The sequence below is a fragment of the Platichthys flesus genome, chromosome 18 (assembly GCF_949316205.1).
Source record: "Platichthys flesus chromosome 18, fPlaFle2.1, whole genome shotgun sequence".
In the NCBI taxonomy this organism is placed as follows: domain Eukaryota; kingdom Metazoa; phylum Chordata; class Actinopteri; order Pleuronectiformes; family Pleuronectidae; genus Platichthys; species Platichthys flesus.
Window position 1 is genome coordinate 9068780 of NC_084962.1, and position 144179 is coordinate 9212958.

The 144179-nt window shown below is 42.0% G+C and overlaps 2 protein-coding genes across 4 annotated transcripts; one reads left to right on the forward strand and one right to left on the reverse strand.

The window, feature by feature from the left end:
* Positions 1-8961: 8961 nt before the first annotated feature.
* On the reverse strand, positions 8962-87514 carry LOC133973915 (MAM domain-containing glycosylphosphatidylinositol anchor protein 2-like). The gene is made up of 14 exons (XM_062411990.1): positions 87346-87514; positions 86873-87142; positions 73620-73711; positions 73297-73534; positions 62642-62935; positions 51537-51809; positions 40714-40862; positions 34073-34250; positions 25487-25507; positions 23483-23638; positions 20221-20382; positions 13993-14123; positions 13396-13492; positions 8962-11253 (listed from the first exon to the last, which is right to left on the reverse strand). The coding sequence occupies exons 1-14, from the start codon at positions 87512-87514 to the stop codon at positions 11165-11167; spliced, it is 2319 nt and encodes a 772-aa protein (XP_062267974.1). The 3' UTR covers positions 8962-11164.
* A 49065-nt stretch (positions 87515-136579) lies between these two features.
* LOC133973465 (low choriolytic enzyme-like) lies at positions 136580-139674 on the forward strand. 3 transcript variants are annotated; one of them, XM_062411346.1, is made up of 8 exons: positions 136580-136651; positions 136815-136833; positions 136925-136987; positions 137139-137285; positions 137395-137512; positions 139093-139271; positions 139363-139444; positions 139539-139674. In XM_062411346.1, exons 1-8 carry the CDS (start codon positions 136580-136582, stop codon positions 139672-139674), a joined length of 816 nt encoding a protein of 271 aa, XP_062267330.1. The 3 variants fall into 3 exon arrangements, with proteins under 3 accessions (XP_062267330.1, XP_062267331.1, XP_062267332.1); XM_062411347.1 differs by having other exon boundaries at positions 136934-136987; XM_062411348.1 differs by lacking the exon at positions 136815-136833 and having other exon boundaries at positions 136580-136643; positions 136916-136987.
* Positions 139675-144179: the final 4505 nt, after the last annotated feature.

Consider the following 144179-nt stretch of genomic DNA (forward strand, 5'->3'; position numbering starts at 1 on the left):
TGTCCAGTGGCCACAATTCAAAGCAGATCTGATGTCTTGCTCCCATGATGTGTGCTCTTATCACACGGCACAGATGTCTGAGTGGATGCCAGCCGGCTCGGCTCTGTGATGGGAACTCGTCGTTATGCGCGGTGGCACCCGGTGCGAGCGCCGGCTTCCGAAGGGCAGACAGATAAATTATTCAGCCTGAAGTTTTGCATCAACACGGCTCAGATGGCACCACATGAGAGGGATTCATTTATGCAACATCCACAGGAGGACGGGTCGACGCCTCACAGCGCTGAGTGAGAGGTGCTCATACGTGTGTGCGGAGGCGGATCAGGGCTCACGACGGAGGAATCGCTAATTGTCCGAGTCACTGATGACATCTTTGTATTCAAGAGGTGCAGGTGATGGAGGGAACAACAGAGCGACGCCTCCTGGACTGTTTCTGCCCATAGTGTTGACTGGATTTATTGTTTTCAGATATTCTTAGTCTGGCATGGAAACTTATTTAATCGTATTTATAAAGCAATAACTTCAAATGTTGGGGCCGGGGGGGGGGAGGAGGAGGAGGAGGAGTAGGCACTGAGGCAACAAAGAGAGTTCCAGCTAATGAATTAAACAAAATCCCAGCAGTGTTTGGTTATTGAAAATAAGAGATGTTTCATTCTGACAAGCAATCTATTTTAATAATCTCATCTGGACACAAATTAATCCACATGTTGAGCACAAATGAGGAGTGTTTTTGTTTTTATCGGGAATAGGTCAACGCCGCGGCGGCCGCAGATGTGGTCACCTCGTGTTCGCCCGAGCGGCGCTGACACAGCTGGCGAAACACAATAGATGTTTGAGTGACGTGGGGAGCCCTGTCGGAGGAGCATTAACGGACGATTAGCATTCCATGACATTTCCGCAGCGGTGGCCCTGTAAACAAAGTGCTGTCGCGCCGCATGGCAAGGAGAAAAGGGAAAAGGACGTAATGTAAAATGGCTTTGTTCGGCGGCTGAGACACCAGGCGCGCATTCTAATGCGGAACTACGGGGGCAACCTCCGGCTGCGGTGAAACAGAGGCGGGAGCAGATAAGGGAGTGGACGAACGGGACATGCAGCAGGGTAATTGAAAGTGCTTAGGATTCCTAAAGGCCAAACGCTACCATGGGGTTATCAGCTGCAGAAACAATGTGAATTTTTTATGGGGGTGACTTATTATCCGGACGAAAAGGAGGTTGGTCACGCCTGGCAGAGGGCGCGCAAGGTAAAGCAAGATCATAAAGGCCACAAGTAAACTTTAGAGTGCTCTTTTTTTAAAGCACTGTAAAATCCCTTTTAGCACCTTGTTTGCAGGGCCAATGATCGGGCTGTGTACTCGACACTGTGTGAGGTGATGTACTGATCCCTTCACGTTAATGATCTGTGCCATGGAACAAACTCCATGATGTGGTGCAGATGTTAAGGGCTGTGGGACGTATTCTGAGAGAGGTCATTTCATTTTCCCAGATAAGGAAATTTACATATTGTTAAAAAAAGGCTTCAATATTAATAATAAACTTATGTCATGCATGATAATATATTAAGGGACCAGAGATTTCAAGAATAAAGTGAGAACATTTCATGAATAACATCTTAATATTACGTGAAACTAAGTTGTAACATTACAGGACAAAATGTTTCTCAAATGAAGTGAAAATATTGAAGTTATGAAGTTATATTTTAATAAATCATTTTAAATGGAGACTATCAGAATATCAGCTTCTCGCCTGCGAAAAAACGAGCAATGTGGAGCATCAAGTGTTTCTTTAGAAGAGGTTTCAGAATCAACGAAATATCTTTCAGAAGAAAGAACCAAGCAGACTTGGAGGAAGTTTCCTCTTCTGCGGCGGAGGAAATGTTTGTAAGTGGTCGACTGTGAGATTAATGTTTGTTACATCGTGCTATTTAAAGAGGTTTTACAGTTTATCAAGATAAAATAAGATTGGGTCTAGATTTTAGATCAAGGAGGATTTAAAATTGTTATTATTTAAATTACGTCTTTATTCTTACAATGTTTTGACTGCCTTCTCACTTCTCACTAGATTATTGTAGTATTATCACTTTATTCTCTTGAAGATATGTCGACTACTTAATAAAGGACTTTTATTTGTTATATATAATTATTGAAGCATCTCTATCAATAGCATTGCCTTGAGAAATATTATATATAATGTTAACATAAGAAAACAAATCTAAACTAGGTTGTTTCTGCCTCTTCCCCTTTTCGTTTTTGCTCTTGTTCACCAGGAGATTTTTCATGATGAAACAATTCAAACTAATATTAATTGAAGTGTCTTCCCAGCAGATCTGATCTAGCGTTAGTTAGTGTTACATCCTCACAGTTCAGGGGGTGTAGTGTTTTTAATGTTGTAATGAAAAAGCTGTTTTTGTTGATAATGCTGCAAAAAACAGGCCAAATAAAATCCAGCTCATGTTCCTAGCGCAACTTCTGTAGCTGAAGATGCTGAAATCATTGCTACTTTTGCAAAGCAGAGCAAAACAAACCTGAGAGTAAAGAGCAACATAATATGACCTGTTTATGTTGCTTTTTTCCCACAGAGCTACACAATCCCACATAGCCCCATGGGGGAACGACACATTGACACTGCAAGTTAGTGTTGAGACAACTCGGTTCTTGTGTCATGTGTGGATACTGGACACACATATGTGAGTGTGTCCACAGCCTCACAGCGCTCTCTGAATCGGTGGGCAGCCTTAGGAAAGCCCCGGGGCTGAGGGGAGTCCGACCGTGAAATCTACATTTCATGAAACAATTCGAAATAAAGTTATAAAAAACTCTCCCTGGTTCCCTCAGGGCACAGTGCTGGAAAATAACACAACTCACAAATTCTACTCCAGGAGAAAACATACATCAACTTGCCTTTAAGGAAGATGGCCGCAGTTTGGCCTGGGTGATATGGTTATATATGATGGAGAGCCCATTAGCCCCTAAAGCGAGGCCTCATTGTGTCAGAGAAGCCAAAACAGTGTAAACAGATCATCCTGACATGCATTATTATATCTGACAGTGTTGTATGAAAAACAAATAGCAGGCTGGTCTTTAAACAACTGTGAAGACTGAACAATATATAAGTCTTAATAAAGTACTAACGATGCTTGTTTGTAATCTTGCTAAGAAAAGCAAGTTTCATGTTTGTGTATTAATAGCCAGAAACTGATTAGCTTGGCTCAGCATAGAGATTGTTAAATCTTTATCGTAGTCTCTTTATAAAGATGGACAACGCGTCTCCACTTCCTCCCACTGTCCAGAAATGAAGTCAAAATATCCAGATACAAACGTTTGTTGAGGTAGCTTTATCGTGTGTGCAGCGGATCAGAGAGATGAACAGCTCCGCCTGTGTACAGTAACTTCAGCTCTGGCAGTGTGTGAGCTTGCCTCAGTCGAGAGGCCCCTGCTGGCTAACCTTTGGATGACTTTCCAGTCACTGAACACCATTGTCTTTCCCTCAGATGTCCTTTTACTCGCCACAATCACTCAGATGCTTTCAGCTCAGAGAGGAAAGCAAACCTGCACGCTCCCCAGAAGAAAGCACAATCTGGGGAGCACCGTCAAAGGAACAATTTGCACAACACAAAAGCTTTTGTTTCCGGCCCTTAGAGCTGGAGATGGGTGGTCACTGTGGGAATAACTTGGATTTCCCTTTGAAAAACTGCGGGGACAGAGGTGTCAAGTACAAGCGAGCCACGGCAACAAGGAGAGGCTTTGTGTTTCAGCACTAAGCACATAATGCGGGATGTGGTATTCCATTCTATCCTTTTCTAGTCTTGATTACGCTGGAGACTGACAGTGTGCGAGGCGGAGGACGTATTTGACATTCGTGTAAAATGCTCCTTTTCTTTATTTTTTCATTAGTTGCAGGTATGGCACAAAAAATGGGTGACAAATTCAAAGAAATACAGTGAAAAAGAAGCCTGATCATATTTGATATAAATATAGAGCACAAAACAGAGAAGAGTGACAGGTCATCGTCGTTACAGGGTGTCAGCACAGAACAAGATAGATAACATCACTGAAACACAGCCTCCTCCACGACCTCAAGGTGACAGCAGCCAATCTCGTTATTTCCAGGGGACAAGAGCGTGTGTGTGTGTGTGTGTGTGTGTGTGTGTGTGTGTGTGTGTTTATGGGGGGGGGTCACACATTCAAATGCACTGATGGTTATTAACTAGGTGGTGGAAAGAAGGGGGGTTTGTGTGAGCGTACTTGTTGCTCGTGCTTGGCCTGTGATACCTGATCGGAGCAGGTGAGAGAGAAGGTCAGGACAGACAGACGAGCGAGAAGAGGTGAGATTCACTCCCCCCCGCCTTCTGGTAAAGTTGTCAGGCGGAGCAGCCTTGGCAGCACACGGCTTCTGTCAGAGTAGAAACAAGATCTCTGAGGCACGTCTAACTTTTCGCTGGTATTTAGCGCGGCTGCAGTCGACCTCCTGTCTACAAGTCACTCACCACCACCGAGCCATTGTGCATGAGTGAAAGAAATTCAACCAAAACTCAAAAAACGCAATTCCAGGTTTCCGATGACATTTTCTTCCCGGTTTGAGTCTTTTATAGCAACACTCAAACTGCCAAAGTCTCTCTGACTGTCGGCTCGGCCAGCGCAGCTCAAACCACAGAGCTGCTCTACCTGCTGGGCGCCCGTCTGAGCTGAATCAATACCAAGAGAGCTGGGTATGTATGGTAATAGTTACGACTGCAATCATGTCACGCCAGTGGAAGTGAACATTTTCTCTCGTTTTCGTCGAGGTGATGAATGGCACAATGTGACAAAGCCCTTCTCATAGGTCGAACAGAAAATGAGAAAACATATCTACTCAGAAGGAAATGTGGGGACTGTTCCTTTAAGAGACCCTTGAAGCACTCTGCCCCGAGCGGTTAAATGTGACGATTACAGCGAAACGTCTTTAAAAACACTGTTCAATGAAATATGATTAGAAAGTGCTTGAGTTTAGCTGCACAATTGAAGAGAACTTTACCTTCTTTCTTTTCACCGATTAGGCAATGTTTTGATTTAATCTCGACCATCTTCAATAGCAAATGGCCATGCTTGTTCTCACTGGGAAAGTTTTCATCAAATTTACGATAGAACGAGGGAATATTGTTCAGGCATATTGCCTGTTACATTAATTTAGTTCAATCTACAGTCTGCACTAACTCTGACAGACCTCAGTCATTAATCCTTCAGCAACTCCATTCTAATTGTAAGCACTGGGTACATTCATGCACAACCTCATAATTCATGAAATTATCGATGCACAAAGGAAATCATTTTTTGAAAGAATCTAATTTGAAAGAGCATTGAAAACAAGGCCTTGTTTGTTTCCTCCGTGTTCCAGGACCTCACAGTATCCAATACTGTTATTTTTTTTCCAGTTTGATGGATGTGACACAAAGGAAACAGGTCAAACGTTTTTAGTGAGCAAGGTGAAACTGCATTCAAAAGAGGGACACACCATTTCTGTCTGTAGTCCCTGCCCAGCATATACTGCCTCCCTCCTCCCAGCCACCAAATGGTTATTGCCTCTTCCCATGCAATAACGATTGATTTGTGTTGTTAGTTTTCAGCAGCGCTACAAAAGGGAAAAAGGCAATTTCTAGCTTACACTGGGACCATTAAAACGTATAGCAGAACGATACTACCAACACGAACCCCCTATTTCTTAAGGTTCTGTGTTTGCTGAGAGCACAGCTTTACTTTTTTACTTTTTTGGGGGAAAACTGTGACATTTTCAGGGTTTGCTGGTAGTTTCATCCGATTGCACCATCCTGGTAGATGACCTGAAACTTTGTCCATCTCGTGTACAGTTACTTACATATGAGGGTACAAATATAACAGGATCAAAACTCTATCCCAAAGTACAGCTTCACAGATGAAAACATAAATAAAGCAATCGTGATGTCAACAGTAAATCTGTATAGTTTGGTCTGAGAAATGTTGAGGAGTTGACGATTTATAAAAAATGTATCAGCAGAGTTATAGTGAGAAGTCAGGTTATAAATCAGTTTATAAAAGCGACTCCATGCTGGCAGGATGCATCATTGTGATTTCATTGTCATCAATAGCAATAACAAAAAGTATGTATATTGATATAATGTGTATGTGTTGTGTGAGCACTGTGAGGAAGTATGATACATAACCTACCTAACCCTAACCTAAAAAACAAAACCTGTTTATCGAGTGTTTGTCATTCTCTGCTCATAAAGACGAGTTTGAAACCACAACCGTCACTCAGGAGCAAAACTCTGTCTCTACACTATATGAGAAAATGAATTCTTAAATTAAAAATAACTTAATAAAATGAAAGATGTGACTTTTGTTGTAATGATCATCGACATTGAACGATCTCTTTAAATTGTATCTCACTAACATTTTTGGAAATATAGTGCAGCCCTTATTGGACGTTATTAGTCAGCTAATTAAGCTAGTGGTTGTAAGGCAGCCACTTAGTGTAGACATGACCTCAATGCTCCGCCAGCTCTTATGCTTTCATAATCTGTATTAAATCAAAGCAGTGTTTACTACTGGTCAGTTAGACTGGATTGCAGTACTGACAGTATAAGCTATAAATTTATAGAACTAAATCTATAATAAATAGAGATTTTGCCATTTTATTTTATCATGAAAGGTCTGTAGGAGGAAAACAGAAAAAGGTCATTTTATTTTTATAACATCTATAAAAAATATGGCACTATCACCACATCGGTTTGACCACTTAAGTTTTATGCTCCTACACGTGTAAAGCTTTCTTTGGCTGCTGTAAGAAACATCTGATCGGCTATTTACAGTCTGTACTGGTGGGAAAATCCTCACGTCTGGAAAAAAAGCTCTAAACCAATCGAAACGCTACTTCTAAAGCCACAGAAGTACAGTAAACTGTCACATGTTTACATATTCAAAAACTGTTAATCCCCTCCAATTGTACTTTGAAGGGAGCTTAGAAGAGTGTTATCTATAAACAGGGCAGAGTGTGTAAGCCACTCACCAGGCTCACGTCCCTCGTGTGCACTACAGGGCAAAGGCTGACACGACAGAACCGTAAAGCAAGATACGGTGGGAGCTGTGTTGCCATCAATACAAATAATGTTGCATTTCACCGTCTAACTTGAGTTGTGGCTCTGGGAAAATGAGACAATATTACCTTTACACAGATTCATATTTTTTGCAGATGTGTGTGAATGTACCCCATTTTTAATACACCACAAAGTCAGGGTTGAGATGAGGTCTTTCATCTTTTCTGAAACCGACATAATAACGACGTACCAAAAAATGATCTTTTTAGTAGGTTAATTGAACGGAAAGTTTTGCATACTTTTAAACACTGCTGTTATAAAGCAATAGTTTAATATTTTCTGAAATACTTGTTCATTATCGAGATTTAAAGGTGCTGGGAAATACGTGTTGTGAACTTTGAAACGAGCCAAGCGAGCTCACCTCCTGGTTCTAGCTCAGCGCTAAAGGGAATAGTTTGACATTTGGAGAAATACACTTAATAACTGGCTCATCAAGAATAAGATCAAATATCTTTTATATGCTTACATTTAATATAAATCTACCAGTAGCCAGTTAGCCTGGCTTTGCAGGAAGGCTCAATGCAGCTATTGGGAAATTAAAAAATCTGAATCTATAGCTCACTAATTAACATGTTATATTTCAGTAATTTAATTTGTACAAAGAATGGACAACCATTTGTGATTTTACACACAACAATTACTATTGCACGACTTTTTCTTGGCCACAAGCAGGTGACGTCATGACATTGTCTTGTGACAACCATTATGAAACTTGATTTTACTCTTTAGTTTCTGTACAGATTAAACAGAAGAGATATAAAGTGTTAACTAGTGAACCGTAAAGGAGCTGCTGAGAGTCATTTGTTCAAACAGAGCCAAGTTTACTGTCCTAAGATGAGCTTATCCAACTAATGGACAGATATGTGACTGTAATGATGTTTTCATTGAATTCTACTAACGGTGGAAATGAATGACTCCCGTGGGATTAATAAATCTGAATCAAACACAAGGCAGTTATGTGAAAAATGAAACCATGTTCCCTCAAACCACTGACAACAAAACCAAATACCATAGCTTTTTTTTAATGTCATGTAAATTCTTACAATTTGTTTAAAAGTAAATTTCTCATCAGGTCATCTGCTGCTTTTCTGCTCAGGTCATGAATAAGAGACCAAGTGCTCAGGGCGGCTGTAAAAGAAACAGTTCCCAAAACCGTCTTCAGAAACTCCAGACTTGGTAACACGGACAACTACACGGGGCACTTTGGCACTTTTAATCATACTATACTACAGAAGGATATAGTGATAGAGCTAATGGATGATTTTATCTGAACTTCTATTTTTAGGAAGTTGTGTCAAAGTCTGTGTCGAGGTCGGATGGACGTCCTGTTCTCGATGTGTCCGAAACAGCCTGGGAGAGTCTGAGAGTTCTCATCATCGAAAGCGCGTCCCCGCAAAAATAACATATGTTTTAGTAAAACATTACATCTAGTAAGACTGTAGGAAAAAAAGAACAACTGTCCCCAGAACTCCATTTACATTCATTTTGATCTGGGCCTCATGGAAATCAAAATACGGAAATGATAAAAAAAAAAAAAAAAAAATGTCTGAAATTATCTACTAAAAGAAAAGAAAAGAGAAATGGACAGCATATAATACCAACATCTCTGTAATAATATCGTACAGACCGTAATGCTATGGTAGGGATGCCCTGAAATGTTCATCATTCTGCTCTGTTTTGCTTCGCATATTTATCTTCTTTACATATATCAGTTTCTTTTCACACTTATTTGTACACAGCTTTATGCTCCCACATGTACGTGACCCACTCGGACCGACCCAGGCTTCCACTGACGAGGCTACATACGCTGAGCAGCCACAACACCATGAACCTTTAACCCCCCCCCCCCCCCCCCCCCATCACGTTTCATGAAGATCTCCTCCACTGACTGGCTTCCCTTCTTCTCTTCTCGCATTGTGGTTGCACTATAAATATGAATTTAACGAGGAACAAATGGAACAACTCGCCGTTAAGTGTGGATTTGTTTCCGAAGTGTGGTGAAGCCTGAATCCGTGAAAGTAGGTCACGCATGTGCGGAAAAAATGAAATGGATTTTATATGTTGAGACCTTGAACTGTTGTGCTTCCTGTACTCCAACATAAAACATTTATCATAAACCTTTGAATAGAGCTTCTTTAACATTTACAAGTTATACAGTTACCAAATTGGTTCTTATGCTTCCATCGGCTTTGATACTTCAGCAATGCAAAGGGAGACAACAAGAAGAGAAAGGAAGTTAATCATCTTCAACAAAAAAAAATAAGAAACAAGACACAAGTCCTCAAAACATTTGTCATAACCAACAATGAACGGAATTTTTCATTTTCTTATTTTCTCTTTTTTACAATACATTTTTTAAAAACCCCGCTGGTTAAGGTTATGGTCTCAGGTAGATCTTCCACAGTCAGTCTTCACAGTTTGTGTAAAAGCAGAGAAACATTCTCGCTGGAGTAATAAAATATCATGACTATTATTATGGTCATTATTATCTTTTATTCTCATATTGTTCCATATAAATGGTGGAGCACAGGGTCGAGGCCAATCACCCAAATGAAGAGCCTGCCGTCCAAAGGTTCCTACACTCCTCCCTGTACAACACAATGTTTTATTCAGCGGTTGTTCTTTTCTGTTGTTCAAAAACAAAAACAAAGAGAGGGAAATTATGGGAAGAGAGCTGGGTATTAATTCAACAAAGTGTCTTTATCCTCCTGCCTGATCTTAAACCATCCTTATGGAAAAAAGATCCAGGGCCTCACTGTCAACCGTTGCCGCTGCTTTTGATCCAAACTGTTTCCAAACCTGTGCTTGGGGTCTGCCAGCACCGCCCGGCCGGCTGCCCCCACATTGAACTACGCGTAGGCATGGGCTTAGGCGCACAGACACACACTCGCATACAAACACACACACACAGACACACACACACACACTGGCAACTGTTCCATCGTCAGTAGTAAGATCCAGGTGTTGCGCGAACCCCCCCCTGTACTCCCTCTCAACGCGTGTGTCCTCCCATCAGCACTTGTGGGGCAAAAGAAACATGTAGAAAATAGCCCATCAGAGGAAACATGAACAGAGATGTGTTCGGTTTTGATTAACGCCCAGGCTCACGATTCGGTTTGTAATCTGAAGGCACTTTGTTTCATGGCAGAAAGTAAAGTGGCTTCGGCTCCACAGGTGGACCGCTGACTGAATATCGGAGTCAGGCCTGACTAATCTGACCTTTCTCTGCCTGTTCCTCCTCTTCCTCCCTCTGCCCCTCTTTCCGCCCCTTCCTCTTATTTCAACTCATAAGCTCGGACCTTCTTCTGCCCTCCAGTCCAGCTGTCTACACCTTCGCTGATTCTTCCTTCGGTTTATTGTTCTGCCACCATTCCGTCGGTTGGCCACTTGGACTCGTGAGCACAGTGTTAAAAGATACATAGGCAGCTACAGGGGGAGTAAGCATACAGAACTAAAAAGTTGCCGGAGTCCTTGTTTATCTACAGTACAGCACCAAGCAGATAAAGAAATACCAGGATGTGATGTGAGGCTGGGCTCGAGTGAAAAACAAGTGTCGGGGGGGATTGGCATCTGGTGCAAGAAAATGAAGATAAAGATACACAGAGAAAGGTCTGACTCCGTGTGTTCGTAAGCAGGGAAATGTTATTTCCATTTGAAAAAGTCAGCAGAGTCTATAATCTGCCTCCCTCCAAAGATATTTTCATGACTTCATAAAATAGTTCTTGTGCTTTACAAACTGTCCTCCCTCGACGCTTGAGAAGTCTTTCACCAAAGTCCAGGCTTCACTCGCGGGCCGCCTGTCTTTGTGCTCGTAGAGTCCTGCACCGAGGAGTGTTTTCTGTAAAAGAGGTCTCTTTAAAAAAATTAGCGCAACTCCTTTATTCATTTTTGTGTAACTTTTTCATCACAATTTTTTCTCTTTTTTATTGGTTTGGGTCCCTCCGCGGTCCACCAGAGGATCCCTGCTGCTTTCAGGATGCATGAATCTTTGGTGATTGGATGCCGAGGACAGCTCACAGACGGTGGGTCTGAATGTTTGCCTCTGAGGTGACGGAGAGGAGGGTCACCTCTGACCTTCGAGGAGGGTCATCACCAGGGTGATGCATAGCAGCCATATATGGGAGGATGTTGACGGAGCCTCAGCGCTGAGATCTAGAATTTGTAAAAGAGAAGATATGAAAGTTATCTGTTGTTAATAAACGCTACCAAAGAGAAAGACGACACAAAAATGCTTCCAGACAAAATACAGAACAAATGAAAATAAACAAACCAGGAACATTGAACAAATGGATCTCATTGTGGCAAATGTATGTATTCTCTTTCTGGCCAAGATTGATCCTTTAATATTTTGCCAGCACCCAATAGGCTTAGCTTAGCATAAAGCATAACATTTGGGAAGCAGCTTGCCTGGCTCTGGTAGAAAAACAAATACTGAGTTGAATAAATGATAAGTTGTGATTTTACGTGGTGACTTTGAGATGGACTTTTTTTTGGGCCTAATACGATGATTAACTGGCCTATAGGAAGTTTGTTTTAGTTGCTTGTCAATCTTTGCAACTCGACAAAAACATATTCCAGCAAACAAACACCCCTAAAGCCAAATATCTGTAAAAACTCAACAAACTGAATTAAAAGTGTTAATTTGTGTGCTTACGGGCAGTAGTTACCAAACCAGCGGGTGGGAGGCCCAAGGGGAATAAGGAAGACGGTACTGAGAAACATTTCCAATTAAAAAATATTCTAAAGGGCACATTTCAAAAATAATTAAGAAATAAAGAAATACTGGCATCTCTGACTCTATGTGACAGCTATGTGTGCAACATGAGCCCTTTGGTGAATTTTATTGCAAACTCGGTAAAAATCAAATCAAATCAATATCTATATCTATATCTATATCAATATCTATATCTATATATGGCATGATCCTTTTTGGGGTCATTTGCTGAAAACTTTGGGAACCTCTGCTTCAGGTGTTAACCGACAGAGCCAGGCTTAAAGTTTCTGCCTGTTTTCAGTCTATATGCTGAGCTAAGCTAAACGCCCTCCCAGCTCCAGGATCACTTTCAACCCATATTGATCTTCCTATAAATCAATGTTTTCATAAATGTCAAATTATTCCTTTAAGGACCCTGTGATGTCAGAGTGCTATTTGACTGAACATATTCACATGTCAGGTAGAAAACAATAAAAAAAAAAGGAACATGTAGACAACAGATATTGATCGCCAATCAGCAGACACAAGCGCTGAATCTGTGTCAGAGTTGAAAGGAAGTAACAGCTCAGCTTGGAAAGTCGTTACAACAGCCTGCTCTGTGTTGTCGAGGAATCGGACAGCAGAGGTTCATGTGCACCGGCTGTTAATTGACAGAATTTATTGTCATCAGGAGGAAGTGAAAAATAAGATTATGTTTAGACACCAAATTTGTTAAAACAAGGAGGGGTCAGTAAGCAAGCTGCTAAAACAAATTGACAGAATTGACAGTACTGTCAAGATGCACAATATCTGTTTCATATATTTGATTGTATATTGTTGCTTATAAATGATAACTGAAGATTAACATTTAGTTTAATTGAACCTGTACGACAACACCATTTAACAGCTTCTCTGAATAACATCCTCTGTCAGTTCACCCTTCGAGAGATATTCCTAAAATTTTCCCTCTGACATCACATAAAGTCATATAAGATTCATCACCTGAGATTTCATTGTATAATTCATAACGTCCTCAGCCTTGCCGACTCCCCCTGTTACCATGATTTAATGCTGTTGCTTTGACTCAATGGTCCAGATGAGAAATAACTACAACAATAATCTTGGGATAAATACAAAGCTTCTTCTCTTGCGGAGCCAGATAACCGACTCTGACTCTCTTCTAGTTGCCTGCTTATTTCCCACTAATGTCACGACAAATGGAAAAAGATTACCCCGATTCATCGCTGCTACGTGAAAGGGAAGTGTATGTCTCAGAAGCTTCTGGAAATAATATTCCTCCAATCATATGTAATTTGAAATAAATCGCAGGACCAGCGTTGGCAATTTTCTCTGTCCTGTTTTCTCTTTTTACATTTTGTTTGTTCCTACAGCACAATTACAGTGCTCCACTCAGCCGGCGTGGCTATCACTCATGTGATTACAACACTGTTGCTATGACAACCCCCCCCCGACAAGGTGGTTCAATGGCGGCAACCCTCTTAGATTGTGTCCCCTCTCGTAAATCTGGAGCTCGTCTAGCGAGGTGGGAGCAGGGGTCCGAGGAGAGGTCAGAGGAGGTGGGGGCGTGTGGTGCTACTCACTGGGCGGAGGGTCTCGACACTCCCCTTCCTCCAGTGTGACGTCATCGATGGCGATGTCTCCCTCGATACCCGGTCCCCGGACACCTTCCAGGACCACCTGGAGAGAGACAAACCAATATCATTTTTTTCCTGCGCGGCCTTGATCAAACACAAAAACAAGAAAATTAGTGCCACTGCAAGACAATCTCTAAAAGTAAGCACACAGTGCAATTGAGCTAAATTGCCCCTTATAAAAAAGTAACAGCAGGTGGTGAGTGTTTGTTTCAGTTTTTTATTTCATAAGATTTAAATTTAAAAAAGCCTGTGGTGAGTGGGAACGGGAAAAAACAACCACACAAGTGCAGCTGAGGCTATAATTACTTTCCACAAGTGCAGCAGTAAAAATGATGGAGAATTGATTAGAGATTAGGCTTCCTGATGGCAAAGTGTGAGTGATATTTCTTTCTCAACAGCCACGGATCCTGTCCACTTCTCTGCTTACATTGAGGTTTTGTGAAGCGCTACATCAACACGCAACCCCCGAGGAAACTAAAGGTTCACCGTACACACCCAGAGAGAGAGGGGAAGATAATAGGACAGTCAGAATGCTGGTCTCACCTGGAATGACGCTGTCGGGTGGATGCTCACTTTGGCCTGGTTCCAACGGTCCCCTTGGTTACCTGTGAGCAACCACACGGGACCCTCGGAGGTCGTTTGGCCCTTCTGCTTTAGGAAGGCGTTCAGGGTTCCTGCATGGACAGAAGAGAAACATAGATGTTACACACATACACATACACACAGTCACATGGACCTGTACCGAGCCTTTAGAGAAACCTTGATACCGATTGCATACTGTATCGCGTTATAGACTATTTTTGTGGTAATAACCTTAAACCTGGCGCTCTCGTTCCTCCCCTGCCGTGCTCTACACAACAATACAATGCTTCTCAGCTATACAAGGTCAACAAGTACTTCAGGTGACCAGTCTGTTGTCACCACCTTTCAGCATTGTTTGGTCTGTGTACACAAGTGAAACAGATTTGCGCGGTCAAAACACGACAGTTCATATTCCACCACACTTGCAGTATGGCTGCTGACAGGTACTGTATGATAATAACCCTGAGGTGTTTACTCTACAGCTTCCTGCAAATGGCATGTGACCAGCTCTGAGAAGGTGCTGAAATGTTGCTTGTAGAGAGATTTCTAGAATTGTAAGATGGGTTCCTTCACGTAGGTTATTTTACAGTTGCCTTCATAATCAACAAACTGTTCTCTGTTGGATAGTGAAACTGAAGACTAACACAAACACACCCTCACACACACCTCAGTGTGAGTGTTGCTCTCGTGTTTATCCGTAACAAATAAAATACACACAGATTGTGTTTTTTATGCTCGCCTACCACTCTTTTAAGGCTCTTTCTTAAATCTTCTGTCAAGGTTTACCTGAGTTTTTCGACAGAAAATAAAATCTTAAAGTATAAAGATAGTCTGCAGTGCAGAGACAGGTGAGAAACTCTGGCTCTGAGTGTAGAACTACTTAAAATGTATATAAGACAGTAAAGAATCACCCACACATGGGAGAGAGGAGTCCATTGTGAATTCCAGGGTGAACCTGTGAGTGAGATTGGATCTAGACTTCTCAGCTTCATATTGACCTCTGTCCTCAACATTTAAATTTCATGTTTTAAGAGCAGAGTTGACCATATGCAAACGTTAACCTCAGGTCATATGAATGATCGAAAAATAATAATCACTAATGGTCAATTTGTTATGAGAATACTGCATGGATAATTTTCAAATAGTTTCAAATTCTTTCTATGTGGTCCAGCTGCCTTTTTTTCCACCTGCATTCCATCTGAAGCTGCACAGGAGAAACTGCTGAATGTGTCTGTTGAACTCTGAATTAGAAAATGCAATATTAAAATTCAGCCTTTCAAACTTAATAGATGTAAAACTCTAACAATGAGACAGAAATACTCTTCTTGTTGAGAAGTAAGAGACACCAGGACTGGGTTCCAGCTTCTCCTCTTGTCTGGCTCCGGACTTTGATATGATGTCAGATGATGACACAGAGTGTAACCACTTCCCTCTCCTCCTCTCCATCCACACGATCTGCTCGTTTCTCTATTTGCAATGCGTGTGTGAGTGCGTGAGACGGCAGTTTCTTAGCGGCGTGCCAGGAGGAGCAGCATCCAAAGACTCAAATCAGGTTAGCGTTGACACCGTGGAGAAGCTCAGCAGGACCACCGCTCTGAAGTCAAGTGAAATTCGAGGATGGAGAGCGGCACCTTAGCGCTGACACAACTGATGAGCAAAAAAACAGCAGTGTCGAGGAGTGTCACCTCGCCCCTGATGCATCTATGCCACAGCGAGGTGCCTCATTACTGTACAGCCCCCTGCTAAAAAACATCTCTGTGAGCAATGGAGGGAAAGCCGTACTGTATGTCCTTGTTCACATTATCAGCAGAGTGTACACTTTCTCCCAACGACAGCCCAATATCCAGTGAGAGATGAGCTCTTGTACAGAACATGACCTGCGGTTTCATCTACCGTCGAAGTGGTTAGGATGTAGGGGGATTCTTGCTGAGCTGGCTGGCTTACATTTTCTTTGAACTCATCTCGATGTAGGTGGTTATGCCGGTGTCATCACATCCCGAGCAAAGTCATGCGCTGGATATTCATCTGGAGTATCTCTGTCTTTTTCTTTTTTTACAGAAATACCTGTGGCAGACACTTGTGAAATTTAAAAAAGATCTGAGAACAGAAAGATGTGAGTCTAGTGAAAAGTGAGAAGCGGCTCCTAGAAGATTTCAATTATGGAGTGAGGACGAGCGAGTTGGGGATTGAGGTGCGGTACCACCCTCCTCGCTAATGAAAGGAGGACTCCATTGCTCCTCAGAAGGTCAGACTTAAAACAGACTTGCTTTGCTTTGTGCTTTGCTGGAGACTTAATCCTATAAACAAATGCGACACAGGCACCAAAGGCAAACTTTGATGTGCGCTTCAGTAATTAAGTGTGACCTTGTCTCAGGTATCCCCCCCCCGCTAGCTAGCGACATCAGAGTTTCTTTGAGCCTGTGCCACTGTTTTCATCAGTGTGTAGGCGCGACTCCTTATCGACTGATTTTGGCCTTTAGCGCTGCCGTGTCACCACTTGACTGTGACTAACCTCAACAGCAAAGACCCAAGGAGCATCCAACTCCCAGTGTTTCAGGACAGAGCAGCACGGCTTCAATTAACAAAACGCCTTCAGATGCAATTACAACAAAGTTTTGAAAAAGAAGCATTGTGGGGCTGTATAGTACAAGTGAACATATGTTACATGGACCGTTTACCAATACCAGCATTCTCTGGGTAGGGAATATCACAATCCAACATTCCTGAGCTCAGGGGCAAATTCTCTCACGGCTAGAGAGGCAGAATACTAAATGGAGCGTAGCTATAGAGGATCTGAGCTGGGTTTCAAGTCCTTGACATTTAGCCCATTCATCATAACACGCCACAGTCTGGGCATGGGCTTCACCACAGATGGGGAGGGCAGTGAAGAGAGGGCCTGGCCGGCGATCAATTTGAGCAAATTGGAAATGTCATGGCCTACTCAACCTCGGCAGGGAGCAGGAGGAGCTCTCATCTCCCCGCTGAGTCGCCCTCTGACACCTCTATCCTTACATTTTCTCCACCTCTCCAGATGTTTGGGTCCTTTCTCCCAGCTGGATTCTTACACTCAGCCTTTCCACCGAGGACAGAAGAAGAAAAAAAATGTCTGCCCTGAAGGGGGCCGGTTGTCAACTCAAGCCAATATGGTTAGTTCACCAACATTGTTAAAAGCTGATTCTTAAGTGTTTAAATTCCCTCGCCCAAAAAAAGTACTTTTGCGTAAAAATATCTGTAATAAAGAAAGATATTTCCACAGGCTACAGGTTTATCTCTTATCACTGAAGGGAACCATCTGTAAGCCTTTTTATATTATTAAGGCAAATAAGAGTCAAAAAAATAAGTTCCAAAAGGAATAAAAAAAATAGACTGGCACAAAATATATTTCAAAAAGAATGAATAAGCCAGTGCTCCACAAACAAGAGAGACAGAGGAGGAGAGGAAGCTGAGTGGGCTGGAGATGGAGCAGCAGGTCCAGCAGAAGCTCGGAGTGGAGCAGGTGGTGGGTGGAGACGCTGCTGATACCATCGATGTCTCACTAGAATACGAAGGTAAACTCAGCCAAATGCTCACTGTAAACATTTTATCAGAAGGGAGAGGGTGCCGCTGCCAGGCTGTAGTGATTTTACAGTCTCATGCAGTTTTAGTGTCAAGTTTAATGAGCACTGCTACTTGTTCCCTCTGTGTTTATTCACAGTTCTCACTACTCGCTTATTCTTGCTTCGCCTTTTTTATTTTGTGGACTACATCATGTTTTTTTATCAAAGTAGTATTTCGTGGGTGTGTAAGCAGAATTACGCAATAACAACTGAATGGATGAAACTTAGTGGAAGGATGCAGTATGGGGTCAGGGAAGAATCTAGAACATTTTGGTGCAGATCCAGATCAGGGGGTGGATTCAGGATTACTTTTCTATATTTTAACATTGCAAGATATGTGGCGTGTTCTGAAATTTGCCAGAGAATAAAAAATGGATCTTGATGAATGAAATTAGGCACATTTAGGGAACTGAGTGTGAGAAATTCAGAGCAGCTTGGTTGACTGTAAGGGGGAATGTAAGCAGAGGTGTTCTAGTTTGAAATGAGAAGTTTCATTTTCTTCTATTTTTTATGTTTTGCATCTGAGCTCTTCTTACTGGTTTTCAGTTGGAAGATGTGATGTCACATACTTGCACCAAGCATCTTTTTGGAAAATGTATGACTAATGCCAATTGGTGGATCACTGTCAGTCAATCTGAACCAACCACATCAACACAGTCCTCGTGGCTGATTATCAGAGTTTCCGAGACCTCCATGAAAAAAATCGGGTTTTTCCAATCATGTTAAATATCGGATTTGAACCTGTTTGTCTTCAGTGGCTTTAAGTATCGTCCATGGCTAGATGTGGGATTTGAACATTTCTGACTTTGCATGTCAACCTCAAATGCCACACAAACTGTGCTTGAAGGCTGTTGTGCCTTTAATGCCCGCGCTTGCTTTGCTTGTGAACGGATCACAGAGGACGGGTCAGTGGCCTTGTTTGAGACCCAAATGTCAACAGTGATGGACCTTAAAACAACACCCCCTGCTCCTGAGAGAGGAGAGACAAAAGGAGACATTTCCTGGCCTGGTCAATAACAGCTAGCAAACAGTGCATAAGATGATACTACAACACACATTGATGCTCTGACCTAAGACTCATTGCTGCTGCACAGTGAATGACTGGCTTTAAAGGGACAGTGTGAGTGATGAAAGGGTATCACAGGCATTGGAGTGCATAGAACTAGGTTCCATTAAATAATATCTGCAGATGAATGACTCAATTAGTCTGGAAACCAGTCCAATCAGTGAGCTCATGTTCATTTGCTCTTGCATGTTTGGACGCGCCCCCCGTGTTCAAACCGATTCCAATCTGTCCTAAAACCTGTCGGGCCAATCACAACCATTGATCTATAATGAGGCATGATTGATTCGATGACTCACAGAGGAGCACCCAATAGGAGAGCCACCGGAGCGTAGCTGTCGCGGATACGGAAAGGTCAGGTGATTCTGCCATGGAGATAGCTCTGATTGGATGTATAAATCTCCACTGAGACAGAGAATGTAGGGAGAGGTTTGGCAATGCCAGGGTATGAACAGCGTCGGCCCGATTTCCTAAACATTTATGTCATCTGGAGACTGACAGGATCATAAAAGAGGACAAACTCGAACATGAACCTGCTTGACAGAGAAATCCCCACAAGTGGCTCTCAACATCGTGTGAAGCTGCTGTTTTTGTGCTTAAGATCCAATCTGGCTCATCACTCCCACAGTCACAATCTCCACAAACAGTTTGCACTCAGAGCAGGGGAGCTTGTGGTCGACTGATTGGTTTCCTTGTGAAAGAAAGTTAAGAGTCAGACGTGTGCCACAGAGCAGCTCCTTCAGTCACTCTGCCATCTTCACACAGGCCATGCAAAGTTGGTTATCTCCATTCAGAGGGGAATGTGAGAGCTAATGCCCAGGTTTAGTGTGCTCACCTTTCTTACTGTTTGATCTAAAAATGAGATATAATATGCATGAGCCCTTTGACAGCTGCATTTAACCAAATTTCGGCATGAAAGTGTAGAAGTCCCCACAGCACTCGCCACAGAGATAAAACTGTCTGGAAATGGAAATGACTGAAAGTCGGTTGCTCACAGACAAAAGTGCTGCTGCTTTCTATTCTTCTTCTTTTCACAGCGTGACTCCTGTGTTTCTGTCTCACAAACAACTACTCTTCAGAAACACAGAAGAGAAGAGCCCACTGGGACACGCACACTGTAGGTGGCGGACAGCAATTCCAAGAAACTCATCTCTCGGTTTATAGATTTCAAAGACACTGTGATGTCCCGCGGATGCTTGATGACGGACTCTTCTCTCGGAAAATAACATTTGTTGTGGTGCATCCTCATCGACGGTTTAGTTCCGCGCAGATAAGAACGCATCCCCTTCATTTAGCAAAGCAATTTGAGCTTCACTAGAATATGCTTTTTCTGCTCAAGCAGCCAAAAGCGACAGAACAGCGACAGATTCTTTAAAAGAATGTGAGTAATTATTCGATCCTCATCTATTTCCATGAACTAGTGAGCAATGAATTTAATTAAGCAGATTCTTTCCGCTGCATTCTTCAAAGCCCAAGTTTTATTTGTTACACAAGCTGTGGACAAGGGAGCAAATAAGAAATGTGACGTACCTATGTGTTTTCCATACATGTGGTAGAAGAAGCTGAAGCAGTAGGCAGGTGGGTTGGTGATACCGTAGGGGTTTTTAGGTGCTACGTTGAAGAACGGGCTTATGAGCCGCGCCTGCTCCCCTTCTTTCCTCGGCCTCGAAGTCTCAATGTACATGTAGAAACCTGGAAACACAGACATACATGAGCACAGGAGGTTGGTGGAAGCAGGATTTACACGTGAGTTCATCTTCACACATAAAGCAAAACCAAGAATTGAGATTCTATGGGATGGAACTTCCTTCACCTGAGGCTGGAACTATCATTTGGTGCAAAAATGTTACCTATGGTACAAATGAGCAAATATTACAAAATAAGCTGCAGATTGAACCAAAACTCCAATAAACTATTTAAACTGCCATTGAGCGTTTGTATGTCTTTGCCAACATAACCATGTTTTGTGAGGCCACTTTGACCTTTTACCTCTGACCAGCTAAACCCAATCTGTAGGACTAAGTGAACATTTTTACCAAATTTGAAGAAATTTCCTCAAGGCATTCTTGAGATATCATGTTCAAAAGAATGGGACAGACACAGAAGCGAAAAACAGAATGCCTCCACCCTGTGGCTATGGTTTGTGACGAGGCATAAAAACAAGTATTTAGGCTAATTGCCATATATATCCACTGCAAATACTTATATATGCAGTACAGTTATACATCTGATTATGCCATACGAAATCTTTAAGGACGCTGGACAGAGTCATTGTGCCTGTCTGGTTAACTACCCCAGCTAAAAAATGAGAAAGCTTTTGCCTGGCAGTGTTCATCACATTACATGTAATTTAGCTGGCGCTTTTTTGTCCAAAGCGACTTACATTTTTAGTACACTCAACATTTATGAGGGGCCATTTAGGGGTTCAGTATCTTACCAAAGACACTTAGGCATGCATATGGGAAAGAGTGGGATTCGAACCAGCAACCCTCTTGTTGCAGAACACCCGCTCGATTCCCTAGGCCATGTTCACAATCCAATAACTACAGTACACCAACAACTGTTTGCCGCTGTAAACACTGGGGAGAAGCATCCGTGGTCATGCTCAGCTGCTTTCTCAGCCAGTCTGTGATAGCATGATGGAAATGAAACCTTCCATATCAGAGATAAGGAGCGTGGCTTTCTATGACGGACAGTTCCCTTTTTACTAATAGCAATAACCAGGGGGCACATCGGGCCGATAACAACGGGGTTACATTCATGCTCCCCCGGTCTGACAGGCCTGAAACGCGGCGACGATGGCGGCGAGTCAAACAGTCTGATTGTAGCAGAGCCACAGAATCTGAAGCCAATCTCGTCCCTGCCACAGGCACAGGGAAGGTAGCTAGTGAGCGGCTCCACGCCCCTCCAGCCAAAATCAAATGGAATATCTCCCTCATGTTGAATCTCATATCAGATAATTATACCCAAAGAGGAATGGGGCCGGTAATGAAATGCTGGACATTTTGAAACCATTAGGTGATTAAAGCCAATGCATTATTTACTGCTTCAGCTGCTGCTGGTGCCACCGCACCATAACAGACACGCACATTCCACCACAGATATAACTTCTATCATCAGGGCTTCACATGACTTCAGTTTTGTTAATTGGCTATTTAAATTCTTAAATATCTGCACATCTAAGTAAAAGATTAAAAAGTAAATATTGTGCAAATTTGATTAGCCTGAAAATCAAAGCTCACGGCTGCTCATTGATTTGTTTTAATTCATCTAGTTTAAATTCTCTGCAATTCAGTAGACCACCTGAATCTTTCCATCTTATTGCAATATTTCTAAAAACAAAACCATTAGTGTCAAGTTTGCAAATACAGGTATGACATAATCAACATGGAATGCTGCTAATTTTATATCTGGCCAAATCTTTTAGCAATTACATTATAATCATACTGCTGTGCCTGTGAACTGTGGGGGTTCCAGTATTCATTCATAGATTGTATATGAAACAGTGTGTAGTCTGTGTGTGTGTGTGGTGAGTAGCAGCACACTGCACACAGCACAATGCACATATAGTGTGCTGTACATTTAAATGTGTGCATTCTACCAACTTACTCCCAGTCCAGTGAGCAGGTGCAGTGTTTGCATAGCCACACGAACATAATTGATTACACTTAAACCAACTGTTTCATTTCCTATTGGTGCATCGGCCATATAGAGATACATTCGCAGCTGAGGCCAACTTTCTCACTGACAATGACTATTGACGATGTTGGTGATTTGTATCTAATTTGTTATTTTATGCATCTGTAGCCAATATTACATATCTGTTGTGAATTTTTTTCTCTATGCGTATGATACATATTCACGGTTTAAATAGTTTACATAGATATTCCAGCTCAATTTGACAAATAATTGGACTTTTATTAACACAATGTGCTCATCCCCATACCACACAAGTGCCAAAGCTAAATGAAGGTTTTGATCAACAAGGGAAATTATTGGTAACTCTGTGATTTGTTTGAAAACATCAGACGGGATTGCAGGCCACTTACTTATAGCACTTTGGCTTTCTTGAACAAAAAGTACTTTCTTGAATCTTGTTGTTCCGGGGTTTTACCCTCATGGTTGAATGCACTTATTGTAAGTCGCTTTGGATAAAAGCGTCAGCTAAATGAGGTTTAATGTAAGAGTCTAAATGTGCACTTGATAGCTAAATATATGATCTGAACACTGAACAGGGCAGTGGCAGTAATACATGTTGTAAAGTAGTAAGCTAATGATAAGCTCTTTAGCCCTGGAAGTGGACCTTTTTAAACTACAGCCACACTGTAACTGCACAATTACTGATCAGCGGAGATGTTCAATAAATGGTCACTTATACCTCTTTTACAACAAAAGTCAATTGACTCCTTTCCCATGGCAGTAGAGAAAATTTCAGTTTTCTTCCTCTGGTCATGCTCAACGTCACAGCCGCACCGACGACTGAGTTGCTCTCTCACCTTGCCGTCTTTCCAAATTAGCGCTTTCACTCGTATATGTCACATTCCCATCTGCATGCCGAAGTGTCCTTGGCAAGATACTGAACCCCTAAATGGCCCCTCATGAATGTTGAGTGTACTAATTGTAAGTCGCTTTGGACAAAAGCGTCAGCTAAATGACATGTAATGTAATGTAATGATTAAAACACGTGCAGGTGGCAGAGTCATTTGACCGGCGAGTCAATAGAGAATCCATTCCCATTGCAGGCATAAAGCCAGATGTGAGTGCAGGCTTTAATAGTAAAAGGAATACTCACCCTGCTTGGAATCACTGCGATCACCACTAGGCCCGGTATTGGGTGTGTACTTGGTGTCACGGGTGGCAGCGCTGTGCCGTGTCCAATCGAAATCGTCGTTCTTGTCCTGGGTGAACATGCAGATGGGCTCCTCCTCAAAGCTGCAGTGGAACTCTCCTGGTGAGCGACAGAGAAGAACTGGGCTCTTACATTCACATCGCTACAAATAGAGGTTACACACTTGGCTAGAGGCTACATTATAGTATGTGAGCACCTACTGTAAATTTATGAGCTTTTACTTGTGTGTGCGTGTGCGCGCGTGTGTACGTGTGTCACAGGGGGATATGCAACAGCCTAGACCTAATTACGCCACACGATGTGGAGAACAGAATTTCTAAATTAAGATTTGACCTCTTGGTGACTGTGGAGACGTCACAGAGCGTGCTCGAGTTTTCCCTGACGACGGCAGGCAGTTGGGTTCAGTTCAGAGAGGAAGTCTCTGCATCCTGGAAACACACTCTACTGCAGTATGTGATTTTCAAAACTGGTTATTAGAGTTGTACCATGTCCACTACTGATGGATGGAATTCAATATACTCACACTTACTACCTACGTAAACTACATAACACTAAATACAAATCTCACATAAAGGAGGTCTGTTAAAAGGTATAAATGTTTTTCTAGATTGTATTTGACATTGTAGAAATAGTAGTAAACCGTTTTCAGACATGAACTCCAGAGAATGTCTGCAATTCTCTGGACACCCCTCACGAAAAAGAGTAATTGTTACTCCAGCATGAGGTGATGATGGGTCACATGTGGGGGGATGTCTAACAGTGAATACACTAATGAAGAGTTGGAAATAGCATGTGTGGGAAACCAGCCCACTCACTTTAATTAAGGGGTAGAGGGAGGATCAACAGTGTCAAAACTTCTATTTAATTCATGTAACAATCAAAGAAAAAACATCTTAAAAGAGGACATGGTGCTGCTGAGCAGTGTCCTCAAAGAGATAGTAAACAAAAATGAGGATTTAGATTCAGGATGCAGGGGTGTGCTCTGATAAATATTCATTGATTTATTAAAACGTGGCTGGGAGCAGTTTGGAGTTGTGACCTTGAGAGGAGCAGCTTCTACTCAGGTAATGGAGGTAACGTAGACGGAGTTTAAGAGTGGGTGGATGGGCCGAGGGACGGGAGAGGGCAGCCGTGCTGCGAGGCAGGGAGAGGAAGACAAAGAGATGGAAAGTGAGAGCAAGAGGGAGAGAGGAGGTGGTGATGGAGAGTGAGGGAAGGGGCTGGGTTGCAGATACTCTTGACTCTTCCCCTATAGGCACGCAGATTTAAATGGAGGTCTAGCTCCAGGCGCTAGACACCGACGGCCCCATTCCACTGTGAGCTAAACTAAATGTTTTCGCCTCGTGAACACGGGATGATTCGGAGGATAGACCGAGGAAGGAGGGAGGGAGGAGATGTGCAGGTAAGATCGTTTCCTTCAGGGATTTGGATAATGATGTTGGTGATTAGGATGTTTGTTATGATTTTGGCAAATGTTTGTGCGAACACGCAACAAAATACATATCTATATAAATAAATAAAGCACAATACACAACAGCACACTGCTGCACAGCAAAAAGTGATTAAGTTGGATTCTCAAGGTGTGAATTTATAAAGTTTCGAAAATGAAGTGCATTCATAATGGGGCTAAACATTAGCACAGTGCGTGCAAATGTACTCAGGCACAAACACCACGTATCTCATGCAAATGAAGTGTCCAAGAGTCTGCAAGGCGTTCTGCAGAGATTTAAAGCTCTCAACATGTCAGATAGCCTAATTCAGGTTTACTGTGACTTCTTAAAGGGGAAGTATTATATTTCATACATTATTTAGCTCCACTCTTCCAGTGCAGCGTGACATGTTGAGAGCCAGATCTCTACGGGACGTATGGGTACTTTGGGTTTTCCCACTGTTCTCACAGACGGTGCCACGACAGAAGGAGCTCGGTCTGCGATGCGCGTTACTTACTCAGATGAGGGTTGACGGGAGCTGTGAAAAGAGAAAAGGCCAGGAACAGTCATTAGTACAGAATACATTATTTGCGCAGCTGTTAAAAATGTAAAGCACTCAAACTGTCACATTAAAGGAAAGGCACACTTTGTCTCTTTTGTGCACTGTACAGGTTTCGACACAAGCATTAAGCTGCCGGTAACGTGTCCTCCTCCTGTCAGCGACTGGTTGCCGTGGGGCTAAAGAAAAGTCCACGTGTATAAAACTTTTCACCATCCTATAAACAAAATGAAAGAGGCCCATGGGAGGCACAGGAATATTGTCCTGTGATATTAAAACACTGCAAGCATATTCGAGTGTGTACGCTCCATCTTTTTTAAGCTCTATTGCTTTCACTGATTGCAAACCAACGGCCGACGTGAATGAAACAGGAAGCATTCGCCTGACAAACACGATGTAGGGATTATTTAGGCGAGAGAAAGAGAGATGTCTGGATTTGAAGAGGAAAACGGTGACAGCAATCCTTCTCATCCTGATATTAAATGTAAAAGACAGAGGGATTAGGATGACCAGCCTGACCACATTAATACGATTATAGCACAACTGCTTATCATCGCCGCCATTTACCAGCACTCTTGATGTTCTTGTCCAAGGTGACTTCCACTTAGACCACTAAGCCTCTTTCATACTTCCATTTAGAAGCCACTAAATCATAAAAATGTGTAATAATCACAAGTGTGTCTGCTAATCACTTTCCTGTAAGATCCATGATTCGTCCTATGTGTGCTATGGACAGGCAGATGAGGCGTCTCTTTGCATTCTGCCCACCGAACCATGGCTCAACGCTTCCCTTATTGATAATTTAAGAGGCTACTGCCGCGGAAAACACACAAAGGTCAAGGGTATCACACAGAGTTGCAACCAGCCAGTTAGTCAGCGCCTCACTTTTTGCAGAGTAAATACCATTTAACCTGCCAAGAAGATTCATGGGTATTTTCATGATCGATTGCTGACCGGCTGAATAGATGCGATACATCAGCCTTTACTACAAAACTATGTTGCTTTGTGATTTATGAAACCCCGCTGTTCATGGGGGGAATTGATTTTAATCCAACAAATTAAAGTGAGTAATAACAAATCATTCGGACAAAGCAAAACGTGAACTGAAAAGCGTGGAAGTACTGCAGGGCAGCTGGAATTGTTCTTAAACTGAAACTAAGGTTGTGGTTTCATTGTATTGCTGTGGGCCTCATGGAAATGCATGTCCACTCGTTCACTCCCAGTGATGAGAAACGAAAAGATAAACACAATTTAACGCACCGGGGGGAGCAGGGGGGAGAACAAACCGTTGCATTTCCAATTGAATCGTGTAAAACATTCAGTGAACTGCGACGCCGCAGCTGAATCCTCGCTGTGAGAGGAAGGCACCCGTGTGGAAAGAACAGCCTGTGCAGCCTCATTGCATTACAAACTTTAATTATCTGTTATGTTGGTGATTGTGAAAATACCTGCATCCCAACAGTCACTGCTTCCCAGTGAATCTACACTGGGCTGCACACTGCTGAAACAAAAGAGTCTGCAGAGAGAGGCAGGAAATCATCCGGGCTGTTGCAGAGAAAATGTTTCAGATGACAACTCGCAGCCTCAGGCCTGTGAAGCGGATGCTGAGTTTCCCGAAAAAACTATTCTCTCAGGCATCCCCCCCCCCGCCCCTCTACCTCGCATTTTCGGCGACTCGCCTCTCCACCTCCTCCCCCAATCCTGCACCCCCCTCCTCCTCTCTCCCCTTCTTCTTTCTTTAAAGACTTTGGTTTAGAAATATGTTTTGTTGTCAGTTTGTTACCTGCAGCTTGCCTCGACTGAATCACTGTGCCTCAGTCCAGATGAACGTGTCTCCTCTAGCAGTGTCTCTACCCCCCACTGAAGAAATCACGCTGAGCACAGAGCAGGGCCCAGAGGATACTTGACTACTGCTGTGCACGCACACTCTTTCTCTATCGCAGACATATACGCACAAACAGGAAATTTAACTTCCAATTTGGATGACTGTACTGGGTAGAGGAAAACAAACAAGGAATGAAATAACTTGAGACTGAGGTCTGCTGTTGACTCAACCATTTTGTATGTTTTCAGATATTTTCCAGCCTCGTCTCGTAGCCCCTGAAATCACGAGTGGAACTCGAATGCTCTCCTTAAAATTCAGTGTTGTTCAAGGATAGATGAGAAGCCCTCCAGCAAAGGCTTTAAAAACTTCTTAATACTGCAGTTCTCTGTTTTACCCCAACAGTTCAAAAATCCTTAAAATAAGGATCAAGGATGAATTAAGACAAACAGCCCCAGCAATTATAGAGTGAAGCGTGCTCCTCTGTTGCACCAGGTCATGTTCTCAAGCCGCGCATTAGGTGCAAGTCTGTCCGACTCCTGGTTTCTACTTTTTCCAGCTGACAGGACTAAACAAACTGCCAGTTGATGCATGTGTGCTTTCCATCCAAATTATCTTATTTTGATTGAAACAGTGAGCTCAGTGACCGTCAAAGGACAGTGGTCCGTGGAGGCCGCTCCGGATACAAACACTGACTTCATCTTGGCAGGGTTCCCTGCCCCACTGGCCTGCGGCTGTATTACAAAGCAGCAGACGATTCCTCGGCTGAAGCCAAGTGTCCTCATACACAACAGCAGCTCGCCTTCTTCTTCCTGTTTTTTTTTAATACTTAACCAACCTCATAAAATCACACCCTCAGATATCCCCATCCATCATATTAGGGGTGTCTAGGTGGGGGCCTTGACGCCCAGAGAAAGCCCTGTGATGGCTGCACAGCTCCCACCATCAGTTGGAATAATAAGAACGTGGGCAAATGTAAATCAGCATTCTTCCCCTCACGTCTCCCTGACAATAGCACAGGCTTCATCACACTATTGTGCCCTTCAATCGAATTTTTGTTCAGAGGCTGCTCTGCCCTGGTCCTGCAGTAACACACACACACACACAAACGCATGCACACATCCACGCACCAACGCACGCACACACAGACACACAGACAGACACACAGTCCTTGAACAGATATTTCTTATGGGTTATCCTGTTCTTACATCAGCAAGCCTGTGCCATCTTCAGCTGAATCCTTAATGGAGTTACACATGGATGGACTCTGCTGTGGTTTAGATGTTAGCATAGAAATGACCCCAAAAAAATTTGGCTAAAAAATCCCAGGGTGAGAAATGCTAATAAATAAAGAATTATTAATGCAATCATATGAAAAAATGGAAACCACGAAGGTCGGGCCATATTATATAACTCATGACAATACACGTATCTTCTCCCTGATGAAAATGTGTCATATCGTGATTTTAATGATACCGCAATGTGTTGATGTATTTATCTCATGATTATGTAGAGCAGAAATGAGAATGCCCCAAAGCCCAAAAAAGAATGTTGCTGCCAACTCTGTCACCGAAGACGGCAACAAACTTCTCTGGTGATGAAGTGGTTTGGGAATAAAAGGTCACAGACTGATATAATATGTAAGCAGTGTAAGATGGTGAAGAGGCAACTCAACAGACCTATCACCTCAAGAATCTGTTTGAGTGTGAGGAGATTCTGAGAGTACCGCTGGTCTGAGCAAGGTCTGATCACCCAGCAGGTTCAAACTCTAACCACACAGCATAACCACAGACTATACTTTAAAGCATGTATTTATACTGTATACTGTGTACTGTATACTGTATGCCTGGTCTACCGTGCAGGCATCTGTTCTTTGTTTTTTGTGCTATAGACAGCAGCTCTCTATCAGCTGTTAGAAGTTACTGCTCCTAAACTAGTTCTCCCAAACCCCATTTACCTGACAGACATGATAGCCCTAATCTTCTTCTTTTCCTCGCCACTAGAAAGTAAAAAAGATTATTTTCTTAATATCTCCCCTGAGTATGAACATACAAATATAATAAGATAGCTACATTTGATTTGATTGAAGTAAATATATGCTGGTGCAATTAAAATATTCTTTTATGTATTAATACTATCGTCACAAATATCCTTTTAGCAAAAATGTACTTCAATATCAGGGTATTTAAAAGGAAATGGTGGGCCACCCTCGGAAATTCTAAGTAGCATGTTTGAGGTATAAGTACTTCAAAAAATATAGACGTGATCAAATTTAAATCTTTTAAAAAAATGGTCGGATAATAACAACGTGACACCTTCGCTATAGCAGAGAGTAGAAAACACAAGGAGCTGAAGATGTATGTATTTAGATTAATGGATATAATATAATTAATGTGAGATTTAGTGGGATTTGGCTTCAAGACAGGTGTCTCAGATATGTCACTATGTGTTGCGTGAAAATGGAATATTAAGAAACAAGCAGTGGTTTACTGTGCCATGGTGACAGCAGACAGGAGGCTCCAACAATAAATACTCCTTGAGAGAAGGGGGGAGAGAGAGAGCGAGAGAGAGGAAGAGAGAGAGAGAGACGGATAGAGATAGAGAGAGAGAGGGAGAGAGATAGAGAGAGAGAGACGGATAGAGAGCGAGAGAGAGAGAGAGAGAGAGAGAGAGAGAGAGAGAGAGAAAGAGAAAGAGAAAGAGGCAGAGGTGTTCTGAGGAACGCCAAACAGATGCTGAGTTTGTCACTGCAGCAAAATTTGAAAGCGTCTTTGGGACTTGGTGACACAACCATCCTTTATCCCACAGCTGGGGACATTATAACTCTTTTGTGATTATTTTTTTTTTCTTCCTAGAAAAAGCTGCTACCATCGGCTTTATGTGCGTCGCAACAATCTTTCCATCCCTTGTGAAGAAAAACACGCTACATCTCAGCTTGTCACCGACCGTAGGACAATAGTGTTAACCCTAACAGCTCCCATACAAGATGGTAATCATATTCATTAAGTTTGACTGTTATTTCCATTCACACACAGCTTCATTTTCATAGTCATGGGATCAGGAGACTATGGCTGTGTCTCAATTCAGGGGCCGTCTCGTTCAGAGGCTGCGTTTGAAGACTGACTGTGTGACAGCGGCTGACAAGGCTGTACTGTTTCAAAAGCTCCTTCAAAGGACAAATGTGTCCTTCCATACCGGAGAAAGGATGCTCCAACCTATACGCTTCAGTGACAAACTGTTTTCTAAAGAGGTAATGCGACCGATTGAACAGCTTACAGGACACATATTTTTAAAAATCCAAGGGACGTCAAAACTATCCTGGCATGTCCACCTTCAGCTCGTTGCTAGGCAACCATAATATGGGTGGGACGAGCTGGTGATCACAGAGAGACTTAGTTGACCAGTTAGGTTCAACTTTTGAGAACTACCTGGTTCACAGAGCCTCCTGGATTGAGACCCATTTTATATGCTAAAGTAAAGGCAAGAAAGTAAACAAGCACACGCAGTCACATGGACAAAGACAGACAAATAAACTCCTCACCTGATCTGGATTTGTGTGTTTGATTCAAGATTTAAAGATTTGTGCCGTAAGGCATCGAAAAACATGAGTAACAAAAGCCAGTGTGCGATAAAGAATTAAAAGCTATAATTATATAAATAAGAGGTGGAAATGGGAATATGAAGAAAAAAAAGATGACAACTGGAATATATTTAGAATAATGACAAAATTGCAAAAGTTTATACTGCCGTCTGTGTGTAGGTGTATTGTGTATTTTGTCAGCAGGGCACAAAATAAAATCGTATGGTTGCAGTTTTCTGAGGAGGAAAACATGTTAAGACCAAACCTGTGACAAGCTCTTGTCCTTGTATTGAAAAACGTGTCAGCTGGGTTACTCCAAACCAAGCTGGGATTTATGGGATACCAACCTGTGATCACTGGTGCCTGTCTGCTGTCTGCACAGGTACGACTTTGGTTTGAGACACTCTGACAAGTAGCTGACATACAGTACATACTAAATGTATACAGTATATAAAAATCATCCCAGTTCCCCTTTTTTTTACTGTTTCCTGTGCCATTGTATTGAGAAATGTTTATTTTGCTTGTCTGCATGCTGTTTGTCACGTTTCCATCATGAAATTACTTAACTCCTACTTCGGGACACTTTCACACCTTCTGTATCACTTCTGAGTTTTTGTTTAGTCCAGATAAAAATAACAGGTGTGAATGGCGTCTTGGACCAACGGAACAAAATGTAGGTTGTCAGTCCAGTTTACACTGAATCATGGTTTGGTACGTTTACAGGAAGTTTAGACAGCATAAAAAAAAAACAGAAAAAGAAAGAATGCTTGCAGAATTGCTTGGACTTTCACCTCAAACGATACAACAGCTAAATGATGAGGATGTTGGTTTTGCTGGTAGTAAAACCATAATGATGATAATGAAATTAACAAAGTGAAGCTGTCTATTCATTTCCTCCTTGGATTCACTCAAACAGCAGCTCCTTTCCCTGAAAAATATATTATATACCCAAAGGAAGGATGAGACAAAAACATATTGATGAATTATTTCAATTCATCAACTAGGGAAACCATAAAGCCATCAAGTACACAACTTGAGTACAAACACCCCACAGGTCCCTGTTCCACAGAGAACGTGAAGTGATGCCTGACTGTTTCATACAAATCCGTCTTCTGGGACAGAGTGGATTGGGCTCAGACCCACATTAGCCTGCTGCAGTGACACTGTGCTGTGCGTGGGAGAACAGAGCAGCCCTGGAGTGATAATTAGTCCAGTCTCTTGTCGGGCAGGAGATTCGCACATCAGCGCTGGCTCCCTTCTTTCCTCTTTTTTTTTATTTCATCTGTATTCCCGTTTTCTTCTCAGTCCCAACTTGGCTGCTTCCATCTCTCAGTCTGTGCCTCTCTGACTTAATTAAGCCAAATTCTCTTCACCTCACTTTGATTGGATCCAATTCGATTCAATTCGGCTGCTCTGTCACAGGCCACACAGTATCACAAACTGTTATCAAACAAAGAAGAATAGGAGAGAAACGTCACGTGTACGTTTCTCTTCCTCTCTTTCCCAATTCTCTTTTCACTACTCATGATGAGCTGCAGTGAAACTGAATTATTCACAACTGCAGTAGCAGCAGCGGCACCAGCAGCAGAAGCAGCAGCACTCAGGACGAGCTCAGCAGTCAGTGATAGACAGAAAACAGTCAGCTGGTTAGTTTCTCAAAATGCACATCTCAAGTACCTGTGCATCTGTTCACTGGCACTGCTGGGCCGAGTGAGGAGAGGGCTGTAGCTTGTGTGTTTCTGTCGGTATCATCCCTCAAGCAGATGATTCTACCTCCATCTTCTAGTGATTTCTGACCATTTCACTGCTTTTTCACTCTTTGTAGAAATACAGTGTATCAAGAAGTTTTCTCATTGGTGTGACCAGTACTGGTGTGGCATACTTGGGGCCCAATCTTCCAACTAATTCAACCAATGTCCTTCTGCCTGCATACGTGACCCGTTTAAGCTTCACACTCGGCATGCAGTAATTTTTAATAGTCCCAGGAAGTGCATTGCCCAGATGGTGGGCTGTGGACATGCAAACACGTGGCCACTGTTACAGACTACACTTTGTTACTGTCAAAAAACGACCATATTTATTTTGAAATTGCAAACTTGGTTTCTGAAGGTGTGCTGGTTGCTTAACAAACCTCTTACATAGCCAGCATGCAATATATGAAAAAAATAACGACCCTGAAGTGTGACAGTATATTGTACAACTGTTTGAGGTGGACTCACTATTGACAAAGAACAAATTCTGGAGTAGCTCCAGAGCTTTAACACGGGACAAGAGAAATGCTCATTCCAAACAGGCAGGTTTAGAACAGGCACTTCACTAGTAATTTTTAATTATATTTAAATGATTAAAACACATATCCAGTTAGGGTAAACATTGTAGTTATCGTTCAATCTGTCCACCGGTTTTAGAATCACATGATGTGGCGTTCCATTTTTGTTAGACGGGCAATATGGAGCTTGACAAGGGCAAAGATATTAGTAATATAAAGTTCAAAACCCCCCAAATATTTTCGAGAAAATTTGGTGATATGACAAATATCCCAGGACACAACATCCTTGTGGGTGAAAGTGAATCAAGTACATGATGACTCATCTTTGACCAGGTCGGTTTGGTCTTGTGACCCAAACTGTATGTTTGAGTCAGGATGATATCTCAACCAAGTCAATCTTTGCCCCGGTCCAGGAGAGACCTGACTCCGGCAATAAAGGTGACGAAGAAGAGACGGTTAGTCAGTTGATCAGAATTAATTTAGCTCAAACTGGCAAGGAGGCAGACGGAGCTGATGTTAAGCTATCTTCTGATGAGTGGGCGTGTGATTTAAATTATTGTAATGACTTCACTTTTTTACCAGACCTGTCTCATCCATTATACACCATCACCGTGATCATCATGATGATTGCTTAGTGAACTTTTGACATCCATCAGTGTGTCGATGAACATGAACTTGTGCTGGAGTTACTTTCGGAGTTCACTGAAGGATAACATTAACATCTGGAGCTGTGATTCCTCCACCTGTGCAGCCACATGTGTGAGCACACTGAGGTGAACGCTGCTCAGCCTGTCTCTAACACCGCTTTTCTCTCTGTTTTCCAATCTGCAGGATGAGACACAGTAAAGAGTCAGACCAGCACGTAGCACTCACCGCTGTAGGTGATGATACGGATGGTGGAATCGCCCTCTCCGAACCGTGTGATGGGGCAGAGGCGCACTTCAAAGGACTCAGGCTTTATCAGCTCAGTCAGGTTGTGCGTCATGAGCTCCCCTTTGTTGATTGCTCCATCCACAGGGATCTCATGTTCCCACCAGCGCTGCAACCCCATCTGGATGGAGAAGGGAACCGAAAGACATTTGAATCATTAGTAACGTCATTAGCCACTCAGAACTTTGCTGTCCTGATGTACAAACAAATAAGTATTTTATACACAACTGCGCTAAAAAAATGGAACCATACCCTCTTGATTTGGTTTTGTGTTCATCATTTTAAATCCTAACTGAGTGAGCTTGACAATCATTGTCCTTAATCTCAGTATTTTTCTGCCACACCCTGTGTTAGAAGCCCCTGGACGAGATCTTTGTTGTAATAGCTAATTTGAATACTCTTTACACTTAAATACTGTTCTCTAAACCCACGTTATTAAAGATTCTGATGGCCTTGAACTCCCAAGGGAAGATAAAGTCACATGGAAACTGTGAGGTACTTCATAATTTTGATAAAAATAGACTCTGAGCATCTGAAGGAAGATGGAGAAGCTCATGTCCACCAGACTAATGCCATGGCCTTTGCTAGTTTCGGTGTAGATACAAGTTTCATCTTTTAATGTAGCACCCACATTGATTAAACAGGTGTGCCCTTTAGAACACGTTGAGATGTGGACATTGTGGGTACATTGTAATACTGAGGCAGCAGAAAATCTATTTCACTATTCTTTTAGTGGTGCATTATTTATCGTCCGATTACACACCCAAAGAGTTTCCTCTGCAACAACCTTTACAACAATAATCCACAGAGGTGCAAGCACGTCTGCCTTTAACTGGAAATGGGAGATCGCAGTCTGATTGGTTTATGGCATGTCTCGTCGAAATCACATCGACGATTTGTGAAGAGACAAGGTAAAACCCTTTTGAACCACATGCCTGGTGCAGACCGTTGCACTAGCAGAAGTGAAGGTGGACACGTCCTGAATGCAGTGGCGCCATGTGCTTGGATCCTTGAAATAGACCCCCTGCCTTTAGCAGACGACTGTTACAGTGACACGTCCAGGTTCATCAGCTTTTACAAAACCACAAGACATCATTTAGTTAGCAGCTCGAGGGTCTTCTCCTTGAGCTAGCTCCTGCTGACGACTCTGATACTCCTCCAACCACCCACTGACAGTCAGCCTTTAACTTTGGTTTTAGAGGGCGACTGCAACCTTGAAACTAATAAAGGGACAATCTCGTGACACAATACAAACATGGTTATCTGTTGCGGCAGATTGTGTGCTGCTCTCTCCACTGATCTTGTACCTTGAATCATCACATTAAAAGAGCTTGAGCAGATCGTGTGACCACAACAAATACGTATTCCTCTCGCCATCGGTGCAGGATGTTCCCTCTCATCCGACAATTAACCTTGTCTATAGGTGTTTGTATGATCCGCTGACATTAAATGCTGCACAACAAAAACATTCCTTCTCTCTAAGCTGTTGACAGCTAACTGCTCATTAGCCACATTTACTTTCAAAGCCGCTCGCAGCCACAACATTCAAAGGCTGTTATTAGCATGCGGCAGAGATATTCCTATATGTGCACGGAGAGATAAATCCTTGTTTTCTTTCTCATTCAAGACATGCCTCAGTCTGCATTTTGTAAGTACAGCAAGGACAACACATTTGTGCACTGTACATTGTCGCATTCTATTCACACTTTTCTGTTAATCGTCTTCCACAAGGCTTCTCCCCATGCCTTCGTTCAAGGAACTTAAACCGACAGGAATTGTTATACCTCATCTCTGAACACTGCAGAGCACACAGGTGTACTTGTCTTTGATTGAGTAAGCTCAGGTATCACACAAGAAATGATTAGCTCCTGCTCCTCGTGTCTTGTGATACAATGCAGCCCCGCCGACATTCAAAGCAACAAAACGAGGGCTTGCTGCTGTGTTCGCTGCGGGCAAAGCGGTGAGAAGTCGGGTACAGCTTATCCTTGAGAATCAGTTTAAGGGGAAGAGCTGCACAAAGAAAAGTTACAGCTTCTGCATCACAATTAGTGACTATACATGCCCTTCTCAGCCAAAGGGAAAAGAGGAAGTCGGTTACGAGCGGAGCGACGGGGAGAGTGTGAATGAAGGTGTGATAGCGGTGAAGCAGTTTGTGTGACAACAATACCAATTAAGTAATTACTTAGAGTCTGGAGGAGCCACAATTACGGGGTGCAAGTTTTCATCACCGCTAGTTTGCAGGTAAATAGAGTATTTTGTCTGCCACTGGTATTTACAGATGCCTCACTTGTCCCGACCTATCCTTTGTAAATATTTGGTTTTCTCCACAAAAGGCTCTGCAATGTATGGACATAAATTGCACAGTAATTTATGTCCTTCTACATAGAGGAAGGCTGCTTCCTCTATGTGTGTGTATGTGTGTGTGTGTGGATCTCTCCTTGAACACTTAAACACGGAAGCATAATTTCCTTAAGGCTCCCATAAACCTTGTTAATGTAACCCCCCAGGTAGTGACTTTACTGATCAGCGGGCAGAACTTGGCTCAATTTGAGACAGAATCGATTGCATTTCCTCGGTAATCCTGGATGTTATCTTTTTTATTATTAGATTACGAAATCTGAATTTGGAGTGTCGAAATTAAGAATCTTGTATATGTACAAGTTTTAATTTCAGGAGTTGAATTCAGAGTAAAACAAGTCAAATACATAACTTCAATGTAAAAAAAAACAGTGGTACAAATTCAGAGGCTTTTAAATTTTAAATTCCACTCACAGATTTGTTTCAACCTGTTTTCTTAGTATTTTTCCCAGAATAAAACAATATAATTCAGAGAATCTATTTTTTCAGATGTCGGAACAAATACAAATCTTGATTTTGTGATGTTGCATCTCAGCCTAATTGTTCTTTGGCCAAACTCAATCTCACATTAGACAGTATGCTCATGTTTTCTCATTAGATCCCAATCTGCAGCACCATACAATCTCCCTTAGGACATATTTACTGTGCATAGCATTAGCTAATGTCACATTTGCATTGTTTGATCAATATCAATGGTTCATGTATTCAGATTCAGATCGCAGGGTTAGTTGCAGCATATCTTCCCACAAAGTGCTTTGCCTTTTCATCGTTTAAACCTCTTCATGAGCATTTCCTTTAAATGATGAAGTATCTGTAAATGGAGTCTTTGTTATCAGTTCAGATTATATAAACCGTAGCAGTTCAAATGGTTCATTAAGTTGAAAGTCTGTGAGACGGAATTCTGAACAAATATTTGCCGGTGGCCCAGTTAGACTCTGATGAAACATGCACTCTTTGGGTTTGTGTTGGCACTTAACATTTTTCTGTTGCCTCATGAAATTAATGAAATGTTTCTACTGCTTTAGTGTAATATAATTCACTGTGCAGGCGTCAGGAAAAAAACGTATTATTTTATTTGAAATGGATTTGATTCCAGATTGTGATGGGAGCACCCTGACAATTTACTTCAGGAGGAACCTTGGAGGATTTTATCCCACCTCATTACTGTTCATGATTCCCACTTCACATTGGTTTATTTGGTAATGTTCAGGTGGTTATCTGATACCGTTTTCTCAAAAAGCTTTTAAATATGTTGTTCAGGGTGATGAAAGATAAAAAAAAAATTAATTGAGGACTGGTTTGTGTTATTGTGTGTGTGTTTTTTGCCTTCCGGCAGATGGAGGCCTTAAATGCTACTTTTGGCAATTGCGCCTCAAACTCCAAACTCCAAATGGAAGCAAAGGGTTCAATCTCTTCTTCCACATCAAATATGAATTGCTGGTTACACAAACAGCATAACTCAAAGTTGAAATGTTGATTGAGGAACACATTTAACTTTCAGACATTTGGAATCATACACATTCTGTGAGTAGTGCGGTATGGAGTTTACACCTTTGTTTTGATTCCCATTAATATTCACTGAATCCCGGTGCCTGTGCTCAATTAGAGTTCCTGTTTACATCCTATTACCTTTCATTCTCCACATTATCCCCAAAGAGGCCGATTGCCATATTGATATAAAGTGCGGCAGCAGTTCATGGGTTTTTTATGCAATCTTCAACGGGATTGATCAAAGCGATAACTGGATCCAAAAGAAACACAGGAATAATCAAAGTGTAACGTTATACGAGCGCTGATCTACTGTAGATTGCCTGCATGTAATTAGTATGGCTCCTATTGATCTGCCCGCGCTCCCTGACTTGACAGATCAATTGAAATAAAAGAAGAAAGAAGAGGGGGAGCAGGAGGGGAAGATGGAAGAGGAGGAAGCGGCCGCTCCAAGATGGCAGGATGCGAGTTGAAGAAGTTATTTGGCAGGGATGGGAGACAGCCAATCAAGCTTGCGGACAGCGGAGAAGATTTTGAAGTAGCAGGCTACAGTCTCAAAACAAGAGCAGATGTCACACCTTTCCATTGCATCCTTGACAGGTGCAGTGATTTGTGTTTTGTGATTCTCGTCTGTGCTTGCCTTTCAGCTACACCTTCTTTCCCATTTCCCCCTCGGGTCGACTGTCTGTCATGAGGGCACTGGACGATAACGCGGAGCAATCCACTACAGAGGCATAAGGTCTAGCAGCTCTGGGTATTAATTCAAAAGTAGCGAGAGAAAATGATAATAATTCTCAGGGAACGGCAGGGGAGTTGCCACTGAATCTATAAATAGATCGAAGTGGTGTAGTCCATGAGCTGGAGCTTGTGTTACTGCACCACTCTTTCACAGTCAGTGTGGGGGTATCTCTGCATTTACTTATTTACAAAAGGAGCATCTCCTCCCACTCATCTCGCTCCTCTCCTCTCTCATTTCCGCTCGCTTGCCGGCCTCGCCTCTTCTGCTGCTCTCCCACCAAAAGACATTACAAAAAAAACAACATTATCTGTCTAAATCAATACTAAACGCTGAGACTCAATCAGTCAGAGGGTGTACTGTATAGAAAGTGGTGCCAAAAAGTCAGAATTTTTGCTACAGCTAAAACTCTCTTTCATCTGAGACAATGGGAGATTGCTTGTTATGCCTGGGAGGAAGGAAATAATGGTCACACCGTGTTCCCTCTTGAGATATCAAGGCAAGAAGGTGGAAAGAAATTAATTTGCCCAAACACTGATTCTCTGCTAAAAATGGACGGGAGTAGAGATTTTTTTTAATAAACAAATGGAGGGAAGAAATATAAATTGTAATGAGATTTCTGAATCACTTTGGGTCTGTTCTGGCACAAATGCAGATATCATTATCTCTTTTAAAAAATGGTGCATGGGACTTGCTGAAAAAAACCTGCAAACATATTTATCTCTGGTAAGTTATCAGATTTACGCCTGGCCAGTGCAAACATGGGCTCTGCAAGCACAGCATCATTTATTACTAAAACACACCACCTCAGATGGTTGACAGAAAAATCATTGCACCACACAAACGCAACTTGTGTAGATTGTGTTTCCGAGCCTCAATTCCTTGAGGGTGCAGTGTGGAACAAACATGAAATTATATTATTCATTGCAAACACAACTGTCAGGCTACGCTCGCTAATTCTGAGCTGAACTAAGATGGATTTAGCATTGCAACAAAAAAAAAAAAAAAAAAGGTTCCCTCATGGCAGCGCAGTGTGCCAACGCAATTACAAACTGTAAAGCTGCAGTGTTAACGGAGTTAGTGCGATGGCCGAGACGTCTCACACAAGGCCATCGAGGGAAAACAGAAAATCAAAAGCCAGAACATAACTGCAAGAGCCAGAATACGAATGCAACGCTGCTAGATGTATCATTGTCAACATCCATTCTCCCCTACTTTTGTATTTGTTGTGTTTCAGTTGTGTTGTAACTTTGCAGTTGTGTTTTCCACGAAGTCTCAACCACATTAAGCTAGTTTTCAAACTATCCAAATATGGTGTCACACTTCCTGCTGCTAATATAAAAATATTTAAACCAAATCCAGTTGCCATGAGCCGGGGAAACAGAAAAGCGGCAGAGACAGAGGAAGGTACACATCGATTTCCAAAGAGAGCAAATGTAACTATGTCATCCATCAATGCTGTGTGACTGTCAGCGGTGGAGTTTACTCTCTCATAGCAGGGAAAACAGAAGCTATGCTTTCTCTTCCTCTCTGTGGGGTTCCCTTCCACTCCTCTGACTGAGCATCTGACAGAGAGCAGAAAACAGAAGCACTTCGTGGAAACCACAGAGCTCACTCATCCGACAGCCCCTGACGGAATCTCAGTGATTTCTGTTTGGCCCACGAAAGCTCATTCACGGCCTAAAAAAAGTGCAGATGTTGACAGACGATGGATCGAGACATAGATTGGCAATAAGAAAGGATTTAACTGCCCCGTGGTACAAAGCTGAATTTAATTCATCTGAGAAGCGTCAAAAAGGGCCTGACCATCACCAATGACTCAACGATTGTTGGACCAGGAGCCAACGTTTCAGGCTCTAACAACTCGTGTTCTGGCTGTAACAAAAGCTCCTTTCTAAACGAGTTCTGTGCGGCAAACGTGAGCGATGCAGCTGTAGGTTAAAGAGAGAAAAGACCAACAAATCAGCAGGCAGGAGCGCAAGTACCCTGACAGTTATTCTACCTGTTTGATGCCAAGTCTGTAGGCAACAATGCGGTCCACAGCGTTGGGGTTCATCTGGGTCCACTGGAGCTTGAAGCCGTAGATTCGGGGCCTGTTCTGCCACAGAGGGCTGTAGGTGTCATAGTAGAACTCAGGGGCGAAGGCCTTTCCTGAAGAGAGAAAAACAGCGATAATGAGACAAAATGCTTCACTGTTAATTACCCGAAAGAGGATATGTATTCAACCGTCTATTGGTTTGTTGGTTGATGTTTGAAGCAGTATTACACCGAACAACTGAACCAATTCCCAAGAAATTCTGGTATAAGAGGTGACTAAAACTTTATTTAACATAAACAACAAAATTCTGAAGATTTCCTGCAGAATACCACATGGATCTTGATGAAAAAAAGTGTGTGGAATTTGGTACAGATCCAAATTACAATGTAGTGAATTTAAATGTGGGTTTCATTGTGGGACCTCAGCAGAGGTTACACTCAACAAAGTGCAATTCTAGTTGAAGATGAAAAACAAAAATAAATTTGAATTTCAGGCAGTGTAACAAATCTTTTAAACTCCACATCCCTAGTTTCTAACTTTGTTTTTTCTTAAAAAAGTATCTAGCCTCAAAACTAAAGCCAAGATAAACCTTAAACAGGATTTGATTTTGAATTCCAGAGACATTCCTTCAGAGTCATAGAAGATACTGTTCAATATCTTTTAATCCTTTTTTTAATCAGTGAACTTAACTTAATGTGTAAACTTTATGATTGTTTAAAAACTGACATTGGTATCTGATATATATATTACATATTATAACTTCTGAGGGTAGAATTACAGCCCATCATAACAGTGTCACATTTCTTTGTATTTTTTGTAAATGAAAAGTAGGGTCAACTATTTTTTTGGGGGTGTTACTCTTTGATATTCTCTTCACCTCCTGATACCATCAATAAATTTAAGTCATCTGGAAAACATAAAATAGCAGGTGTGCATGCCTCTCGCAGGACTGTAAGAAAAAACGAATCAATGGTAAAGGGTGGGATGTTTCATTGGTAAAGTACAGCCTGCGCTTGATAGTCTATTCCAGGATTACCAACCCTATCTTTAGTGAACACAAAAGTATATCTTCTGAAAGGTCAGTGTAATTAGGACTGTATTTTTTATTAAGTAAAGCAGATGTGAATTCCCACTTTAGTCTCAGAATGCTGCTTGGCATTGCTGAAGAGCTCTGCTGTGTACACTGCACACAGTTCATGCATATACTCTTACAAACGTGTAAATTCTAGAATTTGTAAATGTAAACATGTAAATGATTCATTAGTTAATGTAGCGGGAATTATATTTATACCCGCTCCTTACGGTATCCCTGTTGCTGCTTTGACCCAGTTTCCCCCTGAGGATCATTAAAGTTTCATCTTAGGTTGTGTGGCACAGAATACATTCATGGCCGCCTAAAATCAAGGCATGTACTAGATTGTTGTTTGTCTCATAAATAAGTAATATATCCCGAGTGTCCAAACAATGCAATGGAAGAACCTATATCTGTGAGCTAGAATTCCCTGTATACTCCCCTCAACAGCTCAGTAAATATGTCATACAGCTGGATCTGAACTCAAACCTTTCTTTCAATAACACATTTTGCTTTGAATCTGTGAAGATTTATTTGCAACAGAGCTCTAGCTTGAAGGGTATAAATCTTTCACTTTTCAGCTCTGCAGTCACAGCATGCAGGTTGATTCCTGACAGAAAAAAATGGGGCTGGCAGAACATTGTAACGTAAACATCTAGAAACAAGCTAACAGGAATTTCCATCCATGCGAAGAACAGTATTTCACCTTCAATGAGGCTGCGTTTGTCGCCTCCCTGTTTGGGCTTATTTATTGAAGGATGACAATACCCAAGGCAAATTGATTGTTAATCTCCACGGGAAAGACAGCGGAGCAGCCATTGTTAGCTCAAACAAAAGCAGCACTAGGATTCCATGTGCACACACAGTAGCTGATGTATGTCAGCCAATTAGATAAACCTGTCAAGTTAGTTACTGCCATTGATGGATTATGACGGCATCCTGTTCCAGTGGCCTTCTTCTCCACTTCCAATTTATCACTTTTCAAAATCCCTTTTACTAAGGGAGACAATGGAAGAGACCTCAGCATCTACATATTGAGCCATAAACTGTATTTAAAGCTGGATGGTGACATAATTTTTCTGATGGACGCACTCCACCAATCACGAGTCAGTCTCAACTGTCAATCATGACGTGTCACCCATAGCATCAAATAATTAATTACAACTAAGCTTACAGGAAAAACGTGAAAACAACATGAAATGACAGCAACTTCTTTGAGGAAAAACAAACCTGACCTATACCTTGTCTTTTTTCTTTAGTTTAAAGTCCCATCAACTAACATTGATGAGGCTGGATTTATGGCCTATACTTTATATACCTTGACTATTTTGGAGCAGTCATGTCGTCCATGTTTTTTTGTAGTCTAGTTGGAACCGGTGAGATTTGGAATTGTGCAGCTACACAGTCGACCAACACCTCATAAGGCTTTTTGTGGCCTTTTCTTTGCAGGGAATTCACCATTTGAATGTCAGTGATTACCTAATTTGCAGGGGGCCCCATTACTTCTCATTGCTCAAGGCCATTGTGGTTTAAAGAAATACAAACAAGTCAGTGCATTGCTTCTCCTGTAGTTGAATGACGATGGGTGCAGCCAGACCTTTCTCCGGCCCTGACAAAGCACCGTGGACACAGGTCTGACACAGGTCTTACTAAGACTGGTATAATAAAAAGAAGGTAAATGGGAGTTGATGGAGGTAAACAGTTATAGTTTGGGTTTAATTTGTCCATATAACTGCACACAGCATCATTTTTTACAGGTGTAATATACTATGTAAGTGATAATCTATTTTTTTATTGTGAACAAATAGAATAAAACGAGCAAATCCAATGCTGTGATTCTACACGGGATATATAACTGTGTAAACGCTACATTATCTGTGTCATACATTACTTGTCTCTTTGAGCCCATTTCTCCCAGACCCCATATACACTGCAGCTTTGAATTACTAATGCTATAAAAAAATGTATTAATCCACAGTTAAAAATAGGCTCCAACAAATTCTCAATTTTTACAGATGAAAAGTACAGTGCTTGGAAAATCATTTAAGACAGAAGGAGTGAGAATGGTGACAAATGAACTTGGCACGACAGACGCCACTGACGAGGTTCAAAAGACGTAAAGTGTTTTCAATGGTTGACATGAAGACAAAAATAAGAATAAACCATCCTTCCCGTTTACAAATTAATCATATGCATAAAAGAAAAACATTGACAGAGCAGTCGGAATCGGCACATATGCTGCTTTATAATCATGCACCCTCGGTTGTTAAGTGATGAATACACAGTGCCTTGAGATAAAATCTACCATAAGGAAAAACAGTATGGGGCAAACACTGTGGAATTAGGAACGGAAAACAAAACAATTACCCACATTACACTGAAATGTATAATAATTTATATGCCCCCAAGTTAAGATATAAAAAACCCTATACATTTTAAACATAAATCATTACATTTTCAAATCCAAAGCAGTGAGGTACGGTGGCCGAGACGTCTCGCACAAGCTCATTAACAGAAAACACAGACGCAAAAGACACAACACAACAAAACCCACTGAAAATGAAAGGGGCTGGTCGAGTCATGGATGTTGGTCAAACCAGTCGCCCCTTGTCTTAGGGCAGTGTCACGACGACTAACCCCCCCCCCCCGAAAAAATGACAGCAGGAATAACCGCTGTCACCCACTTCCGTTGGGATTGTGTTTTCCACACAGAGCTTCCGCAGCTGGGTTGTGTCTGTTTCATTTGGCCCCTGACTGGCACGATCAATTCTCATAATCATCCGTGATAATAAGTCCAAATCAACACTGAGGGCGTTTTGTTCTGCATTTTGGACAATTAATCAGGTTAATGATGCTTCAGGCCGCTAACTGTAGATCACTTAGCGTTTACATGGATAAAGCTATTTAAAATACAATATTCCAGATCTAGGGGAAAGGAACTCATACATCAGCTAGACAAAATCATTCGGAGAGAAAATAACAAGTGGAAGGGAGACAAATACTGTTAATAATTAAGGAGTGTCATTTATTTTTTAAATCTTTTATCTTCATTTTGAGTTGAGAAATGCACCCGTAGACAAACCTGTTTGTGGTAGCTGAGGATGCTGTTTTAAAGGCTGCTCCATGTCTTGCTGAAAAGCTAATGCAACCAGAAAACCATATTTTCTAACAATAAAAAAAGCAAAGGATAATTAGTGTCTGCACTTCACTTGGCACTGTTTGGCAGTATAGAGGCAGCTGTGTTTACAACATACGGAACAGCGATCGTTACATAAGTCAGCCTGGCAGATAGTGTCAGTTTTGCTCATGCCGTGTACAACTGTACACCGAGGAAAAGGCTGTGATTTGAAGTATAGCAAAGGCGTTGAGGTTTAATTAAACTGACTTCTACCCAATGTGTGTTTTTACAAATTGTCCTATAAAGAATTCGATGTAGACTAATTTTTAAAAACACATCACTCTAGGACAGGATAGTACTTTCACACGTTGTGCCTTTAAAAATCATAAAATCCTAGAATCAGTGAACTTAAGTGTTTCCTGCACAGTCGCATGTCTTGTTTGGAGAAAAGGAATTTAAAAAAACACATTCACAGCAAAAGGCGGGGACATTGTCGCAAATTCACTGGCGAATCGTTGTCTATTCAAATGCACAATTTAATTAAGCAAAATGGTCCATCGCTCCTAATAAAAGGTTACGTCTGGTGAGGCACATTACCTAACCCACTTACACTGCCTGAAACCGATAACCCTGGGTGGGAGACATCAAACACAAAGTACACACGACTTAATTGATTTTTTTTTTTGAAATTCTGTTTATAACTGCAGAACCAATGCAATGATTCATAACAGCTCAGTGCAAAAGCCTCCAGGCAGGAGGCTGACCTTGTTTGCAGACTCCCTTTTTATTTTTTGTTTAAGGGTCTGCGAACATGTTTTCTTCTTCAGGAAAACACTTTGTCCCACCATATGGTAAGTGTTGCTATACGGTCCGGGGCGAATGTTTGATCTCGGCTTTTGTAGCAGAAGTGACGTTCACATATGGACGCACAGCTGGCCGAGACAAACTCACCACCGCACAAATAGCCCGGTGACTAAAGGGAGAAGGCATTAGAGACATTAGAGGACTCGCTGGTAATCGTGTGGTGGTGTCCTTCTGGGATGGAGAGTGAAATCTCTCTCTGTGGCTTTTCTCCTTTAAGGGGAATGTTGAACTCCTAATGAGAAACTTCCTAATCCATAGAACAAAAAAAGAATAAAAAGATTTCTAATGGCGGGTATTGATGTTATGTCTTCAACCTGTGTTGCTTCTGATTGTATCCTTCATGGTCAGAGCTCACTGAGGGCTGCTCTACACCCACTGTTCTATTGTTCTGATATGAAATGAGCAGAACCCGCCAAAACAAGTCAGGAAATTAATATAAAAGAGAAAATTGCAGGAGACAGAGTAGATTGTGTCTGTCCTTCAAGCCTGACAGACTCTCAGTCTGAGCACAGATGACATTATTCATATGCTGCCTTTTTACTCTGACCATGTAATCTCAGTCATTACTACCTACAGGATCCATCAATATCACCATGTCTCTTTGAGCTTAGGAAAGAATTCAACATCATTCTCCATTTACTGCAGCGCTGAAGTTAAACCCATGTGACCTGGGTATAGACAATGAAGGCACACAGCCGAAATGCTGAAAACCACGTCTGAGACAGAATTATTCATTCATTATTCAAGTCCCTTAAATTACAACGGAGTTTGGGTGACACTTAAAAGGAAATAAAAATATCCAAGATTTCAAGAATAAAGTCACAATATTACAAGAATGATGTTATATAATAAAGTCCTAATTTCAGGCTATGTGTCATTTGACAATATCAGAAGATCAGCCTGTTTCCTGTGTTAAAATTAGGAATGTGCAGCGTCTTGTTAAGTTATACTTTCGTTTTCGCATATAAAATACTTGACTCATCTGCTCCACATCATCACAAGTATCAGGATTTTGAAAAAGTAACTGAGTCTATTTTGGAAGAAACACCCACACAGACTTGAAGGAAATGTATTTTTTTGTGGAGGGGGAAATGTTTGATAGTCGTTGTCTTTAAGGCTACCATTGATACATCTGCATAATATTCAAGAAGGTTTTGCAGTTTCTAAAGAAACAATGAGAATGGTTCAAGAGTTTGGATCCAGTAACTACGCTTTGCTTTATATCTCTTTAAATTATGACTTTATTTTGTAATACTACGGCCCTCCTTTCAATTACAACTTTATTCTTCCAAATCTCAGGAGTCTTTCATTTGAGATAATGTGCGTTAAAATGATGTGATTTTGAAGTTAAGATTATTTCATTACTGTAATACAGATATTACTGTAATGATTGCATTACAAGATTTGCATGTTAAATAAACAAGTGGGATTGAATTTAGATCATATTGTGTTCTATTGGAACACTATTCCATTTAATAACTTTGTCCTTGTTTGATTTTGACAATGGCCTGGTAGCTTGAAACCTGAAGGCTACTTACTGTTTGTAGATATATTATTTCAATTATGAAACAGCCATTCTTCTAATTGTTATCTATGTTGTCGTCCACTAATTATATTGTTGATTAATTTGACTAATCTAGACTAGTGCAGGTGGTAAATCATCACATCCTGAGCACCAATTATGTATCTTTCCACCATTTTAAAACAAGAGCAGGAGCCCATGTAGACGATTGTGCTTAGTAAGTGAATGTAGAATCTATTAAGCTTTTTGTTTTCGCCAGAAGAGATGAATAAATGATAAAGATAAAAAATCACACCCAAAGCATCAAATTGTAGCAGCTCAAAAAAGTGTCTAGGGAGGTTATTTAAAACCCTCCACAAAGATTCAAACAAGCAGATAAAACAATAAAGAAATCAACATGACAAAATGACAAAAACATTACTCCAGATGATGATGGATAAAGTCATCAAGTAATACAAAAGACTGAATTCGGAGAGAAGCCATCCAAGTGGCCTTCAGAACAGAGAGTGTGAGTCACATGAAAGAAAAAACAATTCTCTCCTTGTATAGAAATATCTGATTGCAGCCAACTTCAGGCACCGAGTTCCAAAATATGATTTGTGCATCATTAGGAATATCGGTTAGAATAAAAATAGAAGCTGGAGCCTTACAAGCACATCATTACTCAGAATCTCAAAATAAATACAAAGAATATGTGAACATTGTCCCTGACAATTTTCTTCCTCTTCTAATTGATGACGGACTGCCAGAAAGAGGGATTATGTGAGAGAGAAATGAGAAATATCATTTGTACTTCCGTTGTGCATTTCTGAATTCCAGGAAAACTGTATGTTGTTCAGAAACATGTTCAGTGAGGGGGGGAGATGTCTGGACCAGCTTTGCAGTATCCGTTTGATATTAGTTTTAGTTTTATGTTGGTTGTTTGTTGAATGCATGAATATCTCCTCTCTGCTCCTTAAGTTTTGACTTTCTTATCTTCACAGCCCACACCTTTATGAGAGTGCCACATTTAAATGTTGAACGTCCCCTGTATTTTTCAGGTTTGGGTTATACAAGACCTTTGTTTCACCCTATCACTGCTTCCTCAGTGCACACTTGCAGCCTCAGGACAGGATGTAAAGTAAACTGCAGAGTCACTGCATCAGACAAGAATGAAAAAAGGAACAAAAACACAGCCTGAAGACCCAGAGATTTGGGAGAAGCATGAACAAAACAAACAAATAAAAAAATGACAAAAAAAAGAAAAGGAAACTCAGGGTTCCCATGACAGAGAGCATGAGCCAAAGCTCAGTGATACACATTACGTCCCTCGGAGGGGGTTTCTCCCCTGGCACAATTTAATGGCCAACTGTTTCCGCAGATGTCCCAATGGCTTGGCACATGGGCATCCATGCACATGCACACACATGCTCCCCTGGCGCACATCATTTCTGAGGCTTCATTATATGTTGTCCTGAGAGTGGCCTCCTGCCTGACTTTGGTGTGTTTGCATGTGTCTGTCGGCATGGTAACATGTATGTTTTCCACGCCGTGTTTACTGAGCCTGCGAGTTCAATCAAGTCACTTTGGCTTCGGGCCAGAAGTGTGGACTGATATGTTTATTTTGGAGATGTCAGGGAGAGAGAGTGGTGAAGAGATTTCCACTGGGGCGTCTACCTGTCTTTACTCGGTAAAGTGAGCAAACAGAGATACCACCTTAATGTAAGAGCCACGACAAATATTTAATGAGCTTCATCTGGAAGTGGGCTCACGAGTCATAGAGGAGCCTGCAACCTGCCGCTCCAGCACATGATTTATTTCAACCACACTACAGAACATTGTGGATCTCACACTGTGGCTGGTGGGTTTCAGGATCAAACTCAAAAAAATCTTGGAGAATAAGAGCTGGAGCTAGGGGAATAGGGCGAGCCAGATTTCATAGATGATGGGAGGAACCAAAGTAGATTTTCTGCACCATGCTCATGCACTCAGGGGGCTTACTAAAAGAGCCTCCATACCTTTGGCAACCACTGAGTCCAGATGGTGGGAATCTGGAGCATTGGGAGGGAAGAATGGAGCGGTGGCGGGAGAGATGGGGAAGGAGGGATGGAGGATGAAAGGGAAAGAAGGGGAGTGGAGGGTGAGCAATAGCAGGCAAAACCCCTGCTCTGTTGAGAAAAACAAATGGCCAGAGGGTGCTATCTGCTTCTGTCTCCGTTCTGATTTATGACACACAGGAAGAAGGGGAAAGGCGTTTTTAAATGAGAGGGATGACGAATGAGGGGAAGACAACGTGGACAAAGAGAAAGTAAGCTGATCGTAAAAATCGAGCGGAGAAAAGGTATGATTAGAAGACAGCAATAGATAGAGAGAAATGGACAGTATCGAGGAGGAGAGCGACCTAAGTGGCAGAGGATCAAAGTGACAAACACTCCTCCTGTGACCCTGCAGCTCCTGTCTCTAATGGGAGGTCTGGGAGATTGAAACCTTGGCCAGAGTTCCTGCGGTCACAGAGTGTGGCCAAACTAATTTGGTCCTGTCATAACAACCAAGCAGGAGATGGACACTTGGTGCCGGCGAAAAAAACACTCCCAAAACAGAGGCAATCTAAAAAAGGTAGAGGGAAGAGGCCAAGTGCGTGTTATCTGACAGAACGGCTTTTGTACTTTAGGGCAGAGAAAGAGCCGACATGACTGACACGTCCCGCTGATGTGTCGATTGTTATTTAGAGTGACAATCTATTTTGTTATTCTGTCAGTCTTCTTTTTATTTCATTCATTTCCTGTCATATACAAAGGCATCCCCACCCCAGAAGCACAGAACAATAAGGACCTTTGTATGTTTGTGGAGCCCAACTGTAGCTGTCTAACTGGGGAACTGGTTATAGACATGCAGTGAGAATGAATGGAAAACAACTTCAAAATGGAAGAAGTTGAGTAAAAGTCAGTTTTGTACACCACTGATGTGTGCATTACATCGTGGCCCCATCGGGACCAGACGAGGGTTTGGGTTTGGCTCGGTCACATAGGCAGGAAACTCTACTTGATCTTTTATGCTGCATGTGCCTGTCCTGCAATAAGCCCAATTAACAAAATGCCCGTCGGGTTCAGGTCAGGCTTGACTAATTCTCTTTGATCGAATTTTTATTTTTGTTCTTCTGCAAATATTTAGAGCTTTACTGCACAGTTGTGTCATTCACAGACACATTCTGACAGTCCAGCACTTTCTCTATCATACATAGAAGAGAAAAGAGAAGGTTTGTTAACATTTAAATTTGTTGTAATTGTATTTAAACCGTTTAATGAGAAGACTTTTTCGTTCTTTACACTTAAGCCATTTGGTTGGATTATAAGTCCTGCTCACAAAAAACTGCGCAAAAACTGTGTAAATTTAGTATACATTTGTTTAAGCTGCTCCAGGATCTGTTTGTTTCAAACTTGTCATCCAAGCTACACACACCATTGAGTTTTAAACAATGTTAGAGTGAAACATACTGTTTGACAATACAAAGAATAAAACATACATCCATCCACCACCTTGCTTGTCCAAGTTAATAAGCTAAGCAGCCGAAAAAGGGTTTCACGTTGTTCGAATGAAAACTGATTCGACTCCTTTTTTCCTCAAAGTTACAAAACTAGGACAACAATTGCCCCAGTTTGAAAAACAGGAACAAGACAGATTGTTTTTTTTTCCACATCTTCAAACGGATCAGTCTTTTTTACAATATATCCTGGATGTTTTTATCAAATGCATTTCAATCCTTTCAGAGGATTCTTGTTATAAAAGTTAGAAATTAAAACGGGAGCTGGTGACAGCATTTTCAAACAACCCACAGAGCTAAAGTTAGCTTAATTCTCTAGGTAGCTGCCGCTGTCGTTGCATCAGCACTGGTCTTTACACAGGGGACTGCTGTTTGTTAACCACTTCAAACTAACAGTCAACATCTGTTTCTTTTAATCACAGATTGTATATATAACGATGGACGACACGTCTTCACTTCTTCCCACTATCCAAAAATGAAGCCAAAATACCTTAATATAAACACAGCCTTCACACAGAGTGATCGCGGGATGGAGCATCAAATAACTAATTTAAAACAGACTTACCAGAAATATTGAAACTTCAACACATACTGGGACATGGAAATTTGGGACATGGAAATTTGTTCCATGTGCACAAGTGCATGTGTACAATGTGATAAAAGTCAATTCAACAATAAGACAAGTCTTTACCTGTGACCTGGAAGGTGCATTTTCCTGCACCGGCCTCGTTGATGACATTACAGGTGTACTCCCCCCAGCCATCGCGGTTGAGGCTGCGGATCGTGTACTCCGTTTCATCCTTTTGGGCGTCGAAGGCTCCGGCGTGGAGCAGCCGGTTTGATAGAAGCCACTCGAATCTCAGCACACGGGAGGGGTGGGCTCGCAGCACCCTGCAGGTCATCACCACAGGTCTCCCGAGGCCCTGACGCATCTCGGTGTAAACCGGTTCCACTGTCGGCGGGTCTGCGCAAGAGACAGAAAGGCTCAGAAGAATTCAGCTAAAGTTTGACAGGGACAGAAAGGTCTCTCAAGGATGTCAATGCAATGGGAATATGGAAGGATGATGAAAAAAAGTCATTAAAGAGGGCATAAAAGAGAAGAGAGAAAAGAGTGAGTAGGAGGAAGATGCATTGAGTCCATACAAGCCAGACACTATTCAGACAAGGGCCCTTTCGGTCAGACTAGTTCGTCTGTAACCCCCTGAGGTATAATATTAACAGAGAAAAAGATCTGGAAGACAAAATGGACAGTCAGACTTCTACATCTAGAAGGATTAGGTGTGAGAAGAATAAAGACATTTATTTAAAAACATGGATACGTCATGAGAGTGAAAAGAAGGGACATGAGTTCGAGCGTGGTCTCAAAACTCGGACCTTAGACCAAAGAACACAACATGGTTTGAAAATCACAGCTTTTTCAATCACAAGTATTTGAATCATACAATGACAGAATGGGAGAGAGATATTTCAGAGGAGGCTCCAACATTAGGACATGAAGGTGTCCATTGAGCAGAGGGGAAAAAGTGAGATTTAAGCATATTGTAAGTCAACTTTAAACAATCACATCTGCATGAAATCAGTCATGCTTCACAGAAAATTGGTAACAGCATGATGAAGTGCATCTCTAGCTTTCAAAATGGAAAATGAATAACTTATTCCACTGTCTGACAGGCTTCACCTCTTCATTCTCAGATGTGAACTCAGGAGAATGTCTCTTCAATTGGGTCAGGACTTTCTCTGGAGGTTGCCTCTAAAACACATCAGAGGATTCTCTGCTCACAGCAACACGGAACTCTCCAGAGCGCTGAGGCGATTCTCCGTCGCCGAATCAATCCGTCACCATATTGATTCGGCGACGGAGATCACAGGTTTTTGTTTATAGCACACAAAGAAGCTCTTATCACCAAAAGCTCTCTTGACATCTTCATCGGTGTCTTCATCCTGGTGTGTTGTGTTCTCACAGCTGCTCACCTCGACATCCTCCGAAGTGTTTACTAGGAGTCCGCCAGGAGAAACTCTGCAGAAAGTTCAGAGGCTCTCACTCAGAGAGAGCTCCCTCAGAGTATAAGTGCTTTAGATAATGGTTCGGATGGATTGAATTTGGATATTTGTTAAATATTTGCTTGATTCATGTGCACGGGGAAAAATGCATCTTTAGCTCTTCTTTTTCTAGAGGACAAAATGGAAGTGCTTGCCTGTGAACGCACTGAGATTGGTTGCGAATAATTTCCCCATCTTAAGCATCTTTGCTCTTGACATGCTCACACAGATGCTTGACAAAAGTCACGGCAGGGCTTGAAAAACAACAGCGAACACTGGAGAGAAGAGGCAGAACGACACAGAGCCCCTTAATAGCCTGACATTTGCATAACTCCTCTCTGAGTAAAGGAGAGGCGGGGAGCTACAGCCAGGACTGGGGATGCTACTTTTTAAAATGTAATCTGTTACAGATCACTGATTACCTGATTGAATCTGCCACATAATCTTCCACATTATTCACACCAGATAATATAATATAATTACTGAGCCTTCTGAACTTGATAGGATATGCAATTAAACAAACTGTGTATTACAATTTACAGCAGATCAATTGGTTGCACAATTAACGTCATTATCTTCAACCTCAAGCAGCCATTTTCAAAAATATGGCGAGGATGCTCAAATAAATCTTTTACAGGAACGAGGAGTTGAATGATGAATGTGCTAACTGTGTTATTACAAGAGACAACTTGAATTATTTAAAGTTTTATTCTGTTGCACATATTAGAGTTAACCTCAGCTCAGGCTATAGAGCAGGGCAAGTCATCCAGAAGTGCAAAAGCAGAGATAAAACTAATACCTACATAAACCAGTGGGATTTAACTTGTTGCCCTCTATGCTAATTACCACACATCCTGCAATTCACACAGCAGCTACCATTAATTAATGACACACCATTTGATGAGATAAGGAGAAATATAATAAATCATCACACAGTGGGTGAAAGAAAAAATGAACTCAAATCTGCCAAGAGAAATTAAAAAAAAAAGTTTGTCAGCTGATAATGTTCACGAGGTGGAGAGTGAAGTGGCCTTAATCAGCGTAAAAACAAAACAGCAATCAGCTCCTCCTTCAAACAAGCCTTTCCTGGGCGCTCACCCAAACCCAGTGGCTTATCTGTGACTCCAAGAAACTCCCAATCTCTACTTATCACATTAAAATTGTAGGTTTGTTTGTGTCGGTGAATCACAGCCCGGCTCCACAGCCTCCCTGAGTGGCACTACACCACATTGCAGTAAGTGCATTTCTATTCACATACAGACAAAAATGAAGACATGGTCGGGGTCTGCAGCAAATGAAAAACAAATCAAATCTCTTCTGTAACAAAAGGATCCTTTAAACAAGGGCACATGCCGCTACCCTCCCTCCCCCCGTGCATCGTCCTGGGGAACAGCTGCCCAGCAAACATGGAGCGAAAGGAGCAAAAAGGTCGTCTGTAATATTCCCTGCGCGGCGCTCGCCATGGTTAGTGCAGCGTTCGAAAGGTGGGAGAGGGCTCGGAGTTGCTGTGAGTCACAGGCCGAGGGAAAACCCTGAGCAGTGGCTGAGAAGTAATCCATCATCAGTCGGCGGTGGATACGGTGACAATAAAGTGGAGGGAAGACAACATTTAGGAGCACAGAGGCCTTTTCCCCGGCAGTTCACGTGGGCTGCCATCTACAGGGAGGAGGGAGCTGAGGTGAATTTATGTGCATGCGTGCACCTGCATCTCTAAAATACCGCTTGACTGGTTTAGAGTAAACTTCAACTTGAGTCAAAATGGCTTTCACTTTTTCGTCCGTGCACTTCAGGTGAGTGCATCGAGAGAAAGACATGCAAGCCAGTGGGCAAAAGTCAAGAGTACAATTTACTGTAAAGTGTGTACGTGCTTGAAGCATGTATGGTTACCTGCAACATCTGAATGTTTATTTGGTCTTTCCTGTTTAGTCTTCTCTCACAGTATGCAAATCTTGGTGATGGAGGTGTAGTACATATAGGTGGGAAGCACCACACCAACATACAAACACTATGTTACAAGTAACACGTCATCATGGAAGTAAAACTGCCAGATATTTATAAGCAAAATGCATAATTTATCAAAATAATAGCACTTAGAGCAAAGAATACTAAAGGCACAATATAATGTTGAGGTAGTAAACTAGATGTCGAAATAATCAGTAAGAAATAATATAGGTGCTGTGGCCAAAACTAACAAATAAATTCTTGCTAATATAAAAAGGGACAAAGAAAAAAAAAAAAAAAATCAACACAGTAAAAGCCCACCTATAAAAGGAAGCCTGCGAGTTTTTTTAATGTGGCCATATTTCCGAGCGTGTATCAAGAGTGGAATTAGAGCTGTGTAAATGGACATTAAACAGATTTAATGAAGGCAGAGGGTAAACAAGGAGGGAGAAGGCAGTTTGCATAAAATGCTGAAAGGGGGAAACTAGAAATAAAAATAAGCCTGTCCCAAATAAAGTTCTGGTTTGCTTGGCACTGAGGTAAATAAAGACCACTGAGCATTAGATTGCTGCAACAGTGTGTCAATGGCATTAACTGCTCTAGCCGGCGGAGGGGGAGATATGTTTAACTACTTAATGTAGAGTTTAGTCCAGTCCCAAAAGATAAATCTCGGTTATAATGAGTTGATTCTAGGGAACAAGAAAATCATTTGCTCTTCTACACCCAGCTTTTTAATGGATTATTTCTTGCAAAATAATGCATAATTTCATTATTATGTAAATCTGAGAAGTTTGAAGGGGCAATCTCTCCTCGAGCGGAATAACTAACTACTAGACACATACAAAAGGCCTCATCTAGGGTAAGTGGTGAGAGGTCCAATAGGTCTACAACAATTGGTTATGTTTTCTCTTTTTTTATGTAGAATCTTTAGTAAAGTGAACACATTTTCTCTCTGAAATGTGGTGGAGTAGATGTATATGGCAGAATGAAAAGAAAATACACAACTAGAGGATGCTGTTTGAGTAATAAGCCTGATCGCTACTGGTATTAACATCCATCCTGGGATTCAAACACACATGCAAAGCGTGACCTACAGGTCTGACGGACATCTCCTGACATGCTGCATTTTCATTATGAATCAATCATTTCCAATGCAAGGTATGAACAGACTAACCTGTGATTCTATCAGGACGGATGTTAACACCAGGTCTGAACAGGGCCCTGTACACTGAGTTTCCACTGCCGATGCCTCGCGTGACAGCAGTTCTCCTTGTTCTCCACGTATTCACTGTCTGTTGACATGTGTCGGATTAACACGCGACAAAGCAGCACACCAGTCGGAAATATTTCGCATTTTGCTCACGACTGTGTTCAACAGCCGTGCGTGGGAGTGTAAAAGAAAAACAAAGGGCCTTGTTTTGAGATGCAAGCAAATGCATCCTTCAGGGAGAATTTCCTTTGTAGCATAACACGCTTCACCATTAAGTCTTGATAGAAGAAAAGACATTCATTAGGAAGTCTAACAGTTATAGACGGAATATAAAATGATAACCCTAATTCAACTGATTTATAATGAGTCCCTGTGTTGAATAATGTAGAGAAACACTGCTCCGCACCAACGCGCCCTCCTTCCCTCACGCAACAGCCGCAGCAATCAAACAATGAACTTAAGCACCGCCTGCATTACCATACAGTTATTAAAACTTGGGGAGAATTTATGAACATAAATATACCATTAATGATAATCAATGTGGACTCTTTCGGGCGAGGAGTAGCCCTGTGATCCGCTAATGGGTTTAGCTCAGCCATTGACCAAGTTATGAATTATTCTGTCCAAACCGTGTGAAGTCTCGTGTTTACAACCTGCATATCCGCTGACCTTTCCTGGTGTGGGTCTGATGCAGCTGGTCAATTCAATATTGTTCCATAAAAAAGGGTTATTAAAAATTCCATCCCCAAATGTGGTGTGTGCTAGCTCCGCCGCAATGCAAAAGATTAATTTGCTGGCGTTAGGCTAATGTGAATCGCTCTAATATGATTCACATTAAAGCGGGCCTCAGGGGCCAGCATTGCGGGGCCTTCTTGATGCAGGAAGGAAAAATTAATTAAAAACAATCATCGTGTAATTCTGCTCATCACTTTTGCCCAGACGGTAGCTCTTTATCCCGGTGTGTCTTTTTGATGTATGTCAGATAGCAAGGCCCCCCCCCCCCCCGCTCAGGGGGACAATCGCATGGTTGCATCAGGCAGGTGTCATGGACGTTGTGAGCGGGAGCAGAAGGATTCTGGGCTAAAAGATTCCTGTGCATCTGTGCCGAAGTAGAGCTTGATAACTCTCACTGTGACAGACAGTGGTATCTAGGACAGGACACCACTCTCAGCCTCCGTCTTCCCTCTCTCTCCCTCTGTTTCTTCACTTCCTCTCTCAAGCCCCTGGACCATGCCAAGTCAGTTTGACTAAGAACATTAGTGTGTCACAGCTTGGGATTTTGCCGTTTGCAATTCTATTAGTGTGACAATTCTAAAGGCGAACGTCTGCCATTCCCCTATACCTCTCCTCGTGGCGTTGCCTCTGCCAGCCAACAGATGCAGGTTTTTACATATCAAAGCTGTTGACTTGCCAGAGTCGTTCCTTCACGCCGCTAATGCTCTTTGCTTCAGAGGACTGTACCTCAGTCCCTTGATCAAGTTACTAAACGCGGCTTTGCACATGGCTCACCACCAAAGGCGGGTTGCTCATGCTGGGACCTGGAAATGGAGGCGAGAAAAAGCATCTCAGAGGGATTGGCTTGTGCTTACACACCATGAGACAGGCCAAAAGAGAAATAAGGCAGGGGGGCATACCGACAGGCACGCGGCGCAAACAACAAACGAAGGGCTGGCTTGTGTTAATAAAGTAAATTCTCTCGCTGAAAAAGACGAGCAAAGGTCTGTGTGCTTGGCAAACACAACAGAGTCAAGGTTGTGTTTGTGTGTGTTGGTGTGTACACACGGTGGACACATTTTCCCACTACACTCAAATTGAGTCAAAGCAATCTAGCAACTCAAGAGCAGATTGCTTGTGCTTTTTAAACTCGGGCTTTGATGCCAACTATTAATAAGTAACTAGAGTCTGACGAGGAGAATTGGCTCTGATGTGAGAACATGGCAGAATGATTGATTTATCAATACCAAAGCCCTAATAAGCCTCTTCATTATGTGGTCGCCTTTGAAGATGAAGAACACATGAAAGTGCTGTATGACATCAAGAAAAGCAGCGCTTTATTACAATAATTCTACATAATCAGAAATAAGAGCCTTCTTCTGAATAAATTGTGTTGAAAGGAAGAGACAGAGTTTCTCCCTCAGTGTCTTGTTCCGTGTGTGTCATCCTATGATGCAACTAAGCGCCAAAGGAAATCTACTTCAGGAAAGATTAGGTGTGTCGTCCACCTGAAAGCCCTATCTTATTCTCTCCCTGTCCTTCGCTTTCAGAGGCCTGTCGTCTCCGTGTGGGTGTCACCTACAACTCTCTCTCCCTGTAAGTGACCCTTGTCCACTGTCACTGAACCTGAGGTGGAGGGGGCAGCGGAGGGAAAGAGAAGACGTGACCTTTTCTGCTTTCATGTCGGAGGAGATAAATCTTGCCAGAAAGTGGTCATGGTATTGACCTTCCCTATGAAACATGCCATTCAAAGGTTCATGAGAATCAGGCGATTGCTTCTGAAAAGATACAGTCTTCTGGTTTTTACTATGGATGTATATCATTCTTGATTTAACTGGGGCAGAATGAAAGGATATATTGAATTTTAAACCCTAGGCTTTTGATTTGTTTTTTACTATTCATCGTAGCTATTTAAGGCCACCTGAATTTATAGTCTGGAGGTCTTGTTCCTCCTCTCTTCCCCGGAGATCATCTGTCAGACCAGACAAGCAGGCGGCTGCTGATTGAAGTGAAACAGTTTTTCTTCGCCCTTTTTCTTGTTATTCTTGTTTGTTTCTGCCTTGTCATCTTTACAGCGAGTCTTCATCCTTGTTTTCAGACTGAGAGGGAACTTTGCATCAGTCCTCTTGGCATCTCCCCTCCTTGCCACATTTACCCATGTCCACCGGATGCTGCCGCATTGCATTCAAGTCGTGCCACGGCTCTGTCACACTTCTGCTGGGGATCACATTTCCTTTCTTCAGCAGCCACCTTTTCAAATACCTCTTTGAGTTGTTCTTGAAGCGGTATTTGTTGTGTTTATGTAAAATTGTGGGCATATATTATAGAGAGTGGTGGCTTATGTTCAGCAGTCTTAGCACTCCTCCTTACAGCACATGTATGATGATGTGGAAATAGTTTGTGGCTTTACCTTACAGATTTAAATTTCCTGCCAAATGCAGTTCTGCTTAAAGACCAAATGCAACATATGCGTCTATACCTAAGACCGGGTGCGATGTGTGCATGCTTCTCCTTATAGGGCATCTCGTAAATAATTTCATAGTTTTGAGACACATGACTGATGAAGTACATTTTGAGAAATGTAGTTTGTTTGTTTGTGTGCCATTTTCCTGCAAAGAAGAAGTAGCGTTTTAGATGATTGAAGCAGATCATAGCAGAGTCAATTGAGGAAAAGAAGATTCAGACCCACACAATGTCACTGCTGACCAAAACTTAAGTCTGTTGATATTTTAGATTTTTTTAAACGTTCATGAAGTTTGAGGAAAATGCAACGACTTACATTGAAAAGGCATCTCTCTTTAGGGGATCGAAACAGTTCTATCAAATGCCTAGGTTTTAAAATACAGTTTCATATGTGTCATAGCTGTTAATGGGTTAACATGGGTGAATACTAGGAGACGGGGAACAATTGCAATACTTCTCCATCACAGACTTTGAGAAAGAAGTGACAGACAAACAAGTTTTGTTATATAAGAGTGAACAGCCACAGTACACAGCAATGAAATGCATCATCAAGTATTAATGTCATGTCATCTCGCGATAAATATAGACGTTTTTTGTACACTAACAAATGACTTTCACTCTACAGAGACACAGTGTGAGCAGAAAGAGACCCGGTGCATAAAGATAATGAAGCAGAGAGAAGTGGAGCAGCATGACGAGAGAAAAAGAGTCGCGCTTCTTAGTCGTCCGTCTTACACGCTACAACGCTGTCAATGTGACCCGCAGCATATTTTTACGCTTCAAGTTTATTCCTATGAATGCAATTAGTGTTTCCAAAACGTATGTGACCTACAACACGGTACTGGGCCTGAGCGGAACCTGCACAGATGCAGAGGGAGAACTGGAACTGCTGCTGCTTACTAATGTGCCGCCCACGCTACACCTCTCTGTGTAGACACTGCTGCACCAGCCAGATTCCAATAGCAAATATATATTTTTGGGAAACCTGCGACATTTAGAGTCTGTTTTCTTAATAATCTTTTTCCGTGATGTCTCAATTCTGAGAAAATCCACAATACAAATCAACTGTATGTTTGTCCACCACCATAAAGCACTTACATGCTGCTTTTAGAATTTCTTAAATATTTTGATGTATAATGAAGTGAAACTATTTTATAATGTGGAAAATCTTTTTTGTTGACATTTTAATATTTTCATTTTCTATAAGAAAAAAACCTGTCAAGTCAAAAACGGCCCTTTATCTTGTGGAGATCTTGTTTAAATGCAAAACCCTAATTTCTCTCTGATTTGCAGATGAAGTTGTTACATGTTAATGCACCACAGTAAAACACATGTATATATATATTTTCATAAATGCTGCATAACTGTAGCTGCTGACTTAAAAGCTTTTGGACAGTTTGGACTTATTTGCCTTTACCGAGCTGTAATGATGGCGCCCTAAGACAAACGGTACATGCAGTACGTACCCCTGCTGCTCTCCAAACTGCAGCAGGAGCACGGTGACCTATTGCTGCTCCTGGCAGTAAACCACTCTCTGCTGAGGGGGGAGCAGAGGGCACAGCAGCATCATCCATTCTTTAACAGTTTTAAATGACTCAGGCAGCGATGTCATGTAGATGTGTTTGAATATTTCACATAGACTACAGGCAGCAGATATTTCTTTTTTGTTGTTTAAAAGTAGGGCCAAGCAGGGGACAAGTTCACCATGAGGATGCTGTGTGAATATACATCAGTGATTTAAACTGGTTTTAAGAAAAGCAATTAGTACCAGTTTTTTTTCGTTTTAATTCCTGCATCCAACAATTAGTTTCTATCCCGACACAGCGTCCTCGCACGAGGCAGCAGATCCGCAGAGAGTTGCTAATTAACGAAGGGCATCTTCCAGTCTAAATCCTTTGTTTACTTTTTAGTGTCAGCGCTGTTGCATAGCAAAGCTACTAACCTTTGATATGGGCTGTCATCTCTGCATAATCATAATCAATTCAGCCCAAAACTCAACAGCATTTTCTTCAAAGTGCATCAAAACTTCATTAATTCTCCTAATGCAGCACAGTGGGTAACAGCTAAGCTGAAACGTGAACACCATAGCAAAGAGTACAATAAATAACTCAGAGGGCAGATTTATGCGCTAATCCTCGCCAGTGAGAATAAATCAGGTTCTGCTCTTGATTCTGCTCAATCAAAATATAGGTAGTGGGAGTTTCAACTTTCTCGTGAATGAAAACTTCAGCTGAGCTGCAGCCACGATGCTGTTTTATCGGTCACACTTTAAAAGTTTCTTGATATTTCTCTGGAGTCTTCAGTTTGGCAAATTGAGTGATGTGGACACTTGAAACATGGCAGCCCGCATGCAGCATAGTAATTGCCACACATTTCAGCCGGTTCTTTCTAGATTATGGTAAATTGAGAAAGAAGAATTCATGGATTAACAAAGTAGGCCACAAGAAAAACAATGGAGCTGCGGTGACGCGACCCGGTTTTTCTATTTCTTGTTATCACTTGCCAGAGAATGCTAAGCACCCTACATGGATCGCTTTAATTTCCTTCCTATCCATCTCCCATTCTGTTTTGGGCACAGAGAAACGTCCCCGGCCCTTCAATGAGTGACAGCGCTTTGAATCGCTGACGTTCATTTGCAAATATTCCATTCATATCTCCATAAATGAATACAAAGTGAATACTTGTGGGAATAAATTAGCTGCTCTCTAATTAGCTGTTAAGCCAACTTTGAATGTCACATCTTAAAGGATGGGAAGTGGTTTTGCAGTAAGCGGCATTGGCAGGGGGTCCGAGGCCCGAAGATGTGGCGCACAGTCTCCGGGGGGTTCTGTGATGCGAGCGCGTGCACACTCAGACACGTGCTTCACACACATTGTGCTTCTATCTTTGTGAAGACAATCGTTGGCATGATACATTTTTCAGCCCCCTACCCTCACCAAACCCTCGCCCTAATAAAAAGCCTTATTTTAAGTCTCAATCAAATCAAAAATCCTTTATCCTGTGTGGTCTATAACTCTATGACTGGTCTTCACAGTTATAGAAGTATAAGTACACACACACACAAACATGTTGACAGATCCTAATAAGCGTGGACATCAGTATCTAGAGCTTTGAGCCTTTGTTAATATTAGTTCTGCTCAGTTCACACTCAGCAGATGAAGTCCTCCCCTCAGCGTAGGAGGTGGACTTGGAGCTGTTTCCTCTCAGACCTGACTGAGGGAACCAGGGGACTGGACTCATTTTACATCCTTCAGTGGGAATGAGATGAGCGCAGATGGGAAGAAATGGGAAGATACACTTGACGCTAGGATTAATCACACTGAATACAAAGAAAGTACATCTCAGTAACAATTGGCACATCCTACACACATGATATCACTCCTACAACATCCACACACACCCACATGCATACAGATATAACTACTCACATTGTACAATCAGCTCCACCTCGGCCTCTCTGGGTTTCACGTTGAAGCCATTGTACTGGCTGGTCTGGCAGCGGTACGAGCCCGTCATCTCCCTGGAGACATTAACAATACGCAGCACGCCATCGTAGCTCTCCATCTGCATGTTGCCGTCCGGCATCGGCGCCTCCTTATCTGCTCGCGACCACAGGATGATGGGCTTTGGCTTTCCTGAAACAAGGCACTCCAGCTCCACTGTGTCACCCTCGCGGGCCACCAGGGGGGACTTGCCCCGAGGGACTGTCAGGTTGGGGGGAACTAAGAAAGAGAAAAACAGAGGAGGGACTGATATGGGGCTCTAGAAAGTCAGCGGGCGGGGTAAGAGGAAATGGTCGACTGCGAGGGAGAAGTGGCGTGGAGGGTAGATGGGGGAGGGGGAGCGAATGAGCATCCAAGTTGCAATGGGCAATGAAGCTGAGGCTCAGCCACACACAAAGCTTTGTATGGAAGGACCATGCAGATTTTAGCAGCAACGGCTGGGACTGAACGATTTCGAAAGTGAAAACCATCATGTAGGGCAGCAGTGAGGAGCAATGGCAAACAATGAAGAATGCAATAAAGAGTGGACACGCAAAAAAGCAAGCAACCAAATTGGTTCCGGAAAAATGACCTTTCAACCAAATCAGTCCAGGAACAATGACAAGAATTGAACAAAGGGGATGGAAATAGGAAATAAAGCAATAAAATCCCTTTTGTTAATCTGATGTGTCTCCACTGTATTTGACGACTTGCTTAAAAAGCGTTAATTAGTTTAATGACAGGTTAACATATGATTTCTGTGTTTTACAACTTCATCTTCACACACAAAGAAACCACCCAGGGTTGTTTGTTTGATCTACATTCATCAGTCACAACACTTATATGCTTGTTTGCCGTCTTGATTTAATAAAATCCATGTTCTAGCACTGCTCTTCAATTCACATGCAATATCTCACTTGTACACAACCTGTACATAAAAGTTTTTACATTGGGTTCAAAGCCAAACTATTTGACATGGTGGGCAGATTCACTATCCAGGGTCTCAGCAGATTTTAAAGATGGCAGCCCGAGGAGCTCAAACTGACAGCACGACCCCAGAAACTGTCTGATGTGTTAATGAGCAAGCGTTAGAGGTGCTCATAAAGGGATATTGTTACCTCTGGACAGCCCGAGTTCTCACTATTTCCAGGCTTTGTGCTTATGTCTCTGGAAACTAGTCATGAAGGCAGCAGGCTCCTACAACAATGAGCATACCGAGACAATGTCCAATCCTTGCCGCACGATACTGGTGCCAATTGTGCCTATGGCTTGCGGTACACTTATCTTCGAGACAAGGAATTAAGCTAAGATAAAGAATTGTTGGTTTGCAAACCTGTAAGTAGATATGTAACGACATGACGGCTCCAGTGAAGCCAAAGCATCTCCATCGCCACCTGGTGGCTGGCTGCAGTATAGGTAATACAGTCCACTATCTCATGAAAAGGCAGAGATGTGTCGTCCATCGTTTTACAAAGTCAATGGCTGTAACTCACTGAAGTAAGACAATAAAATAATCGACTCAATACTAATGATATAAACACATTCTGTGTTCTCCACATCATCCTAAGTAATGACATTGCATTACCCTTCTAAGATAGAATCATCATTATCAGCGTTACAATTAAAATAATCAGCATCACAGTGTCTAATCTTTATCCCATTTTCCCCACCACCACCATCATCTCAACATTCATTATTCTTATCACGTCACTGCCACTTCCATCGAAGCCATCTCACTGCAGCTTTTCACTTCCCTGCCCCCGTCCTTATGGAGCTACTCAATCTCATCCACGGCGTCATATAATTCAGGGCATTTACAACAGAATGCTCCCAAAGGTGATATAGCATTATTGCTGGCCGTGTCACAAAATATGACCCAATAAATATTTTGCCCTTGTTTAACGGTCATTTTAGAGGCTGGATTTAAGTTAGCAATGAATAATAAAAGAAGTGAAAAGTGCCAAATTGCAAGACAGAGTGGTCTGTGTGTGTGTGTGTGTGTGTGTGTGTGTGTGTGTTTGTGTGTGTGTATGTGTCTGTGTGTGTGTCTGTTCTTAGTTTGGAAAGCAGGAAAACTAGCAGGTTGTATCAGGCATTCTGGTTCCTCATCGAGCATACTGGCCAAGTAAATTTGTTTAATTAGTAAACCTGGCAAATTGCATCGGCTCCTAGAGTTCTGTGTGTGTGTGTGTGTGTGTGTGTGTGTGTGTGTGTTTGTGGTATTTTTGTTCAAGTCCAAACCAACAGCAGGGCCCAATACTTTTTTCTACTCCTGCTCCAAAAACGTTTTCCAGCCAGCAATTCGAGGACTGAAAATCTCCTCAGCGGTGATGAAACCGTGTCATGGTTCCCTGATGATTTTCCAATCACTGTCATTCTGCCCAAACAATGCTGCAGCTGGAATGAAGTCCAGCCACATTCAAGTTTAATAGTGATGAAATCTCCAGCAATCTCTAGAAAACGAAATAGAGTCCGGCTGTTTTTCATTTGACCCCTTTTCTGTCGGGGTGAAAAGAAACAACTCCAGCACCATCACAATGCTGCAACTCTTGGTTCCTTTTGCCCTTAAGTGAGTCAGTTGGTACAAATCTACTCAAACTACTGGACCTCCAGTACCTTGACCTGTATGTGAGTCAGAGATGATTCAAACTGTTAGAAGCAAGAGGAAATTCAACATGCATCCTTGGTTCAAATGTTTTGCAGGTTCAAACATTGACTCATAAACCAACAGCATATTTAAATGATTGTTAAAGTCCGAGAAAATAAAATCTTGAGTCTTTGAAAGATGCACGGAAATGTTTTCACACGTTCAACAAGAAAATGAAACCTGGCTTAACAATAGGTGCAATGTTCAGGCCACTTGGAGGCAGCAGAAACAAGCAGTAAGCACCAACCACCAAGTGTCTATATCAGTTATCCTTGAGGCTCAATCCCAGCTGCTACTGGGTTAGAGGTGGCTCACATTTATGCTCACATTCGCACCTGCAGGCAATTCAGAGCCACCAATTAACTTCTCCTGCATGTCTTTGGACTGTGGGAGACAGAGGGAGAAAACCCACAAAGGCACGGGGACCACATGACACTGACATATTGTAAACTTTGAACTTTATAACTGCACATTTAAGCAAACAGTTGCTACTTAAACATCCATCAGGTAAGGAGCAATGCAATCAATCTTTAGAATGTCTGCGTTTTCCTGGCAACAAGGCGGAATGTAAGTCCTACTCTTTTTTTGGCTTAAATTTTTCTTTTCCACCGACTCCTGATAAAGAAATCTTCCTCCTCAGCTGTTAAATGCTCCGTTTCGTTCGCCAGCTGGTTGTTCACTTTGTCAGTCTGCTGTTAGTGTTGGGCTTGGAGGATGGACTGGTTTCATCGGAGCTTTCACACAAAAAAAAGCTGCTTCTTGTGTCTGGAGCAACGATGATAAGAATGAACCGATGGTCTTAATCTGTGGGCCGCAGCAACAATGAGCCGAAAGACGATTAAAAAAAAAAAAAAAACTCCATCGAGCCGAGAGAACGTGTCATCAGGTGGCTAGCACTTGTCATTTATTCTCTTCAAGGGAGACTCTTTTTACGCAAGTACTCATTTTGTCCATTGTCAAAATAAGAATAATGATCACTGCACCTTCAAACCATTTCCACTGAATGTGGAAAATCCTGAAATTCTTAATCATTGAATTACGACAGATGAAAATGTGCCTTTTCAGCCATTGTTACCGAAACCTTGGTTTGCTCATCAGCCAGTTTGAGACCTCCTCAGGTATGTGATGCATACAGATGCTGCTGCCATAGGTATGGGATAATGGGGACTGGTCGTTCACAGATAAATCTTGGTAATGCTATTTGGCAGCAAAGGAGCAGCAGAAATGATCTCCGCAGAGACAATGACAGCAGACACTCATTTCATTCTCCTGCATTTCCTGATTGGTATTCACACATTGTATTGGCTGAGCTAGCCAGGTGTCAAGAGCTGACATATGTATTTTCCACGGCGTATTTTCTCCAATTCCTTCAAACAATTCCTTGGGTCCAAACAGTGAGATGTTGATTTGACAGCAGCAGGGAAGGAGGATGGCAGCAAGCATCCATTAGCGGGCGGAGGAGCGGTGTACTCACCAAGTTGCCATCATTATACCTGGCCCTCTCCCCAGACGAGGCAGGCAGTTACAGATGTCTGCCTATTGGGTTTGGCAGCACAAGTACAGGCCATCCGCTGCCATTGTCTCTCTCCGCACCATCACGCAAACGCAAACAGACACACACGGACCGTCTCTCTTTTGCTTACTCTGTAACTCGTCCTTCCTCCCGCTCGCTATTTCCAAGTGAACACCCTGCCCCTGTGTGTGAGACTGACCACTGAGATGCTCTGTGTGGAAGAGAGTCTGCTACTGGTCTTCACTCTGCTCTCATTGTGCCAACGCCATCCAAATGCCAGTGATGCCTGCAGGGCAAGCCCGCTGTGTGCGTATGCTTGTGTAGAGTGCGCTTACGTGGCTTTATGCCTCTGTGTGTGTATGTGTTTATGGCGGCGCGCTTCCCCTCTCGCCCACGGGTGAGGCCGTGCTGTGATCCTGCCTCGGCTCCTCAACAGGAGGCCTCTCGTTGGCGCTGCTGACAGAAAAGAATGGTGTGTGTTTGCTTGTTTGCTTTTTAAGCCAAAATTGGGACTGGACTTTCTTATTGGGTCTCAGTAGCCCCACACATCTCTAGGGTCACAGCTGGAAGGAATCTCCAAGTGTAGAGGCTGATTGCTGGAGCCTGTCAGCGGGATCCATCAGCCATCACTGTGTCTGCAGCAGCAGACACACTGCAGTGAGAGCTGACTGCAAAACATAGAAATACTTGGCACTTTGCATTTCTTTTACAGCAATGAGAGCCAGAGTTGTGTGCACTGACGTCTTTGAGAATAAACAACAGCCTGCTGCCCTCTTTTCTGGTAAGTGCTATGACATCACTCCCATCACCATGGCAACAGCTCTCTCTACTACTGGAACTCCTGCAGAGTGTGCGTATGTATGTGTGAGAGTGTGTTTAGACAGCTTGAGGACAATGAGTTGGTCACAATGTGACAGGACTCTGTCTCTTCTGAGTTCTGGGCCTATGGGACAGAGAGAAGGGTTATGTTGGTCCATTGTGGCCACATTTGTGAATCTGTGTGTTTGTGTGTGTGTGAGTGTGTGTGTGCATACAAGCATCCGTACAACAAGTTGCTGAAGTGTAATAAATGTCTACAGATGTGTTAAAATTGGCTTAGTGCAATGACAAACTGCAGTGGCAGATTGCTGACCACACTGACATACTGCTGTGTGTGTGCATGTGTTTGAGCTGTATGCTGCTCCCCTGAGATTTTATAAGTTGTCTTACGATCAATCACACAAACCATGAATCCATGTGAGTGAGATTGTGCAGCGGCAGGCTTTAAATACCAACACTCTCATTGGCTATAATCTGATTTACGACCACACAGCTCTCTGTAACGATGGCAGTATATTTTTTTTAACATTTACCCAACCATAAAGAAATGGCCATTGCCCCAGTTTAGAAATGCACAAACACACACCTCCAGTAGCACCACGCTCTCTGCTGCTAAGCGTTGAGCAGGAGTCCAAAAGGACCAGAGTTTATGTATATCGCTCAAGGGGCCTCGATAGTAGCTAATGAGGGAGGGAAAGTCTTTCTTGTTCGTGTTTGCCTTCCAGATTTTCCCAGCTGGACTGGGAGGTGACTTCCCAGATGGCCACCTCCATAAAGCATGACTTGAGGGGGTGCAGTTGAGGCTAGATGCTGGTACACTGTGCATAATGTACCGAGCTATCCCATCTCATTAACATATTTTATGGACTTCGCACAAGGCGAGCACTCATCACAGTATAGCTGCAGCCGAAAAGGCCTATCAACCTTTAATTTTACTGAACCTCTATGAATGTGCGTGTATGTATTTACAGATTAACGAGTGTGTGTTTTCCCCTTTTCAGCTATGACATCCATAACCCTCCTCTGCAAAGTATGTTCTGCTGACATATGCAGCCAGGTGGTTATGTGGCTGTCGTTATAGAAGTGGTATTGGCTGTGGCATCGACTGTTGTCATGCAGCAGATTTGTCAGGACAGCTTGCCAGCTGTGGGACAGCTGTTTATTCCCAGTTCACAGCTTGGGACCGTTTTGGGACTTGAATTGGCCTGTTTATCCAATGTTTGGATCAACAGCTTTCTAATGTGACCATTTCAGCCCACTTTGCAGACCTTTACTTTATTTTGCACCGTAAAAATATTTTTGGGTTTCATATGTGATTCTATATATAGAACATATATTGAACATTTTTGATTGCGGATGTGAAACTTTGTGAGAACTCCACATGTACAAATATAAAGGATGTATAAGGACACTCGGGCGTGAACATTTCCTTCAAGATCAACTCCTATCTCGCCATGTTAAAGAAACCTCTAGGAAATTCTTAGATAAGCCTGTTTATCTACTCCAACAGTTAATGGTTTCTTAAAGGTACGCCCACCCACTCCTCAAAGTTTCATGGCACTTGTTCAGGAGTTTTGTGTAATCATGCTCACAATCAAACAAACAAGCCAACAAACAACAGCAATGCAAACTATACCTTCTCAGCGGGTGGTATGACACGTCCACCAATGTGCGTCCACTCACGGGGACCAATCAGCAGTTGAACCATTGCTCCGTGTAGGTGAGTCAGGACGCGGACCAGGTTTCTCTTTAATGGGGTCAGTGAATTTGCCGCAAAAACAAACACATCAGCGCAGTCGCCAGCCAGCGGCCATGCTGTCCCTATTAGACTCACATGTGGCACGGTCACTCGGACGATGGCAGCTCGTGGTGATTCGGAGTCAACCAGACAACGGTTGGAAGGGGAATAGACGAGAGATGAGCAAGTCTGCTGTGAGCTTCAGATGACTCAAATTCATTTCAGAAAAGAAAGAACAAAACAGCCTGTACGTTGTGATTATTAAACCAGCTCATATATTTTAATCAACTGCGAGGATAATTGATTTGCTTAATTCATTAACTGCGGTGATTCTTGAAATTGACAGAAACACTGGGTGCTAATTGCGGGGCTCATCACGGAGGGATTTATCCGCCTCACGAGAAGAGAGAGGTGACTTTCAATCCAGATACTTTCTTTGTGATCGTCAGTCACACCCGAGATGAGCGGCTGCTGCGTGTGAAGCCGGGATGCATCAACAGGGACTGTTATCGTCACCACTGTAAGATTGTAATATGTTTTTTTTTTTTTTTTAACCGAGACGGCAGTATCTGGTGTTTACAATAATTACACACATCGGGGGCACTGAGTGGGTGTCGGCTTTGTGGATTGGAGTTGAAAACGGGCTTTAACTGTCAAAAATCCATCTACAATAACTCCACATGCCATCAAATCTCTGAGCTGGTCCCAATGGTATTTCAAGTCAGATACCAAATAACATTTCCTTGCCACAGACGTTGAGTGGCAATAATCGAGCAAGACACACCCACTAAACACACAGGCTAATGAGGGGATTAATCGGCTCGACCCTGTTAGAAGTTTATGGGATGTTTTATGGTTTACACTAACGATCGTAACTCTTCTCGACTGTTCCTTTGTCTTGTGCTTCTTAATCCTGACAGTATCCAAAGGGGAGGTGTGTGTCCTCGTTTCCAGACCCCGCTCATAAATAAGCATTAGCCTCGCAATCTCTGGAAGTCCCGACGAGAACAGAAGTCGCTAACTTAATGAGTATGTCACGATAGTAAATATTAGTGCTGTTTTGCAAAAGGGAGAAATCATGAAACGTGTTGAAATCTGTGTTCATCAAAAGCTGAAAGAAATGGGTGTAATAAATATTCTCTTTTATCAAGGCCCTGCTGTGGCTGGGACTAAGCTTGTGTTTGGAATCTGGAACCGGGGCCAACGCTGGAACAGCGAGCGAGCTACGAAGCGTTCAGACTCGACACTTTCGGCTCAACCGCTTTCCAACCACTTCCCCAGCACAAAACGCTGGCAGACCTACGGTGTAATCTTCTCTAAACGCTTTTATTAAGACGTCTAATTGCGGCTCTGGGTTTCTCCCTTCAGGAGAACAGGCAGAGGAACAAAAACGGGGCTTATTCACCCCAAAACAAGCTGCAGGCGTAAGGCGAGGCAGAGGCACACGGCGCTGTAGTACACAAGCGCTACAGTGTTCCGCTTAGCGAAGACACTCCTTTGATTCATGGCATCAATCTGACGGAAAGAAGCATCACGCATAACAGCCATTCAGCAGCAAAACAGCCCAGGCACATCCTGGGAAAGTAGCAGGAATAGTAACCGGCAGAAGCAAAACTCCACACATTATTTCCAATGACAGGGACAGCTCTATGATAAAAAGGAGCACTTTTTTTTATAATTCATACCTGCACATCTGACGTGAACAATAAAAGCATAAGAAGAGATCACATCTAAGCCTTGATGAGACCTTTCATTTCATACAATTGCACTCATTTCCCCACTTATTTTCTCAGAGCAGCACCATTTCTTTAAAACATTAAAGGGTCTGTTTGAATGCATTGGTGTGGCACTCCAAAATAAGAGGCCGCACTACTTAAAAGATAATGAGGAAACAATCTTGGCGGATACGATTGATCCCACTGTTTCATAGCGTCTGGGATTATCAAAGGATTATCTAACGCGAATTATGCATCCAAGGTTGACATGCGGCTTTCATGTTCACGCTGTGAGTGGCGGCGAGGTGTGTGAAAAACAAGATGCCGAGAGAAGAAGAAGGTGTAGGTGTGTGTCAGCCAATGTGTGTGCGTGCAGCGTAAGCATATAAGGGGAACTGAGGCTTGCGATCACAAGTCGCGCAACATCACACAACCCCAAAAGTCACTTATTGGCAGTGAACACACGCTGGTAAAATTCAAAGCAAAAACCCACAACTTCTTTGCCTTCCGCAACAAAAACCCACTCCTCCCCCCACCCCAAACACCACACACATAGCAGATCTGTGTAGGGATGAGTGAGCAGGCAGGAAACTCCCAACCGAGGCATCTCTGAGGCGTCGTGTTGATCGGGGTCACGTCCCTCAGTGGAGTCGATGGGTGATGGGGTAATGCGTGGTGACACCGGAACGTAACCACTGGTTTTCTGCTCGTACGCACAAAGAACACCGTCCCTGTGCTGTTACACGTTTTCCCTCTTTGTCTCTCTAACCACTTTATTTAAGGCCTGTACAAGAACATGTTGTCTACTGTGCTAAATGCAAGCTCTCTATTTCTTGCCTCTCAAGTTGTTCCAGGCTTTTTTTCGAGCAGATGGAAACATTTGACAGCTGATTATGACCTTTGATTATTTTTCATATGACGAATTTGATTATTACTGATGTTACAATAGAGAAGCAGAGGATCTAAAAAAAGACAGGGACAGGCCGCTGCAACACTGCTCTGTTTCTAGGAGATTGACATTTTAAATGATATAGCTCAGTGGACAGGGTGGACTGATATGTCGTGTTATCAACATGCTTTCTACATGTATACAAATGTTAGTCGGAGCAGTGGTGGAAGCAGCCAATTAGATGGAAGGACGATGGATGTTTAGTCCCTGATTAGTTGGACTGACGGAGTCGGTTTCGGTTCAGAGAAGTAAGATTAAACAGTCAATGGAGTGTGTGGTGCTGTAACACAATGCTGCGTGCAGTAAATGTGAACACAGTCGAATACAGTGGTTTTCAGCCTTGGACAGAATACTGGAATTTAATCTGGCAGTTAACAATAGTCTAATGAGGATATACATGCACTGTCCCAACCTGTGGAGACCATCCAGGAAAAGCTTTAATGGAACAGTTCACCCAAAATCTCTCTCTCTTGCTCACTGCAAGTAGTTGTGGTTTCATCTGCGGATGCCTTAAGATACTTGTCATTGAGACGGTTCCAGAGAAGTCATGGTTGTCATTTTGAAGTGAGATTATTCTCCGGAACAAATCTTAAAAAAAAATTGTTAAAATTGCAACTACAATGCAGCTTTAAAAGTTTAAAAGTGAGAACCACAGAGGAGGTTTCTTCCTCTCCTGCTGATTTCAGGTGCATCTTCAGTGACATATGTATAAAAACATCAGCATCTTCTCTGCTAGAAACCACTGGAGGTTCATTGGGAAAGAAAATCATTGAGAATTTGGATGAACTGCCCTTCTAAAGAAATGAATTAAACTTTTTATTATTGCTACCATTCTGTTACATTCTGAATTTAAGGTGGCGTATTATGCACATATTCAGGTTCATATGTGTTATTTGTATTATTGCTTGAAAACCTGAACTTGCTCATGTCCAGCAATAAAGTATATTTTATTATAAATAACTATTTACAGTGTCAGTTTTTACTTCCAAAGAATTGTCTATGATAATCTGACTGGACACAACAAAATTCATATTATTTTAAAACTGACGGGCTTGACAGCAAAAACTGTGTTTTCTTTAAAAGTGTTCTAGCCGGACAGCCTAAGAAACTAGAATGTTTTTCTTTACTTCGACACTAGTGTTTTTCAGTTTGTGTGTGTGTATTTTATGTTGGGGGAGGTGTGTAGATGCTTCGCTGACACAACGGGGTGTGAGGCTCACCAGTTGTGGATGAGATGTTGACGTCGATGCTGATCTCGGGGATGCCTCCTCCCTTCAGGGCGGCCACGCAGGTGTACGTGCCGAAGTCGGTGAACTTGAGGTCTATGATGTCCAGGTTGGTGGTCCCTGGGGAGATGTCGGGGTCCGTCTGGGTGATGACCATACGCTCCGAGCTCCGCAGCCCACGGCCGTTCTTCAGCCAGCTAAACGTCAGCTCCTCTGGTGGGGTCGCCTCCACCTAGAACATTTGTTACCTGACGTGTATTACACTGAAACGTGACCTATTCTAACTGCTTGTGTGTGTGTACTTCTTTTGACTATACCTGACAAGATATCTTGACTTCACGTCCAATCTGGATGTTGTCGTCGTTGTGGTAGGGGTCAGGAGTGATCCAGAATCGTCCCTTTTTCAAAGCTGTGGAAGAAAAATCGATTGCGTTAAAGCTAGATCTACAATTGTAAACAAATCCTCTCTTTCTCTGCAAGTCTCTGACACACTGCAACAACAAACCCTGGGACCTTCACTGTAGGTTACGACCGCCCTTGTTTTATTGATGTAATTTCTGAGAAGTAATCCCAGAGACGGGGTTTTATGGATTTTTTAAATAGATTTTTTCTCAGCAATTTTATTTTGTTTAATGTCCACACTTGTGCCGTAAAGTGCCGGTACGCACCTCTCCAGTGAACGCGTTGTAACTCTGTCGGTGTGACTCATACTTGCTCAGCATTTGCACACTTCACACACTCTCTACATGCTGTGAAAGACTGGATTGTGTAACAGCTACCTGAAATAACTGATCTGAGCAGAGAACGATTGTTTTTCCCTCATGCGTGTTACCTCACCACCTAGGTCGTGAAATTGTAACAGTGGTTTGAACCTGAAGTGTAAGTGATGTCGCTGATATGACAACCGTGACTGTTCGTTTAAAGAAGCAACTGAAACTTTAGCTGTTGATGCAGCGGAGGGTCAAACAGAGAAGTTAACAGATGCTTTGATCCAACATGAATACTGAAAGCTGTGGACTGAGGAATCTCACAGCATTGGAGCAGGCAAACGCACACAGAGAAACAAACACACACACACACACACACACACACAAACCTGCACAGAAACACACACTGAAATTGAAGAGATACCGAGCAAAATATCAACCATTCCTAATCCAATTTGGATCGCAACTCCATTTTCGAAGCATAGCTTCTCTGAACAGCAGAAAGAAGATGATTTCATTATAATGCATGCTGTTTTGGTTCCAAACCCTGCGCCTACTGTTCAATTCATCTCCTGGGCAAAAACAGCTGACGGCACCATGGAAATCTTTTCATCTAGCAATTCCCAAGTGACATTATCATATTCAGTTTGTTAAAGGCAAAATGAAAACAAAACATGTGTGTCAGATTTAAACACAGGAAATTGAATGTGCAAGGCACCGGGATGCCTGCAGAGCCGCACGTTCGGGGGAAGAGACGAACGACACATGTCTACTTGACGTGATCCGCCTCCTCCCGTTTGAGTCGGCGTGCAGAGGATCCTGTTTGTGACGCATGTCAAATAATACAATCATGTCACACTCCACCCTTTAAAAACCAAGTGCATTTGCATTTATGTATTTGTATCCTATATATATTCCTATTCTCCACGGCACTGCCTGTCTATCAAGTTGTTTAGAAAATTCAGTAGTACTGGCGTGGAAACTGTGGTAATCATCATAATGTGGTGTGCTGCATATCTGTGACCTTTATGGATACAAAGATAATACAAGGCATCACTAACAACCCACACTTATTTCCCATTTGGGCTCAGATCCGCATCACAGTATACATCCAACACATGCTGTAAATGCCAACATTGAATTTCCTAAAGCCAACATACACAGTGAAAGGTTAATGACATATAGCGGAGGCCATGAGGCGAGTGTCTCTATAAGGAGATTCATATTTTCCTTCAATCCCATGTGAGGCAGTGAAATCATGTGCATGTGGACACGTTGTACGTATATGGTGACAGCGTCAAAAGGATTTTGTGTCGCTGTGACATCCCCATAAGACCTGGTAGGAAGTAGTATCCCCACACACACACGCATTCACGCACACACTTCTAAGGGAGGGATTGTGCTGTCACAGGTGACAGTGGATAAACATTTGGATTAACTGCTCTTCTCCATTTCCCCTTCATCCTGCTCAAATATATTCTCCACTCAATTCAAGAAACTGTAACACAACCATGGCAGACATAGCTGTTCTTTACTGCAAAGCCAGAGCTGAGCTTTTTCATGAAAATGTCTCTGTAAATATTTTTAAATTTAAATTTTGAGGAAATGCCCACAAGCGTACGTTTCAGTGCTCTGGAATAAAAAAAATGGTATTCGGCTGAATAAATGCTCCACAAAATTGGACCTTGCGGCAGACTGAAACTCTGGTGCGGTGCAGATAAACTTTACCGACCGCAGGATGTGATGAATCAAAGTTGGCCCATTGCCCCTATTTAATGACGACTGAGTGTAAATGGTCCATGTTACAATGTAGACTTGATGGTTGGAGTGGATCTTAAGGTTAGGGCCTTGAGGAGCTGAGCACTAATCGTTGATCAGGGCTGTAATCATGAAGTGTTTAATGATTCTCTCCATCTAGAAGAAACCAAACTTAGCACTGTTACACTGTTTGCCTTATTCCATCACACCCCCATCTCTTTATTCATTCACTTTAAATTGAGCTGGGAAGTGACTAGTCAGGTTGGTACCTCTGTGAGATGTGTGATAGCACTTAAGAGAGTGAAGCGGGGCACTCAGAGTGGTTTCTGTGCTACAATCACAGTGTGTTGTCGTTTCAGTGTTTTTCTTCTATGCGAACATCGAGTGTAGTTCAACTATCCCCAAAAATATCAGCAAGTAAAAATCAACCTGTGTAAAAAAAAGTGATACCATTAACTGTTTTGAAATTAAGAAGAAGCCCCACTCTGATATATTAATAATCCCAATACTAATGTGACTATTTTATTTATTCTGAACGAGAAATTTACTCTGATTATAGGATGTTTACATAAATTATGTTTCTTTTTAAATCTTTATTTAAGAGCGTGGTCTTTTAGTTATTGATATCACATTCAGATTTACAAAACGCTTTCACTCAAAACTTAAATATACCCTACTTGTGCTTAGATTTGCTCTGCTTGTTCTCAAATGCACCTGCTCTCAGATATTTTGTTGCTTCGACAGCTTTCCTGCACTCCGGCCCCTGTTATGGAGCGCAGGAAGTGCGAGAGCTCACTTTTTGTGCAAAGAGGAGAGCTGACGCTGGGGCGCAAGAAATCTAAGCACAAGCAGGGGATGTTTGAGTGGTAGCGCAGGGTTTTGAGTGGAAGGATTGCAAACTCAGAATTTGAAATCAATTATGACACGCGGATAGAATATTTCATTCATTTTCCAAGTTTAAATGTTACAGAGCCTAGTCTGATTATGATTGTCCTCAACATTACGTCCACTACATCATACGCCCGACAACAACTTGAAATACTGTAATTATTCCAGAATACTACCATATAAACCTTTTAGTGTTTTCTTTCTAATTCTGCAAAACTTAACTTCAAGTCCACAACATTTTTTCCATCTTGATTACACTCAAACCCAGCGTATAATGCAAACTAATGTGAAAACCCCAGTAGGAGTATGCAATAAAGATAAAGAGATTAAAATAAGACTGAAGTTGTAAATCTCCACTTGTCTTCATTAAATTATTGCTTATTCCAGATAAGATATTAATTGGGTTTAGTTCTTCAGAAAATATTATTAACCTTGCAGTATCTTATTCAGACAATTGGCCTAATATGCTTTATATCGGAATATTGGTGTCCATATAAACGTGTGTACAGCCGCAATCTAAACAACCACCTCTTCCTCACCTTTTGTTTAATTTATAAACCAGATTTATTCTATTCTATTAGAAGACATCTCTGACCTACTGTTTGTCTACTTTGTTAAGAAATAAAGTCCACCATAAGAGCAACATTCTCCTTTGACAACGCCCTGCACTTTACATTCAGATCGCACAACCGCAGATCTTCAGTATGAGCTAACCTGGGAGGGGAAATCTCAGATTAAATCTGAGTGGTCACCTCAGTGTCCCCTACATTTTCCAATACTTCTTCCTCCGGGTGACTCAGCTTTCACTCTGTTCAGCACAGACCTGCGGTGCACGTCGAAATAGCCGGTGCTGCACATGTGCACTCATGCATATTTCAGCATCGGTTCCCTCCCGGCCTCCTCCGCCTTCAAACCTCCATTCCTGCCATTTTATTTGACTATAAATATTGAATAGCAAGGAGGCATTCCTGTAAATCGACTACATTTGTGTACAAGAGAGATAAGTGGGCATTACTTCCCGCCGGCTGTAGTAAATTTTGCTGGACAGCTGCTGTGACTAAAATGGTGCCTGTTTCTTTATGCATGATAGAGAATCTAAAAGTAGAGTAGTTTTAAAAAAAAGGGGAAACTGTGGGGAGGTGAGAAGAGCAGAGGGGGGGAGACTTTATCGCAATGTCCCCCGTCCTTCTACATTCCTAAAAAACAATTCATGGCAAAAGAAATGAATCTTTAACAAAGGTTCTGCATGGAGACAGAACTTTCCCATTTGCTCTGGAGAAAAAACACTGGCTCCAACTATTGCGACACAATTTCCACAACACCATTACTATCCTACAAAGGGAATACTGCATTTTTCGGACATTAGTATTTTACCACTGTATGTAGGCTAGACAAATCCTGTGAAACATGTACAAATCAATACTTGAGCCTTGTGAAAAACATCCATGTGCCTGCGTAAAGCAATTGCAAATCAAGATGCACTTACTGGATCCTTTTCAAAGGTTTCAGTTGTGTCACATTATCTCTCTTTCCCCTAAGTGGGTTGATTCACATTTAGATAAAGTCCACAGTCCATTGGCTGCTAAGTAGGGTTGCAGCCAAATCAGAATATTTCATCACATGGCACCTTCCAGGTTTTTTAGCTACAAGGCTCTGGTTCTTGCTCCATCATGTGTCTCTCCTGCCGGGCTCCTGAAAGCATTGTCACAGTCCACATCACTCTGGATGACAGAAGAGGAAGTGGAGCTATAGTTCATAACTCCATCATAGCTACCTGATGCATAAGCAAACTTAGAACCTGCCAAGGGCCAGTGGTGTATAAAGTTCTTGAAAGCCATACTTGAGTAAAAGTACATATATCTTACTTGAAAATGACTTCGTTAAAGGTACTTTACCACAGTATAACCACTAAAACATTCTGTAAATATCACTAAACCTGGACCTTTCATCAGTAGCAGGAGTGATACACAATGCCCCTTCTGATCACTCAGTAACCAGAAACAAGTTATAGGCACACAAAATAAGATAGTTTCTCTTTTGTTAACAGCTGCACTTTGCTAGTACAAATAAGAAAAACTCACTGGACTCAATCTTGTTTTGCTGCCAAATTTCAGACCGAATAATAAAAACTGAACTGAACCGAGCTCCTGCAGGAGAACCTTGATCATTTTAAAGGGAATAAATGGATTGGGAATGTGCTGGTGTTGATTAAGTCCCTCCTCTTTGTACACACATCGCTATTCCTCATTGGATGATTTAGTGAGGTCCTCGGATCGGCCCCGCCAGAGTCGGAGCGCCGAGAAGACGATAAAACTGGATTCTAGTGGAAGTCAAACTCGTAACAGGGTTCCTGATGGTGAACCTGCGGAGGGATCATGACTGGTACAGCCTGCTTGACCCCGGTCGACCAAGGCAGACCGACCAACCTCACACTCAGGTAGGCAGAGACCCTCTCGCAGATGTTTATCAAGGGCTAAGAGAGGTCAGGAGCAGCTCTGGACTTGAACTAACATTCAAGAGCAAATGGAAACAAGGTATCAGCCTCCCGTTTCAAGCCTTCTCCATCTCTGTTTAGGACGTGACAAGGTCAAAATGAAATCTAAGTACAGCGAGGCAGCTAAAAAGCAGTGATCTAACTAATAAAATGACTTGAGTTAAGTGCTCCTCTCAGCTACTTCTTAAATGTGCAGTGAGGCTGTGGTGCCACTGGTAGATATCATGATAACCGGTTTTGGTTTTCTGTGTATGTATCATGTATCATCCCCACAACCTCGCTAAAGCTGATATGAGCCATACAACATTAAAAAGTGTAGAAAATAACTTTCACTCTGAGAGATGATGCCAACAACTACTTTCACTTCATTCTTCACATCGGCCAAATAATTTTAGACCTATAAATATGATGTAACCCAACCCCTGTACATGTTCTCTCCAATCGTAACTTACCTGTGATGAACGTGCTTGTTGTCTTATGTCCTGTCTTTGTTATTATCTCAATTATTTTTTCAATAAAGACAAAACAGTGTACAAAAAGCCAGAGTGCATTGTGAGTATGGCAACCAGCTTTTCTATAAATGAGTGATCTTTCACTCCAAGCTTTATGAACATTATTTAATTATTTCTGCCAAGAGATTTGTGGATTAAACTCATTTAAGAGATTTTCCAGGCAACATGACAAAAAAGTTGAATCGTGTCATCTCAGTCTGAATGGATACAATTCCTCTTCACAGGCTTTATCTGGATCGCATTCGGTGTTTGGACTCTTCGATAAATATTCAGCGCTCCGAGTGAGATTGATTTACAACAGCTTGTTAGCTTGGACTAGGTGGCATCTGCTTTGCTAGGTGCCAAGTGAAGCAAGGTGCGATAAGCAGAATGTAAGCACACAGAGGGGAAAATCCACTGATATTTTTTTTTAAACATTGTCAGTATCACAAGCTCTGGGGCACAAAACACAACTCAGCATATGCGCAAACAAATTCTGCATGCATTATTGATGGATTTTTGGGAGCTGGTTCCCTTTTATCATCATCAGAGCTTCTTGTCATTGAACCTTGATTGTGGCAACAGGCCAGGGAGTAAAACATCCACTATGGGGACACTTGCAGGTGCTACTTTATTCTTAGTACTATAAGGAGAAGAAAGAGTTCTGCTTCTGCTCACATTTGCATCAGATGCCTCCTGTAGCCCATTTAGCCGGTGATTGCAGGCAGTTCTGTGGATATTCATTGCGTTCTTTCAGATCATTACCACACACTTTTCACTGTTCTCCTGTTCCATCTTTTAAAACCACAAACTGAAGTGCTCCTGCCTGCAGGGAGCCTGTAAGTACGATTCTCCGCAGCTTTAATAGCTTGTGGGAATAATGTGTGGCTTGTACATGAAAAGCGCAGATAATCGCACAAAGAGAAAAGCCTTGGTTGAGGCCTTCTTCTACAGAGAGCTCGTGTCACACAGCAGGATTACAATGCTGCCTCATGGGAGCTTCTTAGCAGGGCAGAGGTACACACAGCCCTGGTGACACGCACATATGTACACACGTACGGATGAAGACACAAAGGCATCAGAAATGTGCACACACCGCCAGCAGCACGACAGGAACAATATGTTTGAATGTGTGTTTTTTTTTTCAGCCCTCACTCTCTCCAGTACATTCTCTCTGCCGTTGTTTGGTTGAGAAGAAAGACATGCCTCACTCCACTCTGCCTCTGAATCATTATCCTCCCATTTACCCATCAGTCCATCTCATTTTTCAGTCTGCCCTGTCTGTCCGTCTCTCGGCAGGCCTCACACTGTGCTCTCCATTCACTCTCACAGAGAATATCAGCATGAGGAGTGAACTCATCTCTCGGAGCCAGATGGATGTCTCTCTAACTGCCACTCTCCTCTGCCTCAAGGTTAAACACAAAAAAAGGACAACGGTCATTAGCAAGGCTCAACACACAAGGCATTCCAAACACCTTTCATTTTTCCTGTTATCACCCCATGCATCCCCACTTTAGCACCAGCACCTTCCTCATGCACCAGCACCTTTACAGTATCACACATGTCCATTCCTTGGTGGGAGAGTGCTGGAGTCCCAAACGCTGCTCTCAACCTTCAGGCTGACCTCCGGCTAAAATGTATGCTAAAAGGGATTCATTTGCACACACAGGCGCTGAATGCACAAACAAAACATGCACATGCACACAAATACACACACAAATACAACCGCACACAGACAGTCCTGAGGGCCGCAGCCCAAGAAACTGGCCCGCCTGTGCCAGTTCTGGCCGTCCAGCCATTAAATCTGGCATTCATGAATGGAAATGGATTCAGCTTTCCACCAGAATTTGTTCCAAAGCAAATTTGATAAGGGTCATTCACATGTTGACTCACCAGGTTTTTACAAGGCGCGTCATGATTGTTTACTCCCCTACAAAGAGTCTGACTACAAACAGCGGGGACTCGGACTGGGAAAAGATTGTATATTCACTTGTCTATATGTACCAGCAAGCCTCCAATCAGAGTAACAAGTAGTGGATTGTAACTTGTGTGTTTATGCTCTGATGTGTGCATGTGTTTGGAATTAGTTGTGTCTACTTAAGCAGGTCAGCATGATGAGTGTTTTGGGTTGAAAAAAGCCTTGAGAAGTCCTGGAGGACTTGTCGAGGAAATCCAATGATTTGCCTCACACATCGGAAATACACACTGCTTTGCATGCATTTGTGGATTTCTGTGTGTTTGTGTGCACATGGAAGCAAAATGCTGGCCATTCAAGCAACACCACCTCCAGTTAAATACTCTCCATTTGAGAGCTGCCTACACTGATACAGAAAAATTACCTGGATGAAGTTACTGTATAAAGTACTCGGACCTTTGTATCACTGCTTGGTGTCTTTGTTGGGCACAGAATGGACTCAAGTGGCAGGAGGAAGCAGGGATTTGACCTGCATTTGAAGACGTGTTGCGGACCCTTAATCCATGAAAAGGATCTTGTCAGAAGGGTGATGTGTTGCCAGTAGCCTGCTGGGCTGACTGTGGAGCTGGCCAGGCCCTGGAAGGCAGTATGGCTGGTGGCACAGTATGGCCAGAGAAACTACCATCTGCTGGGAAGCGATGTGTTTTCTCTCTCACTCACACGCACGCACGCATGCACACACACACACACACACTCAGCCCCCCTTTGGCAACAGCAGTTTGAGAGGGCTTCTCAAGGACTGGAGAGGGGGGTGATTGAGCTGAGACAGGCGCCGATGAGGCCACAGAGTGACCTGACTGAACATGCAGAATAAACTCAGCGTAGCAAAACCAAAAATGTTGGTGCTTCATGTACACAGGCAGCATGTGCACATGAATATCAACATAAATGTGCACATACACCCACAGACTGATGACACGCATTTCTGTGACATCCTTCATGGCCACAGCTAAAGAAAAATATTTCTTTGACAAAGCATGTATACACTCTTGACTTTGTACTATGTGCGACTGTTTTATTATCCCCATTTCAGATACCTGCACATTTTATCAACAGGAATTATGCACACATGCACACGCACACACAGTCTACCAGAGAATGCACAATGTGACATGCAGTCAATTGATTTAAGTGCCATGATGGTACTCTATATGGTAGTTGATATTGTATAGTGGTTTGCTGAGTAGCTTCAATAGAATTCCACTGCAATCATACATGAAAGATTGACATTATAAGCGAAGTTGATAACATGGTTAAATCAAGTCACGACTGCCTCACCCTATCCTGCTTCTAGTGTTGGTTTCGTTCAAATCAAAGAAATAAAATCATTTTTTCTCTCTCGATCCAAACATCTGACAGTCTCCACGGTGGAAACTTAGCACGCACCCAAACCAAACCAACCACGCAGTCCCCTTGATATGAAAAGAAGCTGTGAGCTTGTTTTCATGCAGCGTGACTCTGAGTAGAGTCACGGCTCGGTATGATAAAGTGCCTCAGACAAGCCGCAAGAGCATGAGCACACAATGGAGAAATTATTCAGATCGAGGCGGCATCATGGACACGCTTTGGCTTGTTAAATGTCAGTGGCAGAGTCAGACATCAGAAAATAATTATGGAGAGAATGTACGTGTACAAGTCATGTTTATTTTATCACCTAAAAATCATACATGTTTGGAGTCATGGAAATGGTTGAGAATGAAATGACAACGGGGCCCTGTGACAACTAAAATCCATTACAAGGTGTAGTGTCCCCACCGCATAACAAAAAGTCTGTAATAAAAACCCATGTAATGCATTTGGACACTTTCCTGTCACTGTAGATTTATACTGCACCCCCACCCCTCGTCATCTGGTGCATGTTGATCCCAAAATTGCATTTGCGTCAGTGACAGCTCATCAGACTCAGGAGAGCGCCTCTGAGATGTGTGATAACAGGCTGAACTCATCTCCTGTCAATTAGCAATGTCAGACAGACCCCTCCTCCTTACCAACCGATTGTTTCTCACTGTTTATGAGCCTGTCAAAGAAATGAAATAAAGACAGCACTAGTTTTGGATGTTAAAGCATCTGCTGATCCCATTTAAATGTGTCTTCCTTTTTAATTGGCTTTACTGTGATAAACAAAGTCCAAACTAAATTGAGATGTCACGTAAGTATGTTATCTAAAATGTTTGCTCGGTGACCGTTCGTCAAAAGAGGGGAGGAGATGAGCTGGAAACCAGGAGGAGGGAGGGCGCCAAACCAGCCACCAGCGACCAGAGAGTATTCTGGTTAAGGGTTGAAACACTGAAGGAAGGTTGGGCACCACCTGGAGACTGCTGAGGTTCAAGCCATTAGGGGACTAGCTGGGGCGACAATCTAGTGATGAATTTATATAGTCTAAATACATGTATTTCCAAGGCATTTAGGCCTCTGACTTTTTTTTTCAGACTGACTTGTTGTCTTTGGTTTTAAAATGTGTGATGACTCACTGACTTGATTTACTCAGGACAGAGTTATAAATCTAGTTTATCCCCTCCACTACGTGATTGTCTCTTGTTTAAACATCCACAGTAAATGACTGGGTCACAGAGACGTCAGCTATGACTTCAAGAGATTACATAAGACTACTGATCGATGCTCATCTCTCAAAAAAAAAGGGGGGGGGGGTATCACTGTTTATCTATTGAAGGTGAATGAAGGATGTGGTGGATCCTGGACACTGAGCCAAAGTCAGTGAATCCCCTCAATGAGAATACAGAATTGAGAGCTAACAGCAAACTCAGCAGGGTCAAGTAACCACTGTATTGGATTTATAAAGCCAATTGGTTGCAGTTTGCACAAATTGAACTGCATAATCAATGACTGAGTACCCTGCATGCCATTTAGTCAGAATAATGCATGTGTGGCTTTGGTAATCTTTTAGAAAGTAACATAGCAGCCATTGTGTGACGCACTGGAAGAATAAGCTAAGTATCTTATTCAAACGTATATACAGGCCACACATGTGAACAGTAATAAAGAAACTTCAACATAAAACTGTAAAATTGGGGGGGCGGGGTGAAACACTGCTTCACTGCAAATACACCAGGTAGGATGAAAGCTACATTTTCTAACCTGACTCTGCACCAAAGACATAAACATCCAGCACGCAAACAATAAAATGTGACAGCATATTACAGAAGTGTTTAAGGAGGACTAACTAACGGCCATTTTGAAGTAGCTCCGGCGCAAATCAACGTGGCGTCATCACAAGCCGAGCAAACAGCCCATTCCAGGCGTTCTAAGAAATGTTTTGATGATATTTCGCTCAGACGAGAACCACTGGGAACTCCAGACGTGTGTCACATGGATGAGAACATGGAATTTACTGCAGCGATTACCTCCACTGAATCCGCTCTGACTTATTTGTTCCAGCAGGATTCAGATTCAAATGTGCTCAATGTGCGTGTGTGTAAGATTTTCTGAGGAAAACTTCAAATGTAAACAGGATGAGTGGATGTGGATCATCCTGTGAATGCTGTTTCGCCTGCAAGTATCCCAATAATTAATGCATCCTTTTTTTATTCACCTGCAAGAGGTGGACTGAAGTTTCACATTCAGGACGCTGGGGTCCTCTGTTGTGTCATAGATGAAAGCCTAGTCCCACGTCAACCTAAATCCTGCAGCTTAGTAATAGCAGTTGATTTAACAGTATGAAAGTCAATTTCCTCATGGATTATGTTCCATCTGTGCAGGTCTTCTAACAAGACAGCTTTTTTCACTGTTAGTGAAATTGCCTGTCTTGCGTATTAATCTTCAAAGTAGTTTTGAGCATTTCACCGTGTGCAACATATGGCAGGTTCGTAAATACAAAGTTCCCTCTACACTAAATGTTTGCTAAAAGCAGCACTTTGCTATTAATGAGGTACAGCAAGATCAAAGGTTTCTCTTCTTCTTGTGATTATCAGGTGAAGAGCAGCTTGACAAATAAATATTTTCCTAATAATGGCCAATCTGGCAGCAGCGAGCCTAACCCTGCTGATCTTGTTTATTATTGGTTAGCCACTTTTTTAATCTATGTATTATAATTAATGTTTTCTAACTTGCCTTTAGCATTGTCCTTGACCGTCTTAGAGTAGCCTTACTGATAATATTTGAGAAATCTGATTGTCTGTGATTGGAAGGTCAAACTGTCAAGCTTCAGATCTGAAGGACACTTGTTAAAACTATAAATTAATTACATTTCAATTTGTAATACGATTAACACGGCAATTCTAATATGAATTATAAAACAAACATTAATAGCATGCATTGCATGGCTGGAATTTGTAATCTCTGAACAAATGAAGAGACAAGCAGAAGATATTTTCTAAAATGTACAATCCTAAAAAAAATATTTGAGCTCCCTGATATATTATACACAACCATTTCATCTATTATTTTGTGACACTTAGTGCACATTACAACTGATGGCCCTTGTATCCCTAGTATTATGCTTCACCTATAATTCAATTTCTTTGTCATTGTTAACACTGGATGCTGGAAGTGTTTGGTATTAAACAAAAAACAAAAAAACAATAAATCAAATAAATAACTTGTTATGATCATTATAAAAACATTGTACCAGTTTATTCCAGTTACAGATTTTTTATTTTTTTTTAATAATTTGCTTTCATTTTAATTATACTGCAATTATACAGCAAATTTGAACAGAACAATAAACAGATAATTTTGAAATAGAGGCTGCAGATGTAAATTAAACAAATTAAATGCAAATTCAAATCTCTCACATAACTTAAGATGGTGGTGCATGCCTTCTCCTAACTAGTGTGATTGGCTTTGTGTGAGCAGAAGCTGACGGGAAGTAAATTCAGAGCTGACATCCTTTAAATGTTCTCAGAGGAATATACAGGACTCAGACAAGAGCAAGAACATGAAATGCATTTTCTCTTTGATTTCTATAGCAAACAGGAGATAGATTTGCTCGCGTGTACTTGTTGAGCATAGTAAAGGAGATTGAGGGTAAGGGGGCAAACTCGGGTCAGAAATCCCCTTCATGAAAATTATATTGTTGCCATTGGGGAAAATACGATTAATTGATCGTAAAGATGTCATTTTGAAATAAAGACTATTCTGAAATGAAAATGAAATCAAAAATGTTCTAAAAGGCTTAGACCAAAGGCAAATTGACGAAATAGAAATTGATACTGAGTTGACTCAGTATCAATATTATCTATCACATTATTGAACTCTATTATTTTGGGGGTCTGTACATTACACAGTCATTCCTTCTCACCTCGCACAACAATGGTGGTGGACTTCTTCGCCGGGTTTCCCACATTGTTGCTGGCCACGCAGCTGTACACCCCCGCCTCATCTGAGGAGATGGCGGGCAGCGTGAGCGTACCCCCCTTCACCACGCTTCTCAGCGGCAGGACGTCATTACTGCTGAGCCAGTTGAGTATTGGGGTAGGCTCCCCACCTGTGGTGATGCACACCAGCGATACGGTCTGGCCAGGATTGACCACGATGGGATCCTCCACCAGCAGCTTGATGGAAGGGGAGGCTGTGGAGGAAGAGAGTGTGGAGTCTAAGAATGACTGGCAGAAGATGGACAACTTTGGCAGTTATGACAATTATACTATAACTCTGCTGAGAAAGAGCACAGCACTTCATCCGCCTTTTCTACCTTTATGAAGGCAGCTTTGTGCATTGTTGGACAGAGCTTTGGGTTTATTTTGCCAAGCTTCCAGTAGAAATGCGTCTTACCTGTCTTATTGGTGAGTCTGAAGATGACACTGCGGTCGGGGATCCCACACACATTTCTCACGGAGGCGACGCAGCTGTAGTTTGCGTAGTCCTGAGGCCGCAAGTTCTTCAGCTTGAGGATCTTTGTTTCCCCCTGCAGCTCAGACCAAAGCAATACTGGTATGAACATGTGCGTAAACAAATCAACACAAGCATGTAGAAAGCATCAAAAGGCCAAAAAGCTCCGCAGGAAGGTCAAAGAGATGAATATATAAAGTTTGAATGAATCCAAAGAAAAAAAAGGCAGCAAAATGTAAGAATATTTCTCTAAAATAACAAGTAAAAGTTTCTATAATTTTTCAAGAAAAAGATTTGTCATCTTGCCGACATGTGGATTATCCTTCATTTCATGTCCCTGCAAACAGCTTCTGAAATGTGGATGGTTCAGTGGGGGAAAAACAAGCGTTGACACATAATTTGTGTTTGATTCCAGCCGGGCCTGTCAGCCGTGAGCCCCGCCCAGGAGGATATGATGACAATGTGAACCTCTGATCTGACTGACTCTAGCGTGAGGACGCAGGGCAGATTAAAACACGAGTCAGCCTCACGCTGGGGCCGTCCACACAACATGGCAATCACTCGCATCTTTCGAACCCCTTCGTAGCCAGCGAGGCTCAGGGATAAGTTAATTGTATTAGATTAGCCATGCAGGCCACACTCCACTTCCTTTCTTCCTTTCTGTCACCCCCTCTGCTTGGGAGCAGATATGGTGAGATGAGGTCTCTGGTATGCAGGCTTTACTCACAGCAGGGGGCAACGGAAGGCCGGGAAGGCGGGGGGGGGGGGGGTGGGGGTGGGGGGGCGGATTGGAAGGAAAATCTATTTGGAAAATGCAAGGGGCAGAGCAGGAATGGAAAGGACAAACACATTAAACCGAATTGGAGAGGGGGAATTGACGGGACATATTGATGTAGAGATTGAACGCTAAAGCGCACAGGAGCTTCGGGAACAGGAGGCCTGGCTGTCGGTAAAGGGCAAAGGAATTATTGAGAAATTTATTGTCGCTGTCACGGGGAAATATTTTATCTCCAGCTTTGTTTTTGCCTTCATTTTAGGAATTATTTATATATAAATAAAACTAAATCTAAAAATTAAACCTATACTTTCATTGCAGCAGGGAAAGTTGTTGACTGCATTAGAGCCAAGAAAATGATGAAGGCAGCATAAACGACTATTCGTACAAGCTGAGGGTCTGAGGAGAGATGAAATTGCTCTATTACACTTTTGATAATTGCCCCACTCTGACACACTTTGGGGCGAGAATTATGTTGTGAGAGGTGGAAGGGAAAGAGCAGAAAGGACGGGGAGTTTACTCTAACAGTACTGTTCTGGTCCTAATTTAATCATGAATCAGTTCTACACACAGATTTCAAAATGCCACCTCTGCATTTCTACAGGAACAGTGGGAATATAAAAAAAAAAAAAAATTGTTGGGCGGCGTTCCAGTGAAGTCTGAATAAAGAATAACAGAGGCAGGGAAGGCAGAGGACGAATTAAACGGTCCCGGACTGAAACGGCCTCAATGTGACCTCATAGTCTTGATTTGGGTCAATTCTTAATATTTTAATTGTCACCGGATATTTCAGCCCAATTTGACCATATCACTGAAAAATATGTTATTAGTCATTTATAATAGCACATTAGCAGGAGTTTAGTCAGGATTTATTTAGGGTTGGACTGCATAAAGCTAATCTCTGGACTTGGGTAGCTCGCAAAGTTTCAGACCCAATTAAAGCTTTAATAGAGGGCAGGAAGAAAGATCGAGGAAAAGAGCAAAGATGAATGAAGAGCGGGACAGAGATGGGAGGAGCATCTGATGAGGCCCAGTTGTTCAGCTTCTCCAGTCCCCCACCCCCACTCCATTAGTTCCCAGCCATCTTTCTCCATTTGGCCAAACATCAATTTCACTTCCTTTTCCTCTCCCTCTCTCTTCCTCTCTGTGTTTCCTAAAGCCCTTTTCCCCCTTTTGCACGTCTCTTTCTCTGCCTCGTAGATTTCCAACCTCTCTGATGCCCAAACCCACGATCACATTCAATTCAATCAATTCAAAAAACTACAATTCCCTTACTAGTGACAGAACCATCCCACTCAGAGTCTTTGTTGACTGCATGTGGTCTGCTCTCGACCAAAGCCTCTCCGTTTTTCAGATTCTAAAGAAAATCCACTCGCTCCATTTCACTGATTGAGAAGGGAACCCAAATCGTCCCGCTTCTGCAAAGACTGTGAATCAGAGGCAGTGAAGCCGATAGTGCTTTTCATGGCGGTTAATGAGAACAACTTTCACTTTGCCTCAGCACAGCGAGGGGTAATGTCTCGGTTTGAGGTCCATACCCCCCCCCGAAGTGCTACGGAGTCTTATTCCCAAAACATGGAGGCAACGCTATTACAGTAGTACTTCACATAGTAATATGTAACCTTTGTAAGAAGTGTTGATTAATTAACTACCAACTGTGACTGACTCATCACTGCAGTGCAACACAGGAAGAGTTTAGAAGATGTTGATATAGGTCAACATTTACATCTTTGTAGAGTCTGTTTATAGCCCTTTAGTAAATGTACGCTTTATCCACAATCTCTCGTAGTACTGTGCATTCAAATTTTGATTTATGGTAATAGAAATCGAATTTGGTCTGTACTTCCGCTGTTTGCCTTTCACAAATGGAGAACGCAGCAGGACAATCTCCGGTCCGATGTGTCCACAAGAACACAGAGCGTGGCACAGCATGCAGGAGGTAATGTATGCTTTGTGCAGCGGATATTGTTTTTCTCCTTTACAACACATCAACACCGCGCCTCTCGGTTCTCACTGTCTTACTAAGTTGACCTGTTTGTCAGACTGCCTCCAGACATATTTGTATTCTTTAGGTTTTACTTTTTTAGATGTGTGTTAGAAATGTCATCAAGGCACCCACTAGCATGTGGTGAATCCTCCGGAGAATTCTCTGCTGTGTTCTCACATGGGCTCACCTCAACATTATCCAGAGTTTCTACTAGAGGGCTGGCTGGAGTAACTCCGGAGGAACTCCAGAGCCTCTGATTTGGTCATTTGTGTTCTCACATAAATGGGTGAATTGAAATTAACTGCAGTGTAATGCACTTTGAGGGGTCACACAGACCAGTTAGCTCCTCCTGAGAATGTTCAGTGCATGTCTGAAAGCAGCTTATGAAACACTATTATATACGCTTTTTTTTATTTTAATGCAGTACCCACAGGATCACCAGTCACAGAAGTGGATGAATATTGCTTATCTCAGCAAAGTTCTAAAACCCAATTCGTATGCTCTTGTCCTCCACATTGCCTCTGGCTTACCTGCGTAAAAAATGGCTCGTAGATCTCCACGCCCTTGTCCGAGCCCTGCGTCAGGACCTCCCTCCCGCGGTGCCAGCTGTAGCGGACAGGCGGGTTGGAATTGGCCACGCAGCGGAGGAACACCGTCCTTTCGTAGTAGAACTGCTCCTTGGCCTCGCCTATGCTCTGATGCACGGTCACCACCGGGTCGTCAAGGTCTGCGAGAGGAGCAGAGCGGAGGGAACCGTCAATAAACACTTTTCCGCGGGTTGTTCAATTGATGAACAAGTCAATCAGTTTTTACAAATCAATCAATCATGCTCATCACATTTCAGGCAGAAATGAAGTGTGCATTTCCCCGGCTGTAGTAGTGAATACAAAGAAAGTGCGCTACAGCTTGGAGATGATCATTATGTTAGCTGGAGTTTGTATGGTTACGCTCAAGCCAATATGCAACAATAGAACATAGCACCTCAAGAACCCCCCCACCAATCAAGATGTTAACCTAAGGGGTCAGGATTCTCATGCATTATGACGGCAAGTCATTGGCATGTTCGCACAGGTCGATGAGCGAGAGGAGGTGAGAGGCCGACTACTTGAACTACTTCAGTCGATAGGAGACAACCCAAAGGCACATTGAGTTCCCAGTCAATGAGCAAACCATGTTCCAAATCTCTCTCCATTGTGCCCTTCAAACATGAGCGAGGGGGACAAAGACAGTGCATGAAATTACGTCTCGTCTCCATCACTTCAATGAATATTGTTTGGGCTCCGGATTCTAGCACTGCGATGTGACGCATCTGCTGTACTACGTTTCCCAGCAGATCTGATGGGAGTTTTTACACCAACACTGGACAGTCGGTTATTTGAGAAAGAGCTTGTGGTTGATTAAATGGATTCAAAGTTAATCATCTTACCCGGCTATCACATTAAGCCTTGGCAAATGGGATTCATCATAGCTGTGGCGTCTGTTAGCATGCTAATACTCGCTCCCCCACCCTCAAAGATCATGGGGAGCGAGCTGTTTCCCTCTCATCTCCCACCAAGATGCAATTAGTTTTTAACAGGAGCAAAAAGGCAATTTAAGGGATATGATTGAGAGACAATAATATAAGTTATCCCTTATGCCCAAATACTAACAGATAAAGGCTGACCGCTAAAGGAGGAAAAAGCGGTTGAGTGTATTAAAGAGTGAGTAAGTGTATCAGTGATTGAGCAACAAGGTGGATGATTGAGTGATTGAAGGAGCTGCTGTGTGAGTATGCAAGTGCAAAAAAGCTTACAGTAAATGAATATCCAAATCCATAACGTTTATAAGCCTCCAGAGACAAAAACTGCACATGCCTGAGATATATTAATGGATGAATTCATCACTTTTAATTCAGTGGCTGCCCACCCCTGGATTTGCTGAGGATCAGGTCCTAATCAAGGTGCCTGTGGGCCACGGAGCACAGCATCCAGTCCTGACGCGCCGGCCAGAGAATGCTGATTCCTAGGTTTCATTAAAGACATGTTCTGCCCTACAGCTCCTTAATCAAAATCTAGCAGCGGTCAATACTTCATCCAGGATCCATTACAGTGTCTCAGGTAAGAGCAATTACCTTGAGGGGGGTGGGGGGGGTGGGGGGCAGGGGAGGGAGTAGACGTCGCGCCGGAGAAGACGGAGCGATTGCGGGGATATTTTAGAGAGGCAGATTGCCCTAAATAAATACACTGATTCATTACAGAGGAGGAGGAGGAGGAGGAGAGTATGAATCCTGAATCTTATCTCTGACTTTCCCCAGCATATGTCTCATCTGTTTCCTGCATCAAACAGTCAATTTACCAAGTGTGGCAGAAATGGAGTGATTCATGGACAGCCCTATCTGCTGTGGAAAAACATGTGTCTCTGAGAGCTGGACCTGATAGGAAGTTGTGTTTTTTTTCCCCCCCTTGTGGTGACAAGAGTGCGAGTGTGTGTGTCTGTATGTTTGGGTATTAGGTGAGGAGCGGTTTGAGCTATTAAAAGGGCTAAAATGATATGCAGAGAGGGAGTGGATGCAAGGAGCGCAAAGTGATAAATATGGAAATATGGAAATGTACGCACTAGATTAAAATTTGATGAATTTCAAACAAAATTTCACCTCCACCATCACTCTTTCCCCTCTGAGGATGTTCCGTGTGTGTGTGTGTGTGTGTTTGTGTGTTTGTGTATGTGTGGGTGTCACCCGTGCATGCATGTGTCACCCTTGTGCAATTAGCTTCTGAAGCCACGCCTGACTGATTGCGAAGCTTAAATCCCAGAGCCCGGAGGAAAAGTGCGGTGTGCAGGCAGCCTGCGCCAGAGTTGTTAGGGTTTGTAATTGCAGGTTTATAGGTTCACGGGCCGGTAAATCTGTCCATGTACAGCTAAACGCTCCGGCGAGCTAACCGTAGCATCACTCCTGTTCAATCACGGCAAGTCACAAAGCTCTGAGTTGCTCTGATATCAAGACGGGGGGGGGGGGGGGGGGGGGGAGCAGCGTGATACGAGGCAACACTTGGAGGTATCATATCCGATTTTACTCCACACCATTTGTGATTCTCTGGATCTCGAACACAATCTCCAGATGCTGATTTTCCTGTTTGGACAGCAGACGGTAGATTCCTACTTGACGGACCTACCAAAACATTTGTTGGACAAATAGGCACAAGTGAGTGCTTTTGATGAAAGAGAAGATGGAGACTAAAGAAGGTGCTTCATTATCACATCAAACCATAGCTCCTTCCTTTCATGTCCTCCAACCCTCTCCCCCCCTCCAAAAAAATGAGCAGACACCTGCACAAAAACTCACACTCATTACCTCACTCCACTAACCCACACACACACGCAGGCACACGTAGACACCGGCACCCCAACTCACACTTTTTTTTTTGGGGGGGGGTCTCTCAGGTGCTACTCTAATATAGTTTTTTCTATTTTTTTCTCCACTTTGATGTCCTCCGCTGTCTCCGCCTGAAGTTGCTGAAGTCGCCTGGGAAGCGAACACCTATCAGGCTCCCCGAACGTCAGCGGTGAGTGACAGAGGCCCCGCGATTATTTTCATCTAATCACCGTCCCGGCTTGATTACCAGTGGGAGCCGCTGATCTGAATGACATTCGTGCAACGCCTTTAATGAGTGAACAGCCCTGTGATGTCAGAAGATGCGCAATTCGCTTATTATTTTGCAGCAAGGGTCGAAGGCGGAGGGGGAGGGGAGAGAATCAGAGGGACGGGAGGGTCGAGAGCGTAAAAACGTTTAAATTGCCGCTGTCCAGATGCAGGGTTAATTAGATGCTGATACTGTATAGCAGCTGTCTCCCATACTCATTCTAAATGAGGACGACTCGCTGTCTTTGTGGGGCTTTTTTTTTTTTTTTGCAGAAATATGAGCATGAGGCAGAAGCGATTAAAGAAGTTATTACCTGGCAGCTTGCCTTGAGAAGGATCTCACCTTCAAGCCTCTTTTTAAGAAGCCGTGGTCTCAAAGCAAAGCATTAAAAAAGGGGAAGAGACGCCTCCACATAAATACCAAATAATGTGATGTGAATGTGTGTATAATGTGGCTTTTTTCACATATTGACACTACCTTCTGAAATTGTGTCTCCGCTCGGATTAAATGCCCATCAAACGGTGTCTGTGGAGATGGATTGATTTTTCAATTTTTTTTAACAAGTGCAATAATGTGAAGAGAGAGGACTGGATGTGATATTCAAGCATCAGCGATAATTCCCTGCTAATGCATAATGCATGGGATTAATGCACTGTAAGAAGACCCTAAAAGTGCAAACAATATGCAACATCAGTAGATTGTGTGTAAACACAGTACATCAAACGAGACAGCAAAAATAAAGCATGTTACAGATGGCGTGCAATTTCAGTTTGCTGAATGGGGCACTTAAACGCATTTCTTTTATGTGGGTCAAAGGGTTACTGAGCCATGTTGGTGATATACAACTTCCTGCTCGTACGGAAAACATGAACACCACGAGTAATTTACTGTCCGGACATTTACTTTCCCTCCATCTTGCAACCCCTTTGCTACAGTGACCTCTATCTCATGGTGACACTCCTTCATAACTATAGCTCCAGCTCGCTGTATCTACCCGCCGTCAGCTGCTGCCTCATGCTTAAGTGTGATAGTGGTGGAGGACAGATGTGATGGGAGACTGGGTGAGGGCACGGCGCATCTATTTCTGCAACGGCTTCATTCTGACAATGGGGCCTGTGTAACGAAGATATCTCGGTAAACTGAATATCATTCTCTGAGACACGAGGTGCGAGCGGGAGCGGCTTCACGTGCTGCAGCGCTCCCCGGGCTGTCATCGGGACTAAAGGAGGCCGAGGGGAGAATCCAGGGAGGAGCAGGCTCAGGCCGTGTGTCATACCTGAGTGTGACAGCACACATTTCTCCGTTGAAAAACACGAGAGGTAACTGGACAAGTCATGCAATGAGGCAGCTAAGTGCATCTCACGCAAAAAATTTAGATGGAAACACACACATGGCTGAAGATCCAGTGTTGACTGATGTCTTCTGGAGCCATAAGTCATCAGTTAACGATATCATGACTGATTATTACTTGTCAACCAAGATGTAGAGTACAGTGACAGTCTGGCAGAACATCACTTCTGAAACCATCCCACGTATGTACAAGCATTATACTCACATGCGCACAAGTTTACTGAGAATAAGCAGATTCGGATATTAATATGAAGTATTTAAAATAATATATAACTAATGCTGAGACCAGCCAGTGCTTATTTGGAGGAAGGTTAAGGCTTAAAATTTGTATTTGTTAACTTGTAACGCTAAATTTGTTATATTTTTCATATATAATACACATAGAACATATAATGTTGAGTACATGCATGTTTTGGAGGATTTTGCATTCAATCAGAAGCTTTGAGCTTTATCATGTGATCCCTGTTGTATTAAAACAACGTGCCAACATTGTTCAAATGGTTTTAATGAATGGTTTGATACAGGTGTTGGACATACTGGGTTAAGGTTTGTAAAGGGCAACACACCAGCCCTGCCATAGCTGCTGCTTGGCATGCCTGAGCGGTAATGTAAAACAAGTGCTGAATTATTCATCAGGCATTTCCACATTCCTGTGTTAACTTGAACTTAAGTTTCTACTGAAGGAAGCAGCTTTCTTCTCTCGTTCTTTATAAAATCTCCTGTACTTGACTTCCGCAGCCCCTTATACACACACACACACACACACACACACACACACACACACACACACACACACACACACACACACACACACACACACACACACACACACACACACACACACACACACACACACACACACACACACACACACACACACACACACCCCTCAGAGGCCACAGTCATCAGGCCTGGTTAAGTGTAATCACTTGCAATTAAAGCAGCAATGCAGAAAAGAGTCAATGGAGCGATAGTGAAAGATAAAGCATTATACAGTGTTGGTAGTAGAGTAGCTAAAATGGAAATAAAGGACACTGGTCTCGTTAGAAATGCAAGAAGCTGCTCTAATGTACAGTAAAGTGGGCTCGCCCCCTCAAGCTACTGGCAGCTAATAAGGAAAATGTTTTAGAAATGCAGCAGGGATGCATTGTATTTGTGCTATAAACTACAGACTTCTGATTGCATATTTTCCCTTTAAGTCGGTGCAATGTAAATGCAGGATGTTTAGCCTTGTGGATGATGTTTCCCTCCAGCCAGATGAAGTCATCCTGCGGTTTGACTGTGCTGTTTAAACGTTTCTTAAAGAGCTGGAGCTTTGCTCAGGGAAGCTGCATGTCCATCTTCCTCGGTGACAGCCCTTTTCCAATTATGCTGTCTTTGGAGGAACACTGCACGTCCGCAGGTGTGCGCACACGAGCAGTTTGGGTGCGTGCGTGTGAACAGGTGGACAACGCGTCTGACAAATGGAGGGGCAGACATCAGCAGCCTCATGGAAGAGCATGTAACCCCTCACTTCCTCCTGGTGATGGATATGAGGAAATAATGAGGCCCAGTTCTCCTATGTGTGTGTGTGTGTGTGTGTGGGTGGGGGGGGAATGAGTAGTAATGAATCCCCTCTTCATCCTCTCCCTCAGACAGTGGGGTCTGCCTCAGCATATCTCCTCTCCAATTCATCTCACTAGAAGACAAGGAGGCCACAGACCAGTGGTCAAAACAAAAACAACATCCCACCTAGGAACCATCCATTGAGCACTGGTGATATAATGGTTTTCTGGTTGCAGCCCTAATGACTTTCTTCTTTGTCGGGGCTGGACAAAAATCGGGAAATCTTTCATGAATGATAGCTTGAAGGCATTTCCTTTACATTAAAAAGAGTACTTATATATGCCTATACATGTATGTAATACTACTGTTCTTTTCAAATTTGATACCAATTATAGCATTGAGTGTCTACTTAGACACTGATGAATTATGGGCAAATAAAGTAAAGAGGCTAGAGAGGGATATGTTGGTTAGAAGTGTGTGTGTTTGCAATAACACGACTGTAATGAATGAACAGGAAGAGGTTTAAAAGAATTCTTCGTTATGTGTTCAAATGCAGGCCGGCTATCATTGCCAGCCAATGAGTCACAGCAGCCTCGAATCGCATCAGTGACTTTATATATTTATGAATGTGTTTGAAATTACATATAATTAAATACTTATCTTTAACATATAAGTCGATGGTCAACACTCAAGAATGAACCCTCACTGCATTATGTCCTGTCTCAACACTCCTTTCTGGAGTAAAGAGGACATTTTCATGCATGCCTCGAGTGTTCTGTGTACCACTACGTTTCATATGATCATTACTGAGTCTCTTCTCTTTTCCGTCGTCTCATTCCCCCATCCCCTCCTAAAAAATAAAAATAAATCAGTAAACAAATATTTGATTACTTGTCTCCTTGGTGATTTGCACAAAGCAAATCTGCGCATATTTGTTTAAAGCACTATTCTTCAACAGTATTTTGCCTCAGAACATTTCAAGAATTTTATTCTCAGGAGCATTTCAGACATTGTATAAGTCCCAGGCAGCCATTATGTGCAGAAGTACAATTTCTAGCAATTTGATGAATAGAATTCAAGATATATTATTACCTTGAAACAGCATGAATTATATATTCAGGAGTGAAATAACATCTGGAACAAAAGATGATTCATAAATATAAAAGAAGCAACTTGGACAAAAACAAAATAAGAAATAATGAAAGCAATTATTTTTAGTTAAAAGAAAATGACATAAATTGTAGAGTGGCGTGTGCTTCAGGGCCGTCTCTTCTTGCTGAATGCCTGTCAGATCACAGACAGGTCATCGCTGACAAGCATGGTAACGACTGTCAAAAAAAGAAAATGAGATGTGGAATGTTGCGCTTTTCAAGAGAAATGGACAAAGACAAGCCAGCGTGTGTGAAGGGACACACTCAGTGATGAAAAAGGTCAAAGCATGAGTGGCATTACAGCTGGAAACAAAGAACAGGGGCCAGCTAAATGCATCTGGCCGAGTTTGGGACTCTCCAAAAAGCCCCTTTCATAAAACCAGATTCTGAAAGGTCCAATGCTGCACAGGCACGTTTTGTGGTAAATGAGCAAATAGCCTAGAAGCAAAAGACTTTTTGAAGGAGCCTTCTTGCTACTGCAGAGCTGCTGCATCAGTATTGCGCAAAACATTTTCAGTTTGTCTTTAAGAACCATCGCAAAGCATCTAACTTGTCTTTTTGTGTGTGGTATTACTGCAGCGGAAGATGCCGATACAACTGGCCCGAAAGGAGCTTTGTCTTTTGGGTGGCTGTTCACATGCTCCATGACCTGATTTCTGGTCAGTTTTGATTATCATCTGAGATCTTTTAGCTCACCAAAAAAAATGCATTTCCTGGCAGGGGTTGGTGGTCAGTGTTGAAAAATCCAGTATGACCCGAAAAGGATGATATAAAAATTGGAATGACCCTTGTTAAGAAAAAGTTCAACACCCCTATTTGGAAGATAGTCCATATCCAGAATACAGGTGGAAAGATAAACATGAGCAAGCTGTCAGTACATCATCTCTGGCCTTTCTTTACCCAGGGAGACATTTTTTTTTAGATAAGACATAAGACATAATCACATTAGCATTTTTAAACAACAAAAACACACAGTAGCATGTTTAAGCTCCTGATGAGGAGAAAAAAAGAGGCGAGAGACAAGGTGGACTTCACTACTCTGATTAAGAGCCCCTCCTCAAAACAAGTCCTTGAGAGAATAATGGGGCAGTCTTGAACTGGCTTTACCTCCATTAACCACACCAGCAAACATTTACATAATGTTCACATAATGTGCTGATTCATTCTATCCTGATTCAAACAAGCCTCCGATAACTCACCCCGGCTGTATCACACCATTCATCACACTAGGTCATTTACATCTAAAAGCACTTTGGAGCGGCTGCACATATATCTCTGTCTACATACATTATGAGATCTTTTGGTGAGATTGTCTAATGCATCATCTGGTATCATATAGGATGGCGCCATAAAGACGTACTAACGTGGAATTCCTCTGTAATTTTTGGCTCAAGATTGTTTGTCGTATGAAAACTAAGGATTGATGTGGCAAGTGCAGTTAGGTATAATTTGAATTCAATTCTAAAAAGGAGGAAATGTGCTTGAAATTGATTGAAAAATAATGTGATATATTTTCTTTATTTTTATTTTTTTCCATGTATGTGTGTCCCATTGACTAAAAACATGTAAGTTGGATGAAATAACCATTTAATAAATCAATCTCAGCTTAGCATCCCTGATGAAGCACAGGAAACATGCGCTACTTAGATTCACCCAGATGATGTGCATGAGACTGCAGTCAGTAACACACTTCATTTAAAGATTTTGAAAGGTGCTTTATTTTTTTAATCAAAGAAAACACACAAGCTGAAGTGCGAGGAATCAATTGAAGATTTCTTACATAAGCTCACAGCATTAGTACACCCAGCTAACTGGATTATGGCCCTAAATAGTATATTTATACCACTGGAGGCAACTTTCAAGGCCAAGTTTATCATTTGCCAATAACATTAGTTTGTGTGATTACATGACAGGTAAAAAGCTTTATTCATAACTAGCCCACTGAATAGTATTTCACCACAGTAAAGTGGCGATAAGAGGTTATGCTAACAATAGCTCCTCTTTCACTGCAGCACCCCCAGCAATCTTTACAGACATACTGTTATGTTGGCTAAAATAAACTGTTCTCTTTAAGGTTTTTATTTATACTAAATAATATTAAGTATGCAAGCCAACCTTCTGATTTCACATTTGTTCTTACAATGCATTCCTAGATAGAACAACACTGTTGAACCAATGTTATGTTTAACATTGAAATTTCAACTTCAACCAAAATTGTGGTTGGGATTATATTTCAAAGTTGAATCAATCTCGCCTTGCTATCTGGGTACATTGTGATCCCAGGAGTATCTACTTCCTGTTCTTCTAAATGCGTCAAAGACAGGTGATGAGGCAGATATTTTTAAACATGTAGCTTTTCAATTGGAAACATAAGAAACTCAGTTGGAAACGTTTTCCGTTGTAGCTGTTGTTAAAAATGGTCTTCATAGATACTTGATCTAAAATCAAGTACAGAAGGTCCAGCAGTTAGATATGATATATTCATTCAATCAGAGTCATAACTCAACCTAATGAACTTGCCTGGAGCACCTGCTGCATCCAACTGAGGCCGCTAATCGATAGGCTCCCCTGAGACCATCATCCCACACACTGAGATCACTATACCATACATATACCCAAATTAATTACCTAGTTACTCAAAAAGATCATTTCCGGGGTATAAAAACACACGCACACAGTGCAAATGAAGTAATGAAGGGATAAAGGAGTTAATAAGAACTGCAGCCTCAGTCAAAACTACATTTTTATCACCATGGACTGAGAGTCCGGACTTTCTCAAAAAACCCTCAGCTTCTCTTGCACCGCACATTTACTCAGGCACATCACAGCAGAGCAGCCTGGATTGTACACCTGATGAGATAGGGAGCGCCAGTTACACTGACCGCCTGGATAATGCAAAGCCTGCACGGCCGCTAAACAAACACCATCAGCTGCTGTTTGGTCTCTGAGCTCCTTCATGAACTCCCTTGATGGAAGGCAAACATAAAGCAGACACACTTCCCCGGGTCGGCCTCGCACTGCACGTTGCTGCACAGCATTGCACAGCTGAGGAGGCGTATGCCAAGGCAAGTTAAGCCTGTGACATGTTACGCTTGAGTCAGGGCCTCACTGGTGGAGAGTGTGTTCATGCAGAAGCATACGCAATGGTTAGCCTCTAGTTTTTGTTTTCCTCACACATGCGCACGCACACAAAGAAACAACACATATTCACATGGCTCAAAATATCGATGAACGAAGCATTTGCCAAAAAAAGAGGAAAAAAAAGACTCCAGCTCAGACTCCAGTCCATGTGCAGACAAACGCACAGTATCCTCATTAAAATTCTCTGGTGTGTCTAGCAGCCGTTTTGACTAGGGGCTGTGCGAGTCCCTCCATAGATAACATAGAGAAAGCGGCCTATTGTCTTCTTCTAATCCTTCTTTTGAAGGGATGTAGTGAGGAGTATCAGAGAAGACGGGAAGATGTGTGCGGAGGCTTCAGTAAAATTATATCTACAGCGCGACGAGTTGTTTCTTACAATATGTGCACCACCTGATTCTCATTATAGCACGGCCACTGACAAACCGGCTCTGGTTGACGAGACAGGCAACATTAGCATATGGACAAACAGCTTTTTTATTTCAAATTACCTCAGTTGAATGTATTTTCCTTTTCTCTCTCCACACTGTATCTCTGTGCACCTGTCCAGGCGATTTTTAAAGTGAGTTTTAAGTGGGACCTTTATCGCAACCAGCACATTAAACGCTGACCTGGACTGAGTAGGTTTAAGGCATAGCAATTTGTTCTCCATTTTTCACTCTCAGCCGAAACCATTCGCTCTCACTCTCTGTCGGACAATTTGACAACCTGCGTGTCTGGGCACCACTAACTGACATGAATGGTGTTGTATTTTTCATCGGAAATAAGCGGAGAGCTACTGTGTTATTTCCTGTGTTGATTAATGTAGCAATTATTTGCGGAATGAAAATGATTGGAATTAATTGAAAACAAGTTTCCACAGATTATCACAGACTGAGGTGATGTCTTCAAATGGTCTGTTTGTGTGAGCAGCAGTCGAGATGTGTTGAAGACAGAATTGTTTTTTGCGCAAAATGACAAATGTTTGGAACATTTGTTTACTGCAAGACTTGATTACTGCAATCAAATCCTGTTATAAAACTAATCACATCAGGACTAATTAACCCAATTGGAAAACTGTGTGAATACATTAGTAATATACTGTTAACAGGAATGTTGCAAGCCAAACCTCCTTTTTAACAAATTATTTTTTATCATCTAGCATCTTGGGTTGACATTTTGCCGAGGCTCTATCGGATAAATGGTGGTCAATGAACTCTCCACGTCTGCAAAAAACAGCAGGCCCTGCAGATCTCTTAACCCCCCCCCCCCCCACCTCCATCAGTCATTCAATGAGACATTAGATGCTGCAGCAAAATTAATGCAGCTGAAATTAAATGAAAACAGTGAAAAAGGCTCCCGGTAGGAAAGAGAAGTGAGCGCTTTAAGCTTAAAATCGATCAGTGCAGGAGTTGGCCAAGATTCTTTATTAACTTTGTCCAGGACTTTCCCCACAGACCGAACTGCGAACAAACACAACTGAGGTGTCAGCAGGTATAAAATGTGCTTATAGATGGACTTCTGAGCTTTGTAAATATGTTAGCTCGGAGCTGACTCTCCAGCTAATATTTGGCACCTCTGGTCTGCAGATGTCAGTTATTATCATTAATTATCCTTCCCGTCTCCGTCTGCTGCTCAACAGAAACTCTGAACTCAGCAAACTTTTTGGTTACCCGTCTGTATATGTACCTACTTTCAATCGCTCTTATTCCTTTCATTTAATATCATTGGAAGTGAGTCGCGCAGACAGAGGCTGCCTTGATTATTCTATTTGTTCTCCAGAAAACACACTTTGATCTAATAAGGTTGCATATATATATATGAATGAGATCTATCGTGCTCATTTTCTAAATTGTAAACAAGACAGTTAATTCCAGGGAGCAGAAGCAAATAGATGGTCTCCAAAGAAATGCAGAGGGAGTAATAGTGGAACGATCACTCAGATTTTAAGCCTCTTAATGTAAAACATGTCGGAGCCCTTTGTCTGCGGCGTATCTTTCCTTTGCAGTGATGGTGCAGCCCATTACAAGTGTGTGCGTTATTTTTTAGATGTAAACACAGCGCTTTGAGAGAGCACACGCGGCGGATGTGTCGGAGAAAGACAGCGGACATAATTCAAGGTGTTGTTGTCGGGAGGTCCGGCTCCAAAACACCAGTTTTTGCTAATTAAAAAATCGTAGCTGCAGACACCTAAAAATAGCGTGCACTGCAGAGGTCCATCAATTACATTCCCCCACAGGGGACAGCTCTTACATTGCTCAGGAGGAATGATGTGCTTTTGCTGGATGTGCAACATAACAGAGCCGACTAATGAAGTACACACATACAGTGTTGCAAGGCCAGATGCAAGGACATCATCCAGATAACAATTTGATATGCTGCAGTGTGAAAAAGAAAAGGTGCTGAACATTAATCTTGATTTTAGTATTATTATGCTCCCAATATTCCTCTTAAATTCATGTTCAGATTAAATCATTGGCTCTGTTTCACTGTATCACAGAATCTAATAATATTACTTTATTACTAAAAATTAAAGATATTTTCTTTACCCTCTTGCAGATTTTATAGTATTCTATCGTGTACTTTAGGGTTGGCCAAACATTATATTAAAATAAAATCCAAAGGTTGTGATTTTACACTCCTCTTTATGACAAACAATTGATTAGAGGGATAGTAAAAATATGATGTCGATCAATTATGTGTTATACCTCCTCACTTTGATTACACAATGCATAAGCAATACATCGATGCATATATTGAACATTGGTTACATTGCTCTTGACCAAAATGATTTTGCAATTACCATCAATATTGTGCATTGAAATGTTTTATTTTAAATATGTTTTACTTGTGCACAATATGAGTATGTTTGCGCACAATACACAGTTACTGACACTTATATACTTACTCACATACTTGAAAATATTTGCAACATATACTTAATGTACAGGTTATATTCTGTATAATCTCATATTATTAATTTAGTTCATTGCTCATCTACTAATTCCTAAAATGTCAGTCTGTGGATCTTATCGGCTTCACATTTGGCATGTGTATTGTTTAGGCCCCAATGAGGTACAGTGTTAAATCGTGTTTGAAGCGATACAAATAAACTTTGAAAAATCAAGGACTTATAAATATAGGTAACATTTTCGATCACAACAACAACATGCTGATAACGGTGCGTTAGCGATAATGGCAACGACACCTGATTCTCAAGTTCAGGGTTCTGCGTAGTGAATTGAGCTTCACTGAATGTTGAATAATCAGGTGAACAGCTCTTTGTGCTTCAGGGTTCTGTGGAATCAGTTCGGCAGCGGGTCTGAACCTGCTGCAGCTTTATTACTGAAGGTTACTTGAATACAAATTCAGAAGGAAAGCTGCAACCGGCATCACCACATTTCCACATCTGCTCCTTCAGCTCTTTAGTGTAGCCAAGGCAAAAGGGTGCACAGAGGCAACAAGACTTTGATTGTCAGCTGTTGAGAAGCATTCAGCCCCTTGCTCTGCTGCTCCACTAAAAGGCCTTCAACAAGATTTCTAAACGCGTTTCAAGTCAACAACCTCTGCCCACATCAGTCCAAAAAAACAGGTACAAGGGTGTGGGGGGGAGGAGAGGAGAGGAGAGGAGAGGAGAGGAGAGGAGAGGAGAGGAGAGGAGAGGAGAGGAGAGGAGGAAAATACATTTTAGTTCAAGGCACCAATCACATGATTTGATGAAAACACCTCAGGGGAACCTCTCAGAGCTGTAAGAGTGGAGGTATAAGGTGATGATTAAAATCTGCTCTTAATACATCTGATGCTGATGCACCTACATTTAAACTAATTTGACTGTTGCCACTTGTCGAGGTGAAACAGTACAATTGATTCCAAATCGATGAAAACAATGACAGTAAATCGCCATTTGCTTTGATGGATGCTAATGAATCTTCCCGGGCCGTCCTGCAGATACTGTAAAACTAGAGAGGTTGTGCTCACAGTCAATGGCTGGGTCAGGATAATAAAAGTGTTTTAGCTTAATTAACATTCTCTGGAGAGTGTAGGGGTCTCTTTGGATGCACCAACTCCAAACAGCAACATTACCATTTGCAGCAGAAACACAGTTTTGCTATATTAGGCTGAGAGCGTTCATGTTGTTTCAGAGCTATCAACGCTAATTGTCTGTGTCAGTTTGATTCAGATGTAACATATTTTGGGCAAATGTAAATAATCCTTTTTCTGGAGCTTCATTTGCATTATCTATTTTTGTGGGTATGATTTTATAGAAAGTAAAATATATTGGTTATGATATAAAAAAATTTGTCTAACTGTGCGGCCAGACTCGCCATAGTATGTTGTACTGCATTGCAAAAAGCCAGAGTTTGATACATAGTCAGACCTGCGAATAGAACATTTTTAAGAGTCACAGCTGGCTGCTATCTGTCTGAGCAAAGAAAAAGTCGAACAGACGACGGCCAGTCCTTAGCAGAGTCACACAGATACAGACTTTGATCGTCACACCTCAGGGAAAGTGACCGGTCCGACACACAAGCAAACAATAATGGCCGAGGGAGAAAATCCAAATCCCACATAGAAAGTCATGGAACAAACCAGATATTACATTATTACTTGGAGCCAACAGTGCTTAATAAAGTTTGGTCAATGCTCAATACAATCTTATTCTTGTTATTTGGCTTTTAATAACAAGAATTTTACTGATAGCTATTTGAATTATTATAATTTCAGCACTACATCTCTTGGCCAGGAGACGTCAGACTTACAATAGACATCCACCCTGATGGACTTGATGGCGGGCGAGCCGAGGCCGTTCTCTGCCTTGCAGTAGTAGCGACCTCCCTGGGTCCTCAGGATCTTTGCAATGTGCAACGTTTCATTGAACACACTGGAGTCCTGGAAGCGGTCCGACACACTGCCGGCTGTCTTGGTCCATCGGATCTGGAGAGAACAAAGGGAGAGAAGAGATGAATTCCTTCCTCATCGAATTTGACTCGTTCACCTTCTGTTCCAGTATGCAAGCCAATGAACTGAGGCCTCGAACACAGCTTCAAGGAAGGGGGGGTATTTTACTGTAGTGCAGCCACATCCATTATTGAGCTGACACTTTACACTTTAGAATTAAAAACTTGAAATTGGCTTGCTATGAAGATTTTTAGTTGAATCAATAAATAACATTTAATAGCTTTGCAAACTTATGGACAGCTACACACGCTATTCACACACTTTCAGCTGTCAGGGTCAAGTTGGGTTCAGCATTTTGCCCAAGGACACTTCAGCATTCAGGCTGGAGGAGTCAAGTATCAAACTACTAATTCTGGTTCTGTGTAGTGGAGTGTCCTTGGGCCGTACACTGAACCCTAAATTATTTTTGACTGCTGGGCCTGGAGTGTGTGAACAATGTGTGATAGAAAAAGTGCTGTGTGTAAAAGTTTGAATGTGTGTGTGATTGAATGTGACTTACACTATAAAGCACTTTGAGGAATCAATAACACTAGAAAGTGAGGTATAAATGCAGTCCATTTACAATACACGATTTAAAGTTTTATTTGGCAGATATATATAATGTTGTGCGACAAATGTCCCTTCAATGGAATATATCCGACTGGAAAAGTCTCCCTGACCCTGATGTTCAGTGGCACCTGAATTCTTAGTATTTAAAGCACAACATATTGAGTCTTAATAATTATGACAGATATAAATAATCAGTAAAAATGATTATTAGTTGACAAAATAAGTTATGAAATTGAAAATGAAAGAAAAAGATCCAGTGCACCTTGAAGCTGCCTTGAAATTTCGATTTTGTTTTCATGTTTTCATTTTTTACATCATTCTGCACTAAAGTGTAAACAATGGTTGAATAAAGAAGGTCTACTTTACGTTTTACTCATATGAAAAGCATTGTGCGAAAATCTTCCGGTAACTTTCCACTTTCCTTTGATCCACACAAGACTGACCTCGCTGGCTCTCTCAGCATGAGTAGCTTTCACTAACTGATGAGACCTAGTTAGCCCGTGGCATCGAGGTGTAATGAAAGGTGAAATAGTGTTACTCTCCAACATGAGGTTGTAATTGACTCTCTATCATCTGCCTCTCCTGTCCTCATTAAAGCATACACCATGAACAGGTCTATGACATCTCTGGCCGGGGGGGCCACACCGCCAGAGCCACGGAGTACAGAGCTCCATTCAATCCCTCATCCTAAGTAAGCCGCAGATGGACTGGCTTTGCCTGCAAGGCCTCACATATCTCTGTCTAGGCAGTTTTTGCTATGAATTACAATCCAATACCTTCACACTGTATGGCGATAGCATCATCTTGGATCCTGATAACATCCCATTTTACAGAGATAGCATCAGATGGAACAGGGATATCATCACATGCAGGTATGGGGATTGGGTGCTATCTTGGGAGATTGTAGCTGTGCCGCTCCAACTGTGGGGTTTTAACCATGACAACTCCGGCCTGAGGTCACGACAGCTTGCATTCGGTCGTTTTCCGAAACAGACAGCTTTACCTGCAGAGCCTCAAAGAGGAAATGAAAGGGTGGGTGGCAAAAACCTGATAATGGTGACCCATTCCAGAGGATATCTGTGCAGCTTGGGGAAAGAGGATGACAAGGAGCAGTGAAAAGTTGAGGTTAATCAGAGTTTCAGATCTCTGTCTTGATTTGAGAGTAGACAAAATAAATGAGGTTAGTCTGAAACTTGCAGACTGTGTGCTCCCTTTGATCTACCTAAGTCTCTGAAAATGTCTGATGTTAGTCTATGCCTTGGTCTTATTCCTTTATACAAGTGGATATATTACTAAAATACTTTACATAAATACTGTCCAGAGAAGGCTTCACTTGACCTGTTTCAACTGCATACATCAAGAGAAAGAGCCACTCACAAACGCTAAAGCTCCACTGTTAGAACATCCGGGGCCCCATCATATCAGTTAGGGACATCAAGGGTTCAGCAAAACCATCCCTCAAGTGATATAAGTAGTGAGCATAATTTAGATGGGGCAAAGCTTTTTGAATACTGTGTCACTCTCCTACAGTTTCCTCTCATGCAAATACAAAGCAAGCTGGCTTATGACGACCTCAGCAGAATTCAATATTATCCAAGCTTATTCCCCCCCCCCAAAAAAAGTTATTTCCCTTTGCCTTTTGTGTAAAGAGCTTTGAGTTTTAGGAGAGCACAGTATCAATAAGTGCATCGTCGGAGTGACACTGAGAAGTTGGTATTCAAATAACTCCTCACACTTTCCAAAGGGATGTGCTTCTGTTTGTTTCACAGGGGCAGCAGACCACATTAGGGTTGAGCTTTCAACTCTCCCTGTAGCCTGGAGCTATTTTCAGTCCGTCACTCCTCTGACTTTTTTACATCTCGGCACCACTACCCGCAGGGGGAGTCCTGAAGTGTGCCTGGTGAGAACAGTTTGACCCTCTTCACTCTGCTTAGTGCAATGCAAATACTCTTGATCTGAGAGGGGCTGGCGGATTTGAGCAATTTGATAATTGCTCCTCCCTGCCCACTGCCAGCCCTTCAGCCCTTTTTTTGGGCCATTTGCCGCTGCTTCTTTCTCAATCCACAGCTGAAACTCACAAGGTGCGCACAACTACACACTCGGGAATAATTTAAACATCACAAGATGGACTTCCCAGCTGCTGTTTTCCAGCTGAAATGTAATATTCCTGCCCGTGCCTTGAAATTGCACGCATATATTAACATTAAATGTACATGGAGTCGAGTTTGAATGTTTTTCACCTCACACAGTTTTAAAAGAAAGGAGTGGTGCATCCACGTTTTAGCTTGTTCTATTTTCAAAAAATAATCAAAAGTTGACATCGCTTAGTACCACAGGGAACGGCAGAGTCAACACAATAATAACTCCATTCCCTCTTAAACCAGACACCCCAGCAGTAAGTTAAACATTTGCTTACAGGGAACGCAGAGGCTCGTCTAGATTAGCATCCTACGGAAAATCCGAGCAGTGTTTGAGACCACACATGCTGCGATGTCACGGCAAGAGCTAATTAAAATGCGTCCAGTGTCTGTTGTTATGCAGGGATCATATGCTGGAGCACGCATATTCAGTGAATCTCCCATAATGCCTGCTGTGATGCTTCCCTCTCCTCCAACTACAGACTGGTTTCTAATTGCTTGACATCTTTTCTTTTAGGCACTGATGGTGGTCCGTGCAGCTCAGTGGTGCAGCCAAGTGTGGCTGAGCATGACAATAAAGTGATCAGAAGAGGCGATGGGGGGTCTAAATCACAAATTGTGAGTGCACAGACTCTACAGGTCTACATTAAAAAACACTGGCCCTCATAAGAACTGGTGAGCATGTGAAACACGAGAATCTAAACTGCATAGGAATCACACACTTAAAGACTAAAAGATTAAAATTAAATAATAATCAGGTTGATTAATAATAATACATAATCATTTTCCGAGTAATACCCGTGTGTCTGTCTGATGTCGTAAAATTCATTCATGTGCATTGGACAGGATGGAGTTCAAGGGGAAACTGCACTTTATAAGGCAAATTGTGAACACAATAAATGGTTTGAAAAACTAGTAAGATCAAAAACACCATCTGCTAAAGACACCAACACTGTAGGCTAACTGTCATGGGAGCATCCAAAACAGATCACATAGTCCAATTGGTCTGTATAAAGCGAAATGTCAGCTTATTTGTACTCGCTGACCCGTGGCGCTGTGAGTTGAATCTGGCTGGCCAATAATTGAAAAAAAAAAAAAAAAGGTGTTTGCAGTGTGGTGTTGCTGGCTACTGCAGCCTGGTACTCAAACAGAGTAGTGTGGACATAATGGATGGAGGCCAGGGCAGGGGAGACAGGGGCAGATGGCTTCATCATCAGGGACTCTTTGATGTCCGTTCTCAACATCAAAGACAATGAATAAAGCTGGAACACGGTGACCCTGAACAGATAAAGCTCTATATATGCTCTCCTCATGCAGAGATCAAGGCAAAGGGTTTATGAGTCATTAGTTTAATGTACAAAGGGCAGAATCTTGGACTTATTTTCAGTATTAATGAACAAAGTCCAGTTTCCTGGGTGGATATGTAGATCCGGAGGAGACCCACACAATCCCCCGATTGTCTTTCACTCTTCAGATAACTTTAGTTTCTACAGATTCTGTAAAAGGAACAAGAAGAAGTAGATTCAGAAGATGGCGGTATATACCGTGACATTGGTTGCCACCCGCCAATAAATCGATCAAAGACGAAGAAGTTGTTTTCAGTATTGACACATTTTCTGTCTAATCAATTAATCATCAAATCAATCAAATGCCAAACAATACCTAAAACCAGTAGACAATTTGTTCATATTTGTCAGGGGGATGGTACCAATGCCAATCATGAATTTCAACCAAACTCAGTGTGAGTATTATTTATAAGTTCTATTAATGCAGTACATTATTAATGCAGTACATTAATGCACAAATGGGGCCCCACGAGCACGGGCCTGTGAGGAACCCATCTCGTCCCTCCCTGTGCACTGGCCACCGCTCAACACTCGCTCTACCGCCATGTTGACTTTTGATACTATGGAGGTGGGAACAGCCACTGATGGGTATGCCCTCCCTACGTGCTCACAACTGCTCAGCACTACGAGTTTGTGACTCCGTTATTGATTATTCAATTAATTGACTCACAATTTCAGGACTTGCTAGAGGTAGATGACAGAGAATGATAGGGAGATAGAACGGAGTAGAAAGAGAGCTTTAATAAGATATGGAGAGCAGGGAGAGGTTTTCATTTTCCTCTTAATCAATTAATCCTTTAATCTATAATCTGTCCAAAAAAGTGAGGTGGAAATCCGGCAGCCAGACATCTTGCAACTTCTCTCCTTGTCTGAATAAGAGATTGCCGCAACATTTGCTTGAGACGTTCACATTCCCCACAGGATCGATTGAAGTAACTTTATTGTTTCCCTAAGTTTTCATCCAATGTCATCACCAGGTCATCAGACTGAGGGAAATCCACTGGACACAACTAATACTTTGTTTTCTCCTTCTCCCTAGAGAGCTACGTCCCACACAGCCTTCCAGTGACCTCTGCACAGCACATCTATGAGAAAAGCGACCGCCCCCACACCACCACCACCACCAAAAAGCCTGCCAGATGCCGACAGTCCCAGTCTTCCTCCACAGCCCATAGTAACGCCTTCAAATGCCAAACCCACGGGGCAGCAGAGGAAAAGGACATATTATACGACATGCAGTTGACTGACAGGGACATATATTTATTTGACAATTAAATAGGAAGGCAGACAAGTGTTGCGGCCGTCACTGGTGTGAATTGTGTGTCATTATATGTGTGTGTGTGTGTGTGTGTGTGGTTGGAAGCATACAGGACTGGATTGTTAGAAAGCAATCGGGCAGGCAGCAGAGAGATCCACCGCAAGGAGTCTGCTGCCTGGTTGGACCCCATCCAGAGACTCCATCAGTTGGAAGGCCTGATAGGCGTCTATGTAATTTTAGCAGTGTGCATATTGATGGACATTTGAAGACCTAAATGGCGGCGAAATTGCCAACTGCGGCCCCATTTACCCTTTGGCCGGTCCTTTGTGGTGCCAACGTTGGACTTGGCACACCACCACCTCGGCCCAAGTTACCCGGGGGAGCGAGTAGTCTCAAAGTCTGTGAGAGAGACGGAAATCTGAACAGTGACGATGACAAAAGTAATCTTGTGATTTGCTAATGCAGAACTAATTTCAGCCATTTACAGGGAGAGACAGAGTAGTGTGACGGCTCCCTCTGAGACGGCAGTCCAGATGGTGAGGGGGGATTACGTTACTGATGGTATGTTTAAAAAACGTAATTGAGAATGACTCCGTATAGTTAGAGGAATCCTTTTTTTAATATTATGGATGTAGATTTGGTTATGGACAGTAGGGACATGTCTCTACCAATGTCAAAGTAAAAGTAAGAAAGTCCTTTTCAATGCTTTTAGTCACCTATTTATAAAAAAAATAAAAAAGCACTAAAAAGGGGATTCCTGACCTAATGATCTAGCAACCCTCAGGATTCAGTGGTGATCAGTGAACACAGATCTAGAGGTAAAGTATTTAAAGTAAAGTCATTTGAAGATCATCAAACTATACACTGAGCTACGCACTCCTGATTGCACATATCAACCTGTGCCCAGCTCACATTTTCCGTTTAGTAGCATTTTGGAGAGAGACCTTGCTTTACTACAGCTGCTCTCAGTCACGTCCTGAACTCCAGGTAATCTACAGGCATTCTCCAAGGCACAAGTCACAGGGAGACCCTCCGGCCCTTTACCAGAGTTTTCTCCTGACAGCCCGCTAGTAAAAGCTGAGAATGTCCAAATCAGTAGGAGATCCTCCGCAGGATTCACTGCGAGCTGGTCGGTGTGATGATGATTCTTCTAACACGCATCGATACATAGTTTTTTCAGCAATACTGAAAAAACTATGTAACAATGCATGTTATGGACCAATAAATAAACATCATTTCTAGTCTGTGTAACTGTGACTCTCGACTCCACTCTGTTCATGTGAATAATACTGTGATGTGAGTTTACGTTTAGTTGAAACTAATCAATGAAGTGCACTGATGGATAAGTCTGTACTGACCTCAATCCTGATGGTCATAAATAATTCATCAATTATTAATTGATCCAACTTAACAATCTTTTTTGAGGGGGTGGATCATTGTGCTGTTTGAATTAAACACAATATTGGGTGTCTGTTATTTTGTCTGATTCATTTACATCGATGTCGATGTAGTGTGCAGGCTTAGTAACTGAGTAACTCCTCCCTGCATGATCCAACATAGGGGGGTGTTCAGGGCCAAAAAATGAAGTGGAAGTAGCCAAAAAAATAAAGCGATCAATAAATGCAGCTCTAAATTCACCTCCTTAAAGAGAGAGCATAAATCTCATCACACTGTTCATCAGATTCGATACTGAGAGAAGAGGTTAATGAACCTCCTCGAGCGTGATGACCCATTCCCCGTCTTTATTGGTATTGGCAGGTCAGGCAGGCAGCTCCAAATGTCGACTGCTAACCTGTGGAGGCTCAGGTGATGATGATGGTTTATATGGTTTTTGGTAAAATGGTAGACTGTGATTTGTGAGTTTGTGGATAGAAATCATTGACCCTGTCAGGCTACTTTTTGAAACAATTCCATGCATCAGCAGGCACAAGGGATATGTATGTATGAGTATATATATATATTTAGTATAAGATACAGAGCTTGTATGCACTTATGCAAAGCTCTAGACATAGAGATATAAATATTTTCCTTGTTCTCACTTACAGTGGGTGTGGATGGGTGTCGTTTTCGTCTGATGTTGGGGCAAAAATCATCATGAAACTCACTTTGATGTGCTAAATCATGCTTATTTTTATATGTTAATCAGGATATGCAGAAACCAGGATATGACGATACATCCTTAAGCGCCTTGTGTACTTTTAGCCTGTATATGTGACTGTATGTTTAACAACATGTTTGTTTGTTTGTTTGCAAGATTATGAAACAACTACAGAACCAATTTAATAGAAAACATTTCCTTGTGAGACCGGCCAGACTCCCAGGTCGTATATACAACTCATGTTGTAGCAATTACATATAAACAAATGTTCTGCAGAATTGACGTCTGAGAATCAATGTATCGATGTGTAGTCCAATAAAAAAGTATGTGCAGAGCAAGTACATGTATAAATGTCCATATTGGTTGTCTGATTAATGAAACGCCCCACCAATTATAAAAGCGTTTGCCCCATTAATCCGGACAGGACACAGTGAAAAGTGCACTACAACCTTTGCAGAGAGAACAGATTGATTTTTTTTTTTCTTCCCACATATGCACTTGAAAGAAATAGAAACTCGACTCAATTAAAAATGTGGAAACTTGGGGCACGGACAGACTCGGAACATGTTCTAAGGATTAATATTTAATTCTAATGAAAGGATGAGCTTTTATCGCTGTATTTTCCCAGACGAGGTCGCGTACCCTTGTGTTTTCCCACTGACATCACAAATCCAGCCTTGGGTCCACCGTCACCCCAGATAACCTCCTCAGCATCTGAAACCTCTCAGAGTGAGTGTGCGCCGCCCGCGGTCCCAAGACACGACCAGAGGGGGACAAAGCTGACATATATTCCAAACTTCGGAGCGACATACAGCCGAGGCCCGCTGTGCCGAGGGATCTGCGTGAGTCTCATAATGACTCGGGTTCAAAGGAGATCTTTCCCCTCCTGTCACAGCCTTTTGATCTCCCACTCATGCATGCCCTCCACCCTTTCCTCCCCTCACTCTGCTGTTCTTCCGACATTCTAATTAAAAGGAAAGACATATAATGAGTGCGAAGATCCCCCCCGCCCTAACCTCCACCTTGACAACAGAAGGAGATGAACGGTGCTCCAGAACCGTCGCTAATTTAAGAGGCCTCACCTTTTCAACAGAAATATAAAGATCAATATGTTCTTTTGCGTTGACGTCCAGAGGGGAAGTGTACAAACTAATGGCTCTGTTTATCGATCAAAGGGGGAATTATATTAATGAATGTAAATGAGCTCGGCCCTGACCGGAGATAGTGCTGAGGTTCCTTGTCATTGGTGTTATCAAGCAAATTGGAAACAACAGTCAATAAAAGTCGGAAAGGTTAGTGTGTGCAAATCCTGCCCGGATTACTACGAGGACGAAATGTGACAGTTGGGTTATTTACGGCAGAGCTGACATTTCTACCTGCGTGGATCACGTTCGTTGGCATTTTGTCGTGGCAAATAGATGGGATCTTGTTTCTGCTGCTCGCCTCCCGTTATAAACATGATTTTTATCCACACATTTGTCTGCTTTGGGCGAGAAAAGCAATAAGACAGAGACACAGGGAGAATGAATCAACAGCCCGATGTCTTCAGAAAAGAAAAGTGGAAAGTCTTTTAATTAGATCACATCAGAAAAGTGAATAAAATAGTTTTGAGGGAAAATAACTCTCTTTCAGATGCTGAGGACCCATGTGCATTCACATGACCCAGAGTCTCTTCACTGTGGCCTGTTTCTCACTCATTAGGTTTTGTTTTGGCAGCTGTTTCGGGCTGTTTCACGTCAGCACTCTCATTAGACTCGGAAGCTTTCATTATCAACATGCAGGTGCACAATGCAACATAAACCATCAATAATTAAAGGATTCAACTTTTAAGCTGCTGCCACTCAGTGACTTTAATACAGAATTCAATTTAAAAAGCCGCACAGAAGGAGAGACAGGAGGAGAGATGGGATAAATAACTCGCATGATGTCCCGCTATTCTCTTGTGCGGCTGCATGTTGGGATTGAAGGGCAGGCGAACGGAGGGCGAGTTACTTACATGTGGCCGCGGATGCCCCGTAACCAAACAGGTGAGCTCAAGGGTCTCTCCCTCTCGGATGGTGTAGACTCTCTCGGTGTGCCGCTCCTCCTCCACATTACAGGCGTGCCCTGAGTGTATAATGCGAACAGTCGGAGGTGCTGCAGAGGGAAGAAAAAGGTGAAGAAAAGTGTTAGCATTCTGGTCGTTTGTGAAGGGAGGGAGTAGTTTAGAGCAACAGATGGTATAGTGAAAATAGAAGTCGGCTGATTTAAAACAAGGCTCCTTCAGAGCTTGGTGGTCATGTTTGCACTGAACACAACAGAGAAAATGGATCAGATTTACTTGTATCTGCTTTTTGGAGCAAAGTCCTTTAATCATTCCAGACTAAGCACTGCTAGGAAAACTGAGCGAATCCCGGAAATGCAGAGTTTAAACAATAAACAAACACAGTAAGCAAACAGTAAAGTGTCTGTCATACACAGATACTCTCCCTTTTAGATTCGGATCACTGAGAGAACTTATGCATTTAATCAACATCTGTATTTGTTTGTTAGTGAAGCATCAATTCAGTTAATAAAGGAATACAATTCAAATACAGGTTTTTTTTTCAGCTGAGCCGGAGCACTCCTGACTCCACTCATTTTATGAATTACATTTCGGTCTTGCTACTGTGCTGCTCAAGTTAATGTTAGCAGCTTTGTTTGCTTCATATGTCATCGTTCCGACAACCAGATCCACGAATACAGCACCGCTGCTTCTTCAAAACACACAAGCTGTGACCCCGAAAACAGACACCACACGTCGCAACTTGACTTCACTATTTTCTATTGTAGTCACACTTTGTGATTTTCAAGACCTACAAAAGAGTTTTATAGGTGGACTTCTGCTGCCTCATTATCAAGTGAGGTGTCATGAGGCCACACAATTTCTTTTCTTGATCTATTTCTGTCATTTTGAGTCAATATTTGACCGTGCAGAATAACCTCGACATTTGCTGATGCAGGATGTAAGAGAGTGAAAATAATCTTCACAGAAACAAGTAGATGTGAAGATGTGAGAAGCAGCAACCGACGGATATCACTTCCAATTTGAAGATGACACCCAATTTTGAATCTTAACCTATTTAGCCAGTTCGGCACTGTGCAGAAACGATTCAAATGCAGTGTCAAGTAGATGATCAACGGTAAAAAAACAATGGTTTGAGGCAATTTGTTTAAATAGCTCTCCCTATCTTCTCTGCACTGGGAAAATATCTGAATGAATTTTTAAGTTTTACAAGTCAAAAGTGTTTATCTGCAAAATGTTACAGAAATCAGTTCTCTTAAAAAGAAAGAGAAATTAAGCAGTAATACAAATTGAAAAACAAAGAGACAAAAGTAATAGTAATATTATCTTTCACACCAATGTCTGAAATTGACGTTGATATAATTTCCCAACATTTAAACATTAACCTAAAATATCCTCAGCTGTCATTGGACCATATGGAGTGTGTGTGGTGTCCATGTTTAAACGTTGGATATTCAATTTTGCAACAATTCTCATCTTTTAGCACAATCATTTTAGCATAATGTTCGAAAGTTATGCAATTAGGGATGTAAAACTGCCAGAAACTGCAATATAGGTTAATCACATTCACTACTTTTCACACACTGAAGTGCAAGTTCAGGACTTTAAACTATTCACAGCTGTTCTCACAGCTCTGGGGCTTCTCTCCAACACGTAGGCGACAGAAAGACAGCGAGAGGCAGGAAGGATCTTTAAGTTACACCAACATACAGCGAGACTTAAGGGACGGGGGTTAAACGGAAAGGAGGAATGAGCGATCTGCCTCAAAACGACTCGCTTCCACTGAGCTGTGAAAGCGCCGTTGAATGCAAGCGACCCCTGACAACACCGAGCATCTGTTCCCGATTCATTCCTCTCCAACTTGCATGATTTGTGAAGAGGTTTGGGATGAGATGATTTGGGGGAGCGGATGCAGGATATGATTAGGAGGAGGAGAACAAATTGGTGGGGGGAAAGTGAAAAACCCCAAAAAGTCAGGCAGAAATCATAAGGAGTGTCGCGTGGCTTTCATGTCGGAGGAGCAGCTTCCTGTGCGGGCCTCTCTCTGCAGACTCAGCCCCAGCAGCAGACTACCTCGATCCAGCCTGCGATGCTAATGAGCACGGCTGCACTCCTTCCTTACACTGCACTGGGAGTCTGGAGCCTTAACCACTGGTCCCCTCCGTGTTACCGACCGTATTTGTCCCATTCAGCATGGTAGCTTCATGTCGCAGATTGATGAGCGCCTATGCGGATGCTAACTGGCCGCTCATGAAGCATCGTAGATGTGCACTTGGCCTTGAACCTCTCTGTCTACATTTGGAGATGAATGCAATGTGGTGGTGAATCCCACAAGGGCGGATAAAGGCTTGAGAAATAGACTCAGTGTACGGCTGAGTCACGCAAGGCCGCCACTTAAAACAAAAAGGGCTTAGAAACGAGACCCCAGGGCACGAGCCAAACAAAGTGCTAATGCCATTCACTCCAATGAGCTAGGACCTCTTCAGCATACTATCAGTCCGGGAGGAATGTAGAGAAACACCCCATAATTTAATGATCTTCAACTGCCATAGATGCTGCTGCAACCGCTACACACACACACACACACACACACACAAACGCACACATATTTAAACATACACTCAGTCTTTATGCAGGAAAACACTGAGCTTGTGGCGACAAAAGAAAATAACCCTCTCTTAAGCGTACGTAATGAGCACAGTAATGTTCACACAGTCACACATATAAGATCATTCAGATCACTTGGCCCAAAGCTAAACTCAAACCGCCGTCGTTACCACATAATGTCCTCTGTGTTTAGTTGTCATGAAGGCCCCTGATAGTCTCCCGATAGCAGCGACTCGCAGCGATATCCAGAAAAGATATCCCGGAATGGATAATGAGACGTTAATGCAGTGGGAATCACCAGCCCCTTAAAGTGAGACGTCAACACAATGACAGGTCGGAGATAAAAGACGTCCAGGGAGAGAGGATGCAGGTGGTGGTCAACGGTTTCAATGCATCACAGCAGGACACACACAGTCGGTGATGCTACTTAACATACCAAAGGTTTATTATTTAAACTGGGATTCTCTTCTGTGTAAGAAATTAATTAACAAAAATGTGAACCAAGAAAATACTCATTTTTGGATCAAGTAAGTACTACAGTATTTATTTTGTGCTGCTTTAAATCCATGTTATGTTCAGAGAGGAAGGAAGTAATGATGTATAAAATTGCAACAATTGTTTTTGCACTGTCTGAGCCTGTGCGACTTATAATAACCTTATCTACTTCCAATTCTGAATTACAGACAAAACAATAAGCATTTATGGATTTGCTACATTTGTTCTTTCTGAGTAAACAAGCGGTGTACCTCACACGCTGTACAATACAAGGGTTTGCATTTACAATTCACAAAATACTCTGTGTTAAGGAGCTTATTATGGTTTGGGTCTATTTTGTTTTATTCTTCTTCACTTAATAGTGACTTAGAGTAAAGTCAGAGGACCATATTTGAGTTGTAATACTGAGTCCCATTTCTTTTACTGCAGTATGCGTAAGACCCAAGGTGAAAGTTGTAAACCAGATAGATTACAACTGATGGAAGGTGAATAATATCTCTGCGAGAGGACACTCTGACTTTCCGACAGAGAGATAAGACACAACAATGGTTTGGAGAGATGAGCCAAGGTTAAAAAACTTCTCCAAAAGTAGCTCCACAAGAAGACATGGTGACTGTGACGTGGGGAGATTATAATGCTCCTTAGCTCAGATTTGATGATGATGACGTTAGAAAATGTTTATATATTTAACATATATTTAAAATTGTGCATTGCTTACAATATTGCTCATATGTGTACTCATCTGCAGATTTAGCTGGAACAAAATGGGCTCATATTTATCAAAACATTGCTCTTAAGCCCGTCTAGTGGTCAAAAACCAAAAAGTAAAGTAGAATTATGAACAATATGCCAATAACATTTGTGTAAAAGAAGCAAGATCAGCATTTTAGTTCTGTAGCTAGTTCACATTGAGGTATTTTTAACCATTTTATAGTGTATATACATGTTAACCATCAATTAATTGATAATCTTTTTTTGTAAGACACCATCCTTTACTACATCTATCATTAGGAGGTTGCACGCAGAGCAAAAGTATAAGATGTTCGTAGTTCATTTCCCCCATCAACAGACATTTATCAGAATGGCCTGGAAATGACAACAGAATGTGCCATCTGTGTGCTTTAGTATGTGTATCCTCATATGTTTACAGACAAAATGATCACAGACTTGCTCCATAGCCCCTCTAGTGGTCAAAAACTCCACAAAAAGAAAACTGAAGAATCCCTCTGAACTATATGTAGGCCACTTGAAATATCCCAGGTAAAAGGTATTCATCATGCAGGATGGCCCCATCCAAACTGTCAATTCATACAGTCAATAATATTATTGGGATATTATTATATATTAAATTAAATTAATGTGATAGAAAAGCATGATCAGTGTGTCAGTGCTGTAACTGGTTCAAATCAAGGTAATTCCAACAATTTTGCAGTGTGTGCGCATGTTTACGGTCAATTAATCAATAATGAATTATTCCAAGCCACCCTCCTCTTCTCCATCTGTCATTAGGAGGCTCCACGCAGAGCAAAATTACAAGATGTTAGGAGAGTGAGCGTTCATGTGGGCTGAGCAGCTGAGCAGAGGTCATTTGGGAGCAATGAGCTAAAAAAAAACAAGTGTGCTGGTGGCACATTTAGATGTTAATTAGATGTTTTTCCTTTTTTTCCCCATCCGCCCAGTCAGGGAATTGGCTTTGGCATGAGAAGCACATCTGCCACTAACACTGATGTGAAAAGTGCAAAACAGGAGGGGAGAAAAAAAAAAAAAAAAATCAATGCTTAATATCGAGTGGATCTTTACAGTCAGACTAATGCGGAGTTGTTCTGAAACAGAGTCGTTTGTTTGATCTACAAGCGCTTGTGATTTAACAGCGCTATTTTAAATGTAAAATTAATGTTGTAATGAACATGTGGGTTAAGATACATTGTTTGCATAAATGTGCATCTGCGGCTGGAGTGTCACTCCCCCGCACTTCCCCACCTATACAACCATCTGCAGGCCATCACAGAGACATACACAAACACACATATACAGCTTCTAGGTGGCTGAAAGTAAAAACAAATTGGAGCAGAGAAGCTGCTGGAAGCAGCCGTCTAAAAATGTGGCTCTATTTTCTTCATTTCATTATCTCATTTCCATAACAGTGACATAATGTTCCTCTCTGCAGAAACACAATGAGAGAATATAAGAGAATGTGCATGTGCATGTGTGCGCGAATGCAAAGTTGTGTTTGAGTGTGTGTCGTGTCCTTGTGTTGAAGGAGCAGCTCCCAGTGCAGTGCCTGGCCTTCCTTGGAATCAGTCGGGGTATATGGAGACAGCTTTATCCACTTCCGCCAGTGGAAATTAAATTGGATTTGGCTAAAAGCACTCTTGTCACCACAGTTCTGGAGTGGCTGAGTGGCAGAGGGGGTTCTTGGCAGTGGCAGAGATGCTAAATTTGACAAACAAATGAATGTGAAAAAAAACTCCAACAGCTGGGGCTCGTTGTCGCTGTGGGTTTAATGTTCTCAGACCAACCCCGGAGGACCACTAACCATATCCTGCTAGTTTTCTGGCTCCGCAATCACCTACGCAGACTGGGCCAGCCGGATAGAGAGTAACAGGAGTGAGAGAGAGAGACACGCGAGGAGGAAAACATATGCAATCTGCATACGGTAACAATTTAAAAAATAATTGTTTTTGTTATCAAACCAAGCTTATTATCGATTCTGTGCCAGGACCACTGGAAATAAACGTCTAGTTGGTTATAAAAGGACTGAGGGGAAAAAGCCAATTTCAGCTGTGTGATAAAGCTGCACAATGCCAAGTTAGAAAAAAATCCTCAGTGATAACAGGGAAATAAGTTCAGCGCTGTTAAGCCGTCCAAAACAAAGTCAGCACAGTCATGTTTGAAGTTTGCCAAATGCTCCCAAAATGACGGGTTTTTGAAAATAGATTGATCCAACTTGTCAAGTACTGTACGGAAAAAGACATATGGTCGATGAAGGTTGACGAACACACATTTAAAACATGCTTTGCCAGATAGGCCAGATCGGAATAGCACCCATGGGAGCGCTCAAGCCTCCTATGGGCCTTATGCGCATTACCAACGCACCCAGATGAGCTAGTTGGTGACCTGTGCTTCGACTTTTTATGAAATATCCAAGCAAATAGCACAGTAAATAACTTTGGCTACTGGTCACATCAGTCTAGGTGAGCCTGAAGCAGCATGCAACTATTTCACAGTTCAGTCAATCCAAGCCTATATTCAGGAATTACAATTAGTCTCATAGGGCTTAATAAGGTGCGACACACTTTGTCCTAAACCCTCAAGAAAAGGTATAAAAAAAAAACACTCTTAAAAGGGAAAGAAACATCAGAGAGAGCCACATGTGCCAGAATGGACAGAGGTGCAAAGGATGCTGCGTTGTTGTGAAAGATTATACTCCTTTTCTATGACGCTTAAATATTGTTTGAGCAGTGGTAATGTTTTTTTGTCTACTGGGCAGCAGACAATTCCCAATCAACACGTCCAGCAGACACAAAGCCACGTTGGCTTTCTGACAAAATGTCCAACGTTCACGCTGCTGTTTTGCTCTATTTTGGTCGGCTAACTCCTACAGGACATACCTGGCTCTTAAGCTGCCAAACGCTCCACAAATCCAGCATGTAGTTGCTTATCAGCGGTGACCAGATATTATTAAGTAAAAATAACTGGTTCTCCTGAAAAGCAGGCTTCCATGAGCAGGGAAAGTAAAACAAACTAGTGCTACAATAAAAATGATGAGCTATCAGATAATAAAACATCAGGTCTGAGGATATCTGCAGGGTCCAGGATAAGCTCTCTGTGGGTTCATCACCATGTGTGAGTACTTTCGATTCACACACGCTTTGATTCATATAATATTGATTTGTGTACAATTTAATATTCAAAGAAGCATGTTTTATGATTAACTAGAAGATAGGAGACCCCACCATTATCTACTCCTAACATATACTCACAATACTATAATTCCATGGTGGCCATACAGCATTAACATAGTTAGATTAATATTATCTTCCCCAAATCTGTCAAGGAGATATTGAATCATATTGCATGTTGATGGTAAATGTGACCTTAAGGGATGTTGTGGTTTAAACAGTATTTGCTGCATCCTCTCAGATGATGCAGAACATCGCCACACGTTGCACAAGTGCAAATCCAATGGATTTTAATTTTGAAAATGGTTAAACGTGGTACGTTGCCAGAGGCGCCGCTCTTCGAATCTGTTATTTTCCTCAAACCTCACGCTTTAGAAAATGGAGGCTTTACACTACACCTGGTTCTCGCTGCAGTATAATTGAGAAGCAACCCATCCATGAGGTCATTCATGTGTGCAAAGCCTTGAAATGGTTTGCCAGCAGCACATGCATATTATTACATCAGGCGCTGTCACAGCGTATTGATTACACACTGTAATGCACTCGCATGCACTCCAGGGCCCACACTGTTATTGTAAACGAGAGGCTGTATAGATCCAGCTTCGCACTATCAGCACAGATCATCTATCACCCTGTTTGCACTGTTGGGCTGAAAAACAGAGACACTCAGAGGGAGCTGCGACTCAGCATCACAGAGAATGTTTGTCCGGCACAAATTGTTTGTCATTGTTTCAATCATAAGAAAAATGTCAGGTGGAAAAAAAAAGGGGACATACAGAATCCTGCTGTAATAATTTAGGTACTTGATGAAAATTGGTTTTCCATATTTGAAAAGTTTAATTATCTTTTCGTAATTACTCGTTGTTGCCTCATTCAATGGGTCTCCTACACAATGCAAGGTCTGAATGAAGTCACCAAAGGTCCACTACACTTCTACAGTGGAAGATACAGGCCACGTTATCATCAGCAGTTACCATAGCAACCAAGCCTAATCCAAAGGAGCGGGACGGAAAACAACTGAAGGGAAGTCCGAGCGTCTCCAAGAAATATGCCCTCTGACATTCCTCGAGACAAAAGGAGAGCTAACTGGCCCACTCAGCAGGACAGAGGTAGGTTAAAAGAAGTCACAACACGGATTAGGTTAATAATCACCCGAGCTTACATTTGAATGTCCGATAGAAGAGTTCATCAGACAAAAGGAAAGGTACAAAACCACTGTAGGTAAGTTGGAGCCAAGTTAGACTTTGTGAGTATATACCGAGCCTTCCTAGCTGGGCAATGTAGACAAGTACACGCACACACACACACAACTTCATTTTGGACAGCCTAACCATAACCTCTTCATGCCTAACAACAATTCACATGTTACTTCTTATCTTCACCAGGAGCTCAGAAATTGGATTCTGTCCCATTAGGATCAGGTTCTGGTTGCATGAGGTATAACGGTCCCGACAAGATCAGCGTATAAACTAGGAAGGAGTCCTACAGAGGTAGCAAAAGCAAGTACACGCCCACACACACACACTCACTCACACTCCTTGTTACTCTAAAATTAGGCCAGTGTGAACCTGCCACAGCCCTGCTGGGATGGAAAGAGTGGAAAGAGAGATGACTGTAGAGGGTGAAGGTGGGGGAGATTTGGAGGACATATTACTCGGGGCTCCACAGCAGGGGTTATGGAGCTTGACTGCATACAGCTGCATCCATTATGTTCATGCAGGCTTGATGTCGTGCGAGCCGTCTCGAGGAAGTGACACAAACGAGCCCGGTTTCATGTCATGTATTGACTGAAGGCCGTTAGTAGGTGCTTGGTTTTTACTCCAAATCAAATGTTTGAGGTTTGACACTGTGAGGTGCTGTGAGGTGCTGTGAGGCATTTGGCTTGAAGCAGCGCTGTGACTGTGCTGGATCTGTCCATGGTGCTGAAGCATACAGCCCCTCACACTCAACTAATAGTGGGAGAGCCTGCTGCAGAAGACACTGCAACACCTGCTGCCTACACATAATGTTTGCATCAAAAAAACGAAATCCTGTTTTTTGAGCGGTTATGCCAGTTGGTAGTAATTTGTAAGCAGATTGCTTATAATGGACATTTTTCTACGATTTTCTGAAAAAAGAAAAACTGCAGCCTCCTGTCCACTTCATCAGCTTTCATTAATGCTTGAACATTCATGATTGTTCTGACAACATACCAGACAAACAAATAACAAACTACAGTTTCAGAGTAGTGGAAACCAGCACTACATAAGAAAGAGAAAAGAGAGTGTGTTATTAATTGTTTTTCCTGAGTTAAAGATATTCCTCGCTGCATATACTGTGACTTATCATAGCAGGAAAGGCACAGGTGGAACTAATGTCATCAGTGATGGCTGAGTACCAAGTATCCCTGTAAGCAAAGCCGGTGAGCCAGCATGCTCAGAGATAGGGCTCTGGATGTCTCCCCTCCCCGAATTCCATGGACTAATTATATTGTTATCAGAGCCACAGTGTTTTTGCGACAACATTTTTGTGGAAAAAAAAAGTTTAGAAATTTATCATACCTGGTTTTCCAACGATGACCTGATGCTTATTAAAATGTCAGGCTCTTTCTACAGACATAATTTGAAACATATCACAAACCTAACATGACTTCTTTTTTTAATGTTTGATAAAAAATATTTAAAATACTGGTGTAAAAAAAAAGGTGCACAGCTTCCTAGAGGTAGATATAAAGTTACATGTGTTACAAAAACAAGAAATGAGATAAGAGTGTAAACTTAACTTAATTGAAAATTGTGATGCTGTGCTGAGTGCTAAACTGTTCTGAGTGCCAACCCCCCACACACTCACACACACACACACACACATACTTGTTCATCTATCTTTGTGAGGACACTCACTGATGCATTCCTTAACCCCTCACCCTTAACCATCAAAACTAAATGCCTAACCCAACCCTAAACTCAACATTATTCTAATCCTGACCCTACAATCAAGTGTTCACCCTAAGACAGTTTATGCAGTGTGGGACAGAACGTGAGGAACAGCCAAAATCTCCTCACTTTCCCAAATTCCTCTCACTCTGTAGGTTGTAGGTTCAAAATGGTCCCCACAAAGACATCATTACAAGTACCCCCCCCAAACACACACACACACAAACAAACACACATCATGAAGTACCTTTCAGTGAAAACAGAAAGTTTGATCGACAGTAAAACCTCTGAACTATCATCTCATCTAATGCCTGTGAATTTAAGGTGCGGCCATATGTTATGGGCCCATTCAAGAGAACACGAACATGAACATGTCCTTGGCTAGTGTAATGAAGAACAGTTTTATGAGAAATAAACTTACTGGCCTTTATGGGTACACAAGTGATGGTGTACTTATTATTTTATGAAAGAAAGACCTCGGCAGCTGAACAACGGCAGCTAGTTCGCGGTATTGTCAAGAAAGGTCATGTAGCAGAGGTGTGAAACTACACTTTGTCTGCCAACATTGATACCCAGTCAAACACTCAATGAGTATCAGTGTGTTACAGTGAAGTCAGTCGTTGTGGGTTTCTTCCTACCCAATTCTACCAGTCTTTCCATTCACAGCACCACATTGGCATGGCAGGCCTGTTGTGGCAGGTTGATTTCCCTAAACAGCACTAATCGGACATCTGTAGGGAAGGATAAAGCCCAGATTGGCTGTAACCAAGCAGCAGTTCTCTGTTGATAGGCCTAGCTCTGGCCAAAACTCACACGATTGGCTGACGGAACGCAGCAGATTTCTTTATGGTTGGCTTGCAGCGGGCCAGCAACCGGCTCACAGAGGATAAGAGTATCTGGCAAACCTCAGAAGATTGGGTGCCGCCCGCCAAGAAAGTGTCTCACGATTGGCTGTCGCAGCTCCGGAGAGAACTGATTGTCCTATCAATGCCCACAGAAGAGGCTGGCTGACAGTGCTGCCTGTTGGATGGCTTTGCAATATGCAGCTATCCATAACACCTCCAGGGGGCATCTTTCCATGTCTTTGAGTGCATGTGTGAGTGTGTGCCCGTATACCATCCATAACTTTTTCCATTGGGGAGGTGTGCAGCTAAGCCCAGCCAGAAGGCTCCAACACCTCATTATTCTAAGCCAGACAGGAAATGGGTTTTAGAGATCTCTCACTGAGCTGTGCTCTTGGAAATGATGGTAACAGGTCTGCCAGTATCAGCAGCACAGACCTGGGGAATGCCTCTTTAGCTCAAGTTAGCTACACTGCAGCACTACACTGAACCCAAAACTAACGGACTTAACACGTACTGTAATATCACGAAACACAAACTGGTACAGTCCTGTGCAAATTAAATTGGGTATGAGAGTTTTTTAGATTTAATGAATGTTTTCTTTTTCCACTGAGCCTTGATAACTGAAGGGTGCTTATTTTATGTGATATTAAATACAGCTCAGCAAAATGATGAAGATGAAAAAAAGCAGTGCCTAAAGCCTCATTAGGGGATTTTTTACATCTGGGTAAAAGAATTAAGTAAGTTAGCTCATAGACTGGGGCATTTAAAGCAGGAGGCAAAGAAGAAGATTAGGAGGACAACAGAAGAAGGGGAAAATCTGTGCTTATCAAAATGAAAAAAAGTACACAACTATTAATAGGGTAGGCACTGTCGCCTCTCAGCACTTTTTAGGTCTGAATCCCATTTCTCTAGGAGCCTTTTTGTTTGGAATTTGCATGTTTTCTATGTGTATGCTTATGTACTCCAGCTTCTTCCCCCACTTCAAAGACATGCATATTGTGGTTGTGGTTAATTTGAGAGTTGCCCATAGTAGGGGTATCAAAATTCCAACATATTTGACCTCTAATGACCAGTTCAGTGTCAAATTATAGAGTCTAGAAGCGCATCAGAGCACCTGAAGTAGTCTCCTGATCATCAGAGGGCGACCACTGTCAAATTTATCTACTGCCTATAAGTGAAGCAAGTCAATAATTTTACATCATTTTGCAATGCAATTGGAGGATGACAGCTTGCAAAGCCATCCTGAGCATCTGAGAAGGTGTGTGGGGAAGTGTTTTGGGTTTTCCACCTTAGATGTCAAGGTAAAGATCAAAGGAGACACTGTTTGTCTCCTTTGAACCATGCAACTGCCTATTAACAAATCTGGGGCACAATACTTACATTTGTTGTACCACAGTTTCATAATGTACCAATGAGGCTTGCTCACTCACACTGTGGCCTCATCGCATGCTCACACATGCTAATGCTACAATGTTGTTACAGTCCACGCAGACAATCAGGCCCCATAGTTTTAATAAAACAAAAAAGGTAAAAATGGCACGAGTCAGTCTTTATGCAGGAGAATAAAGAAGCTGATTTCACCTGACTACTCACCTGAGTAACACTCCTTAACATTTCACTTAAGGCAAAAATAAGTACTGACTGCTATAGCGTCTCTTTTAAAGAACACAAGAGTATTGTGGTTGAAGACATAACGAGAACAGACCTGCTGATCCTTCAGTAAAAGGCTGACTTTGATGCTCCGTCTATAACTGCCCACCTGCAGTGCTTTGCTCGGCGCGACACAACATCCCAAAATGAGCTATACAGAAGACCAGAAAGTTGTTCAAAGAAGCCTCCTTATAAAGCTTGTTCGACAGATAAGACCCCTGCACTGTGTAATGTGATACAATAAGCTGCTTGCCAACAGTGGCCACCTGAAACCGCATGTGCACTGCCCATTAGCCCTGAGAGTGTAATTGCTGCAAAAACAGAACCCGACAAACAGTATCTCATTGTATCTTCTTAAAGTTAAGTCAGGATTAAAGGTTCTTAGTTAAAAACAGATGTGGTGCATATTTTGTAATCATTTACTTACAATCCAGTTATTCACTGCAAGGGTTTACACTAACGTCTTTGCAGCAGTTTCATCTTTTCATACGAGAACCCTGTTTTTTTTAACTGTTTACCTTCAACCTTTTTAATCTGAATTTAAGTTCGGTAGATATAAAATGTTTATGAGACATTAAAATTAACACTTGTGGTCGAACATGCAATTTGGACAGGAGCTTGGAAACTTCAGAGTAGAGTCATTGGACAAGACATCTTCCAGGAAAAAAGAGATCCATACTATTGCTTTTCTCAACAAAAACAAAAAAATTAAATCAATAAATCAAATATACCTTATACTTAATTATTGAAAATTCTACAAGAATTTCAATAAATGACAAATCTAAAACTGTGTGATGTGTTCTTGTTAGAAATCCAGTAGATATGTCTACTACAACACATCAGCTTCACAATACTGACACTAAATATAGATGTTTACTATATGATATGAAATATATGTATATATATGTTGAAGCATGATATTTTCACAGCTCATTTATGCACAGTCCAAAAACCAAACTATCCTTTGTATATTATTAATGCTCTCAGTTAAATTAGGATTGAGAAACACGTTTATATTTTGCTCAATTTTAAACAATTTGGAATGTTCTTAAAAATCGAAATAACCGTATTCCGCAAATTGAAATTATAACTAAAAGGTTTCTTCCATTGCCTGCAGCCTGAAGAAGTGGAAATAGACTTTTATCGTCATGTTTTCTACAAATTGTAGGCGATTGAAGAGAACACAATGTACTCCACCTTTCCCTCAAAATTTGTTTTGATGTACCCTTGAGAAAGGCACATTCTGAGGCCACTTCAGTATATTCAGTTAATGGACACCAAGGATAATTGTACAGATTACAATATTTGTCAAAATAACAAATGCATGTGTATATCCCCTGCTCTAACTGAAGATTTTTGAAAGACATTTTAAAATAATATTAGTTCATTCACTTGCACCATCTTCTTTTACGGTCTAATGTTCTCAGCACAAAGACATTTAACAGTATCCTTTTCAAATTCACTTCATAAAGCACTTGATACCTCATCCATCAAACACAATTATTCCCAGAATGGCCAGTGTAACTGGATCGTGGTCTAATCAATTGCATTACTACAATGATACACCTGATTAAATTTAGTATTCTCACGGCTCTGACGCGTCTGGCAATTCACACCAATTAAAACCGTGCATGTATTCAATATATTTGTTCCTGTTTGTCTGAATGTCAGTTAGTGTGAACAAGATGTTATGTACTTTCTGAGATTGACACCCACTAGAGAGAAAAGGGTGGGGGAAAGAGGGAGACAGGCGGAGAGCTACATTAGGAAAGTCTTCAAAGATTTTGTCGGAGATAAACAAATAAATTCTTTACTATTGCAACAACAACAGAAAAAGAATCAACTAGAAGAGAAATTTGTCCGCGAGTGAAAGAAAGAACAAGATAAATGCCGGGCTTATTTGAAGACTGGAAGGTAATGAGTAGGATCAAAACTGCGAAACACATTATAGTTAATTGTAAATTTGATATGCGGTCACATGAAGCGCAAAAGCCAAGTGAAGGAAGAACAAGTAGGGCATGTGAGTCGGGTCAGACGTCCAACTGTAGGTGGAGCAAGAGCGGAGTCAGGGTGGTTATCGTGGCTGCTGACTTACTGGCACACAGTCCCATTGAACACCAGCGTAGCGATTCTAAATGTTAAGCACATGTCTAATAGTCCATTATGTAAATTGATATTGCTCATTGACTGTTGTCCTCGGCTGCCCACACAGTGTCAGAGAGAAAGACAGAGTTGTACTCTAGCGCAGCGGAGGGCTAATAGGGCATCTCCACCGCTGCTGTGTGATGCTCGGAAACAAAGTGCCAGAACTTTCCATCTGTTCCACATTTCTCCCACCAACTCCATCCACCTATTAATTTTGTTTATATCACACTGATAATTATAGTCTTGTCTTCAAAAGCCGACAAAAATAATTAAGAATATTCTAATTCTGGGACCAACCATAGATTGAAAAATTGTTGCAAATGAATTTTGTATGGATCGATTTATAGATGAATCATGTAACAGATTTGGCTCTAATGCAAAATTACACTATTATTTAATTTTCAGAATGTTACACAGCCTGCCTCAAATACAGATTATAAGTTGTTATTTTACACTACTGGCTAAAATATCACATTTTATGGTCCATAGGTGACAAAATGTCAAACATTTTTATCAAACTATTTCTTAACGGTCCCTCACTCTCGCCTTTCCCTTCATATTCAACTGCAAAATTTGACTGTGGAAATAATACATGGCTCCATGGTGCCACAGTGCACTTTTGGGTGTTCAGACATGAAAAATATTTTATCGAGTCAGAATGGCTGCAGCCTCATAACAGGATTGTTTCTTTTTTTCTCAAAATGTAGAAAATCCCTGTTGTGAGTGCTGTACAGCATTCAAAACACTATTTTACATCAGTCTCTTATATGTTTGTTGTGGTTAAAAAAACATGTGTCACCCTTTACTTCAATTGTATTGAATTTGTTTAGCCCTGCAACTTCTAAAGTGGTTTAGGACTTAAAATCTTCACTCTGGCCTCCATTAGAATAGGGCTGAGTAGAAAATTTGTGAATTTTCATTTTTGGGGGAACAATCCCTCTCACGTTTTCTCCTTCTTCTTCATCTTAGTTCGGTTTATTGGTGGGTGGCAACCAAAGTCAAGTTGCATAACCGCCATCTACACACTATTTTAATAAATGAAGCCCCAAGTGGCATCTACACATTCCTTAACTACTAAACGTCAAGGTGTATAACCGCCATCTACTGTATCCTTATTACCTCATGTGATTGTTGTGGCAATTTTGCAATCCCACTCTGACATCGAGGAACATGACACAAATATGTTATGTTATGGTCACACTTTAATGCTCAGGGCATAGGGCGCAAGACAAAGGTTGGTTTGGAATATGCACAAAGATGGGAAGCTGCTCTTTCTCTCTATACCTTTGGCTCGTTCCTCCCCATATGGTTGAGGTTGTTTCTTAAGCCAAATGTCAGGATCTTCTGATGACATCAGGGTGGCCACAGAGCCTTAGGCGATCAGGCCAAGATTCATTCAGTCAACAAAGTTGACTGAATGTACAGAATACAACATGATCAATACACAGGGGAAATGAACATGATTGCATTGTGCCTGATCAAAGGTTACATTTCCCATACAGTGATACATGTGATCACTGTATGGGTTCATCACATAGACACAGCCCTATTTCTCAGACACTATTGAAATGGGGTCTCCTTTGATTTAGAACCTATGATCTGACCTTGTACTTCTTCAGATAGAATAGAAAAGAATAGAAAGCCTATATTGTCATTGTATCAGCTGAATACAAAGACATCTAAATTGCTGCTCTAGTGATGCATAGACCACAGAATCGAGATACCTCTTGACTGATGGATGGAGTTATCCTAATCTTGGCCAATGCAATGTTTTTTTCAAAACCAAATTTTTCAAATAGCACATATAGAAACTCAGTAAATCAGTAAATGGTCATCATTAGCACATACTGTCTACTGATAGCATTCCTACACATCCTCCATGGCATGACCGACTCCGTCCTGATGTTCCTCGGCACCTCCCAGGTCTTCTCGTTTCACCGACACTTCTCGTCCTTGCTGGTTTGCCTGGCACTATTTCTTCTCCCCATTGCGCTCAGCTACACTCTCTGGAAAAACTACACCATCAACACCTGGGTGTTCGCCGTCACCGCCTACTGCCTGGAGGTCTGCCTTAAGGTGAGGGCAGTGAATCTGCTGTTTGATGACTGACACACTCGGATACAGTACTGCCTGCTGAGTCATACAGTGATGTGTTGCTACTTCCTGTTTCTCAACCTGTAATTGGTTTTGATGGTGGGGTCTCGTTGATTTGTGTAAACAGGTCAGAAAGAGTGATGATTATGAGTTGTTCTCTGTGGTTAATTTTGCTAGTTTTGTTTCATAGTGTAAAAGCTTGTTTTTTTAAAACAACTTGCTCTTTGTGTTTTTAGAGTCAAACATAGAAAAGAAAAATACAGTTCACTTTTAGTTTATCAGTTTATTATTTGTTACTATGGTGCAAAGTAAATATTATTTATTATTTAAGACTAAATTGTAGTAATACAGGTTTGATACAAATCTAGATAATGTTCACGTAGTTGTTTCTGAAAAAAAAAGATGCCTCCATGAATATTTGATTTCAGTAGAGGTCTACAGCATTGATTCTAAGGATGACAGCCATGTGTAACTTATTTCCCTCCTCCCAGGTGATGGTGTCGCTGTCGGTCTATCTCCTCTTAATAGTTGATGCCTCCTATGATGGCCAGTGGGAGAACCTGGATGACTATGTCTACTATGTGCGCTCAGCAGGTAACATCATCCAGATCCTGTTCGGCTTCTTTATGTTAGGAAACGGGGCCTACGCCATGATGCACCGTGTGGGCAGCAAGATCTTTGCCCCCATAATGTGCCTGCGTGCCTCCTGCAAAATATACCTGCAGGCAAAGAAAGGCTGGAAGACCTTCATCAAACGCAGCAGAGCCTTTGAGAAGATAAACTTCCTGCCAGAGATACATCGGGACCAATTGAAGCAAATCGATGACGTGTGCGCTATCTGTTACCAGGAGTTTGTCACCTCTGCCCGCATTACGCCCTGCCAGCACTATTTTCACGCAGTGTGCCTGAGGAAGTGGCTCTACATCCAGGACACGTGCCCATTGTGCCACCAGAAAGTTGAAGAGAGGAGCCGGTACAAAGCTGACTTCGCTAACAACCATGGGGCCTATGCAGCCCCACAGGACGCCGCTACCGCAGACCCACCGATACCGGAGGCCGCAGGAGGAGTAAGAGAGCACAACAATGAGCTGCTGGATGACATAGATTAGTGGTGGACTGGACTCAAAATGACAGCATGCCAAAAGATGAAGATGACGACACTGACCGAGGACTGACGAGAAAATACTTTATTCCAGAAGAATTGGAGATTCTGATACCAGTAATGTGGAACAAGCTTCTGTTCACATTTTATCTCCCGATGCCTCAAACCTGACGCTCACCAGCTGGTTAAAACAGGATTGTGTAATCGCATATGGGTGTGAATATTTCTGGCTTCACTTGCCGTCAAACTTGAAACTCTGACCTGCAGCTTAGTTGTGAAAAGCATCTGGTCAAAATGTTTGTCTTTAACAAACTCGGAGAAATAGTTTTTTGAACTTGTATGGAGCAAGTCATTGAGCAGTTTTCCATCAGCTCTGCACCAACCCGAGAGAGAATCCAAGGTGTGTCGGATTAAAGGGATTTTACCTCTATCATTACTACTTGTCCCTAGTGTGACCTTGCTTACATTTGTGTACGTTTGTGGACTCCCTTTAACTTCCTATCTTTGAAAACATTCACATACTGCACCGAAGCAAATCAGCAGCGTGGCTTCACATGGAGTTAAACTCAGGCGATCTTTGACCCACACTAAATCGACTGCATTTGCGTATGTGTGGCCGTGGCCTCATGCACACAGCTAATTGTGGACGCCCCCTAATACGCTACCATAGGGCTGTGTACAACCCGGACAAACCTAACTTTGACTTTAGCATAAATGGTGGTGCGTTCAAGACAAGCGTTGAAATGATGACACATGAGATGGCAACGTTTGTCATTCTAACCTTGGATGTAAATTACACTAGTTTATATATTTGTTAAATAAAATACACAACAGCATTTTCTGCATCTGTAGAGAACTTAACAAAACAACTCTGACACACCCACCGACCCAGAGAAATCTAACCTCAAGGCTTGTTTACATCGTTTATAGGAAACATGTGGTTCAACCTGGAAATTGTAGAAAAAACATTTAGAATGTGCCCCAGGTAAATAAACAGCATAGGCCGACATCTCCTTTATGTACTGGAAGCGGTTGACCAATCAGAGCAGACTGGGCTTCGTCATGAGGTCTTAAAGTGACAGGAGCTAAAACCAAGTGTTTCACACTGAGGCTGAAAGGAGGAGCTGCAGCAATGGACTGTGAGGAAAATGAGAGTGATGTGTTTTCTGAACATTAGAACATGAAAACTTTTACAGTCGTAACACTGAATAAAATGACCAACCTGAAGATAAGCAGAATGTCTCCCCTTTAAAGACTTGTTTCTTTCAAATGGAGAAAATTACCTAAATTGTTTTTCGTGTCTGTCATGAGCTAATTTTTGCGAGCAGTTTTGTTCAGTAAATGCAATTTCATTTGTGTTTCTATTCACTGGCACGGACTGGAGCTTTTAGGTCAACAAACCAAATTATGGACACATCATAAAAGGAAAAATAATGGAAAATGTAGCTATTATATGTGATATTGGGAATGTCTCACTCTAGACTTTGACAGCTTATGATTCTCTCAAGCCTCTCTCCATCTTAACAAAGTGCAAATGTTTGGGGAGCAGAAATGTTATTGTCTTCCTCCATTGGCGGCACTAGAACATCCAATTGAATAAGATCTGCTTCCCCCTGCAGTTGGAGAAGCATTAGAAATAAAGCCCGACCAAATGGACGGGTCATACATCATTGAGCATTACTCCTGCTGGCATGTGACTCTAAAACACAAATTGGATTACCTGTGCAACCGCGCAGAATACCAGCATCGGACAGACCCAGACAGACAGACAGTACATATACTGACATGTGCAAAGAGCATGATGCAAACATGAAAAAAATGCACAAGTACATTGGGTCTGCAGTTAAAGGGATCACACACACACACACACACACACACACACACACACACACACACACACACACACACACACACACACACACACACACACACACACACACACACACACACACACACACACACACACACACACACACACACACACACACACACACACACACACACAATAATAAATGCCACATTACAGTGATGTAGAGCAGAGGACCACGTCATGTAAAGGTTGCCATGATGGAATCTCTGTTTGAAGTTGTCGGCCTTGACGTGTGAGATCAGATCCTTTAACTGTTTATGGCGCTGTGAAGCCAGACAGCATCCATATCCTGTAAACTGCCCACTGGACGCCGAGGATTTATTAGCGAGGCATCCAATAAATCTGAATACTCATCTCTCTAAACATCCCATTTCTGGATTCAGAGTTTTTGCTCCTAACGACCAAGACCCAGTGTTTTACCACTAGGGTCATCAGTGCTGTGGAATTTACAGCCGGCCACTAATTGACCCATTATTATTATTTGAAACAACACATTGTAAATGGACCTGCAGAGGAATCGGTCAAACCCTGTGTAAACCACAAAGCTCCTGTGAATCTGGAGGGTTGTAAAGGACAAGGTGGCTCTTTCAGGTTAATGGGAAAACTGTTTAGCTGTTAGAAGATGCATTAATGGCATGAGTGCTGCAGCAGTTATTAATTTCCAGGCTTTTACACGCTTAAACTTGGATCAACCGACAAAGTAAGGCCAGATACCAACAGTTATATAAGCAGCTGCTTGACATCACAACATTTTCTTCCTGGGAGAAAAACAGCAGCGTGGGGAGTCGCCGCAAAGCTTTAATTTCTTTCTTCAAAATAAAGTTTTTACTTTCTGGAAAGTCCTGCACTCTAACTGAATTTTTTTTTTAATGATAATAAATATGGTGGTAAATATGATATGAATGTGAACATTCGGTAAGAACAAATAACAGATAAAATGTCTGCATGGTATAAAAGAATACAGAAGAGGTTTATCGTTATGTTTTATTTTGATTGGTGTCTTTCTCTATTCCTCTTCCTTATTATTATTATTATTATAAGAACCATGAATAATCAATTATATAATGTGAGAGCCAAAAGTGACTTCAAATAATTCAAATACATTCAGTTTAATGTCATGTTTGACAAAGAAAAGCTTCAGAAGATGAAATAAGATCACGTTTTAAAATTAGATTTGACATTTTAAAGTCATTATCAGGAGGCCATAACAATTATTCAGAAGAAAACAGGATTAGAAAAAAAATTGAAGATATAGTCTAATTCATCTCAGGGCCGCAAATATGTAAAGGAAAACTGGTCTTTCTGTTGTATCTGCTATTTTGGGGATTTGACTTTGGGACAGACCCAGAACTCCTGCTGGTTAAAAAGCCTTATCTGAAATCTGATGCTAAGCAAGTTGACAGCAGCCTGTGGCCACTGTAATCCCCCGAGAATGAGATTATCCCTGTGTGGAAATAGTGGGCGGTGGTGAGCGGGGCACTCCCGACGGCTGTGTGTTGAAGACTGAGCCCACCGAACCCTTACCACTAATCTCTGTACACTGACACACCTTGACAGGCTGCATATAAACTCAGGCCCGACTGGGCTTCAACAGGACTCACATCTGGAACTCCAAAACATGGACTTTAAAACCAGCATATCTCTGCTTCTCCTGCTGCTCCTGGGCTCCTGCAAAGCTCACGATGAAAATGTAAGGAATAATGCACTAAAATAAGTTTTAAATAGTGTTCTATATAATCAATGAAACGTTTTTCCCATAGCTCAGGTTTCTGTCTTCATCCAGATCTTTGCACTACACTGAGTTTAAATTCTTTATATTTAAGTAAAGGTTTATTTTCGCTATTTTTTCACAGGATCTTGGTGCTGATAATGGTAAGTGACCAAACCTCTGCACACCTTTTCCCAGTGAGGTCTAAACAACCTCTATAATGCATCACGTGTCTGCTATTTTTCTATCCATTAGACACCTCAGTGGACATGTCTGACACGGAGGACATTACCGCAACTATTCTAAGAATGAACAATGGTGAGCATTCAATCGTGATGTTATAAGGACGGCAAGGAAACCTTAGTTTCTCACAATATCAGTGCAGATTTTCTATATTCCATGATGGAAGGCATGTTTTTTCATCTTGATTTGACTAAAGTTTTTTCACAATTGTCTTTTACTGTAATAGGCTCTACTGATTTTCTGATGGAAGGAGATGTGATGATCCCAACGACTAGAAACGCTATGAAGTGTTACTCAAAAAAATACTCCTGTCTGTGGCCAAAGTCTGCCAACGGGAACGTGGTGATCCCTTTCCTTATAAGCGGAAAATACGGTGGGTTTAAATATTTTAAGGTAACACCGTGGGGAAACTGGACTGTGCATGTTAACACGTCACAGAGTGGATAATATTACTGATTTAATACTTTTACCCACAACTTTAGACGGCTCTGAGAAGAGAGAGATTCTGAACGCCCTGCAGGACTTTGAACGGAAAACCTGCATTCGCTTTGTCCCACGTACTAGGCAGAGAGCGTACTTGAGTTTTGAACCAAGAAATGGGTGAGTCGGAAACTAAAGAACTTGCATGTATATGATACATTATACAACTACAATATAGGGATGAAGAAAATTGTGAAAATTGCATAAAAAAGAGCCTTTAAAATCCGTCCTCTGTTCTGCTCCTGCTACTCTTTCACAATCTCTATTTCTCTCTTTATACGTGAATGTTAATATTCTGCCTTAGAATCCGTCGTACTTCAGATGATATACAAATATATACCCATATGTAAAGGTGTGAGCTGATAATACTTCTTTACATAAACGTTTGATTTAATTTGAGAACCACTGAGCTAGACTTGCTAGCTAGTTAAAAATCCTTCTTCTTCACTAACCTGAGCTGGTTCTTACATTCCAAATCATCTGTTGCTACGGCAGCAGTAGTTAACTCTTCATCCAGCTCCCCGGTGCCTTTATCCTTGTTTTTTCTTTTCTGAAAAAGCTTCCGATATCCACAGCCTTGAAGTCTTGCCTCAGTGAATTAGTTCACTAGCTACCACCAGATGTCAACTCTCTGTGTCTCTCACACCAAACATGCATGTGCCAATGTATTGTGAAGTAGATCAGCTGTTTGAATGACACACAGGGGATTCAGAATGCATAACATTTCAAATCAACAATATCCTATTTTGTTTTCAAGGGCTTTTTATGCATGAATGGAATTACGTACGAATAGAAACACACAACCTCGCACAGATGCACATGTGCACACACACTGGCAAACATCAAACAGTATGCATACATATACACACATCTTTTTAATTCATAAAACATTCATGGCTGTAGCCTTAAATGCCCTTGTATAACGGCTCCCACGCAGCACACATGGCATGAGGGAACGTATGATCGGTTCAATAATTTATAAAGACCTATTTCTTTATTCTTTCAGCAATAAATATCAAAAGAACAAATGCGCTCCAATATGTTTTCAGTGATAATAAGGCAACAGTTACATTTATTTAAATACTGCACAGTAGCATAAGGAAATATGGCTTCCTGTAAGTTTGTGTGCAGTGTTCTCGAGTATTTAGCATAATATCTTTGCAAAGGAGACTAAAATGCAGCTAAACAAAAGAAAGCAAGAGAACCACAGAAGGTCAAAATGGCGAGAAAGATGTGTAAAACAAATACAAAAACACAAATGACTATCGAGAGATACAAAACTATCACAAAGACGTAAACGCAAAGTTAATGCAATATTGCAGCTACTCTTCACATCTTTTTTTCAGTTTGGGCTGCTATGTATGTACGCAGGGGTTCAATCCTGTACACAGGTTAAATACACAACAGGCAGGAGTGTACAACAGAGCTTTAAATAAGGCAGGACGTGCTGATCCTCATCCCCCGCCCCACCCCCCTCCCAAAATGCTGCTACAACATTGTCAGCCCCCTCTCGTTGTTAGTATCACACATCTACAGTTAACAGTCCCATCTCAGCTCCCAACTAAACACCATCAGAAAACAAATTATTTAAGCGTGTAAGCACAGGGTCGCTGACAATGCAAATAACATTACTGTTTTAATCAAATGTCAAGTCGCACATTCCATATTAATTATCTCCGTCCGCCTCTATCTGCTATTAGTTGCTCCTCTTTACTGGGTACTGTTGGAGACAAGCAGACGGTGTCACTGCAGAAGTTCGGCTGCATCCAACGCGGCATCATCCAGCACGAGGTCCTGCACGCGCTCGGCTTCTACCACGAGCACACTCGCAGCGACCGCGACCAGTACGTCAAAATCAACTGGGAGAACATACTCGAGTGTAAGATCCTCACTTCATTGTCCGTTGATTCCCGATCGATCTATTTATTTGTCTATTTGATACTTACTAGGATTTTTTTTTATCTCAACAGATTATTTCATCAACTTCCGAAAGATGGACACGAACAACCTCAACACTCCATATGACTACACCTCTGTGATGCACTATGGAAGGTGAGAGAGAGCAGACATGTCGCACTTGAGTCAGTGATGAATCAAGACATGTATCTGCAATACTATGCCTCATAACTATTGTCCATATCTGTAGAACTGCCTTTGGAAGAAGAGCAGAAACCATCACCCCAATCCCCAATAGATCTGTTGCCATCGGCCAGAGAGGCGGCATGTCCCGCATCGACGTTCTGAGGATCAACAGGCTCTACATGTGCTGGAATTACTTGTGACTAGAATGATCGCGAGATGGGTTGATCTGTTTCTGATCTGATTATCGCATTAATGTGACAGTACGGGAATAAAAAAATGAGACTTCATGAATCTTCTGTCTCTTGTCATTCACAGTAAAGTATATGTATGGTTTTCGAGTTCTGGTGAGACGGCAAGATGGATGTTTAGAGAAGCATTGAGAGCGATTTTGCATATTGAAGTCAATTTGCTAATTTTTAGCCTCTAAGACAGCCTGCGATTCAAAGTTTGATAGATGTGGGCATTTATCAGGCAGGAAGGATCTAGCAAAGTACACTGAAGTTGCATTATGGGAAGCTTACCAACATTAAGGAGTACATGCCAGAAACCCTGCAACATCATTATAGACTAGTTTTATTTCTGAAACTTTGTAGCAGCACAATAGGAAATAAATGGGTTCTAGTCTTTTGACCACTGATTCATTACACGACAGTCTGTCAAGGTTCCATCGAATCGTGTGTGATCGAATTTTCTCAAATGAGCAGCATGGTGATGTTGTGGTTAACACTGTTGACCTAGAGCAAGAAGGTTCTTGGTTCGAATTTCAGTGTCTGTGCTGACTTTGCATGTTCTCCACTGGTTCTTCCCCCACGTTTGTGTGGGCTTCCTCCCACAACCCAAATACAGATTGAGGTTAACCTAATTGGAGTGTCTCAAAACGATTGATTGATAGTGAATGGTGGTTTGTCTCTGTCTCTTTGACCCCTCGTATTTTCTAATGTGTGGTCTCTAGCCCCCTCAGGCCCAATAAAGGGATAGTTCACCACGAAATGAAAATTCACTCATTATCTACTCACCACTATGCCAACGGAGGGGTGGGCGTTTGAGTGTTTGACTCCACGATACACTTTAGGAGTCTCAGGGGTAAACAGTGTTAGAGCAGAATCCAATAAAACAGAAGTAACTGGTGACTAGGGCTGCTTGATTAATCGAAATTTAATCATGATTATGATTATGGGGTCAAACGATCTCCAAAATACTATAATCGAGTTATAACGATTATTTGGCATTTTTTCCGAAAGATGCGAGGAGCAGCACCACACATTCTCTAGCGCTCTGCCGCCTGGCTGTTCACACCGGGTAAATTATGATGGTCCTCATAGCCCCTTCCCCTCCCCTCTTTCTCTCTCTGTCTGTGCGCTTGTAGTGGGGGGGCAGATGGGGACATTTACTCGAACTGGAAGTGACTGGTACTTCAGGTTTCAGTCATTTAAAGAATAAAGCAGAGACTTCAGAACAAGGGCACATATTAATAATCTTTTGAATAATCATGATTTTGATATTGTCCAAAATAATCGTGAGTATGATTTTTTCCATAATCGAGCAACCCTACTGGTGACCAATGATTCAGACACCAGACAAGCTGATTGGAGGCATGTTACCCTTTTCTGTTGTTTTATTACGTCTGAAGAAGGACTCACAATTGACTTCAATTGTATTGGATTCTGCTGCAACAATTACCCCTTAGGCTCCTCAATCCTAACCCACCCCTCCATCGGCATAGTGGTGAGTAGATAATGAGTGAATTTTCATTTCTGGGAGAAGTGAAGTGGTATAGATAATTTATGGGAAGATTGATTTCTTAAACGTATTGTTGCTAATATGGCTCAGCAAAATCAAAGACTACCCACATTATTCTGGTTTCCACAAGGATAAGATAAAGATGACATCAACAAACAAAGCATAAGCTTTGTATGCATCTCAGTTTATTAGGATCTAAGTGTGGAGTAAAAGCCTGTTGAAAATATAGCTCCTTAAAAATGATTTTATTATATCCATTATTGTTACGTGTTATATTATCTCTTCATATTACTTAAAATCAAACTTGGGAAATACAGGCAAAGAAAAAAACAAATTTAATTAGACTCCAAAATGGCTGGAGGGCAAATACGCAGTGATATTTTCATAATAGAATTTATTTCCATTTTGTCTCTTCGTAATTAAGTTTGGGATTTGAAGACCAGTAAAGAGCAGAGAGTGTTATCGGAGTGAATCACTGCTGCAGCAGCTTCAGCTAGTTTCGCAGGGCTGCATCTCTGGGGAGAGCCATAGATGTTCTTCGGACCCCCAGATACAGTCCCTAACCCTGTGGAGAAATCAGGCATTTTTTCCATTTGGCCACATCCCACACACTTGAATTTTTGTTTTCTCTCTCCACCCTTTGAAATCCTACACATTCTCATTCTTCTGTATTCACCCCAGTGAGAGAGATAGAGCAGCGTTCAGGGGGAAGATAAGGAAAAAACGCCTCAGAGAGAGAGAACAGATTAATATTAAGCAAATGTCCCTCCTCTCATGATCTATGAGCACACTAACAATCATGACAGCGTTGCATGTGTTTTCTCCGGCGGTCCATCTTAAATACGGCTACAGAGGACGTGGCACAGGCCGAGCTCTGAGAGAGCCAGTTAATCTGTAAAGTTCAGATGGACACAGAACCTTTAATGTTTCATAACACAGTTTCAGTTCATATCAATCGTTCTGCAAATTAAATATTAAAAGATTTACTGGTTTATTGAAATATTTAACGCTGCGGCTCTGTTCACGCTCCAAGAAGCTCAGAGACTTTTTTCTAACAGCAATAAATTAAAGTTTGCTTCTTCGAATCCTGATTAAAGTGAAATCACCAATGAGCCAGAGATCGTATGTGAGGAATAAACAGGCCACAAATGAACATTCAATGCAACTGGAGTCTAATGAGAGTCATCTCTCTGAGATATGGAGTCTGATGTAAAGGAAAACACATCACATGGAATATTTGATCTTTCCTTTGATTGTTCACAAGGGTGCCTCCATTGGTTTTGGTGTAACTGAGGCCAAATTATATATAAATATATAAACGGAAGCCTGATCTCTGGCGTATTACCCAACATTATACTTTACTGACTCTTTTCTGATAACAGCCTTAAAGCTTTGTCTGTTAGACTCTTACAGATGCTCTTTGACCGAACTTTAAAGGGCAGTATGTATATGACCAGCACAGTCTCCTGTAGGATGTCTGCTCTAATGAGCGCAGGCCAAGCAGAGCCAAATGGAGTCTGAGCTGTGGTGTCACTGGTAATACACTGGCCGGCCGTAATTGCTGGCTGGCTGAGCGGCTCTCACCAGCACGTTATTAACACAGATCTGGGTACCTGCCTCTCTTCAAACACGATAAGCTTCGACACACAGCTCTCCTCAGTTCACTGTGTGATCTGTCCGTCACCCGCCAATAGGAAATTAAAATGATCTCTCCGATTGGTGCTACCATCATGGCCAGTCCAACCCTGTAAATGTGTCTTGAAGGTTGGCTTTAAATCTTCAGAGAAAAAAATAAAAAACTTCACACACCTTTTTAAAATGTTGAAAAAACAACACACAAGGACTCTGCGTCTGTCGTCTCCACACTGGACAACCACTGCAACTGAGGATCCTCATAGATATCCTCATACTTCACTCAGTTATAGTCGCCAATACTAACATGGTAATGGTCTAAACAGGAATGGAAAAATCCTAATACATGAAAGTCTTTATTTGTAAAAATGAAACAAAAAAAGACCTAAAAAAACAATCGAATTTGAAGCTCAGAGAGTAACTCTGAATCCATGGCTTGTGATGATATTCATAAAAGAAAACTCAAATGCATTGAACTCATTCTTTTCCTTCTAGTTTTTGTGACTTTTCCTTTGGTAAATCAGCAAAGAATCCCATACAAAGTGAACTAGCGAAATATAATAAAAAAAAATGTTGCAATACTACAACACTTGGTTTGTTCTTTAACTCAAGCTTGAGACGTATATAACATCAGTTTAAAACTACTTTCGCAGAGTATGGAAATCTATTTTTTTACAAATCTAAAGTCACGTTAGAAAGGGCTCTCTTCATCAGTCAGTATGGATAAAAGTAGCCAATCCAATAACTCATAAGTGGATATACTGTATGTGCATGGGATTACTGTTAAGTAAGAAAAATGTGAACCTGTCAAAATGGAGCTCCTAAGAAACAAAGAGACTAACAAAGCATAATTTAGAAAAAAGCAGACAAAGCTGTTTGTGTGATGATGTGTGATGCACAGCACTCGAGCCAAAGCGAGTCAATTTAAATAAATACACGTTCTGGAAGTCTTTGTTGTTGCCCTTTCGGGCCCTGTCGAAACAATTAGCCGGCCGAGGGATCGAAGAAACCTATATATTATTGTTGAAGCTTTCATGAAGTTTGACTCAGCTTCCCTTCTGCAGATCTGAGGAGCCACATGCAAACTTCTAAGACATCTGATCCTTGAACAGCTTCCCGAAAACAGATCGCTGCATTCTCACATCCCATAAATATGTCATGAACTTGATTTTCTGAAATGGAGTTTGCCGTCTGGCATCCCTTTAAATGCAAAAAAAGAAAGAAACGTAATTTCATACGGTAGCGAGATGAGGCAACAAGAAGAGACGAAAGATCGAGAAGGACAACACGGACGAGCGGGCAGTACAAACAGGTGTTTTAACAGGCCAATGTG

Bases quoted from the DNA above. Each gene is read 5' to 3' on its own strand.
- LOC133973915 (XM_062411990.1), bottom strand. From the start codon at position 87,514: ATGTTCATACCAGTATTGCTTTGGTCTGAGCTGCAGGGGGAAACAAAG. The intron at 25,508-34,072 runs GTGAGTGCTACG...CTCTTTTCACAG, and splicing joins CCGTATCATCACCTACAGCG to CTCCCGTCAACCCTCATCTG. The intron at 23,639-25,486 runs GTAAGTAACGCG...GTCGCTCACCAG, and splicing joins TCCCGTCAACCCTCATCTGA to GAGAGTTCCACTGCAGCTTT.
- LOC133973465 (XM_062411346.1), top strand. From the start codon at position 136,580: ATGGACTTTAAAACCAGCATATCTCTGCTTCTCCTGCTGCTCCTGGGC. The intron at 137,286-137,394 runs GTGGGTTTAAAT...CCACAACTTTAG, and splicing joins CCTTATAAGCGGAAAATACG to ACGGCTCTGAGAAGAGAGAG. The intron at 137,513-139,092 runs GTGAGTCGGAAA...ATCTGCTATTAG, and splicing joins AGTTTTGAACCAAGAAATGG to TTGCTCCTCTTTACTGGGTA.